This window comes from Thalassophryne amazonica, chromosome 10 (assembly GCF_902500255.1).
Source record: "Thalassophryne amazonica chromosome 10, fThaAma1.1, whole genome shotgun sequence".
NCBI classification, from domain to species: Eukaryota; Metazoa; Chordata; class Actinopteri; order Batrachoidiformes; family Batrachoididae; genus Thalassophryne; species Thalassophryne amazonica.
The window spans coordinates 37,430,331-37,574,509 of NC_047112.1; the positions used below are offsets into that span (position 1 = coordinate 37,430,331).

The 144,179-nt window shown below is 41.3% G+C and overlaps 5 protein-coding genes across 10 annotated transcripts in view; 2 read left to right on the forward strand and 3 right to left on the reverse strand.

The window, feature by feature from the left end:
• Window positions 1–22,469: 22,469 nt before the first annotated feature.
• lpxn (leupaxin) lies at window positions 22,470–39,330 on the reverse strand. 2 transcript variants are annotated; one of them, XM_034179806.1, is made up of 9 exons: window positions 39,160–39,329; window positions 38,308–38,393; window positions 32,192–32,259; window positions 29,985–30,075; window positions 29,259–29,504; window positions 28,996–29,169; window positions 27,780–27,861; window positions 27,491–27,639; window positions 22,470–22,961 (listed from the first exon to the last, which is right to left on the reverse strand). In XM_034179806.1, the coding sequence occupies exons 1-9, from the start codon at window positions 39,170–39,172 to the stop codon at window positions 22,695–22,697; spliced, it is 1,176 nt and encodes a 391-aa protein (XP_034035697.1). In that variant the 5' UTR covers window positions 39,173–39,329; the 3' UTR covers window positions 22,470–22,694. The 2 variants fall into 2 exon arrangements, with proteins under 2 accessions (XP_034035697.1, XP_034035699.1); XM_034179808.1 differs by lacking the exon at window positions 27,780–27,861 and having other exon boundaries at window positions 27,491–27,574; window positions 39,160–39,330.
• A 12,744-nt stretch (window positions 39,331–52,074) lies between these two features.
• Window positions 52,075–78,625, forward strand: scyl3 (SCY1-like, kinase-like 3). The gene is made up of 14 exons (XM_034179809.1): window positions 52,075–52,303; window positions 52,376–52,568; window positions 62,546–62,731; window positions 62,938–63,051; window positions 63,153–63,209; window positions 63,299–63,401; window positions 63,497–63,608; window positions 63,701–63,778; window positions 68,288–68,427; window positions 68,540–68,727; window positions 68,940–69,111; window positions 74,888–75,058; window positions 75,134–75,909; window positions 78,098–78,625. Exons 2-14 carry the CDS (start codon window positions 52,389–52,391, stop codon window positions 78,155–78,157), a joined length of 2,337 nt encoding a protein of 778 aa, XP_034035700.1. The 5' UTR covers window positions 52,075–52,303; window positions 52,376–52,388; the 3' UTR covers window positions 78,158–78,625.
• Window positions 78,626–78,753: 128 nt separating this feature from the next.
• On the reverse strand, window positions 78,754–117,728 carry c10h1orf112 (chromosome 10 C1orf112 homolog). Of its 5 annotated transcripts, none has more exons than XM_034179812.1 (25): window positions 117,622–117,728; window positions 115,886–116,008; window positions 111,801–111,840; window positions 111,628–111,716; window positions 109,638–109,742; window positions 109,383–109,523; window positions 103,946–104,105; window positions 103,760–103,844; window positions 103,493–103,631; window positions 101,088–101,177; window positions 100,863–100,927; window positions 100,597–100,745; window positions 99,081–99,210; window positions 97,788–97,974; window positions 94,667–94,749; window positions 91,316–91,367; window positions 89,128–89,217; window positions 88,741–88,926; window positions 88,532–88,651; window positions 86,865–86,960; window positions 86,591–86,704; window positions 85,749–85,853; window positions 79,653–79,733; window positions 79,428–79,568; window positions 78,754–79,078 (listed from the first exon to the last, which is right to left on the reverse strand). In XM_034179812.1, the coding sequence occupies exons 2-25, from the start codon at window positions 115,976–115,978 to the stop codon at window positions 78,875–78,877; spliced, it is 2,745 nt and encodes a 914-aa protein (XP_034035703.1). In that variant the 5' UTR covers window positions 115,979–116,008; window positions 117,622–117,728; the 3' UTR covers window positions 78,754–78,874. The 5 variants fall into 5 exon arrangements, with proteins under 5 accessions (XP_034035703.1, XP_034035701.1, XP_034035702.1 ...); XM_034179810.1 differs by having other exon boundaries at window positions 117,606–117,697; XM_034179811.1 differs by lacking the exon at window positions 117,622–117,728 and adding an exon at window positions 117,055–117,075.
• Window positions 117,729–135,211: 17,483 nt separating this feature from the next.
• On the reverse strand, window positions 135,212–136,031 carry si:dkey-51e6.1 (uncharacterized protein LOC558617 homolog). Its single transcript, XM_034180824.1, has 3 exons — window positions 135,797–136,031; window positions 135,435–135,559; window positions 135,212–135,342 (listed from the first exon to the last, which is right to left on the reverse strand). The coding sequence occupies exons 1-3, from the start codon at window positions 136,014–136,016 to the stop codon at window positions 135,250–135,252; spliced, it is 438 nt and encodes a 145-aa protein (XP_034036715.1). The 5' UTR covers window positions 136,017–136,031; the 3' UTR covers window positions 135,212–135,249.
• A 7,272-nt stretch (window positions 136,032–143,303) lies between these two features.
• The window catches only part of sele (selectin E), a 3,863-nt gene continuing 2,987 nt past the window's right edge, over window positions 143,304–144,179 (forward strand). The window contains exons 1-3 of the mRNA XM_034179815.1: window positions 143,304–143,418; window positions 143,520–143,592; window positions 143,698–144,102. Of these exons, the coding sequence (XP_034035706.1) occupies window positions 143,416–143,418; window positions 143,520–143,592; window positions 143,698–144,102 (481 nt within the window). The 5' untranslated portion in view covers window positions 143,304–143,415. The remainder of the gene's footprint in view (window positions 143,419–143,519; window positions 143,593–143,697; window positions 144,103–144,179) is intronic.

Here is a 144,179-nt window from a genome sequence, read left to right on the forward strand (position 1 = left end):
CTTTGTGATTGGGTCACGCCTTGTTCTGGGTCTTTCTGCACCTTTTGCTGGGAGTATTTAAATACCAGTGGTTGCACCGGATGTTTGCCTGATCGTTGTGCCCTGTGCCATTGTTTCAAGCTCTGTACCTCGCTCTGTCTAAGTCCTGCTTCCACCTTGTGTTTTGACCGCCTGCCTGTATTTTTTGACCACGCCTTTGCCTGACGTTTTGGATCTGTTTGCTTTTCTTGGACTGCCTTACTGTGTACCGTACCCAGCTAAGCCTCCCAGTAAACGCTTCCTTGAACCAGAGCTACTAAGTGAGTCCTGCATTTGTCTCCTGCCTTCTTTGTCTGACACTCCTGATAGAACGATCAGGCCAAAAATGGAGACAGCGGACTCGGACCCGTTCCAGCTGGCGGTTCGATACCATAGCCGCCAGCTGGCAGAACAAGAGGACCGCATCACTGTCTTAAGCACCGGTATCTCTGACCTGGCCAAAAGACAGGACGCCTTCATGTCCTCAGTAAGCGCACAGATTAACCAGCTTGTAACCTCCCTGACGCCTCAGGCTCTGTCCACCTCGGCCTCTACCAACCAGCCGCCGACAGGACCGAGTGCGGGCCCGCCGGTGCCTACAGCTGCCCCTGTCTTCTGCAACCAGCTGTCTCGACCTGAGCATTTCTCCGGAGAATCCGGACACATCAAGCCTTTCCTTACACAATGCGACCTGCACTTTGAGTTAATGTCAGCAATGTTTCCGTCCGACAGGGCGAAGATCGCCTTCATCATAACTCACCTCACCGGCCGGGCAGCGGCGTGGGCCTCGGCAGAGTGGAGCAGGCAATCTCCGGCGTGTGGAACGCTCCAGGCATTCAAGACCGCACTCCGCCAGGTTTTCCAGCATACGTCACCGGGCCATGAGGCAGCCCGTTCCCTGATGCGTCTCCGGCAGGGAAACAGACGTGTCGCCGACTACGCCATTGATTTCCGCATTCTCGCGGCGAAGAGCGAGTGGAACCCGGCCGCACTCCATGACGTGTTCTTCCAAGGCCTGTCCACGCAGATCCAGGATCAGCTGATAGCCGTCGACCTCCCGGAACAACTGGACGAGCTAATCGCGTTAGCCATCCGCACTGATCGCCGGCTGGCGGATCTGCCCCGATGAGACGTGCGCGCCTCGTCCCCCGCTCGTCACGTCGGGTCCTCGGCTTCCAGCTCCAGCTCGTCTCATGCAGCCTCAGAAGAACCGATGCAGTTGGGGTGTACCCGGCTGACCACCGAGGAGCGGCAGCGTCGGAGAGACCAGGGATTGTGTTTCTATTGTGGTCAGGCGGGTCATGTGGTCACTGAGTGCCAAGCCAGGGGTCCCCCCATGCGGACACAACGGGTGCGCCGGGTGAGTCAATATTCTATTACTTCTGTCACTCCTCAAAATGTGATCACGGCCAGGTTAATTTCCAATCATTCGTCATGTTCAGTTCCGATATTTATTGATTCAGGATCTGACGCGAATTTAGTGCAATCTTCTCTCGCCAGGTCTTTACACCTCAAGCTTTACCGTCTCACACGGCCACTGGTTATGCATGCCATTGATGGTCATGTACTGGGTCACATCACCCACCGCACTCAGTCCGTTCAGTTGATCATAGCCGGTACCCATTCAGAAACGATAAGCTTTCATGTATTCGATAAAATGACTCACTCCGCCATTTTGGGGCATCCCTGGTTAAAAATACATTGTCCGATTATAAACTGGTCCAACAGACGAATCACTTCCTGGGGCTCCGCCTGTACGGGGCGCTGTTTCGCGATGTCCGTGAGGGTCGCTAATCCCCTTAACCCTGATTTGGCAGGCGTTCCTACTGAGTACCACGATTTATCCGAAGTGTTTAGCAAAGTCAAGGCAAAGTCGCTGCCACCACATCATGCTTATGACTGTGCCATTGAGCTACTTCCGGGCACGAGTCCCCCACGGGGAAAACTATTTTCTCTGACCGGTCCTGAACGCATCGCCATGAACAAATACATCCGGGAATCCTTGGAGGCCGGTTTGATTCGCCCATCATCTTCTCCCGCAGGGACGGGGTTTTTCTTTGTAGAAAAGAAAGATAAGTTACTCCGTCCCTGTATTGACTATCGCGGGCTTAACAACGTCACTGTGAAGAACCGTTATCCCCTGCCCCTAATAGCTTCCGCGTTTGAACTACTAAAAGCACCACAATCTTCACCAAGCTCGATCTCCGCAATGCCTATCATTTAGTGAATCAGACAGGGAGATGAATGGAAGACCGCTTTCAATACTCCCACTGGCCATTATGAATATTTAGTCATGCCCTTTGGCTTAACCAATGCACCTGCGGTATTTCAAAACCTGATTAATGACGTGCTACGAGATTTTTTGAGTAAATTTGTGTTTGTGTATCTTGATGATATTCTGATTTTTTCCCCTGATGCTGAAATACACTCTCGACATGTGCGTACCGTGCTTGAGACCCTGTCACGTAATCAGTCATATGTAAAAGCAGAAAAATGCGAATTTCACAAGTCCACTGTATCATTTCTAGGATTTATAATTACACCAGGGTCTATCCGGATGGACCCAGCTAAGGTAGCCGCTGTGCGTGATTGGTCTACACCTAAGGATCACAAGGAGGTCCAACGGTTTCTTGGATTTGCAAACTTTTACCGAAGGTTCATTCGAAATTTCAGTGCGGTAGCTGCCCCTCTGCATAATGTCACCTCTGTACTCCGGCCCTTTTGCTGGACTCCGGAGTGTGAGGAAGCATTTCAGGTCCTAAAGAAACGCTTTACTACGGCCCCTGTGTTGCTCCTCCCTGACTCCGCCCTACAGTTTGTGGTCGAAGTAGACACCTCCGACATAGGGATCAGTGCCGTCTTGTCTCAGGTCCATCCCATTGATCAGAAATTACATCCCTGTGCGTTTTTGTCCCGTAAACTGACTCCAGCTGAGCGTAATTATCACATCGGTGACCGCGAACTGTTGGCGGTTAAAGTGGCCTTGGAGGAGTGGCGCCACTGGTTGGAAGGGGCGCAAGTGCCGTTTTTAGTGTGGATCGATCATAAGAATCTCGAATATCTGCGCTCAGCAAAACGACTCAATGCCAGACAGGCTAGATGGTCCATTTTCTTTAGTCGTTTTAACTTCGTTTTATCATACCGGCCTGGAACAAAGAACGGTAAACCCGATGCTCTCTCTCGTCGGTAAGAACTATCGGATGAATCGGATGAATCGGCTGAACCGGGGTCCGTCTTGCCCGCATCCTGCTTCCTTTCGGTTCTTACCTGGGACATTGAGACCAAAGTCCGGTCCGCAACGCGCAGTATTCCTGTACCTCAGGACTGCCCTCCGGGGAGGCTGTACGTACCAGAGGGCCTCAGGGGGGAGGTGATTTGTTGGGCACATAGCAGCCGTTTCGCTTGCCATCCAGGAATAGGAAAGACAGCCACAATCATCCGGGAAAGATTTTGGTGGCCTCGTTTACTCTCCGACATCACGGCATATGTTGGGGCATGTACTACCTGCGCTATGCACAAGTCGTCCAACCGATCACCAACCGGCAAGCTCCATCCGTTATCTGTCCCCACCCGACCATGGTCACACATCTCAGTGGACTTTGTTACCGGATTGCCTCCTTCCAAGGGACATACTGTAATTCTTACAGTGGTAGATCGTCTATCCAAGATGGCCCATTTTATACCGCTACCGAAGCTTCCTACAGCCAAAGAAACTGCAGAGGCCTTGTTAAACCACGTGTTCAGATTACACGGTTTCCCACAGGACATAGTGTCCAATCGAGGGCCCCAGTTTGTCTCACACTTTTGGGGAGAGTTTTGTCATCTCCTGGGAGTCACCTCCAGCCTCACCTCCGGGTATCACCCTCAGGCAAATGGGCAGGCTGAGAGGGTCAATCAGGAGTTGGAAAAGGGACTTCGTATTCTTGCCTCACAGCACCCGGCTTCCTGGTCATCTCAATTAGTATGGATAGAGCTCGCACACAACTGTTTGCCATCTGCTTCTACCGGCTACTCTCCTATCCACGTCTCACATGGGTATCACCCTTCTTTGTTCTCTTCTACAGACTTGATCTCCTGGGTGCCCTCGGCCCTCTCCTTAATCCGCCGTTGTCGCCTAACCTGGGAGCGGGCCCGACGAACATTGCTATGATCTTCGGCGACCTACAAAGAGGCGGCCAACAGGAGGAGGACCCAGGAACCGAGATACTCCCCGGGACAACGGGTTTGGCTCTCCACCCGGCATCTGTCCCTCTGAGGTCTGCCGAGGAAACTCACTCCCAGGTTCGTGGGGCCGTTCCCCATCTCAAGGGTGGTTAATCCGGTCTCGGTACGTCTGTGTCTGCCCCGGTCTATGAGAATTCATCCCACCTTCCACGTCAGCCAGGTCAAGCCTGCTCGGTCCAGTGTTCTGTGCCCTCCGGCCGTTCCCCTGCCTCAGCCCGGTATGTGGCCGGGGAGCCGGTTTTTACTGTGAGGCGCCTCGTGGGGTCTCGGCGGCGTGGGAGGGGGGTGCAGTACTTGGTGGACTGGGAGGGCTACGGGCCTGAGGAATCCTCATGGATCCCCTCTCGTTTCGTTTTGGATCCTGGACTGATCACGGACTTTCACGCTCGACATCCTGGGTCCCCCGGGCCGTCAGGGGCCGGTCATTGAGGGAGGGGTCCTGTCATGTATTGTGTTTGCCCTCTATTGTACATGTGGGGTTTTGATTTTGGATTTTGTTGCTTTTCTGGCTGGGGGTGCTTTGCTTGGGTTTTTCTGGTCTGTATGTCTCTTGGCTGCCTTCTCTGAGCTTGGTGGGGGGCGGTTCTTTGTGATAGGGTCACGCCTTGTTCTGGGTCTTTCTGCACCTTTTGCTGGGAGTATTTAAACACCACTGGTTGCACCGGGTTTTTGCCTGATCGTTTTGCCCTGTGCCATTGTTTCAAGCTCTGTACCTCGCTCTGTCAAAGTCCTGCTTCCACCTTGTGTTTTGACCGCCTGCCTGTATTTTTTGACCACGCCTTTGCCTGACGTTTTGGATCTGTTTGCTTTTCTTGGACTGCCTTACTGTGTACCGTACCCAGCTAAGCCTCCCAGTAAACGCTTCCTTGAACCAGAGCTACTAAGTGAGTCCTGCATTTGTCTCCTGCCTTCTTTGTCTGACACTCCTGATACACTCTGAAGATGAATCCATGGGGAAAAAGTTAATCTATGAATATTCAACCCAGTCTCACAGTTGTCATTCAGCAGCACAAAATATACATTAAATATATTGGTTCGTCATATTGTCACGAAAAGTGCAAAATTGTCATCATGGAAGCACAAAATCATTCTAATTCATTCCGTGATGGCTGCACGTAATTAAAAGTGCAGCAGGGGGGGGGGGGGGGGGGGGGGTATGGTTAGAGTTAGGGGGAAGGAGTAGGGTTAGGTTATGTTAACATTAGTGTTGAGAGTAGGAGTAGGGTTAGTCATAGTGAGTTTAAAAACAAAAACCCTGTAATGAAAATTTGAATAATTTCGAGACGGGAGGACGAAAAAAAAAAAACGTGAGACTGGGCTGGAATATTTGACCAATTTAAATGTATGCTGCACCAAATAACATCTACATTATTCCAGGAATTTGAGTTTGAACAAACGCCAAATGCATGAGGAAATCTGTGTGTACAGCTTATACACAAATGTTTGGGCATGCATTGTACAACTGTGTGCAGGTGTACAATGTGTCATATGTTCTTAACAAATGTATATTCATACTGTATTCATGACTTCCCTGGTGGGTATCAATAACATTCAGGTTGTAATTCATCTCCTATGTAAAGCCAAGTGCAGACTGGAGGCTGCATGTCAACATGACTTTACTGATGGATTTCTGCAAAGACAAAAAAAAAAAGAAAAAAGAAAAGAACATAGATATATTCGTAGTTTGGGTTCCTAAACTGACAGACTCTGGAAAATGCAAAGAAAAAAATTTGAACCAACTGGGAAGCCAACTGGAGCCGGTGTTTAATTATTGCCTACCTGAGGTACTGAGGTCATTTCTGTCAACATAAGTAGTTAATGATATCATGTACAGCACATGTACATTCTGTGGCAGCTCATAGAGAACTCTGGGCGGCACCACAAATAAATCTAGTAATGAAAGCACAGTGCAGATTGGTGTATTTTCTTTTCTCGCTCTCTTACAGTAGATTACAGTGTAAAGCATGACACATGTTCAGGATCAGCTGAAAAGCAGAATTTTTTTTCTGCAGGCGTTGCTGCAAAGACTGCGTGTGTGTGTGTGTGTGTGTGTGTGGTGTGTGTGTGTGTGTGTGTGTGTGTGTGTGTGTGTGTGTGTGTGTGTGTGTGTGTGTGTGTGTGTGTGTGTGTGTGTGTGTGTGTGTGTATATTCAGCCCTGGTGCTCGTGTGGTTTAATGTGTTTCTCTTGACCCTGTATGTATTTTATCATAGCAGCCATGCTGTTTGACATATTTGTGCATGTGTGTGTGTGTGTGTGCAGCACGGCAGCACCATGCATCCTCGCTGACTCTGGGCCTGCTGACAGCCGCTCTGCTCCCTGTCAGCCACGAGAACAGCTCAATGTGTGAGTGAAGAGTAGTGTACGAGCGATGCCCAGAGAGCAGACACCAGTGTGTGTGCACGCCTGTTCGACTGAGTGTGTGTGTGTGTGTGTGTCTGCACATTTACCAGGCTCCACAGCTGGGCTCTTATTAGAGAGATATGAGATCCTCCCATTCCTCCTCCCCTCTGCTCTCTTTCTGCACACCATTAATCGCAGCAGTAAATGTAAATGCCTTTTTAAACAGATGTCTGGATCGTATCAGTTCAGAATCATCACTCAGTGTTGATCATTTTCTTCTCTGGCACTCCTGCATCTGCTCACGTCAATTGCTTTCCATCACCGCCTTTTCCTTCCCTCCCTCTTCCCTTCGTATCACATATTTTGATGAATGTTTATCCACGCTGACATGTGAACCTGAGTTTTTGGGGTTGAAGAGAAAAGATCAGCCAAATATTACAGAATCATGCATTGATCTTGAAAATAAGGAGAGATTTTGAGAAGAGAAACTGATGGGAGATGACGCATCAAATATCATCTTACCAAAACATTACATGAATAGTGAAAAAAGTACTTTTATATTGTTCTGTGCAGGTCTCCCACACTCTCATACACTGTGTCTAACCTACAGCTGAATCCCCATATTAATTACAATTTGAACATCTTTTATCTTGACAGTGTGATATGGTTGTGCATGACAAAAATATGAGGGCTGATTGAGCCAGAGAGGTTTTATTTGAACACAAGCTGTTCCAGAGGAACCATATTGTTGAGGTTTATATTATGAAGTACGTGCCAAAGCCTGCAAGCATGAGAGGGAGTCCTTAAAAAAAAACGAAAAGAAAAGAAAAATCTGTGAATCGGACAAAATAGACTCTGTGGTATTTGGCCACTTGATTTCACAGATGTGAGTAAATAAAGACTGAAAGAGACCACTGCCACGTCTGTCCTCACATTTACATTCAACACTGAAATGTGATGAGATGTAGACACAACTCAAATGGACTAAACATGCTTAGAGAATTCCTCACAGCCACAGACAAGTTCTTTCTTTAAGCCAACACAGACAGAAGAGAATACTGAATGAAACCACTTCAACTGTTAATGCTCAGGGTGCAATTTAGAACTAGAAATTGGGGGGACAAAGTGTGAGACTCACAGGGCGGAAGCCCATAGGCCGGGGGTCTGGGTGCCGCTTTAGGCCCCCAGAAGCCAACGATTTCTAGATAAGCTCAGATGCATTCTGAGCATCCAGAACAGTAATTTTAATGTTTTGAGAAGACCATAAAGTGGACACCATTTGACTTATGCAATTTGAAGCTGTGGATATAAGTACTTTATTCTGAGAATAGCCAGGATTGATTTTATTAACATCCTGGTGTAAATAAGGTATCACCACATGTGTAGAACTCAAAAAGAATGATAGGTTGAGTTTTCATTAAAAAACAACTGCAATGTGGTAAAATGTATTCATAAATATAAAAGAACAGGCTCTTAATAATTATTAACTATCGCATACTGTCTTTTTTTTTTCTCAAGATTTGTTTTTGCATAAGTTTGAAAAAACAAGAGATTATAAGTTTAGGATAAATTACTTATCATGAATTTAATTTTCCAAGTGGCACTAATGACAACACTCATACTGAACATAATTTCGCTTGCATAGACTGATTTTGGAGATCAAGCAATAATTGCAGATGGGCTTTCTGAGGTCCCAGATAGCTCTTCTGATTTCCTTTTCTAATTTTCAGAATTTAGTAAATTAGCATATGGTCCATTGATACTTATGTGTAGACATTAGTCCCTAGAGGCAACTATTTTTGGTTTCAAATCTGGGCAAATGCAGTCCCAGAAAATTCCAAATGTGACAAACAAGAAACAGGTGTTGTAAACAAGTCAATGCTGCTAAAAATACAAACTTGCAGAAACAAAGATACTATTCTGACATGGTTTTGCACATAAGACTGACATGACTAAAATACTCTCTTTCATGACTCAAATTTAGTTTGGCTGGAGACATTCTACATACATAATCATATAATTGTTAGAGTTTGTGCAAATATAAAACTAGGGATGCACCGATGTCGATACCAGTATCGGGTATCGGCACAACCCCGTATGTATTTACTTGCACTTGTAATCATAAAACTGTTCCGATACTAGACACCCGATACCTCTTTACAGCAGCGTGATGTCAGCCTCTCACTGCAGCCCCTGGGCAGGTGAAGGTCTCGGTTCGACTGATATGCCCACTTTGCCCATGAAGCGTTTGATGCTGCAAGCTTTTCATCTGTTTTTTGCAGCGCAGCTCAGAGTTGAGAACAGTTGTCATCTCTGAAATTGCGGTGACGGCAGCACACCTGCACTGAGCTTTACAAAGACATTTTTACGTTTTTTTTTCTTTGAAACTCTGTGCAGCTCCGTGTGTGTCTTCATTAAAACAAAAACTGATCCGCACGCATTAACAAATGCTTACACTTATTTTTTTCCACCCAAATGCACCTAAAGTCTCTTTCTGAGGATGACATGAAGTAAGAAAAAAAAAAAAGCTGAAAAATGTAAAAAAAAAAATTCCCTACCTGTCAATCTGGTGGTGCTTTTTCCATAAATATACGTTGTCAATTCTTCATATTCAGATGGCCATCCAGGGCTGAATCCAGATGGGGGGGGGGGCGTGCGTCCCCTCCACACCCCGAGATTAAAGGTCCACTTTTGAAGACAATTTTTCATACTACTACTATAATAATAAATTTAACAATTAAATGTTGAGAAAGAATTTAAATGTTAGAAAATGTTAGAAAGAATTTACTGTTACATTTATAAACAATGTAGATTATAAATTGTAAGTTTTACTGTTACAGTGCTATCAACATTAAAATATGAGGTCAAGAAAGATGTCTTTTTTATTTTTTATAAAACAAGTATTTATGTTTATTAAAGTCAAGAAAGGGTGACTATACTGAGTATTAGCAAAACTGGTTATCATTTTCATGTTGAGGTGGGGGTGGGGTGATGTTGTCTGCGGCTGCTGAAAGTAACTAATAAATTAACTAGTAATCTAATTTAGTTACTTTTAAAATTGAGTAATCAGTAAAGTAACTAAGTTGCTTTTTCAAGGAGTAATCAGTAATTGGATTACTTTTTCAAAGTAACTGTGGCAACACTGCTGCTCACAGACATAAGTAAAGTTATTGATGAACAGTTTCAGTTCTGTTCCTGGTGTTTTATATTTTGTAGTGCTGAAGTCCACAGGTTGTATTTCAGTGAGATGTCTGGCAGCGTCATGTTTATTAAGAAACACCCGGTTAATGTTAACGCACAATTTGTTGTAGTCAAAAAGTGAAGTTACGTGATTTAAGTGAAATGATTGTAAATAAAAACAAAGCTAATGATATTGGTAGCAGTTACAGTCAAAAGTAAGGAACAGCTGATGAATAAAACATTTTCAAAGTCAAGGTTTTATAAACCTACCATCCCTGGTTCTCAAGACCAGGCACCTAAGTGGCTCTACTCTACTCTATTCTACTCTTCATTCTACTCTTCTCTTTTTTTAGATATTTCGATATACCTTAGTATACACTAGAAGACTTCTACCTTAGAATTGGAATATATTATAGAAGACATACCTTATTGAATTTTCATGAAAATGTAATGGTATCGTTAAGTATTTGTATCATTACTTGATATCGATAGTGCCCAAATGTAAGGACTTGTAGTTGTACTCAGTCTGGGAAAAAGTGACATTGGTGCATCCTTATTTAAAACAAACTTCAAGCTTATGTAACTGCAAAAGATAGATAAATAATTATTTTACACACTATGACCACTTTAAAGGCCCTTTCACACATAACATCATTGAAGCTGACTGGCGCAAGGAGGAGGAATCGTATGCCACTCATGAAAAATCGGAGCTGCCTCGAATGCCTCCTACAGTAGTCGCCACAACCATTTGGGCACGGCACATGCACTCTACATTCGCCTGCTGCTTGCAGCGGAAACCCATTCAAATGGCGTGCAAGATGAGGTCACACTGCTGCACTGTTGTGCCACAGCCGAGCACCTGAATGAAATCATCGACCATGTCACACCGTGGCCGAATGGCACAATTGAGGCAGCCTTCAGACCACGGTGAATCCCAGACAAATGGCCATTTGACCCACTCTCGTTCGCAGTCGGCCAAAGACCAGGTGCCACCCATGAACATTCAACACTACTTGCTGGGCACTTAGAAAAGGCAGGGCAATTCATGCAGCCGGCATGAGAGTAGAGTGCAGGCGACCACTTTCGACTTCGCTGTGCGAATGGCCCCCGAATGTGCTGTTAACAAGCAACACATGTCATGCAAGCAAGACCCCCACCCCCGCAACACAGATGTCATGAGAGGTGTGTCGTTCCCCCCAACGCCATGATCTAGCATTGTCAAGTGCAGCTGAGTTAGCTGGAGTGCGATCGCTGTCCAGTGCAGTGCGCATCTAGATGGCTGTAATGTCCAGCTGGAACAGCTGACCACTGTGTACTCGCAACTCAGCTGGAGAACATATGTTGTGCCATCAACACCATGAACAACACTCCACGTAATGCACACATGTGGGCGGTCTCTCAGACATGCTGATAATTACATACAGAAAAGATCACATGGAGACCAGCCAGCCATGTCTGAGTGCGCACAGCATGGTGTGAACTTTGTTATGAGCCGGCCAGCCAAGCTAATGAACATTCAGTAATGTAAATTGTACTCCACATGACAGACAGAAAGAGTGGAAAATAAATACAACATGGAGAAAGGCATGAACTCATTCATGTGTGATCACTATGCTCACAGCGCTGTGGACAGATGGTGCCTCTCAGCTGATCCTTTGCTACGGGCAGAAGCGACCCGCTCAGCGCTCACATCAGCAGGCTGTCCCATGTGAAAAGAACCGTCTGATCATATGTACACTCAGCTGGTGATCTGAATGTCACATCGGCCACGTCAGCTATAGTCCACATGACAAAGTGTTCTTTGGCACACCGCTTACTGGACACGCGGTGCTGGCTGGATATGTGTCACCGGCAGATGTGGACATGATAAGAGCGCATGGCTTCATTCATGTCAATTCATGACTTGACATCTATGACCATGGGTTATATACAGAACAGAAGGATTATACTTGTATTGTCCGCTTGATTAAATGTTAGAAATTCCTGTGGGGTTTTTCTTTTTTGTATTTTTTTTTCCCCACAGCAGCGGCGTGATATGGTGTCACACTTTGTAGGTGCTCGCACTGTGTTCATGCGCACACACAAGCGTGCACAAAACTGTCGCCACGGTATCGTTCACGCCTGTCCGACTGCGTGTCCCTCCTAACAGCGGGTGGAATCTTTTGTGGTTCCCTGTTTTGGTTTTTGGAGGTTTTTTCGACCAGTTCCAGCTTCTTTTGCCCAACTTTGTGTTATGTGTGAAGGGGCCAAAATATTGGAATCCTGCAGGCATGTGCAGATCAGAGGCTTCGATTTGTTGAGATTACAAGACATGATGTTGATGCTAAGACCCATATTTGGAACAAACATCATTAAAATTAACAAAAACAGTGTCATACTGATATTGCTGTCACATCTCTATTTGGATTTTCCATAATATTATTGTATCACTATTGTCCAATGCTATGATCTGCATGAGCACCACAGTGCCTGTTGAAAAGAAGAGCGGAAAATGTCATTATTTCTCTACATCTTATTCTTTTAGTTGTCTAACAGCAAAAAAAAAAAAAGGTAAATCTGCTTAACAGCAAGGGGATGCTTTTCATTCTTTCTTTGTGCTTTGAAAGGTAAATCTGCTTAACAGCAAGGGGATGCTTTTCATTCTTTCTTTGTGCTTTGCTTTTGTGCAGTAAATAGGATGCAGTGGGAGAGGGGAAAAAGACCCCAGGGTTCCATGTACAGAGAATACAATTATTCTCAACACCACTGATCGGAAGCGCATACGGTGCATCATGGAACAAATGTACCAGTCAGACCTTTGATGTCAAAGCTCTGTGAGGCCTACAAAACAAATACAGGAGTCTGTGTGTGTGTGGCTGTGTGAGCGTGCATGTGTGTGTATCTGTGTGTGTGTGTGTGTGTGTGTGTAAGCTTAAGCATCAAACCTGCATTGGAAAATATCATGAACAAGTTTAATATAAAGGTCACTGGTATTGTTCAGATTGTAGAGGTCAAGGTCAAAGTTATGCAGTCAAGAGTAATACCAAAACACCTGGGTGGGCCTCCACTGATCATGGATCATGTATCCTCATAGTCATCGACTCTGCTGGAACAACGTTTCTTGTGGCTATAGCGTCCAATAAGTGAGTAACACTCTGTCGCAAAGGTCACATGTGTGAACAGTTTCTGGTCTATTTGAATCATTGCGCTCCTTTCTGCGTGTCCGCCTGTCTGCCTCCACTTTTATCCGTTTCTCCTCACCCGTCTTAAGTTGTTGACTGAGGGTGTTTCTCCAGCACGCACGATCATTTGCCAGCTCCTCCAAGGACTCTACATCGATGTCTAGTGCTTTCATGTCTTTCTTACATACGTCTCTGAAGCGCAGTTGTGGATGGCCAATGGTTCTCTTCCCGAAAGCTAGTTCCCCATATAGTATGTCCTTCGGGATGCGACCATCCTCCATGCGATGGACATGGCCTAACCAACGTAGTCTACGCTGCCCGAGAAGAGTGAACATGTTGGGAAGGCAAGCACGAGACAGGACTTTGGCATTTGTTACTCTGTCTTGCCATGATATACCCAGGATACGGCGGATGCTTCTCAAGTGGAAAGCATTAAGCCTCCTTTCCTGTCTAGCATAGATGGTCCATGTCTTGCTGCCATACAATAATGTGCTGATGACACAGACGTTGTACACTGCTACCTTTGTCTTCACTGTCAGCTTGCAGTTTGACCATACTCAAGTATCCAAGCAAGGGAATGTGCCAGCCGCCTTCCCAATCCTCTGGTCAATCTCGCTGTCAAGGGAGAGGTTATCAGTAATGTTGGATAGGTAAGTTGATGCATGACGTTGAGTTTGTACTCAATGGTGATGACTGGTGGTTCCACTGTACCCTGGCTCAAGACGTTCATCTTTGTCAGACTGACTGTGAAACCAAAGTCCTTGCAGGCCCAGGAGAAATGATTCATCAGTGTCTGCAACTCCCTTTGAGAGCGAGTTACCACGGCTGTCATCGGCAAATAGCATATCCCTGATGAGAGCCTCACAAACCTTTGTCTTGGCTTTTAGGTGGGTGAGATCGAAGAGCTTGCCATTTGATCTGGTATGGATATAGATCCCCTCTGTTGCTGAGCCAAAAGTATGCTTTAACAGCATGGCAAAGAAAAGAAAATCCCAAAGAGATTGGGAGCAAGGACACAGCCTTGCTTAACACCGCAAAGTATATCAAACCTATCCACACACCATTATACAAATGTAAACATTTGGCAAAATATTTATGTAGGAAAAACTACGCAGTTACCAACAAACACCACAGTCAGGGTATAGACTGCTCTTTTGTAGGTGATGCTGTTCTCCCTTTTCCTGCAGCAACAACTGCAGCGAAAAGAGGTGTATTGTATGTGCATTGTGACAATCTCACATTTAAGAAAGGCCCACCAGTTCTCAATTGGGTTTAAGTCAGGTGAGGAAGAGAGCCAGGCTAGCCATTAGTACTTGGATGCATGTGATGGACCACTGTCCTGTATAAAAATCACGGCATTCTTGAATGATGGAGACCTTTTCCTATACCACTGCTTGGAGAAAGTATTTTAAAAACTGAGAGTAGGCTTGGGAGTTTATTTTAAGTCCATCTTCAAGACAAAAAGGTCCAACTAGCTCATCCTTGATAATAGCAACCCATCCCAGTACCTTTTCTCCCTCTTTCTGGCATCTGATTTGAAGTGGTGCTATGTATTCAATTCAGTTCAATTCATATAGCACCAAACCACAGCAAAGTCACCCCAAGGTGCTTCACTTAACCTTACCAACCCCCTGAGCAAGCACATAGGTGACAGTAGTAAGGAAAAACTCCCTTTGGCTTTGTTTTAGGAAGAAACCTCAAGCAGACCAGAATCAGAGGGGTGGCCCACTGCTTAGGCCATTCTAACAGTAACAGAGATCAAATGAACAAAGTACAGACAAAAAAGTCATCAGCATCAAAAACAATGTCCAGAACAGATCTGAGTCCCAATCGTAGGTTGTAGTTAAATATTGGAAATCAGCATGTATTCTGACAGGCTGTCAGGGGTAAGTATACCGCAGTGCCTTCATCCAGGGGTCCAGCACGTAGCCCCAAACTCTAGGTCCCAGCACCTCAGACAGAGAAAAAGAGAGCAAAACTAACAACACCTGAAACACCAGTTCCCGGCAGTAAACCAACAGAGAAGCACAGAGGTTACTAATGTGGTCACTGACAGCTAACCCTTTGCTTCACTAATAGACCCGGAATATAGATATAATGAGGCTGAGACCTGGTCTATGTGTTCACGAGTGTTCCAACCAAGGGGCACAGGCAGAGCTCATCAACACATGCCAGAAAGGGCCAAGATGGTGCAGGTTTTCTTTGCAACCACCCACTCCACCAGGTGATTTCAGTGATTAACTGATTCCATTTGCTCAAAGTGATGTTAATATATTTATTTATTTAAACAAGGTAATACATCTAAAAACTATGAAATCTAAAAACTACATCTCACTGTGATATAAAGCCAAAGGGAAAAAAAATGGCCAATGCAGACTGAGACTGACAATCTTCCAGAGAGCTTTAAGATGGTTCTTTAATCTGCATCCAGTAATATTTTACAATGGTGGAGTTTGGAATAAAATGGATGGTGTGTAAAGTGATAGCAATATTGCATATTTACGGGATTTCTTTTTTTCAGTTGAATCAGATTCCATGTGTGGAAGACACAATTGTCTGAGCTGGTTGATGGTCCTTTGTGCACTGCTTTGATTTCCCATTTCTTGTTTTCTCAAACTGCAAACTCCAGTCTGTTATTTAACATCATGCCTTTGAGTTCAGAAGGAATCTAAGCAGAAGGTCATTAAATCATTAAACACTTGTATTTTGACTGAGCACCACATATTCAAACTTCCTTCATGATGCAAGGTTTATATTCTGCAGAGGCCCAGTCTGACGACGATGACAACATGATTAATGCCCACCTCCATTCCTACTCAAACACTGACTTTAAACAGCAGAGGCCTGCAGAAAAGTGTTGAGGCCAACAAAAAGTAACAGTTTTCAAGGAAAGATAAGATTTGGAATGGCTTAAATGTTGGGAAAATCCAAGAATATTTGATTAGCTATATTCCACAAGGATTTACGTCTTTTTTGTCATGCACAACTGAGAACATAATCAGTCTATATAAATGTAATGTTGCTGACCAAGTAACAATAAGATAGAGTGTCTTACACTTTTGATTCTGAAGGTCCCTTACCAAAAGACTTGTCTCTTAAAAAAGCCGAGTAGAGCTTGCAGAACTTTCACAGGCGTCCTTGGTGGTAGTGTGATTGCAACATTTGTTAATCTTGGGCATCAACCAGTCATAAATGTCCGGTATACTACTAAAAGACACATGATCTCTCTTTCTCTCTCTCAGCTAATTATTGAATTCATTTTTCTATTGATTGTTTGTTTGTTTGTTTGTTTGTTTATTCATTTCGAGCAGGTTAATACAAAAGAAAAATAATATATATATATATCCAGTACATATGCAATTAATTTATCATTTAGCTCGAAAAGAAGTGGGAAGAAGAAAACTTATTAAATCCCACCCCCATCATTCATTTTAACACACAAAAAAAAATTATAATCACAATGACTTCCTTGTTAGATCAACTGAAAACAAAAATTAAAAAACAAAACAAAACATAAAACAGCAATTTATACATATTCAAGATTATTGTTAGCAACAAAGAGGTAGATACCAGCAATGGTAAGGACAAAAATACCAAAATGGTAATAACATGATATAGCACACACCAGCAATGCACAGGTAGAGGAAAGCACATACCAACAATGGTAAGAAATTCACAGGTAGAGTGTATCACATACCAACAATTATAAGGAATCGTAAGGTACAGCACAACACTGATAAAGAACAGTACATTAAATTCCATTCTCTCTGTATACAGACCAAACCATATTCTTATATGAGGACTTGAATTTGTGAATGTTTCGGCAGAGCTTCTGCTGTAAATCCAGAGCATTCCACAATTTCACCCCACAAACTGTCACACAAAAACTTTTTCGAATAGTTCTAACATTAGGCAGAACAAAATCTCCATAGCCTCTCAAATTATGAATGTTCTCTTTAAGAGCAAAACATTTTTGCAAGTTGTTCGGTAGTTGATTATTAAAAGCTTTAAAGAGCAAGATGAGTGTATTATATTTTACAAGGTCATACAAATTTAATAACTTGGACTGACTAAAGAGATCATGAGTATGTTCTAAGTAGCTAACTTTGTGAATGATTCGCACTGCCCTTTTTTGCAGTAAAAATAACAGATTTAATGAGCATTTGAAATTGTTGCCCCATACTTCAACACAGTATGTAAAGTAGGGGAGCACCAAGGAACAGTATAACATACGCAGTGCGTCATGATCAAGATATTGTTTAACTTTATTTATAATTGAGAGGCTCTTGGCAATTTTGTTTTTATATGACTGATGTGAACTTTCCACGATAATTTACTATCCATAATTACACCTGGGAATTTATTCTCAAATACATTTTCAATTTGTACACCATTAATAATAACTTGAAAGTATGGATTGCTTTTGTGATTACCAAAAGTCATTACTTTTGTTTTGTTTAGATTTAAAATTAATTTGTTTGTATCCATCCATTTTTTTAGTTTATTCATTTCCACATTCACCGTATCCATAAGGTCATTGTAATCTGAGCTACTATAAAAAAATATTGGTGTCATCAGCAAAGAGAATTAATTTTAATGACTGTGATACATTAAATATATCATTTATGTACAGATTGAACAGGATTGGACCTAATACTGACCCCTGGGGGACACCACAGGTAATGCTAAGAAGTTCAGATGAATAGACACCCATCTTCACAAACTGTACTCTTCCAGTCAGGTAGTTTCTGATCCAGTTCCCAGCTAATCCTCTGATCCCGTAATTCTCTAATTTGTTTATTAAAATAGACTGATTGATTGTGTCAAATGCTTTTTTTAAATCGATAAAGATACCAACAGCAAGCTTATTTTGATGCAGTGTATTTGTTATGCCTTCTACTGTGGCAACTATTGCCATAGAGGTGGTTCTATTTGACCTAAAGCCATACTGGCTTTCATTTCCAATCCAATCCAGTTTATTTATAGAGCACATTTAAAAACAACAAAGTTGACCAAAGCGCTGTACAATGACATAAAATAAATAAATCAATAAATAAATAAATAGATTGGCAACAATAAAAGTTTTTAAAAACAATAAAATCATCAACCCTCTAGTCAAAAGCCAAAGAAAACAAGTATGTTTTAAGACGAGATTTAAAAACTAGAGGTGACTCCGCCTGCCTGATACAGAGAGGCAGGTCATTCCACAATCTGGGACCAGCAACAGAAAAAGCTCTATCACCTCTACATTTGAGCTTTGTCTGAGGAACTACAAGCAAAGCTTGAGCTCGTGACCTAAGAGAACGTGATGAGGAATAAGAGACAAGCAGGTCAGACAGATACCGTGGAGCAAGATCATTGAGACATTTAAAAACAAACAATGAAATCTTAAAATCAATACGATAGCGAACAGGCAGCCAGTGAAGGGGAAAAAAGAATGGGCGAAACATGGTCATACCTCCGGGATCCAGTCAAAAGACGGGCTGCAGCATTCTGGACCAGCTGCAGCTGTGCAAGTGAGGCCTGGCTAATACCAGCGTACAGTGCATTACAATAATCCAGCCGAGTCATAACAAAAGCATGGATTAAAATCTCCAAGTGATGCCTTGAAAGTGAGGACTTAATCTTAGCTAGCTGCCTCAGATGAAAGAAACTTGCCTTCACAACAGCACTGATTTGTTTATCAAGCTTAAAATCTTTATCCATTCTCACACCAAGGTTGCAAACCGTCAATGGTCAATGGTCCAAGGTTTACTGAACCACAACTACCTGATTTACTTGGCCCGAAGAGAAGAACTTCAGGTTTTTTTTTTCATTAAAGAGTAGGAAGTTTGCAGACATCCAGTCTTTAATGTTCTCAATGCACTCCAGAAGATGTTTGGCACCAAAAGCATTCTCATGCTTTAGGGGCACATAGATTTGACTGTCATCAGCATAAAGGTGAAATGACACCCCAAATCTATGAAAAACTGATCCCAGCAGAAGCAAATACAATGAAAAAAGAAGTGGCCCAAGAATGGACCCTTGTGGTACACCACATGACAGAGGAGCTGTGGAGGAAACAAAATCTCCAAGTCTTAAACAAAAACTCCTATCCGTTAAGTAGGATCTGAACCATTCTAGAGCATAGCCCTGAATGCCGACCACATTCTTAATGCGATCCAGGAGGATCTCATGATCCACTGTGTCGAACGCAGCGGTCAGATCCAACAACACCAAAACAACAGTGTGACCAGAATCAGTGGACACCAACATGTCATTAAAAACCCTCATCAAAGCTGACTCAGTACTATGAAAATTCTTAAAACCAGATTCAAAGACCTCGGGGATCTCATGCTCATCTAAAAAAGCTTTCAACTGATTAAAAACAATTTTCTCCAACACCTTTGACAAAAATGGTAATTTAGAAATAGGGCGAAAGTTGGATAGATCACTAGGATCAAGATCAGATTTCTTTATCAACAGTTGAACAACCGCATGCTTCAGGCAAGCAGGCACTACCCCATTTATCAAGCTTCCATTGACGCAGTGTAGGACAGAGGAAGCCATTGTGGGAAACACTTCTTTAAACAGACGTGGAGGAACATGATCATTGGGTGAGCCATTTATTAATTGATGTTTGTTGATGAAGCTTACAAGTCTAGCGGAGAATAATTTTTCCATAATTTTTGAGAACTGAGGCAGCAGTGAGATTGGTCTGTAATTGGTGAAACTGTGTTTATTTCCACTTTTGAATAATGGTAATACTTTTGCTATTTTCACTTTACTTGGGAAACAACCGGACTGGAATGACAAGTTGCAAACATGGGTGAAAGGAGTTACAATATAATCGACAACGCGCTTAACAAGTGACATATCAATGCCATGACAATCAGTGGAATATTTGCTTATACAATTGAGAACTATCCTTTTGATTTCTTGGTCATTGGTTGAGGAGAGGAAACATTGAGTGAGTATTCTTAATCATTGTTGCATTAAATTGACTTTTGGGTTGGTCTGGAATCTCAGCAGACAACTGTGGACCAACATTCACAAAGAACTTGTTAAATTTGTTAACTATATTGATCATGCAGTGATTGTCACCATTGATGTTATCAAAATGATTGGGATATTCTGATTTTGTTGATCCCTGTTTAATAATATCATTCAATATGTCCCATGTTTTCTTTATGTTTGATTTATTATCAAATAGTTTTTGTCTAAAATACAGCTGTTTAGCAGTTCTAATTATATCAGTTAATTTATTTTTTGTAAATTTTATATCTTTGTTCCGCAACTTTAGTTCTAAGCTTAATAAACATTTTGTACAGATATTGCTTTTTTTTTACATGCATTCAATATGCCTTTTGTAAGCCAAGAACTATTTATAGATTTTTTCTTTATACAATATTCTTTAACTGGACAATAATTATTATACAGGGAAACAAACGTATGCAGGAAATTGTCATATGCTGTATCAACATCTGTTTCAGAAATGACTGAGCTCCAATCCTGTTCTTTCAAACTGTTGATAAAGGCATTAATGGTTTCATTGATTGATTTTTTTAATCACATGTATATGAAAATAAGTATGAGACTTTGGCAGTAGCTCTGCAGCAAATAAAAAGGCTCTGCAGAGAATCATAAAGACTGCACAGAACACCAACATCAACAACTACCTGCCATGGATGACATCATCGTCTCCCATTGTACGCAAAAGATGCACAACAACCTAAAGTACTCATTCCACCCTGCCCATCACCTGTTTGAACCTCCAGTGTTACAAGACAATCAAAGCATGGATCACAAGATTTATGAACAGTTCCAGTGCTAAAGCCATGACCAAACTGAACTCTGAACTGAAAGCACACCACCAAAGTAAAAAAAAGTACACCCTGGGCAGTCCATCGCAGGGCCACATATAGACAGACTGATACTATTATATAATTAAATATTATATCATTTTAATTTGTACCATTGTTGACCATAGTGTCAGCACTGCATCATCATGGAGGATAGTTTGGTATGGTTGCTTCAGGATAGGTTGAAAATGTGCATGATGCAAAAAAGACAATAGCAGTATCTGTAACTGAATATCTGTGGAAAATGTGTCAGTGCAAGAACATTTACAGTATCGTTTCTCGAATCATTCCAACAAAACATTTGTGTAATTATTTTATTATATAATTTTATTATTATTAATATGAGGTGTTGGCTGTGGATATAGCATAGTAATAAGTATGAAAAGTAAATTAAGTAAGTCCCTTCAGTTGCTCCCTTGTTTTCTCTCAGAGTCGCCACAGCAGATCCAAGGTGGATCTGCATATTGATTTGGCACAGGTTTTACCCCGGATACCCTTCCTGACACAACTCCACATTTCTTGGAGAAATGTAGCAGAGATGGGGTTTGAACTGGGAACCTTCCACACTGAAATCAAGTGCACTAGCCACTTGGCCACCACCACTTCCACTTTTACTTTTACTATTACCTCAAACACTACACTGTAAATACTAAATACTTGTCCTTGTTGTTGAAATGTCTTGTCCTGTCATCACCGAGGGAAGGTGAGAAACGAAATTTCGATTCCTTGTATGTCTAGTACATGTGAAGAATTGACAATAAAGCCGACTTTGACTTTGACCCCTGCTACAAACAGCAATGCATAAAAATTCATATACGTACAAACATATTTGTCAGTAGGAAGGGTGTGATCACATGCCTGGAAAAATTTTTTAAAAAGAATGTCAGCCCACCATCCCATCCTGGAATTGGCCAAGAAACTAACTTCTTCACCACCAAGGGATTGGTGGTGAAGACAGCAACTTTATTTTAACCCTAACACTAATCCTCTGCATACTAAATGTAAAATGCAAGCTGAGCACACACATGGGAATTTATAGAATTATGCACAAAATATTATGCTTAATATTTCGTATGATATATGAAACACATCATGAGAATATGCATGCACATGGACCCAGAGATTAAAAAAAGATTTCCTTCCAAACCAACTTTGTTCACTTTGGGACCTTCATTAATCTTCCACAGGCTGAATAAAAGAGCTGGTGTGGACAACGAAGAGGTTGTCTGAAAGCAGTGAATGCCACAGGCCATATGGTCAATCAAAGTCAGAGAAATCTCAGGTTGGTATGCCAATTCCATTCCAGTCACTGCCAATACAAGCTATCAAACCACATAGACAAGCCCCTTGACAAACGCTCTGTCCTGCCAGCTAGCATCTACAGACTGCCAAGTCTTAGGGAAACCAGGATAGTTTAATGGAAACCATGGATTAAAACTGCCATTCAGTGTTATTCTTTCTCTTTATATAACATATTTTATGTGATGGCAGGTAGAAAACCTCATAAACTACCATCTGAGTGTCAGCAACACACTTTTTAGAACATCCAAAGTTCACGTAAAGTGTTTTCCATGTTTTTATCATGGGAAATGGCTATTTCCTTGTGTTTTATGGCCTTGTCATTTATTATTTTCTCTTGTTTGCAATTTCCTTTGACATTTTTACATTGTGTCAATAATTTACATCACACTCTGTGTTATGCAAAGCCAGTCATCCAGCTTCCAAAGTCACTAATTTAATTTGCAATGTTCAAAACTTCAGATGACCGTGAGCGACTGAAAAAGTTTGGTTATCTTTTCCAAAGAAATACAGTCACGCTAATGTTGACAAGACAAACAGTGGACATTTTTAAACATGTTACACAGAAATTCTTAGCAAAACTGCAGCAGGTTGGGGATGTAGCACATCGTTTTTATGGGCTACATGTGTCACACAAAGAGTTTGTTGTAGCACGCTGAGCAGTACGGCTTTCCTTTCTGCTCCGTGAAGATGCCCTGGCTCAGCTGCCGCAGACAGAAGGCGCACACAAAATGCTCAGGGTGAAACTTGCGGTTGAGAGCAGAGATGCAGCGGCTGGTGATGGGCTCACCACAGCCGGCACACAAAGTGCCCTGACGAGAGTGAAAGTGCAGTGAGCAGAGGGGTCGACCATCCAGCTCCATGAAACAGCCGTCAGTGAAGGGCTTCAAACAGTCCTGGACATGGAAACAGAAAGAAAAGAAAAAAGGCAAGAGGAGGAAGAAAAAACACAAACTTAAGTATGGGTGAATAAAATTGGCAGATGTAAGGTTTTGAGAAAAAAAAAACTGATGATTTTTCAGGCTATAGCCCATGAATTGAAAATAATGCAGACTTCAGATTACACATTAGTTTTTTGATTATTCATTCCATTTAAGTGCATTAATTTGGAATTTATTGTCTAAATTTGAATTAAATAGCTCTGAGATGAACTCACAGTTACAGTTGTATGCAAAGGTTTGGGCACCCCTGATAATTTTCATGATTTTCCTATAATCATTTGTTGTCTGGATCAGAAATTTCAATTAAATATATCATATAGCAGATGAACACACTGATATTTGAGAAGTGAAATGAAGTTTCTTGTATTTACAGAAAGTGTGCAATAATTATTTAAACAAAATTGGGCAATTGCATAAATTTGGGCACACTTGTCATTTTATTGATTTAAATACATTTTGCACTAATTGTTGCAACACAAAATTGGTTTGGTAAGCTCATTGACCCTTGACCTCCTTACACAGGTGAATCCAATCACGAGAAAGGGTATTTAAGGTGGCCATTTGTAAATGTTCCACTCTTTGCATCTCTTCTAATGAGTGGCAACATGGGAGCCTTGAAACAACTCTCAAATGATCTGAAAACAAAGATTGTTCAACATTATGGTTTAAGGGAAGGATACCAAAAGCTATCTCAGAGATTTCAGCTGTCAGTTTCCACTGTGAGGAACATAGTGAGGAAATAGAAGACCACAGGCACAGTAGTAGTTAAGGCCCGAAGTGGCAGGCTAAGAAAAATCTCAGATAGCTGAAGCAAAAGATGGTGAGAACACTCATAGTCAACCTGCTCCAAAGACTGACAACATAATCTTGCTGCAGATAGTGATCAACTATACAGCGCACTTTGCACAAAGAGATGCTGTAATGCAGAGGAAGCCATTTCTGTGTACAAGCCACAAACAGAGTCACTTGAGATATGCTAAAGCACATTTGGACAAGCCAGCTTCATTTTGGGATAAGGTGAAGTGGACTAATGAAACTAAAATTGAGTTATTTGGACATAACAAGGGGCAGTATGCATGGCTGAAAAAGAACACAAGATTCCAAAAAAAAAAAAAAAAAACACTTGCTACCTACAGTAAATTTTGGAGGTTGTTCCATCATGCTGTGTAACTGTGTGGCCAGTGCAGGTACTGGGGAATCTTGTTAAAGTTGAGGGTCACATGGATTCCAGTCAACATCAGCAGATTCTTGAGAACAATGTTCAAGAATCAGTGACAAAGTTGAAGTTGCGCCGGGGCTGGATCTTTCAACAAGACAACGACCCTGAACACTGTTTAATGTCTTCTTTGTATATGATTATTCTTTCTCTACAATATTTAGTAAGTTTTAAGAGTTGGTTCAGAGAGAATCAATGCAATGTCAAGACTACTGTTCATTAACAAGGATCCATTTATTAACAGCAGGTACATTACACATCTGCACTGGTTCATCAGGCTTCAGTCATCTTTTAATCCAGACCTAAGATATTTTCTATTTATAGAAATTAATGCAAGCTCTTCCAGGTCCAGGTCCAGGAGATGTACTGGCCGATTTTGGCTCAGTGCTAAGTTTAGATTTGTTTGTTATGTGGTCGTCAGTCAAAATGGCACGTTGTGAAGTTAAACCAGTTTTATTTATTAATTGTATAGTTTGTGGAAGAAAAGTAAGTGGATTTAATTACCCAGGCAGATTAATAGATCCTGCAGCTAATGAACATCTTTCCATAGATTGTTCCTTTGTCTCACAATCTAATAATTCAAAGTGTTTATTTATACTTGTGCTCAGTATTCCAGTAGCAAAAGGACAATTTGTGCATTGAATAAGAGAATCCAGCATCTCTTGCTTTCCAAAATGGTAATGAAGGTCACATGACTGCATTGGGTTTCTAGGTACATGGTGTCTATGTGCACTTTCTTTCTAATATAGTCTGTCATCATAGTTGCCTGTAATGTCAAAGGTGTTAAATTGCCAGGAGGTTGATTAAAATATTTGAGCTACGGCCACTTCACCCTCTTTATGGCGTGCTTCACCTCCTGTAACTGAGTTAAACCCACCTGCAAAGAGCCATCTAAAAACATGTGTAAACATGATAATGGTAAACATTAGCGAAATGCTAGAGCTTGCCCCCACCCCTCTGGAACTCAACCACCTCCATCATATTTCATGTATAAATCCTCAGTTTCGTGATACAATTTCAACTGAGTTCACACCCAGAGTGGTTGGAGAATGTTTACACTTGTTTTTTACAACAGTTAGGCCATGTTTACGTCACTCCATGTGGCAAATTAGCAAAATGCTGGAGGAGCTACCTCCATCAATGTATTTAATATATAAATCAGCAGTTTATTGACACAATTTCAATTCCCATAGTTCCCATCCAGAATGGTCAGAGCCTTCATACTACGTGCAAAGGGGTTTACATTGTGTTTTTTTTTTACCGATTTACACTGTTTACACCGCTGCACGAGACTTAGCAAAATTCTAGAGGAATTCCACCCTGTATATAAATCGCCAGTTCACCAATGCAATTTCACCTTAGTTCATGACCAGAGCAGTTGGAGAATCTATGCTATGTACGGTGCATCCGGAAAGTATTCACAGCGTTTCACTTTTTCCACATTTTGTCAGGTTGCAGCCTTATTCCAAAATGGATGAAAATCATTGTTTTCCTCAAAATTTGACACACAATGCCTGCCCCATAATGACAATGTGAAAAACGTTGTTTTTTTTTGCAAAAAAAAAAAAAATTATTTTAAAGAAATCTGGAGACCACCTGGGGTAAATTCAGTTGATTGGACATGATTTACAAAAGTACGCACCTGTCTACATATAAGGTCCCACAGTTGACAGCGCATGTCAGAACACAAACCAAGAATGAAGTCAAAGGAATTGTCTGTAGACCTCAGAGACAGGATTGTCTTGAGACACAAATCTGGGTAAGGGCACAGAAACATTTCTGCTGCTTTGAAGGTCCCAACAAGCACAGTGGCCTCGATCATCCATAAATGGAAAAATGCCAGACCCACCAGGACTCTTCCTACAGCTCGCCACCCATCTAAACTGAGCGACCTGATGATCGCTCTGTCAGAGTTCCAGCATTCCTCTGTGGAGAGAGGAGAACCTTCCAGAAGGTCAACCATCTCTTCAGCAATCCACCAATCAGGCCTGTATGGTAGAGTGGCCAGACAGAAGCCACTCCTTAATAAAAGGCACATGGCAGCCCACCTGGAGTTTGCCAAAAGACACCTGAAGGACTCTCAGACCATGAGAAACAAAAGTCTCTGGTCTGATGAGACAAAGATTGAACTCTTTGGTGTGACTGCCAGGCGTCATGTCTGGAGGAAACCAGGCACCATACCTACACTGAAGCCTGGTGGTGGCTGCATCATGCTGTGGGGATGTTTTTTAGTGGCAGGAACTGGGAGACTAGTCAGGATGAGGGAAAGATGAATGCAGCAATGTACAGAGACATCCTGAATGAAAACCTGCTCATGAGCGCTCTTGACCCCCAGACTGAGGCAATGGTTCATCTTTCAGCAAGACAATGACCCTAAGCACACAGCCAAGATATCAAAGGAGTGGCTTCAGGACAACTCTGTGAATGTCCTTGAGTGGCTCAGCCAGAGCCCAGACCTGTATTCAATTGAACATCTTTGGAGAGATCTGAAAATGGCTGTGCACCAACGTGCCAAGACCAACCTGATCTGAGCTTGAGAGATTCTGCAAAGAGGAACTGAAAAAACTGCCCAAAGATAGCTGCACCAAGTTTGTGGCATCACATTCAAGAAGACCTGAGGCTGTAATTGCTGCCAAAAGTGCATCAACAAAGTGTTGAGCAAAGGGTGTGAATACTTATGCCTATGTGATTTCTTGTTATTTTTTTTATTTTTTTTTATAAATTTGCTAAAATTTCAAAAACCTTTGTTCATGTTGTCACTATGGGGTGCTGTGCATAGAATTTTCAAGGGGGAAAAAATGAAGTTACTCCATTTTGGAATAAGGCTGTAACATAACAAAATGTGGAAAATGTTTGTGCTGTGAATACTTTCTGGATGCACTGTATGAAGGGATTTGCACTGGTTTTAAGGCAGAGTTATGATGTGGTCGTGGTGCTACATGAGATCTTACTGTACTTCAGAACTGTATAACTTGTATGTACAGTATATTCCCCTTCAAGCACAGCCTTGCACCACCAAAATATCTCAAAGACCAAGACCTTCAACAGATCTAGCCGCAACAGGAAAAATTGCAACTGTATTTGTAGAACAGAGAAAGAAAATATGGAACAAGACAAGAGCTGTTATAATATAAAATATGCATGAGGTTTTTTCTCATCCATGTGGCCAAATGTTGCAAAGAAACCAAATGCAGCAATCTTTTTTATTTATTCCCTGACTTGTCATGTGAGCCTGAGCAATGTGTGTGGTCTGAGCTAAGAGGCTCACCGCACAGACAAAGCACTCTGGATGCCAGGTGCCATTGGCTGCAGTCAGGTACTTCTCCATCACCGACTCGCCACAGCCGGAGCACTTTGGAGCAAAGAGGTGATAGAAGTCTTTCCTACAATACGGCTTACCATCCTTCTCGTGGAAACCTGGGAATGAATAGCAGAGGCTTTCAGTGACTGACTAGATAAGATACATTAATAATGCATTCAATCATTCGATAAGTGTTTCCTGGCAGTGTGGTTTTCTGGTAGAGGGATGGAAAGGAAAGAAGGAACAAGCCTCAAACCTTCAGGTCCAAACAGGCATCCACAGCAAGCACAGAAGAAGTGCTCCGGGTGCCAATTCTGGTCCAAGGCTGTCAGGATGTTCTGGAAGAACAGCCAGTTATGAGAATATTACATCATGTTTTCTTCCTCTGGGGGTACTAAAGTCTGTTTCATGTCACTGTTAAATTGTCAGGAAGGAAAAAAAAAAGTGGATTGTAAACCACATGAAATAAAGCACATGGAATGTGGCAATAGTTTGTGATAAATCTAATCAGATATCAGGTTGGTTGACAACTTACTCAGTCCGCATAAACCCAATTTCATCTGTTTGCTTTTTGCATGCTGGATATTTCACACACACAGACACACACAGACTAAAAGGTCAAATCCACAATCTGTCATTTTCTTGGCTGTAGTGTTTTGTATCTATTTTTGTCCATTTGCAATATTGAGGTTTCTGGAGATAATCTCAGCCAACTCTTGATGGTTTTGACTCAGATGTGGCACAGTGAGTCTCCACAGGCGGAGCCAGTACATGCCTTTTTTTTTTCCACAATCCTGCCAAAATCCTAAATCCTAGACCTCTTCCCTATTGCACATAGAAGTTCCTGGCATACTCCTGTTTGACACATCTCTTTTTCCTTCACCTTTACCTCAGTGTTGCAGAGTGGATACTTGATTTTCACCACAATCCCACCAGAACCATAAATGCTATTGTGTTTCAAACAGAATTTATTTTTTCCCTCTTTGACATAGAGGTTTCTGGAATCTGACATTACTCCTGTTTGATACATCTCCTTGAAATTTGATACAAGGGTTCACATCTGTTTAATCACTGCATACTATTATTATTTTTTTTAATTATTTTTTTATTTTGTCAAGATCCTGCAAGAATTCTAAAAGTCAGTTTGGCTCAATCCTGTTTAATGTACCTCCTTCAAATTTAGGACAGAGTTGTAATGTACATTGTTTTTGGCCCACACATACTCAAAATGTGTGTGTATGTACATATATATATTATAGATAGATTTTCCAGCCAAATAATGCAATACTCAAAATGTGTATATATATATATATATATATATATATATCAACACGAGTTATGTAATACTAACAAAAACATCTGAAATGCACATGCACAGTATGGCAGGAATGGATTTTCAAGCCAAATAATGCAACCAGTATTTCATTCTTGCACACAATAACCAAATAAATGAAATATTGTCAAGGAATCACCTGCAGGATGGGACCTTTGCAGTAGGCACAACGAGGAGAGAAGAGCTGATGGTAGTCTTTGTCACAGTACGGCTGTCCTTCTCTCTCAAAGAATCTTGCGGTGGCCAGCTCCGTCTTACACACAGCACACACAAAGTGCTCAGAGTGCCACACTTCGCCCAGCGCAGTGATCATCTGGATAAATGAAAGCATTCTTCTGTTTGTTCTCTGACCCAAACTGAATTTTGACGACATGGATTTCAGTGCTTTAGTTCAGTTATTACCTTTCCCACTATGCATTTGTTGCAGGAAGCACAGTGGCCCTTGGCGACAGTGCGGACTCCAATTTTCTCCAGGTCAGAGCTCAGCCCTCCCAGCATGTCATCTATAGCGTCTGTTTTCTTTGAGGCCTTCACACATGACCCCGCTGTGCTGCTGCTCTCTGTTTTCTGCTGCTGACCACCTTCTTTTTTCCTTTTCACAGACTCCTTTTGTGTAAGAGGCAGTGGGGTGGGTGATGGTCCTACATCCTCAAATAAATAAATAAATAGGACAGAACTAAGCACATATATTTGTTATTTTTACTTACATTTCTATTTCCAGGGAGCTTTGTGGTTTTAACATTTAATCAATACTGCCCCCTGTTGTGGAAACTGTTTAATTTCATTTATATTTGAGAAGTAGACTCGGGTATCTGGGCAGCACGGTGACTTAATGTGTTAGTTTGTCTACATGAGACCCTGCGACAGACTGGCATCCTGCCCAGGGTGTACACCACCTCACGCCCTGTGGCTGCTGGGATAGGCTCTGCCCCCGTGACCTTTGATTGAAGTAAGTGGGTATAGAAAATGGATGGATGAATTGAGAAATCTACTGTTGTTTACAACAACATTCAACACCACTGTAGATTAATTTTTTTGGGGGGGGGGGGGGGGGTCTGACACTGCACAGAGGAGTAACATTCACTGTGTCATTTAATTTCAACACTGAATGAGGTCGGTGCCACTGACCTGTTGACCCAGCAGGTCCTGCATGATGATGTCAAGCTCATTGGTGACTGAGGCTGGATTCATGGAAGCTGCCACAGGAGCTGGCAGATCACTAAAACAGCAGATGCAGACCTTAAATTTTCAAATCTGCCAAGACAACAGTTCATCCCAGGAGTAATGTTGCATCAAAATTGCAGTTTATGTGGTGCATGAGGTCCTGGGTGATATTTTTTTCATGTAGTCATGTTGTGATGTGGAGTTTAAAAAAAGTGTAAGAAACCCAGAAAACAGACAACATAAATTACTTAAAGTGACAATGTTTGGTCTGGAGGAATAATTGTGTCTTATTCTCAGATGTATATAAGTACCGTGCTTTTTTTAAGGAGGTTATTTATTTATTTATTTATTGCTTTGGGGAGGAGGATCCCCTTCATATTCAATGCAGGTCCCATTTTGTGATTTCAAAATGTTAATTCTCAAAAACAGTAACAAAACTCAAATGTCACACATACATGGGTTTACCACCCAGTGCACAATTCCATAAAGACAACAAACAGGATAATAATCAGCGGATAATGAATTTGGTTGACATGATGCTCTTCTAAAACAAGAATTCAGATTTCAGTGTACGTAAACAGTAGTCAGACAAAATAACTAATTTAATTTGTCTTTAATTCTTAGCAGTCTTTGTCATATATTAATTCATATTTTCTTTCATTCATTCATTTTCTATACAAGCTTACTCCAATTATGGGTCAAGGGGCTTGGAGCCTATCCCAGCAGTCACAGGGCAAGAGGCGGTGTACACCCTGGATGGAACACCAGTCTATCACAGTTAATATTTACATGAATTCCATTATTGTTCCACCATCTTTGTTATATGGTTCTCTTTAAACTCATGCCCATGGGGGGGGGGGGGGGGGGGCACAGTGAGAGACAGAAATAACTATTTAAAATTTTATGATTTCTATTCTTGAATGAAAAAGGGGGGTTGCTTTTCTGGATGATAGTAATGTAATTTCATTACATTTTAGTGATGCCTTAATGGCATCTTGCATACCACATTATAACAAATGATTGGCTTATCACTATAGGCTTTTGATGACTTTGCTAGCTCTGTTGGTTCTGGAAATATTTCAGAAATGTGAGACTTTTTTTTTTTTTACAATTATACTGTAATTTTATAATGTTAAGCCATTCATGTTATTTGGACACATTATGATCTCGTGCAACCGATGTTCATATTTACATCATGTAAATCCAAAAGACTTTTTTTCACTATGCAGCAATATTGTTGAAATATTTTTGGCGATACTGATCTTGACCTGTATAGAATTTGCTTCAAAATTAATCAGCTACAAATACTCAACCAAAGACAATTCCTACTAAGTTTGATGAAAATCAGCTCAAATGTTACAGAGTAAGTTTGTCATTGTTGTGGCAAATCCTCTGTGGCGAGGAAAATGGTCTCTTGGTCAAGTCGATCTAGAGATGCCTGTGCATGGATTTATTTAACATGGGAATGTTGTTGCGCACCAACAAACACACAGACCTGGACAGATCTTTAGTCTGGTCAGTGGCTGGGAAATCCTAGATGACTGGGGTCTGATGACCTGCTGCAGCCTTTATTAGCCTTCACAGCCACTGGGTTACAGGCATCACCTCCTCTGCCTGATCTGCCATTGAGGCCTTCCTGTTTTACCAGAGCCCCATTAGCAGCAGTGCTGCCATCCGCCCCATATTGGGTGGGACAGTCCTGGTATTTACCCCCGTGTCCCGCACACACTCATGCGGGATGCCCATTAGACCCACATTTGTGTGGGTCCAGCCACGCTCCTGGACCCCCGAGCTATGCTTCTCATACTTGGCACTCACGGCCATGTGTGGGTGTCCCACATTGGTAAATTCAAATGTTGGCAAGTATGTAGCAGCCTCGTGTTTAGGGTTACAATAGCGACCATGGGTCACACAAGGTCCCCACTGTATTTCACCCCAACAGGCAATCCCCTACTTGATCCATTATCCAGGTGTCACGAAGGGAACATTCACTGCCACTGCACACAGGGTAAAAAACGGCTTCAGATAAACATCTGAGACCCAGTGTTTACTCTGGCACTTTAAAAACCATTTTAAAATGATAAACTTCCTTTGCACTGGTTTGCTCTGCAACATTCACTCTGTGATAATGAGAATCAGGGAGCATCGGGAATCCAGAGATTATGGCTCACCTGTAGGTATTTGAGCAGCCAGAACCTTTGCTTTGCTTGTCATATCCAGCATAAACTGGAGGCGGCAACTTTGGAAACAAACACAAAATACAAAAACATTTGACATTTTCAATGAAATCATGTTACAAGTTAATCTAGTTTAGTGCAATTTAAATGTATCCTAAAGGCTTGCAGGTTAGAAGGTAAAGTGCCTGCAGGAATGAAGGCTGAGCAAATGTTCATTGCAGTGACTGTCTTTTTTGTTAACGCAGTGTTTTCCACAAATTCATTGCAGCAAAGGCACAAAAAAAAAACGAGAAAAATGTTCATTTCAACAAAAATCATCTGAACACTGAAACAATTTATAAATCCCATGTGATGAATTACAAATCATGTTTGCAGGATTTATTCAAACCTTTTAAATAACATGTGAAGTACAATAGAGGCTAATTTTTTTCCAAGAAAGAAAAGATAAATGAATGACGTTTTCCAGCAGAACATTAATCAAAGTCAAATTAGCACGCATTCTATTATGCGCTCAGCTTTCCTTAATCAAGATGATTTTTCTTAATTTACTCATGTGCATGACTATTATCCACTACTATAAGCAACAGGCTCATTGTGCTCATAGACTGTATATATACTGAAGAAGGCCTGTGTGAGATCACCCATAGTTTACCTGAAACACCCAATAAGAAGCATGTGTTTGGGCTATGTAAATGGACTGCATTTATATAGCGCAGGAGTGGCCAAGTTCAGTCCTCGAGAGCCACCTTCCTGACACTCTTAGTTGTCTCCCTGCTAATGAGTCATTCATTAAGGACCTTGCCCAAGGGCCCTTAGTGATTTTCCAGTCAGGCTGGGACTTGAACCAAGGATCCTCTGGTCTCAAGCCCAACGCTTGACCACTAGACCATCACCTCCCCATACATAACAGGCGTCACTATGTTCACAGCAGGATGATGAAATCATTAATGCAAAAAGGGGTGGAGCATGGGTGGCTCCGTGTGTGACAACAGAAGCCTGAACATGCCCCTCTGTTAGGGCCCCTTCACACATAGTGCGAAATTTGGTTGAAGTGCACATAAAGCAGGAATCGTGTACAAAACGTGTAAAATCATCCTTACCTCGAACGCCTCGTACATCTGTTGCTACAACTATTTGCGCACACCAGCAGCTGAAAGACAGAGTGTGCGCTGTCCGAACCCATCGATCCCTCTTGTGGCAGGTGTCAGCCAAATTGCAGCTGAAACACACGAATATATAACACCACTCGTTTGGGACTTAGAAAATGTGTGGCCATTCGCACTCTTGGCAGGACAACAGTCTGCAGACAATCACTGTCATGCTGGCTTTGGTGTGTGCATTTGGTGTGTGCGCTGAATTGACAGGAGTTGTGTCTGCCCACTGAAGCGGCTGTGGAGATCTGTCATTCTGGACATCCCAGCTCACAACACGTACTGTGTTTGGACGGACATAGACTAACTGCCCACTGTGATACACACGTGTCTGTTTGCTGTCATCACGTGGACATAAATAAAAACATATATCGCTGTGGCAATATATGCTGTGAGCTGCACCGTGCGTGCACTCCCTCGCTGCAGCCCATTGATAGGCTACCCCCAGGTTGATCAGAACAAGCAGCGGGCGATCTGACTTTCACGTTGCTCACGTGAGCTCTGTTCCATATGACGCACTGTCAGTTCTGGCGTTCACAAGACACATGTTGGGCAGGACACGCACCAGCAGATGTGGACATGAGAAAAGCAAACAGCTTCCATTCATGTCATTTCATGACTGTATGTCTGTGACCATGGGTCATCTACAGAGGAGCAGATGGATCATTTTTGTATTGCCTGCTTGATAAGACGGATTCAATATAAAATGTTGTGTTTTTATGGTGTATGGTTAGATTTTTTTTTTTTAAATACGTCCATCTCTTTGTTGATTTCAGGCATTTTCAGGCATATTTTTAGAGAAAAAATTACTCATAACCATCCCAAAGACATATCATTATCTTTGGCTGCTTTCAGTAATGCTGGTATTTGGTTAGACTCTTTCTCTCTGATTGTTCTGTCTGAGTTATTTTCATTAGTTACTTCCTCCAAACCATCAACATGTCTAGTAGACCCCATTCCTACCAGGCTGCTCAAGGAAGCCCTACCATTAATTAATGCTTCGATCTTAAATATGATCAATCTATCTTTATTAGTTGGTTATGTACCACAGGCTTTTAAGGTGGCAGTAATTAAACCATTACTTACGAGTAAAAAGCCATCACTTGACCCAGCTATCTTAGCTAATTATAGGCCAATCTCCAACCTTCCTTTTCTCTCAAAAATTCTTGAAAGGGTAGTTGTAAAACAGCTAACTGAGCATCTGCAGAGGAATGGTCTATTTGAAGAGTTTCAGTCAGGTTTTAGAATTCATCATAGTACAGAAACAGCATTAGTGAAGGTTACAAATGATCTTCTTATGGCCTCAGACAATGGACTCATCTCTGTGCTTGTCCTGTTAGACCTCAGTGCAGCTTTTGACACTGTTGACCATAAAATTTTATTACAGAGATTAGAGCATGCCATAGGTATTAAAGGCACTGCGCTGCGGTGGTTTGAATCATATTTATCTAATAGATTACAATTTGTTCATGTAAATGGGGAGTCTTCTTCACAGATTAAAGTTAATTATGGAGTTCCACAAGGTTCTGTGCTAGGACCAATTTTATTCACTTTATACATGCTTCCCTTAGGCTGTATTATTAGAAAGCATTGTTTAAATTTTCATTGTTACGCAGATGATACCCAGCTTTATCTATCCATGAAGCCAGAGGACACACACCAATTAGTTAAACTGCAGGAATGTCTTACAGACATAAAGACATGGATGACTTCTAATTCCCTGCTTTTAAATTCAGATAAAACTGAAGTTATTGTACTTGGCCCCACAAATCTTAGAAACATGGTGTCTAACTAGATCCTTACTCTGGATGGCATTACCCTGACCTCCAGTAATACTGTAAGAAATCTTGGAGTCATTTTTGATCAGGATATGTCCTTCAATGCGCATATTAAGCAAATATGTAGAACTGCTTTTTTGCATTTGCGCAATATCTCTAAAATTAGAAAGGTCTTGTCTCAGAGTGATGCTGAAAAACTAATTCATGCATTTATTTCCTCTAGGCTGGACTATTGTAATTCATTATTATCAGGTTGTCCTAAAAGTTCCCTGAAAAACCTTCAGTTAATTCAAAATGCTGCAGCTAGAGTACTGACAGGGACTAGAAGGAGAGAGCATATTTCACCCATATTGGCCTCTCTTCATTGGCTTCCTGTTAATTCTAGAATAGAATTTAAAATTCTTCTTCTTACTTATAAGGTTTTGAATAATCAGGTCCCATCTTATCTTAGGGACCTCATAGTACCATATCACCCCAATAGAGCGCTTCGCTCTCAGACTGCAGGCTTACTTGTAGTTCCTAGGGTTTGTAAGAGTAGAATGGGAGGCAGACCCTTCAGCTTTCAGGCTCCTCTCCTCTGGAACCAGCTCCCAATTCGGATCAGGGAGACAGACACCCTCTCTACTTTTAAGATTAGGCTTAAAACTTTCCTTTTTGCTAAAGCTTATTGTTAGGGCTGGATCAGGTGACCCTGAACCATCCCTTAGTTATGCTGCTATAGACTTATACTGCTGGGGGGTTCCCATGATGCACTGAGTGTTTCTTTCTCTTTTTGCTCTGTATGCACCACTGTGCATTTAATCATTAGTGATTGATCTCTGCTCTCTTCCACAGCATGTCTTTTTCCTGATTCTCTCCCCTCAGCCCCAACCAGTCCCAGCAGAAGACTGCCCCTCCCTGAGCCTGGTTCTGCTGGAGGTTTCTTCCTGTTAAAAGGGAGTTTTTCCTTCCCACTGTCGCCAAGTGCTTGCTCACAGGGGGTCGTTTTGACCATTGGGGTTTTTCTGTAATTATTGTATGGCTTTTGCCTAAAGCGCCTTGGGGCAACTCTTTGTTGTGATTTGGCGCTATATAAATAAAATTGATTTGATTTGATCTGATTTTCCCCGCACCATTTACAGGCCAGACGGTAGCTCAGTGGTAAAGTTTTGGGCTCGCAATTAATAAAGTGCAGGTACAAATCTTGTGGGTGGTATGGTTTTTTAAATATATATTCCACATCAGTGGAGCGATGTGGTCTTCCAGGTACCAGCTGGTTTTTATGTTTTATTTGTTCCACATAAGCGCCGAGATGTGGTTCCACAGGTACCAGCTGGTTTCTATTTTTTATTTATTCCACATCAGCAGCGTGATGTGGTGCACCTTGCACTGTGTTCCTGCTTGATAGACACCGTCACGTGCACGAACCCTCACACTGGGATTGTGCACACCTGCCCATCGGCGCAACGTTTCGTGGTGCACTAATTCAAACTGTTTCGCGCTGTTTCACTGTATTTGACCAAATTTTGCACTATATGTGAAGGAGCCTTTAGAGTGTGAACCAGCTTACAGGGTAGCATCAGTTCAGGTGTTTATTAAATCATATTTTTGGGGACTGCGCTGCAGTCCTCCTAAAGATGTATTTTGTTGTGGACATTAAAAGTTATGAGCTGCTTATTTTCCCAGTAATCATACAAGTAGACCAAATGGATCTGGCTATCGACAGCTGGTAAAACTGTTAACGCTGTTAGCGTGCAACATTACATCTGATGAGAATTTCACTCAGTGCGGATATTGCAAAGGGGTCTTCAACTCCAATCCTTGAGGGCCGGCGTCCTGCACCTTTTAGATGTGTCCCTGGTCCATCACACCTGAATCAAATAGCTGAATTACCTCCTCAGTATGCAGTCAAATTTTCCAGAGTGCTGCTAATGACCTCATTAATTGACTCAAGTGTGTTGAAGCAAGACACCCGCCCTCGAGGACACACAACAACCCAGATTATTCCAGGTGTTTGTAATAAAATACTCCAAAAGGACAGACACAGTCCCCACTACCAGCCGCATCGAGCGGATACTGAGCTGCTCTAAAGTTGGACATTTTAAGATGGGCTCCTAAGAGAATGTGCTCTGTTTTGGAGCCAGCCTCAAGTGGCCAGTCAAGGAACTGCATTTTGTTATGATTGAAGTTTACCACTTGGCTATGTCCCACAGCTCTTGAAATGGAGCAATATCTCCACCTGGTGGACATTTTATTTAGGTACAATAAAATTTCACCAAGAACTCTAATTATTATTGTGTTGCTCTGTATTTGATTCTGTCTGTCTGTCTCTCCCTCTCTCCCTCTATCTCTCCTTCTCTGCTCCTGCCAGTGGCACTGTGGACTACTGATTGCTAATTATGGACACCTGCGACAGCTGTCACACCTGCACCTCAATTACCAGGCTACTTATTCCCCGGATTTCCTGCCATGTGTAACGGAGGCCAGCAGGTGTCGCTGTGCAGATGTAGTTAGTAAACCTCACTTCCAACAGCTCAAAAGGATTCTCTGGTCACAAGGCCAGAGCCCTGGGTTTTAGCCTTCTGGTTAGAGAGTCCGACTCCCATGCCGGAGCTCGTGAGTTCGCGTCCCGAGGGGAGTGAATGGGCGGAGTCATAACAACACAACGCAGAGTGCAGCTGCTACACATGCATCGCCAGATTATTCCGACTCTCAAGCGGTACCCCTGGTCTTCTGTGTTTGAAGATTTGTCTTTGAGTTTATCTCTGTGTCTCTGAAGCTCAGCTTGATGGTGTCACTAGAATCATTAGCCTGTTTGTTTTTGTATTATCGGAACCATACTGCTGCCATAGCTTCCACTCAGTCGTACACCTGGTAATTCTCACAATGCACCAACAGTACCCACTGTCATCCCATCATCCCATCCTCCCGCACCTCCACCAAAGCTCAGCATTTCATTAATAAACCTGTTGCATTTTACTGCTACTTCTTTGTATTTCTGGGTCCTTTTCCTGTTGTTTGAGCTGTTGTAGAACTGAACATATCAATTATGGTTATTATTATTAGTATATTTCAAAGTAGCAAAACAAGAAAAGTACACAATTTTTAATTCAGTTTGTGAATAAACTATAAGCATCATAAATACATTTCGCTCAGCTGCTCCATCATTACAAAAGCGTTTTATCGAGATGACAGTTTTCACCTCTCCATAAGATGCTTCATTGCTTTTGTTCTCATCAAGGTTCTTTGCAGTTGCTGATTTCAGGGCCAATTCTTCCAGCAACAAATCTGTGACAGAATATATAAACAACATTTAAAACATGTACCGTATTATTTGGACAAACAATACAGAAAAAGGTGCAGTTTAAGGTTTCTACATGCAAAACTGTTTCCACAGGAAGTGCACAAGTTGCAGAACTGAAACTTGCGGTAATGTCGCAAGATTTTCAACACAGATCTTTCACTGAAATGATCTTTTTTTCCTTCACTGAATGTAAACCTCAAACACACGATCAAGTTTATTCTAATGCAGTCTACATGTGGCTGTGGAAATGAAAAACAAAATAGTTCAACTTTTAATATAAATGTTTTTGTAAATGTGTTTCTCAGTTTAAATATATTACAACACACATCGTGTAGTAACAGAACAAGTTTAGATATGAAAAATCCAAATCCACACAGCAAAAAGGCAGTTTAAATTCATTTATCCAATTAATGAACCATCGACTTAATTACAATTACAATTCAGTATATAATAGATAACTACTGACTGAAAAACTACGAGCTGTGTCTATTTCCATGATAAAATCCTCATCTCACATTGATTTGATATAATAATAAACTTTGTGTAACACATTCAATATAGGCTATTGTTCAAATAAATAAAACTTATATGAAGTTAGTAAAAAGAATACATTTTGTAATTCATAATACCTCACACTGAGTTTTTCATAATTATAATTAATAATGCCATATATGATGTAACATGATTATTTGATTTGTTTTCAGAATAAAAACTGTAAAACAGAAAAAACATCAGTGGAAGTTTTCTTACCAAGCTCATCCATGTGTGCATTTGCTCCAGGAACAGACTTAATGTGACTGCGTTAGACTGGTGGTTGGTTCCTAAGGTTACCAGCTCATCTGGTCAAAATCATCACTTCCTCTAGAGAAAGTTTACTTTCATTTGTTTCCTGAATGAAGTCTTATCCATGTTTAATATGAACTGTTTGTGATTTCGGGTTTTTGCAGAAACTAACAGTTGGAGAATATCAAAGATGAAGCAGGATGTAGTGTTTTGTTCAGTTGTGTGTTTTTGAAAGAGTGATGATACAAAGCAAAAACACAATACGGTGGAAACATTAACAGCACTTCAGTTTTTCTGTCTCTAAAACACTGACTGGCACAGAAATGAGTTTTATTTATTTGTTTGTTTTTAAAGGTTCATTGATCACCACTTCATGTCCCGGTCCATACTTTTCTGCATGTTGTTTACTACCATAAAGGTGTAGATGAACTAAATTAGAAGTACTATGGGACAATTAACTGAATTTTTTTCATGACAAGTTTTTTCTGGTAAAGGAACCTGCGTTGGCTTTTCTCATAATTATGAGAAAAGCGCTCGTAATTATGAGATAAGGTGTCAAATTTTTTTATTTTTTGTTTTTTATACAATCAATGCAATGCTCTTCTGTAGTTCAAGCTTTTCCAGTAGATTATGTCTTACATATTTGGATGCAAATGGAATGAAACACACTGGCAATCTTTTTTCCCCGCACTTATTGATTATAAAGAATTGCATCGAAGATAAGATTCAGTTTTATGAATCAGAGGGCGAATGCATACCCTGCACAATGTGCTCACTGAGATATTGTTAACTTGTCAACCAGAGCCATGTGTGTTACATGTGTTTCACAGAGTGGACTGCAGCAGTCAGCAGCCAAAATCCCTGATCTCATAGATGATCCCAATGAATACACTGGTTTAAATAAGGCTTCAAGTAAAAGCAGAGTTACATTACCATCTCCACACCACCCATGCGGCTGCTCTATAGACCTCCTGGCAGCAGCTCAGTTGTATTGTTTGGGGCCAATTGTGTTTTTTGTCAAGACCCAAGGTCAAGACGATGTACAATTGCACCCCACAGGGGTTGGTGGCAGGAATCAGCCACCTTTTCTCCTGTAAGATCCCGCTTTTTTGGACACACGGCACACGCTCACCCTCCGATGAGTGTGTTTGTGTACAAAACCAGCTCTCCGTCTCTGGGGTCCGACCTTCGTGTCTCCACGGGTATTACCCGACAGGGCTGCACAAAGGCTGTTCAAGCTGGTGGCGAGGAGATTCATCTAGCCGCTCACTGCCTCCATCCGGACGTCCACCCCGCTGAAGCTGATCTCGCACCCCGGTCGAATAGCCTTCTCTGGAACCAGGATACGAACCGGCCACGCCCGTTAACGGCAGCTCTCCTCTTATGGATCAGGGCTCTTGGAATGTTGCTAGATTTTGAATTTAGTGACTCGTACAGCGAGTCCCCAGGATGTGTTATTTTCTTTAAAAAACCAGACTAACCTTTTAGAGCACTTTTTGATGTTGTACACCCAATAAACTTTAACTTTTACACCTTAAGAAGCATCAATAAATCCAATGTCCGAGCCGTAATACTTTAACTGCATGCTTGGAAATTTATTGCAGGTTTTGCAAGTGCCAATAACATAATCAACGTAGATTATATGATGATAATTTCACAACAGTAATTCAAGTATAATTAGAATAATGATTGGCAGAGATTTTTGTTTTTGATTCAATAATTCCGACTGATCTTACTTTGACTGGGACTGGATTGACTTCTTAACAATTTTTCTAGGAGTGAGGGAAGGAGGTTTTTGAGGTTAAAGTCCCCAGCTCGATGAACTTGATTTCCTCTTCATCAGCTATTAGTCGTTAGCTGACCACGATCCTTGTGTGATGTTGTAATCCTTCAGGAAGTTAATCCACATAAGAGTTTATTCCTTCTTCAATCAACCAAAAGTTGATCTAATCCATTCTGGTCTGCTGTGATGTTCCTTGAGAGAGAAAACGTTGAACCTTCCCCACTCAGACTTAAGGCCAGTGATTATTCTCCAATGCTCTGCTACTCCGTGACTGGACGGCCTGAGTGGGAGTTGAAAACTCTCTCAAATGATCTCTTATGGCTCCAATCCTCTCACTCCACGATTCCAATTGCTGCTCACAAGATGGTCAAGTCTTGCGATCTCCTCGTAGCAGGGGAGAAGTGACAACAGCACCTCTCCCTGGAAGAATAACCCCGTTTCCTGGTGTTTCACAGTTTATATATGTGCTTGACTCTTGTTGTCTTCAGATGATCTTGGTTACCATGGGGATGCTGTTGACTCAAAACCTCCTCCCTTCTCCTTCCCTTACTGGAAGTCATCTGCGGCCCCTTGCCAGTAACTTATTTCTCAAGTTCCTCTTTTCTGTTAACACTTCAGCTTTTCTGAGAATTCATTCTTTTAAATCATTTCTTTAGAATCACATCAATCATATTCAATCATTTCATTACAACTCTCTTTCACATAAAAACAATTCATATGATCATATACAAACATTTTCATTTCTTATTATTCATTTCATATTTTACCAACATCTTAATCATTTGATCAGTTGTTTATCATCAGCTTTTCTTGCCCTGCTTGCGACATCTTCTTCACTTCCTTTTTTCCTCTGACTCTGCACTCTTCATGAAAAACAACTCATATAATCATTCATTTCACTTATTTGTAACATACTTTTTCTAATACTTTTTCTAATCAGCTCTTAATTTTATCACATTAATACTTCATATGATCATACTTGTCATGTTAGAATCATTCTTAGACATTACTTTTAACACATTAATACTTCATTTGATCATACTTGTCATGTTAGAATCATTCTTAGACATATTCCATCGTCTTCACCACTGAGTTCATTCCGTGGGCCTCCCCATTTGTAATGGAAAAGTCCGGTATGACCTCACTTACTCCGGGAAAGTACTAAACACTGTGCAGTTTAATCCAACAGCATGTATATTAATCCCATGGCACGTATTATATTCCAAGATGAAAACAAGCTGAAAGCAAACTTAAAGTCATCTTTCCTGACACTCCTCACAAGCCAGAGCTGGGTTCTTATTTTTTGGGTGGAAAGGACAGCTCCCTACGCCCATGCATTGACAGTTGTTGACTCAATGAAGTCACCATAAAAAAAAAAGATTGCTACAGCTGATCTGAAAAATTATACCTAAGGTATAATTCATCAGCAGTAAATCAACAGGAAAGCAGAGAAAATATTAAGATGATTCCCGGCGCTAGCCCTAAGCTTCACTAACACACCCAGAATTTAGATAAAGTTGAAGACAAGATGTCAGGTTTAGAATACTGTACCTTTGATAAGAGGAAGAGACAACCAGGCAATAAAACAAGTGAGAGATAGAATTCAATTTAAGCTCGCGAGGAGTGCAGTCAGGCTGTACACCAAAGCTACACTAAAGTCTGGCCTGCGCTCCCGCTCTTTTTATTTAGGACTTCCCTACATACATGGGCGGTACAGCTCCTGAGGGGAAGAGTGATAGCGCGTGAGCTGTTGCCGCAGAACTGCTGATTGCACAATACATTCAGGATGTTCAGAACCTTTTTAATCTTGGGCTCGGTTAAGATGTGTTTAAGACATCTAACGATTAATCACACTTCTTCTGACAAAAGGACTGATGTATCACAATCACACTGTGGTTGGAACATTCAATTCTCTATTCTTTATCTTACTGCTCAGCTTTGGCTGTGTCCTGCATGAGTCATCTTCACATGTCCTAAAAAGAGCTTAGCGTGCACACAGAGATACCACAACTTGCAGAAACACGTCATGTCACATATCTTAAGTAACCTTCACCCATCACATCAGTACAATACACTTTATCAGAGCAGAGAGAACTACATTCTACCAGAGCAGAGAACACAAAACATGCATGATAAAATAAAACAGTGTATCTACAGAATAACTCCAACATTTCCCCCCTGTTTATCATGCATTCCAACGGTATTACATCTTCACCTAAAGTAAACAATTGTTACTAAGCAACCACTTCTTATTCAGATTTTCAGCTGCAGGGTCATTAAACAATGGTAAGAATACATTTACACTCGGGAGGTCTTATCGTTGGTGTTGAGGTCATCGTCAGGTTCACCATAATCACCTGGATCAGGGAAGAGATCTGGAAGATAGTGGTCGTAGTCGTCTTCTTCATCAGTTTCATCATCGTCATCGCCTGGATGGTTACCCAGAAGGGGGTATGCCTGAGCTGAATCCTGTCTGGCTGGTGAGATAGCAGTGGTTATCATTCTATTGACTAGACCACGTAGACAAGGAATACAACAGCATCCACACAAGGTCAGAATTGCAGCAAAAACTGCTATAGATATAAGCGCAGAGGAGACCAAAGTGCGATACTTCCCAAACACGTCCAGCCACGAGTCCCAGAATTCGGCATTAACGCCGCTGTGATCCTTCATCTTCTTGTTCAGTGTCCGCAGGCCCTCAATGGCCTGGGTCAGGCTTCCATCGGCTGCTGTGTTGTTCGGTATGAATGTGCAACACTGTTCTCCAAACATTGCACAGACTCCTCCTTTCTCAGTGAGTAGCATGTCCAGGGCTATGCGGTTCTGGAAGGCCATCAGTGAGGTGGCTGCCAGTTGAGAATGTACCGCTTTAAAACCTTCCTCTGTCCAATTTCCCAATTTCTGCACGTTGTAGTGGATGTAGTTTATTCTGTCTACGTTCTTATTAATTGAGCACCACCAACAGATGGAGGATTCAAATCCAGCTGCTATCTGATCAGCCAGTTTGTACTCATCAGGCACTCCTCTGGGGACTCCTATTGCGTCAATATATGTTGGATCTCCCACTCCTTTCCAATCTCTTTTACTCTATGCCAATTTTCAGGCACCACAGACTTTAGGTGCGTCAGCAAGTCCTTGGCTAAAATGGGAATGGCTTTTACTGGGAGGAGTAGGGACACTAAAGCACAGTAGCCTGACACATTCCTAGGCAATCTGTCAAAAATTCTATTATCTCCACACCACCACCACACGTCACTTCGGCTGACTGGTACAAATGAACCGTTTATCTGTATTATTCGACTACACCACTTAGTCTCGTTCAGATTTCCCAGTGGTTTCCCTGTTCCGGGCAGTTTGATACAGGAGAAATTTCCCAAAGCTACCTTTTCTGAGAATATTGGTTTGTTTTTTACCGCAGCCGCAACGGGGTAAATGTGGTCCCATACTGAACAATTGTGGTTTCGGTGTATTGTTGTATTTTTCATTACCACCAATAGGCAGTCGTCCGATATCGCTGCTGGAATCACCTGTAAAATTGGTCGGGGCCCCATACATACTACGCAATCCTGTTTTGTGGATTTTACTGCTTGCTCCGCCATCAGGAGCCAATTGTTATTTTGTCCGCTAATTCCCGTAGTTACCAAAAACCAATCATCTGCTGATAGAGGCCCTTTATGCAAGCGGGCCTGCTTGGCTCTTACAGACCCCGGTCCGGGGAGAAGGTCACCCAGTATTGTTTGATTCGTGGTGTCTCTTGAGGCATTTGTATTTGGTGTCTTTGGGCATAGCACAATCTTCCAGCAAGGATCATACCCCGCTTTGTATGCACACAGTGCAAACGTGTGACATATCCGTTCGATTGGTCTGCTTATCGGGAATTTTAACGAGTTTATTGTGAATGTCACTGTTTTGGTTCGGCCGCTGACTGTTAGGTTTGATATGATATTTTTCCAACTATACGCTTCGTCTGTCCACCCATAGGAATTTTGTGGCCAGGCAGACGGGTAGCCATTCGTCAGAAAGGTATTTCCCCACCAATGACTGGCACGGGGAAAACCCGTAGTCATGTAGAAATCATAAGCCAGCCATTGTCCAGGATCACCAATCCAGCTATCTTGTCTGAGGGCCAAAAAGGGTATCTGTACAACATAATAGATCCTGGGCATGGTGTAACAGGCATAAAACCATTGGTAGGATGTTTCCTGGTCTTCACAAGGATTTAGTCCGCATAGTATCTGCCTCCCATGATTGTAGCAGGTTACTCCCTTTGAGGTAACCACATATCGTTTAACGCGGCGGATTGAATTTCCACTTGTAATTTCGTCTGTTCTGGTTGTGATGTTCTCTACTTCCCCAAAGTCAAGTCCCTTTTTCATTAATGGTGTCCACACATGCATTCCCCATATAGTGACTGTTATGGCTCCTAACACTAATGCCCAGCAGCACAATGCTGTTTTCATCCATAATGGTGTATGGCGCGACATAGTCAGGATCTCCCTAAAGTCAGTGTCCTAAGTTTCTGGTCAGTGGCTTGTAATTTCTTCTGCTGATTTTCGTGTCTGCCCTGGATCTTAACACCAGAGCCACACACTATTATCAGACTTGCTCACTTTCCGTACTTACACTGGGTTTACAGAGATCACTTTCTTACAATGTGTTAAATGTATCCACGTTTGTCTTTCTCCTATTTTTAAGGCTGTGGGTGTAGTGAGCAGTACTTGGAATGGACCTTCCCACTTAGGTGAGTGCCAGTGTTTCCTCTTGATGCTTCTTATCAGTACCCAGTCTCCAGGTACCACTTTAGGGTCGTCCTGTGGAGAGATGGGATCATCAATGTTTGAGGTCCTGTCCTTTTGCTTTTCCAGCATCTTTCTCATATAATCAGCTAGGTTTGCTTCTTTTGGTATTTCCCATGGATTTCTGAACTGAGGTAATCTGTACGGTCGGCCAAAAAGGGTCTCATATGGTGTTAATCCTGCTGTACTTGTGATGTTTATATACATTTTTACTAAGTCCACGCACTGTGTCCATGGTCTGTTTGTTTCTTCCATCGCCTTCTTTAGCCTATTTTTAATTGTCCCATTCATTCTTTCCACTAGTCCTGCGCTTTGCGGGTGATATGCACAGTGGTTTTTTAGGTTTATGCAAAACAGTTGTCCAATGTTTCTCACAACTTGGTTTACAAAATGCGGTCCATTGTCACTATATATTTTTTCTGGTATACCATACCTAGGTACTATGTCTTTGCACAGTGCTTTTGCCACTGTTAATGCATCTGCATGTTTTGCGGGGAAGATCTCGACCCATTTTGAAAATGCATCAATAATGACCAAACAAAATTCTTTCCCTTCACTTTTGTTCAATTGAATATAATCCATGTGTATGGTCTGAAATGGATATTGTGGTTCAGGGAACTTTCCTCGTAGAGGTCTCAAATTCCCTTGCACGTTGTGTTTTGCACATATCATGCATGCTTTACAAAATTGTTTTGAAAAATTATTAAATCCAAATGTTGTATACACTGTTTTGATTTGTTTAATCATCCCCCCTGTCGAGACATGGGAAACACCATGGCTTGAAATAGCTGCCCATTTATACAAATTTTTGGGCAACACAGGTTTGTTAAGGGGTCACATGTAGAGACCATCCTTGTTTTTGACGGCTCCATGTTTTTCCCATAATTTTCCTCTCACTGTCCGGGCTTTGATTTTGCATTTCTACCAAGAGATCAGGTGTTACTTCAGTTGCTTTATCAATTGTAAGTGTGTTAGGATCAGCAACCACATGAAGATGGCCTTCAGCAGCAGCTTTTGCAGATTCATCAGCGAACGCATTACCTTGGGAAATAAGATCAATCCCTTTTGTATGCGCTGCACATTTACAAATAGCCAATTGACTGGGTAGCTGGACTGCTTCTAATAATTTGGTGAGCAGAGTGGCATGTGTGACAGGCTTCCCTGTTGAAGTGACCATTCCACGATTTTTCCACTGTTGAGCGAACACATGCACCGTGGAAAATGCGTATTGGCTATCAGTATAGATCTCTGAAAATTTGGCAGGCTACGGTGAGAGCTACCAGTTCGGCCGCTTGTGCCGACATGTTAGCAGGTAGCTTGACAGCTTGTAGGACACTATCATGTGTCACTACCGCGTACCCAGTCATCGTTTCTCCTAGATGATTTTTCTTTGAGGAGCCGTCCACAAATACCACTGTGCCCTCTGAAAGAGATGTATCTTTTAAATCGGGTCTACATTTAGATACTCGTTGGGCTTCCTCCACACAGTCATGTGGTTCTCCATCCACTGGGATGGGCAAGAGTGTGGCAGGATTTAATGTTGTGCAGCGTTCAATAGTCAAATGAGGTTGAGATAGGAGCGTAGCCATACAAGAAAGATGACGTGCTGGAGACAGAAATGTCATATTTGTTTGTAGCAGCAATGCTGACACTGCATGGGGTACTTTTAGTATTAATGAATGGAAAAGCACAACTCCGGCAGAACTCTCTATAGCCATAGAGGCTGCTATTACTGCACGTACGCACGGAGGAAGTGCACAAGCAACACTGTCTAATTTGGAAGAATAGTAGGCAACCGGGCGAAGCCTTTCTCCATATTGCTGCGTCAATACAGAAGTCATAAAATGACCTTTGCAATCGACAGTTTGAACAAATGGTTTGTCATAATTTGGTAGGGCTAGAGCCGAGCTAGACACCAGACTTTGTTTGATTTGCACAAATGCCGCTTCCGCCTCTGGGGTCCACTTCAATGCTGTTGACATGGATATACTTTCGTCATACATTAATTTCAAGAGAGGAGACGTAATTTGCGCCTAATCTGGAATCCAGCTACGGCAGTAGCCAGTGATGCCTAAAAAGGACATCATCTGCTTTTTTGTCAATGGCTTGGGTGCCTGGAGAATAGCCGTCTTTTTCTTTTTTCTTTCTTTTTCTCACTTGTTCCACACTTTTTCTCAATACTGTTCTTTAGTTTAGTTAATGACTCTTTCTGCAGGCGTCCATCAAATCCATGATCTTTTATCCACTTATCTAAGTGTTTTGTTGAATTTGGATCAATTTTATTCATGTATATCCAATCTTTTGTTTTTAGATCGTCCCGGGACTTAGGTCTCTCATTTTTACTGTTAGATTTTCCCATTTTGTGTTTTCAGAACGTTTTAGACCAGTGATGGTTTTGCCCCTACAGGGTCCTAATCCACTGGTGTTGTTACAATCACAGGGTAGTAATCAACTATTCTGAGAAGTGTGTTCCCTTTCGCCACCCCAGAGGGCACGGGAAGGCCTTGCCTTTGCTTCTTCTCAAAACTTACTACTTACTTTCCTGTAAGATTTTCATAGAGGGGAGTCGAAGTGACTCCACACTCTCACTCAGTCACTTTTATTACACTCACACACAGTTATTTTATTTACACAAATACATAGAAACACTTTTAATAACCGTACGCGTATTCTTAGGTCAGGGGAGCTCGCCCTCCCGTGGAATTTAACTAATGTCCTGCATTAGGGGACTCCACCATCCCTGCGAGGTTTAACTGCCTTTTCACTGTGCACTTATTTCCCTGTTTAACCGTGACTTTCTGTCACTATTTCACTATTTCAACATTTCTATTTTATGCAGCCTACTGCCACCATTCACAACAACAATTTTATCAGAATCAAATTCTATACTCACACTCCGTCGGTCTCTTTCCCTCTCGGTGATCCCGTCAACCTTTCAGATCCCAGCCAACGGATTGAGCCAGTCCCGTCAAAGGGTCTGAGTTACCTTGGCCAAGGATTTCTCTGGTGTCAATCACGCTCGCTGGATCCGTCAGGTCTGTTGGGATCCCGGACGAGCCCCCAGTCATTGTCGGGTTTAGAATACTGTACCTTTGATAAGAGGAAGAGACAACCAGGCAATAAAACAAGTGAGAGATAGAATTCAATTTAAGCTCGCGAGGAGTGCAGTCAGGCTGTACACCAAAGCTACACTAAAGTCTGGCCTGCGCTCCCGCTCTTTTTATTTAGGACTTCCCTACATACATGGGCGGTACAGCTCCTGAGGGGAAGAGTGATAGCGCGTGAGCTGTTGCCGCAGAACTGCTGATTGCACAATACATTCAGGATGTTCAGAACCTTTTTAATCTTGGGCTCGGTTAAGATGTGTTTAAGACATCTAACGATTAATCACACTTCTTCTGACAAAAGGACTGATGTATCACAATCACACTGTGGTTGGAACATTCAATTCTCTATTCTTTATCTTACTGCTCAGCTTCGGCTGCGTCCTGCATGAGTCATCTTCACATGTCCTAAAAAGAGCTTAGCGTGCAAACAGAGATACCACAACTTGCAGAAACACGTCATGTCACATATCTTAAGTAACCTTCACCCATCACATCAGTACAATACACTTTATCAGAGCAGAGAGAACTACATTCTACCAGAGCAGAGAACACAAAACATGCATGATAAAATAAAACAGTGTATCTACAGAATAACTCCAACACAAGACCTGTTCCATTACTAATAAAAATGAATTTAAAAGGATAGGACATTTTTTTTCTGCTTTCTTGTCATTTTTAACAATACTCATATGGGGGGGTAATGAAACTAGAATCTCCTGATTGAGAGAGTAATGACACCACGAGTAAAAAAAAAAGGTCACGTGACTTGTGGTGCCATCTTGGGTTCAAATTAGCATTCGCTGTTAATCTATCTGCATTTAAATCCAGCTATTTTATTATTTATACGTTGAAAATGCCAGGTTGCTGCAAAAAAGCTGTGATTTCACACTTCCCTGCTTTCACTCCTTCATCTGCCATCATATTTTAATAGGTTTTGTCGTGCGCATGCTGATTACAAATGGATTAGAAAAGTCTGCAACTTTACAACACAGAGTCTGAAAAAGAGGAAATTGTACATCTTACCTTTGAATTAGAGGAGGTGACTGCAGAAAGAAAAGCGTGTTGAGGGTCAAATTAATCCATAATAAAGCATAATCCAGCAACAGAGAACTTTAAAACTGTCATGCATGTCATTGTATGACACGGAGTTACAGATCTGCAGAAGCATAAATTAGGTTTTAAATTAATTAAATAAATCATCATAAATTGTAAATTTATGTAAATGTGATAGCTTAACTATTTTTATACGAGGTCTGTCAATAAAGTATAGGTCCTTTTTATTTTTTTCAAAAACTATATGGATTTCATTCATATGTTTTTACGTCAGACATGCTTGAACCCTCGTGCGCATGCGTGAGTTTTTCCACGCCTGTCGGTGACGTCATTCGCCTGTGAGCACTCCTTGTGGGAGGAGTCATCCAGCCCCTCGTCGGAATTCCTTTGTCTGAGAAGTTGCTGAGGGACTGGCGCTTTGTTTGATCAAAATTTTTTCTAAACCTGTGAGACACATCGAAGTGGACACGGTTCGAAAAATTAAGCTGGTTTTCAGTGAAAATTTTAACGGCTGATGAGAGATTTTGAGGTGATTCTGTCACTTTAAGGACTTCCCACGGTGCGAGACGTCGCGCAGCGCTCTCAGGCGCCGTCGTTGGCCTGTTTCAAGCTGAAAACCTCCACATTTCAGGCTCTATTGATCCAGGACGTCGTGAGATAACAGAGAAGTTTCAGAAGAAGTCGGTTTCAGCATTTTATCCGGATATTCCACTGTTAAAGGAGATTTTTTTAATGAAAGACGTGCGGACGGATTGCAGCGTCGGCTCGCAGCCGCCGCGATGCTCCGCCACAGGAAAAACACCTCTGTTGGAAGCCTTAAGGACAAGTTGGAACATGTCCAGCTGTTAAACAATTTCTCATATACTCACTCCACTGAAAGCCATCAAAAGCCGCCTGGATTTTACAAATGGTTATCAACACGGAGGTGTTTTTCCTGTGCCGCCGCACCGCGTCGGCTGCGTCCCGACGCGTGGACCCGTCCGCACGTCTTTCATTAAAAAAAATCTTCTTTAACAGTGGACTATCCGGATAAAATGCTGAAACCGACTTCTTCTGAAACTTCTCTGTTCTCTCACGACGTCCTGGATCAATAGAGCCTGAAATGTGGAGGTTTTCAGCTTGAAACAGGCTGATGACGCTGCCTGAGAGCGCTGCGCGACGTCTCGCACCATGGGAAGTCCTTAAAGCAACAGTATCACCTCAGAATCTCTCATCAGCCGTTAAAATTTTCACTGAAAACCAGCTTAATTTTTCGAACCGTGTCCACTTCGATGTCTCTCACAGGTGTAGAAAAAATTTTGATCAAACAAAGCGCCAGTCTCTCAGCAACTTTTCAGACAAAGGAATTCCGACGAGGGGCTGGATGACTCCTCCCACAAGGAGTGCTCACAGGCGAATGACGTCACCGACAGGCGTGAAAAAACTCACGCATGCGCACGAGGGTTCAAGCATGTCTGATGTAAAAACATATGAATGAAATCCATATAGTTTTTGAAAAAAATAAAAAGGACCTATACTTTATTGACAGCCCTCGTATTTATTTTGATAGTACCTGTACCTGGATGTGTTGCTGTATGTGGTTAATTAGATTTTTTTTTAAAATGATGAAAACATAAAAAGTTCACTCTCCTCAATCAAGGGCCTCTAAATGAAACCACATCCTCCTTTTCCACACTGTTGATGCGCCCTTGAACAGGGCCAAAATTAAGTTGATTGATGACTGATGCTTGTGAGCAATAATTCTCACTTGATATAAAGCAGTTACAAATCTGATTTATTGTGTAGCAGCAGTGCTATGTTATACAGAGTTTAGTTTTAATCAACGATGTCGTTTATAAAATTGTATAATACGTTATATTCGTATGCCGTGCAACTTTAAATTTATTTATAGTTGTTTTCTCGCACCACTTTAGTTACAACCATTACCGTTTACAACAGGGGTATTTGTAGTTGGTATAAATTTAAAATACACAGCTTAGTCTCTTAATGTGGTGTATAATTCCGTCTATGATGCGAGTGTGATATATATAACTACGTTTTTTTTTTTTTAACTTGTAAGCCCTTTCTCTTTAGTGGCTTATTTGTAATATTTTTAGAGGTTTTGCAGCCACCCCCATCCTGTTCTGTGGGTTCGTCTCTTCCCAGAAGCTTCCGTGTTTACAGATCACAGAGAACGGTGGTTTGATCCATGTTACCACTATCCAGTTTTAAATCGGAGTTTGTCTTACATTTTTGTTACAGTCTTTGTTATTTCATTGAAAGTATTCAGTAGGTTTGTTGGTGTGTCGGTGCGAGTGCTAATAACTTGCGCAATGGCCCGCTGGCTAACGTAGCACCGAGGCTAGCTAGCTAGCGTGTCGGCAACATCTGAGGTAGGTTTACTTACAGCTGTGCTCAGGTTGACAGCCATGTGGTGTTAATGTGATGTGTGTTTGACGTTTCAGCGTTCGACTGAACATGGGCGCAGAGAGTAGCGCAGTGCAGAGCTGCACTCTGGAGAGCTGCACTCTGGAGGAGCCGCTGCTAACGCTGCCTTCCGGACTGACAATGTACTCAGCAGTGCTCCAGGATGGGAAGGCTGCTTCAGTGTTTGTCCACCAACAAGGCAACGAAGACAAAGTCAACAAAGCTGCAAAGGTGAGAGCTCTTCCACTTGACCGTTGGTAGTCCTGCTCATGAATGACCACCACTTAGTTGACCAGCGTGTGAAACAGCAGATTGACAACACAAAAACGTCAGGAGAAAAACAAAGGGCAAGACGCCACTTTTATCTGACGTCCCCTCACACAGCGCATCCTTCACCCCAACTCCCCAACGCCCATGTATTTACAGTAAAACTCACCTAAATCGTTATTGCAGGCATTAACATTAAGCTTTTTATTGTACTTGTCCATAGGACAAGTAAACCGCCAGGGTTACTTGTCCTAAACCGCCAGGGTTACTTGTCCTACAGGAAAAGCTGGTTGTCCGGACAAGCAGGTGCCGCAGGCCCAAGCTGCTTGAAGTGTGCTTGAAGGCACGCTATACATACGCCAATGGCGTGTGTCACCTAGGGGTGTCTGGGGGCATGCCACTGTGGAAGTCCTGAAATTACACTTTTTCATAAATTGCTTCTCTCCTGTGTGGGTGGTAAAACTCAATTTCCAAAAAACTAATTTTATTACATATTGCATGCATAGCCTCTAGCCTTTTAATCTGTTAACCAAGACATAGCTCATAATGTTTCTCTCCTGCGATTGTTCATAATTGTGGAAAAACTTAAAATAATTGGTAAATGCCAATATGCATCTGCTTCTCTCCTGTGTTTTCTGAATTCATCAGTGTTCAATGCATGATCATTTGCCAGTATCTTTTTTGATAAAGCAAATCATATTCTTTTATTTCAACATTTAAAAATGCCTTACTGGTCCGCAATTTAAGGAAAATCCCGACAGACATGGCACAGTATATTGTGTTGTACTCTTCCTTGTGCCCCAGCCACGAATAATCCTGTGTCCAGCTACTCACAAACGTCCTCTTTCTTCCTTTCTCTTCATTCCTCTTCTTTGAAGCTTCTACACTTGCAGGGGTTGATGCTTTGCATTTGACTGGTGTTTTCCCTGGTATCTGGCCCGGTTTCAGAGATTTTAGAAAAGACATTCTGTTCAGCATATTCTTCAGAAGGCGTGTTAATCGATGCAATGTTCGCAGGGATGAGATTTTTCCGTGGATCCGCGGATTTCCGCAGATTTGACAGTCCTGGGGGTCTATTTTTTGAAACGTCCAAATCCGTTGAGAAAATTTTAGAGGGGGGGGGGGGGGGGGGTAAAAATGCAAAAAAAAAAAATTGCCAGGAGTACCTTTAGGGGCTTTCACAGTGGCGTATTCATAGAGCTGCTCATTGCAGCGTTGTGTTTCATTTAAATACGGCCGAAATACGCGCGTACTCAGCCTTTAACAGTGTTCGTTCATACTTGCAGCTGCGTGTGTTCTCGTTTTAATATGTGCACACAGTCGCATGTGCCATGCTACACCAGTTTCAGTGCTATTTTCTGCCTCTGGAAGTGCGCCCTGCTGCATGGTGTGGTGCGGCTCAAAAACAGAGTCGTTTAACATTATTATTATTACTTTTTTTATATGCAGCGAGTGCGCGTTTATTTTAGAGTCACAGCTTTGATCAGACTGATCGTTCAGGGCGTTTGATGAGCGCACCGACATGCAGCGAGTGCGCGTTTATTTTAAAGTCGCAGCTCTGATTAGACACAGAGTGAGAGCGTGCGCGCACGAGAGAGCGGAGTTATTTTAAGAAGTCTGATAGAGGAGAGAGAGCGGGTTTATTTGAAGGAGACTCAGACTCCTCAAAATAAAAAAAATCTCTCTCTCTCTGAGACAGTGAGCGCGCGCAAGAGAGCGCTTTTATGAAACGATGCAACAGTGAAACAGTCCTCATATATAATTAGTCCAGTATGATAAAGTGAAGCAATGATCTTGTGATACACTGTTATAGGTGGAGATCACATCGACTAAATATAAATCTTATATGGTCTGACAGTTCAATGGACATAGAACATTGGATTATACATGTACATGTATTTGAGGATGTACATGTATGCTTGTTGACAAGTGTGCCATGCTGAAAGTGGAGAATGCTGAAAATCAAGTAAGTCTAGTAATGAAAAAATATTTTGGTCACAAAAATACACATGTACAGTAGATGGTCTTAGTAAGGGTTTACAGTTTGAATTATAGATATGAACACCTGGCATTTATCATAGTTTTTAATATTATTTTAGTGCAATTTACATGTTTTAAAACAGCAAAAATGCTTTGGCTCCGCCCTGGACCCGCCGGGACCTGCGGCCCCTGGACCCTGGATTATTTTCCTCTGAAAATCGAATTTGCCAATCTCATCCCTGTGTTCGTTATCTAATGTTTCCCACCACAGCATCTTGCAAGAAGATGCTACGAATGCACACTCCATACAGTGGTCTCGTGCACATGATACAGAGTTCTCCCCAGAAATTTTTAGTATAGCAGTGCTGTTGGCAATTATCGCCCGAGGCGGCGCGCGTTGCGAGTCATTTTGACTGGTTTTAGATGCATTGAAAGCAAGAATAATAGACAAAAAATTTACACTTATGTTGTAATATCAAAGTTCTTTTTTGTATTTTTCTGTCTGTTAACAAAATAAATGATATCGAAAAGTTTAAAAACACATTAATATTTGATGGACATAACATTTGCTCTCTTTTTTAAAAATGACACACTGTACCTTTAATTCAGTAAGACAGAGTTTTTCTGTCATGTTGCCAGTTTAGTTTTTTTTTCTTCAACATTTTTGAGTGGAATTGCATACTTATTAAAAAAAAAAACCCAATATAACCCCTAATTGTCTTGTTTGAACAAAAGCTGGACTGATTTGATTGTCAAATCAGAATCATATTTATTGCCAAGTAAGTTCTCACATACAAGTAATTTGATCTGGTGTCATTGGTGCATAAACAATAATAATAAAAATAAAATGAAGAAAATAATTCTGGAAGAAGTAAAGGAGTAAATCTGCTCTTTTAAAGATGAATCCTGGATGAAAAAAACTTTCTGAATCAGTTTTTCACACTTTACTGTTTCACCGAGGCTGTGTGGTGAAGATGATCGTTTATTAAAATTGTTTTGCTGCTTTTTTACATCTAATAACACTTCTCCTCCTTCCCTCCCTCTGTCTCTCCTCTTTCTCCTCTCCTCTCTCTCTCTCTGTGAGGGAATGAGAGTCTTCACTCTCACACCATATTTGAGCAAACTTTGGAAGGCTTTCAACTGTAAAATAAAGCCTATAAATGAATTTCTGTAGCTATGCAAGCAGAAGGAGCTCGTTTTATGTGAAGACTTTGAGGTTTTTTTCCGCTGCAGCGCTGCTCGGCTCTCTGCTGGCGGGGGAGTGGCCAGTGCAGCACAAACAGCCTGGCTGTATTTTAGAAAAACTACCTGATAGCAGGGCAGAGTGTGACGGTGCTGTCAGAACACTGTGGCGCAGCGGCGTCGTTCCATTGTCTGGGGATAACCCTGTGTTATCATGTTTTCCGATTGTCCGCTGCGTGGAGAGTGGCAGGAAAAACCGAAGACGCTTTCTCGTGAGGTGCGAGAAGAATTTGAACGTTTTAAACCAAAAAAAAAAGCCACTTGTCCGGTTGGACAACGATTTAAAGCTACTGTTTGTCCGATCACATTTTACACTTTTCCCAGAAATCAGACAAGCGTTAATGTCGATGGTAGTATTGTATAAACTGGATAGGCTACTTGTACTCACCGGACAAAAGCAAAAGTCCCATTGTTTTTTTGTGTAGTTTTCCATGTAACAAATAGAATATATACCACATTTTGGGTAACACATTTTCGTTCACATCGCACAAAATGTCCCTTCCCATCAGAATGCATTTCCTTTAAAAACCCCTCGCATGTACTGGACAGAGCGCAACAGAGATACGAAATGAAGTTCAGCACTGACACTAGCAAGGAAAATGGGTACTGTATTTCCTTGATTAAAAGCCCAGGCATTTATGTTTTCAACCCTGCTCAGACCCGGTGCTTAAATGAGGCAAGCCTTTATTCAAGGCTGGGGATTATTAACAAAATGCTGCTTGCTGCTGCACTTAAGTTTCAGTGTTAAAGACAACCACTTTAGATCATCTGTGATTGGCCAGTCACACACAGCACGCACCTCTCCCTACACAGACACGTCTGTCTGCAGGTTCTGGCACACACACACAGGTTCTCTCTCTGTGCTTGGCTTGATTCTACCTCACGTTGCTCTCTCAGCTTGCCTCTTTTCGGTTTGTATGGTATTTAACGTTACTTGGTGAACTTGTTTCGTATCGTACACTGTGCTTTTGACAAGACAGAGCTGAAAACGACTCATGTCGCGTCGGTCACTGCCTCCACTCCGGTCGTTTTTTTTTATTTATTTATTTATTTTGACCGTTTGTTTGCTCTTTGTTTGGCTGGTGATATAAAGTCAGTTGGAGAACTTTGCTCCTACTGAAGTCGGTGCTTTTGAGAAGAATACAGTGAACAAGGCTGACATATTATTTCCCTGTTTGCCATCACCAAGTTCACACAGATCATTAAAAAATAATCTCTTACAGACCACTTACAGATATACACACAAAGTAGCCTAAATTAATATTTTTATTGAATATGGCTGCATGCAGTATCTGACACTTTCTCACTGCAGTTTATGAAAATAAATTGGTCAGTAGAACAACCTCTCTCTCACACAGTCACTGTCACACACACTTGCGCGTGCACACACACACACACACACACCTTAATCAGTATTGTTTAACTGTGTGTGGAAAAAAATGCCAAGAATGTTAAGTAGTAAAAATAAATAAATAATTGGAAAAAAAAATCAGTTTGATCATAAAATTAAAAAAAAAAAAGTTGTTGAGTATGCCAACTCCTGTTCATGCATACTTAGTAGCTCATAATTTCCTACTACATTAAATGTCAATTCTGAGGCTGTTCTGTTATTCATTCATTCATACACTTAAGAATATTCATGTTCTGAGTTTATAAAAAGCTTGTTCTGTATAATAAGTTCTTTTACTATTGTGATCAAAAACATTAAATCTCAATTCTGAGGCTATACTGTAAATATTCATTCATACACTTAAGAATATTCAGGTCCTGAGTTCATAAAAAACTTGTTCTGTAACTAGTTCTCTTACTTTTGTGATCAAAAACACTGATTTGAATCTCAAATTTGAGGCTGTTCTGTAAATAGTTTTCAAATAAACAAATATAGCAACTTCTGATCAATCCATATCAATTTCAGACTTAAAATAATGTACTGATTTAAGTCCCAGCCATTTTGGGTTAAAGCACGCCCACTTCCGGTTTAGGCCCCGCCCACAACAAGTACAGATTGTTTAGATGGTTGAACAGATACAGATAGTGGTATACTTGCTCATCCCTACTGATTACATTTTGCTCATGGATCAAATAGAGGAACTTTTGGCAGAAAAGTCAGAAAATATGATCAACTTTACAACACAGAGTTGAAAAACTACAAAGACTCTCAGATGACCCACAGTTCATGGAGGGAAATTGCATGTACCATAATGTTGGTTTGGAGGTTGATGCTTGTATAAAGAAGTGGAGTTCATTGAGGGACCAGTTGATCCAGAAAAGGCCACTGTTCTGCAGTAAATTGCATTAAGATACCGACCAAGGCGATGGAAAACTTTAAAAGGATCACAGAGTTATAGAGTTACAGAGTTGCAGAAGCATAAATCAGGCTTTAAGATTTTAAGGTACCACTCCACAGCGGACTTAGAAAACAGAGTGACTCAACTAAATGTAATCCTTTTTAATGCTCATAATGCCCGGCACTTCTTTAAAGCAGGCATTCATTTTTTTAAACAAAGTTTTAACCCAGCCATTAAATGAGGCAGGTCCCTGCTCAAGGTGAGGTGTATAAAATCAAGGAAATACATAAGCCTAAATGGTCCTGGGGAATCCCGTTAGATTGTTGGGTGCCTCCTGACCGTAACAAGTCTGTTACATATAATGGATTTTGTCCATTTTTATACATATAGCACCGGATTTTGTCTGTTTTATACATTTAAGGGATTTTGATTATAATAGACATAATTCGCTGGTCCACCTGAATCCATTATATGCAAGTTTTACTGTATCTGCTTTGCAATTTGTTGTGTCACAATAACTAGTTTTGTTGCCATAGATTTTCCAACATTATGTATATTGTGTACCACAATCTTCATGTATCTGTAGTTATGTCAAGAAGGGTATCCAGCTGAGCAGGGGGGCAAAGCTCTCGATTTACCGATCGATCTATGTTCTGACCCTCACCTATGGTCATGAGATTTGGCTCATGACCGAAAGAACAAGATCGCGAGTACAAGCGGCCGAGATGGGTTTCCTCCGCAGGGTGGCTGGGCGCTCCCTTAGAGATGGGGTGAGGAGCTCTGTCACTCGGGAGGAGCTCGGAGTCTATCGGGAGGTCTGGGTGGCTTTGCTTGAGCTGCTGCCCCCGCGACCCGACCTAGCATAAGTGGAAGAAAATGGATGGATGGATGGATGGATGGGTATCCAGCGTAAAACTCATGCCAAATCAAAATGCAGGTCCACACCGCATATGTTGTGGTAACCTTATGCAAAATGGGGGCATCCCAAGAAAGATTATACATTGCAGTTAAGGTGTCTTGGATGACAAGAAAGTATTATTGACTTCAGCTTGACAGACAATGCTGTGATCTTTGCAGAAGCAATCCATTGGCTTCATATTTCCATAAATACACTGTAATTTTGTCACATGCACTACAATTAATTTTTGGCTTAAAAAATCGGCGTGTAACACTTACCGGTAAAGATAAGCTCAATGGGGAACACAGAAGGTGCCCCATTTTTTTGAGTGATTCACTCAAACACCTGCTCTGAAAAGAAAAGTAGTTTTTGTGCTGCTCCATTGTGCAACAACTCATCAGGGAAGTATAATGACATTGAAACTAAGAAATCATACAACAGATTCCCACACAAAGCACCACAAAGATTACAGCTTTGGAGAAAAGCCATCTGTCAAGACAAATGGACACCTAAACAGCAGAGGAAAATGTGTTCTGACCATCTTAAGAGAGGTAAAGTCATAATCTACTTTTGAAAACTGTTTAACAATAGTTACCCTCGTTGTCCTTTCTGTTAATCTTTTCATCAGTCTTCATTTTCTTTTGGTAGTGCCAGGTTGTGGAATAGTTTGCCTGGGCATATTAAAACTCAGTCCAATAATGCCTGTTTTAAAGAACAAGTTATGAGGCTATTCCACAGAGCGCTGTTCCTTCCGGTTTAATCCTAAATAGCAATTCCGGGTGCGTTTTGAAGCATCATATTAACTTCTTGATCCATCTTTGTCAGTCTTGAACAAATTTGGTACGTAGCAGTTACAGCCACCATCAGCACCAGTTTTGAAATCAGTGTCAAATTTTCAAACTGTTCAAAAATTTATTAGAAGACCAACCTGCACACCCTGTGACCAAACTCTGGGAACAAAGGTTTGAAAGTAGTTTTGTGTTCCCTGATGGATTTTCAACATTTTTTACCTGGGCTGCCCTCTTCAAACTTTCGTGCATTTTCGGAAGGGAGCAACAAGGGTCAAAATTTAAAATCATCCTATTTGTGTCAATATACATATCAAATTACTTGTCTGCTCATAATGATTCCAAAAATATATAGTTTGTTATGCATCCGACCTCAAATGAGGACGCATTGGCCCAAAATATGAAAAGGTCAACAATGCTTAATAATACAACCCCTGGCAATAATTATAGAATCACCGGCCTCGGATTGTAGTGTTTCCATATTTTTTTCCCTCTGCTTGGTCTAAAAAGCAACCGTTACTGACTGCCACAATTTTTTTTCTTGATTTCTTATAGTGTTTCTTAAAGCCAGAAAGTTGCCATTTGAAATGACTTTAGTTTTGTGTCATGTCTGTGATCTGCTTTTTTTCTACAAAATTAAACAACTGAATGAACATCCTCCGAGGCCGGTGATTCCATAATTTTTGCCAGGGGTTGTATGAAAATTTTGTTTAGAAATGGTTAACCTTGACCAGTTTTGATGATATTGGTGTCTAATCATATGTTTTCCTGAGAAATTAACTTAAGTACTTCTGGAAAACGTAGCAAAATGATAAGCTTGACCTTGTCATTTCAAAATGACTACCATTAATTATTCAAAATGTAAGAATTTGTCAAACCCACCTTGGTTTATCACATCATATTACTCAGTGTCATATCCATCAGATGCAAAGTTAGACCCCTATCAAACATAACAAGAATGAGCAGGAATCAAGCAGAATCAGCCAGAATTGGGGGGGACTTTGAGGCACATTTGGATGGGCATGTACGACTGCCGGACGACCACGTAGAATGTGGGTGGATCCCATCCAGACTGAGTCGCACACAGCTGCAGCCCAAATGTTGTTTGACAACAGTGAATAGATACGGACTGCTGTCAGACTGCACCAGAATCGTAAATAAAGCGTTCATAGTGCTGGACGGACGCCGCGCCCAAGTGCTGTCACTCACTCACTGATTTGCTCATCTACTCACTCCCTCGCACACACTGACCTCTGAGCAGGACATTGCACTGCCAGGATGGATATATGTGCCCCACACATGACAGACTGTCAGCACTGTGCTAACGGACACAGCACGGTGAGGGAGATGTGTTGAACACAGAGTACACTGAGGGGCTGTGCGCTGCGCTGTCCTGTTGGATCATCGGCGCACGGTGCGCTGCGGGATGGCGCCTGACATGGGATATATTTAGGCCGTGTTTGACGAAGCATTTGTGAGCCGATGTTGTCAGCACACGGTGCACCCGGGGTGAGAGGGACTTCACCACAGGCTGCCTGCAGCCCCTGGCCAATATTCGACCTGCGCTGTCACACACATCAGACTGTATATTGACTGCGGTTCAATGGGTGTCCCACCTGGACTGTGCCAGGAGTGTTTTGCACATGTGCAAAACATTCGAGGCAGCCACGCAAATAAGTAGAGCTGCCACAAACAACTATTTTGAGAGTCGACAAGTCAACAATTATTTTTGCGATTAGTTGGATCATTCGTAAATTACAGCTTATCACATTTTTGCGATATTGATACCATTATCGATTCCGCTTATCAGTCCGATTCCTTATCGATACCTCCTGTGAATTTTCTGTGTGTTGCAAGTAGGCTTTATGGATGTGGGCCAATTTGTCATTCGGCCTCAATCCTGTTATGTATGACAGGGGTCTAATGCAGCCATCAAATTATAGAAAGGCTTTAACCTATGCATTATTTAAATACTTCAGGATAAACACATTATAAGGGGTCTTTTCCACAGCTTTTACTTCATTTAATACAAATTAAAATGTCAGGCCTGTAGCCAGGATCTGAAATGGACCTTTGTTGATAGGGTCTGGGGAGTCGCTCAAGACACCCAGAAAATTTGGGTTTTTTGATATTCAGCAATGCATTCTGGAGGGTTTTTTGATGGCTGTTTTCTCATCCTGATCCCCCTCTATTTAGATATACTGCTTAATGTGTGTCGAAGCCTCGCTGAATTGGACATTTTATCTTTCACGTCAAGAAATATTCTTACCATTGAATTCATAAACATTTGTTATTTGTATACTATATATTAAAAGCCAAGTGGACTGTGTGTATGGCTTTGATCACGGACAACCTGGGGAGAGCTGACATTTGCCGTTTGATATTTTGGGTCATGGATGAACACTGCCAAAATGGAATGTTGATAGAACTAATAATATTGGAAAAATTACGAATATTATGTAACAGTGAACAATGGATGTTGATAATTACATTCTGGACTCGCACGCCATTCCAAATCAATATAGAAACTTTGCATAATTTCTTGCCACCCTTGAAAAATGTCAACTATCTGTTTTATGAGCACTACCCAATCTAGAGCCCGTGGATCCCCGCAGGCAATGCGCAAGTCTGTATTTAAGTAATCCTCCAGGCACATAGGAAGTCAAAAAAAATTCATTTTATCATTTTAATTAGATCAGGAGATCTTGAGGCACATCCTGTTTATCCTGTTTTCGTTTCATGCAGCATTTGAAGACCTTAAGGCACCCGTGTCTACTGCGGTTCTTGTCCTGCTCAGTGCAGAACGGCAGCATCCACCTAGTGACAGAGCGCGTAGAGCCCCTGGAACTGCTGCTGGACAGCCTTTCCCCAGAGGAAATCTGTGCAGGCATCTACGACCTCCTGCAGGCTCTGGTCTTCCTGCATGAGAGGGTGAGAAAAAGAAGCAAAATGGAGTTATTGTAGTTACAGTAAATGCAGTTAGAACTGCTGACAAGTGACATGTGATGAGAAGAACAAGCACAGAGTGGTCCTGAAGGCATCATTAGGCAAAGTGCTGCGGTTCAGGTGTCTTTGCTGTCTGTTTGCCTGCGTTAATTGGGAATGCATACGGTAAGTTCTTTCCTGTCTCCCAACAGGGTAAGTCAAGCCACAACAACATATGCATGTCATCTGTGTTTGTTAGTGAAGATGGTCAGTGGAAATTAGGAGGGATGGAGACTGTGTGCAAGTTCTCTGAAGCTACACCTGAGGTAAAGCATACGATAAACGCTCATGTCCTTTAGCTTACTTTCTTGCACCTGTGTTGGATATTATCTTCAGGAATGTGTCAGATTTTGTTTTTTATCCCCAGTTTCTTAGTGACATACAGAATGTGAGGGAGACCAGCTGTGTTCCTCCAGAAGAGCAGGTAACTTGAACTATGCTGAGACAGAAAAATGAAGGGGGTGGGAATTGGATTTGTCCATGTTACAACACAATAAACTGCGTTGTTAACAGGTAGAGGGCTTCAAAATGCTTCCTGATAAACATGCTCATTCGCGGGACTGTTTCTCTTTTGGAGCGGTTGTTGAGACCCTACTCCCTCTTCTGAATGGCTACGGTAAGCACAGAATAAAAGTGGTTTTAAATGCTTATTCATGACCTGTCAAATTTGATCATATCATCTCAAACACTTCTGTCGTCGTTTTTTTCCAGTGTCACAGGAGCTGTCTGACAGTCTGAAGAAAACTCTGCACACGGGCCTGCTGAACCCTGACTTCTTATTGAGACCTGCCCTCAGCTCCCTGCTGTCTCATGACTTTTTTAGGTTTGTATGGTCATGTTGCTTCTGTTCTCATCTGGGAATCCTGAGAAAAAAATTGGCTTTCAGTGACATTGTGTGCATTTCCACATGACTAGGAATGACTTCCTCCAAGTGATGAATTTTCTGAAGAGTCTGACCCTGAAGACTGAAGAAGAAAAAAATGAATTCTTTAAGTGAGTAGCAATTTAGAATTATTGTGTTACATAATGTTCTTCCTTGGATAACAGAAACGGCTAACAATGCTAGTTATACAACCCTAATTCCAGTGAAGTTGGAACATTGTGTAAAATGTAAATAAAAACAGAATACAATGATTTGCAAATCCTGTTCAACCCATATTCATTTGAATACACCACAAAGACAAGATATTTAATGTTCAAACTGATAAACTTTGTTTTTGTGCAAATATTTGCTCATTTTGAAATGAATGCCTGCAACACGTTTCAAAAAAGCTGGGACAGTGGTATGTTTACCACGGTGTTACATCACCTTTCCTTCTAACAACACTCAATAAAGCGTTTGGGAACTGAGGACACTAATTGTTGAAGCTTTGTAGGTGGAATTATTTCCCATTCTTGTTTGATGTACAACTTCAGTTCCACTTCCACTTTGCATCTGTCCATTTCAAATAAGCTCGGGCCCAGAGAAGGCAGCGACATTTCTGGATGTTGTTGATGTATGGCTTTCACTTTACATGGTAGAGTTTTAACTTGCACTTGTAGATGTAGCGACGAACTGTGTTAACTGACAATGGTTTTCTGAAGTGTCCTTGAGCCCACGCGATAAGATCCTTTACATAATGATGTCTGTTTTTAATGCAGTGCCGCCTAATGGACTGAAGGTCATGGGCATTCAGTGTTGGTTTTCGGCCTTGCTGCTTACATGTAGAAAGTTCTCCAGATTCTCTGAATCTTCTGATTATATTATGGACTGTAGATGATGGAATCCCTAAATTCTTTACAATTGAACGTTGAGAAACATTGTTCTTAAACTGTTGGACTGTTTTTTTTTTTTTTTTTTCCACACAGTTGTTCACAAAGTGGTGATCCTCGCCCCATCTTTACTTGTGAACGGCTGAGCCTTTTGGGGATGCTCCTTTTATACACAGTCATGATACTCACCTGTTTTTAATTAATCTGTTCACCTGTGGAATGTTCCAAATGGGTGTTCTTTGAGCATTCTTTAACTTTCCCAGTTTTTTGTTGCCCCCGTCCCAGCTTTTTTGAAATGTGTTGCAGGCATCCATTTCAAAATGAGCAAATATTTACACAAAAACAAAAAAGTTTATCAGTTTGAACATTAAATATCTTGTCTTTGTGATGTATTCAATTGAATATAGGTTGAAGAGGATTTGCAGATCATTGTATTCTGTTTTTATTTACATTTCACACAACGTCCCAACTTCACTGGAATTGGGGCTGTACACAGGAATACTGTATAGTGTTGTCAGGCTATCTTTATCAGATGAATTATTAAAATGGTGTGGAAAACACATCAGTAAATTATTTAAATAAATTAGTTTGACCTCTATTTTAGTATGTTGCTCCCTAACTGTTAAGTACCACTGATTGCAGAATAAATAGGGCTGCCATGACTAGTCGACTATTAAAACCGTTGACAGATAATTTAGTAGTTGACCAGTCATTTGCTTTGAACCAGTGAAGCAGTACTTCAATCTGCTGCTTCGCTGGATCTTTGCTTCGCTCCTCTTCACAAGTGGCAACTCTGCTTCTTATCCCCTCTCAAAGCCATTAAAATATGTCACTCTTGTTGTGTGTCTTTTTGTGAGAAAGAAACAAGAATTGTCCTCCGTTCCGTTGCTCCAAACGCTGCGCTGCCGAGTTAAGTTAGAAAGCTAGCGTCTGCACGGAATTAATAACTTCAAAGCGAATTGCCATTTAAATCAAATGACGCCTCTTTCCAAACGTTGTAATACAAGCAATAAACTGCAATCGATTAAAATGTTTGTTTTTTTTTCCTCCCAAAATGAGACATCCTGGCAGATGTGCAGCAGCCCAAAAATGTATGGCTGCAGACCTTCAGACTCCAGCAGCCAGCTGAGCTCAGCTCAGACGTATGGAGAGACAATCATGCCGTTAATGTCTGAAAGGAAATGCTTTTGACAAAAACTACAGATTTTTATTCTATGTCCAGAGATCAAGGATCCACCATGTAGAGTTTATTTGTGTCCAAACATCAAGGATCCAGTGACCAAGTTTATATTTATTTACTTACTTTAAGACCTGACATAGAAAACCTGTAAAGCCTACTTGTAGCACACAGAAAATTCACAGGAGGTATTAATAAGGGAATCGATAAGGGATCTGATTAAGTGGAATCGATAATGGTATCACTAGTTGACTATCAAAATAGTCGTTTGTGGCAGCTCTATTGCAGAACAGACACAAACACATACATACTTACACAAAATAAAACACTTTTTACTTTTCCATCAATTCTAGTTCTTGGACTAATTCATGTATCTGTGAACCCCTTATGATGTCTAGTGAACAAGTCATCAGTAGATGAACTTTTGCAGAGGAAGAATAATACATTCTCACAAACAGTTTTACAACCCCTGGCAATAATTATGGAATCACCGGCCTCGGAGGATGTTCATTCAGTTGTTTAATTTTGTAGAAAAAAAGCAGTTCACAGACATGTCACTAAAGTCATTTCAAATGGCAACTTCCTGGCTTTAAGAAACACTATAAGAAATCAGGAAAAAAAATTGTGGCAGTCAGTAACGGTTACTTTATAGACCAAGCAGAGGGAAAAAAATATGGACTCACTCAATTCTGAGGAATAAATTATGGAATCACCCTGTAAATTTTCATCCCCAAAACTAACACCTGCATCAAATCAGATCTGCTCGTTAGTCTGCATCTAAAAAGGAGTGATCACACCTTGGAGAGCTGTTGCACCAAGTGGACTGACATGAATCATGGCTCCAACATGAGACAAAGGAGAGGATTATCAAACTCTTAAAAGAGGGTAAATCATCATGCAATGTTGCAAAAGATGTTGGTTGTTCACAGTCAGCTGTGTCTAAACTCTGGACCAAATACAAACAACATGGGAAGGTTGTTAAAGGCAAACATACTGGTAGACCAATGAAGACATCAAAGCATCAAGACAGAAAACTTAAAGCAATATGTCTCAAAAATCGAAAATGCACAACAAAACAAATGAGGAATGAATGGGAGGAAACTGGAGTCAACGTCTGTGACCGAACTGTAAGAAACCACCTAAAGGAAATGGGATTTACATACAGAAAAGCTAAACAAAAGCCATCATTAACACCTAAACAGAAAAAAACAAGGTTACAATGGGCTAAGGAAAAGCAATTGTGGACTGTGGATGACTGGATGAAAGTCATATTCAGTGATGGGTCTCGAATCTGAATTGGGCAAGGTGATGATGCTGGAACTTTTGTTTGGTGCCGTTCCAGTGAGTAAATTTCCACAGAGATGATGAAATCATTTTTCAAGATGATAATCCATCTTGCCATAGAGCAAAAATGTGAAAACATTCCTTACAAAAAGACACATAGGGTCAATGTCATGGCCTGCAAATAGTCCGGATCTTAATCCAATTGAAAATCTTTGGTGGAAGTTGAAGAAAATGGTCCATGACAAGGCTCCAACCTGCAAAGCTGATCTGGCAACAGCAATCAGAGAAAGTTGGAGCCAGATTGATGAAGAGTACTGTTGTCACTCATTAAGTCCATGCTCAGAGACTGCAAGCTGTTATAAAAGCCAGAGGTGGTGCAACAAAATACTAGTGATGTGTTGAAGCGTTCTTTTGTTTTTCATGATTCCATAATTTTTTCCTCAGAATTGAGTGATTCCATATTTTTTCCCTCTGCTTGGTCTAAAAAAGTAACCGTTACTGACTGCCACAATTTTTTTCCTGATTTCTTATAGTGTTTCTTAAAGCCAGGAAGTTGCAATTTGAAATGTCTGTGATCTGCTTTTTTCTACAAAATTAAACAACTGAATGAACATCCTCTGAGGCCGGTGATTCCATAATTTTTGCCAGGGGTTGTATATCACTAAACCCACTCAGCTCCCATCCTGTATTTGGTTTCTAGTGGGAAAGAGTTTTTGGTGGATGCTCGAGCAATGCTTTAAATAGGCGTATTCCTCATTGGCTTTAAGTGCAGAGTCCCATTTCCTGAGCTTGTCTTTAAAGTTGGCCTAGAACTTAAGGTGCACTGACATTTGCATGACTTTGATCCATGCACTTGCCCGCACATTGTTGTGATGATCCCACCTGCTGTGTTCCCAGCTGGACGCCGTGCTTTGTTCCACTGGATACCGCGCTTTGTGCGCTGGACGCTGTGTTTATAAAGTAATTATTTCATAGCGAATTAATCATTTCCTTTCCTGGTTGGCTGTAGAAAATGCCTCTAATTGCTTCCGGAATGATTTCACTGATGAACTCATCCCATCTGCTCAAAGTGATGTTAATCAGTGAAATTACCTGCTGGAGTCAGTGGCTGCAAAGAAAACCTGCACCCTCTGTCCCATTCTGGAATACTTTGGACACCACTGCTTTTTACCATCAATATGTGATAACCATAAACTCACCAATGAATTTACAATCATTTGTAATTTTACCAAGTTTGCTGATAATTAAATGAAAGCGCAGCTGTTACCCTGATGGCTGTTTGTGTCTAGGTTTTTGTTAGACATGGTCCAGAACCTTCCAGAAGAGCTTATCGCTGCACGTCTTGTCCCAAAACTGCTCACCTCGCTAGTGTTTGCAGAACCTATGGCAGTCAACAGCTTCCTCCCACATCTGCTCAGGCCAAAGAAGGGTAAGGTTGCATATATAGAAATCACCTGAGACACAGCAGCTGGAAGGCAGATGTAGTTATGAGTTTGTCTTCTATAGTTCATGCTTTGCTCCTTCACCTGGTGTGTTGACAGACTCCAGTATTGGTAGTGGTGAGGAATGCCTGCTGTCTCTGTCCCTCTACCGAAAACATGTGATTCCTCAGCTCCTCAAACTCTTCAAGGTCAATGAAGAGCACGTCCGGATTGTGTTGCTGACTCATATCCATATCTATGCCGAGTTCTTCAAGGATGATGAGCTCAAAAACCAGATCCTACCTCAGGTGTTGTTTTGGTGTCCTTGTGCCATTTTTCCATAAGAAAAGCATGATGCAAAGGACATGAAAGATTAAAACCTAACGAATGAGTAAGAAAGGGGTTGTCTTTGACGAGTCAGTTGTTATTTGTCTATTTCTCTGACAATGTCTTTTTCTGTCACAGTTTGTACCCTTTTGTACAAATATCGAGTCCTTTTTCCAGCCTGTTTTTACTGCAGGTTTTGCTGGGAATGAGAGACACCAATGATAATCTGGTTGCCATGACGCTGCAAGGTCTGTCAGTGCTGGTGCCCTTGCTGGGGGCACAAGTGGTGGTTGGAGGAGAGAGAACAAAGATCTTTAAACGTACCACACCCAACTTCACCAAATCTACCGATGTCACCCCTGAAAGTAAGCAACATGACATGCACTCTGGGAGCGCATATCTCACCAGCAGTAATAATAGCTGACTACAATTAGCTTTGCCAACCTACAGAGCAGGGTGGTTGAAATTCTGAATGTAATCACCATCAAGTCTTTGCAATATCACTAAGTGAAACTGCTATGGGGGGGGTGCACGTGTGACATAAAATAAGATTGCGCGATGCATGGGCTACAATACGATTCAGGAACAATGCCCGTTGCCCTATTGGGCAACGTGCAATACAACCCAGTACTGTAATACGCAATTCAACCAGGCACTGAAGCACTTTGCACGTAGCACTTGTCACTTTAATGCAGCACTTTTGCACCTCAGTCACCCATCACCATCATTTTGGTTCCTCCACCTGTCGGCTGCTTATTAACAATCAATTGTTGCAACTCTGAATTTGTAAATATTTGTATGTATATTCTGTTTTAATTGTTTTCTGTCATGGTTGATTTGTTTTGGTATGTTGTGTGTTCTTAGTCTGTTTCTATGTTACTGGGACTACGGATGGAAATTAGCATCCCGCTATAATCCGACATATTTATATGTAACTAGGTTCATTAATATGCATTGTCCCACTTCAAATAGACGTGATGTAAAAATTGGTCCGACCTGCCTTCACTGCGCATGCGTCATTTGGGACCACAGCAACACGTCTGAGACTGACTCTCTACACCCAAAGCAATCAAATGAATTAATGGGATTATTAACCATCAGATGACAAATTACAACCTCTTAAATCATTCTAAAGATGTTATTTTTCTTTCTTAAACAGCCATAAATTTAATGGCTTTTTTTTCTTGATAATAATGTTACATAATGTTCATATTGTTCATAATGTAATATATTACATTGAACAACATAGTTATGCTACATCCCAGATTCCAATGAAATTAGGACGTTGTATAAAATGTAAATAAAAACAGAATACAATGATTTGCAAATTCTATTCAACCTATGTTCAATTGAATACACCACAGAGACAAGATATTTAATGTTCAGACTGATAGACTTTATTGTTTTTGTGAAAATATTTGCTCATTTTGAAATGGATACCTGCAACACATTTCAAAAAAGTTGAGACGCGGCAACAAAAGACTAGGAAAGTTGATAAATGGTCAAAGAACACCTAATTGAAAACATGTGAGTGTCATGATTGGGTATAAAAGGAGCATCCCCAAAAGGCTCAGCTGTTCACAAGCAAAGATGGAGTGAGGATCACTACTTTGTGAACAACTGCGTGAAAAAATAGTCCAGCAAGTTTAAGAACAATGTTTCTCAACGTTAAATTGCAAGGAATTTAGGGAGTCCATCATCCACAGTCTGTAATGCTGCATTTACTCAACGACGGCACGTCACGAATGCCACAAAATAGACATTCTTGGCCGCTGATCACGAATGTGATGATTTGAGGCAGAGGTGTCAAGTGTCCTCAGGAACTGATGCAACCTGTTACCACGTCTTACAGTTAATGGCACGTGTTGCTGGAGAATTATCAGGAACCATTACGCCCCATTATCAAGAATAATGTTCCGTGTTGTTGCGCACTATCGCACGTAACAGCGCATTAAGTTCTGTCACGGTGTGAATGAGGCAAATTGTCTCCACACACACCCCCATATTCATCCAACTGTCAGTTGCTGAACAATTCAGATCGCTCCAGTTTGCTCCTCAAAAGCCAGAAGACCTTTGTGATTGCATGCTGAGTTGGGCTCTGTACCATGGAGAGAGGAGGAGGAGGAGACTGAAAGCCAGATGTGTGGCTCCACGCGGCTCTCGTGTCACTCATTTTCCCAAACATCAGGCACATGCAGCAGGTGGAACACCTGCAGGAGCGCGCTGAGGAGCACTGGAACAAGACTTTTAGCTGACTTGGCATCACTGTCTTTCTTCAGCATACTGCAACAATGAAAATGAATGCGGTGCAGCAGGGTTTAATTGTGCGCACATCAGAGAAGAACTCTGTCACGCTCTATTAAGGATCACCACTAATCAAGACGGATCAACACGCTTAGTTGCTACCTCCACGACATGAGGCGAAATAAGGGTGGTGCGTGACATTCGTGGAAGTTTTTTTTTTTTTTTTTTTGACACCCAAAAACATGCTCCACGAAAATCACGAATATCACGCACCAACACTAGCACCAACTATTAAGAAACCTATTCAGATGCATGAAGTCACATTAAGAATGTCTGGAATGGGCCAAGAATGATGCAAATATGACATTCGTAATGCATCTTGCCTATGTGTAAACGCAGCATAATATAATCAGAAGATTCAGAGAATCTGGAGAACTTTCTACACATAAGCGGCAAGGCTGAAAACCAACATTGAATGCCCGTGACCTTCTATTGCTCAGGCGGCACTGCATTAAAAACCAACATCATTGTGTAAAGGATCTTACCGCGTGGGCTCAGGAACACGTCAGAAAACCATTGTCAGTTAACACAGTTCGTCGCTACATCAACAAGTGCAAGTTAAAACTCGACCATGCAAAGTGAAAGCCATACATCAACAACCTCCAGAAACGCCTCCGTCTTCTCTGGGCCCGAGCTCATTTGAAATGGACAGACGCAAAGTGGAAAAGTGTGCTGTAGTCTGATGAGTCCACATTTCAAATTGTTTTTGGAAATCATGGATGTCATGTCCTCAGGATAAAACAGAACAAAGACGATCCAGATTGTTACCAGCGCAATTTTCAAATGTCAGCATCTGTGATGGTATGGGGTGTGTTAGTGCCCATGGCATGGGCAACTTATGCATCTGTGACGGCACCATCAATGCTGAAAGTTACATCCAGGTTTTGGAGCAACACATGCCATCCAAGCAACGTCTTTTTCAGGGTTAGGCTTATTTCAGCAAGACAATGCCAAGCCACATTCTGCATGTGTTACAACAGCGTGGCTTCGTAGTAAGAGTGCGGGTACTAGACTGACCTGCCTGCAGTCCTACCTGTCACCCATTGAAAATGTGTGGTGCATTATGAAGCGCAAAATATGACAACAGAGACTGTTGAACAACTGAAGTCGTACATCAAGCAAGAATGGGAAAGAATGCCACCTACAAAGCTTCAACAATTTGTGTCCTCAGTTCCCAAATGTTTGAGTGTTGTTAGAAGGAAAGGTGATGTAACACAGTGGTAAACATACCACTGTCCCAGCTTTTTTGAAACGTGTTGCAGGCATCCATTTCAAAATGTGCAAATACAGTAGTGTTCAGAATAATAGTAGTGCTATGTGACTAAAAAGATTAATCCAGGTTTTGAGTATATTTCTTATTGTTACATGGGAAACAAGGTACCAGTAGATTCAGTAGAGTCTCACAAATCCAACAAGACCAAGCATTCATGATATGCACACTCTTAAGGCTATGAAATTGGGCTATTAGTAAAAAAAAAAAAAAAAAAATGTAGAAAAGGGGGTGTTCATAATAAAAGTAGCATCTGCGGTTGATGCTACAAACTCAAAACTATTATGTTCAAACTGCTTTTTTTAGCAATCCTGTGAATCACTAAACTAGTATTTAGTTGTATAACCACAGTTTTTCATGATTTCTTCACGTCTGCGAGGCAAGGAGTCAACCAACTTGTCACCTTTCAGCTGTTATTCCACTCCAAGATTCTTTAACAACATTCCACAATTCATTCACATTTCTTGGTCTTGCTTCAGAAACAGCTTTTTTGATGTCACCCCACAAGTTCTCAATTGGATTTAGGTCCGAGGATTGGGCAAGCACTCCAAAACATTAATTTTGTTAGTTTGGAACCAAGATTTTGCTTGTTTACTAGTGAGCTTGGGGTCATTGTCTTGTTGAAACACCCATTTCAAGAGCATGTCCTCTTCAGCATAAGGCAACATGACCTCTTCAAGTATTTTGACATATCCAAACTGATCCATGATACCTGGTATGCAATATATAGGCCAAACACCATCGTAGGAGAAACATGCCCATATCATGATGCTTGCACCACCATGCTTCACTGTCTTCACTGTGAACTGTGGCTTGAATTCAGAGTTTGGGGGTCATCTCACAAACTGTCTGTGGCCCTTGGACCCAAAAAGAACAATTTTACTCTCATCAGTCCACAAATTATTCCTCCATTTCTCTTTAGGCCAGTTGATGTGTTCTTTGGCAAATTGTAACCTCTTCTGCACGTCTTTTATTTAACAGAGGGACTTTGCGGGGGATTCTTGCAAATAAATTAGCTTCACACAGGCGTCTTCTAACTGTCACAGCACTTACAGGTAACTTCAGACTGTCTTTGATCATCCTGGAGCTGATCAATGGGTGAGCCTTTGCCATTCTGATTATTATTCTATCGATTTTGATGGTTGTTTTCCGTTTTCTTCCACATGTCTCTGGTTTTTTGTCCATTTTAAAGCTTTGGAGATCATTGTAGATGAAGAGCCTATAATTTTGTGCACCTGCGTATAAGTTTTCCCCTCTCCAATCAACTTTTTAATAAAACTACGCCGTTCTTCTGAACAGTGTCTTGAACGTCCCATTTCCTCAGGCTTTCAAAGAGAAAAGCATTTTCAACAGGTGCTGGCTTCATCCTTACATAGGGGACACCTGATTCACACCTGTTTGTTACACAAAATTGACAAACTCACTGACTGAATGCCACACTACTATTATTGTGAACACCCCCTTTTCTACTTTTTTTACTAATAGCCCAATTTCATAGCCTTAAGAGTGTGGATATTATGAATGCTTGGTCTTGTTGGATTTGTGAGAATCTACTGAATCTACTGGTACCTTGTTTCCCATGTAACAATAAGAAATATACTCAAAACCTGGATTAATCTTTTTAGTCACATAGCACTACTATTATTCTGAACACTAGTGTATTTGCACAAAAATAATAAAGTTTATCAGTTTGAACATTAAATATCTTGTATTTGTGGCGTTTGGTGGAGAGGTGAAGGGTACCTCGCGTATGTGTGAATTACTGCTCTTCTGTTAGATTTTAACATGATGGAATGACTTCAGACAGAGACATTAACAGAGGATTTGGACATGTGGAGGGCACATTTCTGGCAAAATGCATCACTCCTGTACTTTGTTCAGATTTCCTACTCTACTGATATGGCTCTCTCTGAATTTTGGCTATTCAAAACAACACTAAAAGGGACTAATTGAGTCGCGAGAAGAGTTCATGCAGAGTGCAGTGGCCCAGCTGGAAACCATTCCAAAGACAACTTCCAAAAATGCTGCAGTCAATGGTAGAACTACTGCAAGAAGTGTGTGTGTGAGACAGCAGGGAGTCTGAGGAATCATAGGAGTGTTTAGCCAGGAAAGCCTGAATCAGCAGACCAGAAATAGCAGTTGTGAGACTGCCAAACACAGTTGCTTCTCCTCCGCAGTCAGCTGCTTTGGTACAAATTTCGCTGACACTCTCTGCATGCCCAAATACTCCATCAAAATGGAAGGATCCATGACCGAAGTCTGTATTATGAAAGTCACTTATTCATTTCAGCTTATAGATGGCCTCAAGTCAATCAATCATGAAAAACCGATGGAGGTGCAGTACATGTCTGCGCTCTTTGGCTTTGTGCTCTCTAGGCCGTGCACTGCAGACTAGAAAAAATTCACGCATGCGCAAGAACGTTCCATACATTTCTCCACCAAATGACACCTTGCATGCTGCATTTGTTTCCGTGGGATGAAATGAGGTTGGATAGTTTTTGGATGCACCTTGTACAGTATATAGCATCACCAGTCCGACTTTTTTGTTTGTTTTAATCTCTGTTTAGCTTCTCCAATCCATATAGTTGGGGGCCCTCACCCCCAAATGGCACAGCCCTCGACTGTTTTGAATTTGTTCCCCAGACCACCAGGGACTGAAGAACTGGTCCTGAATAATGTGGACAGTCTACCGGTGACAGCTGAGATTCCCAGAAATTGTGCTGTGCCACGAAAATCAGGTTTGATCCGGCCCTCCACACAGTTCATTGTTTTATTTTATGTGTCACTCTCACTGTTTTTCTGACTTGTTTCAGATGTCAGCAGCCAAATGTCTCTACCTCTGAATGGCTTTACCCAAAGCAGCAAAATGGAGCCGTTGCCATACGATGCAAAGCAGGCAGATAGACGAGACAGCCCACCTGACGACTGGCCTGACTGGAGCGATACAGAGGACAGAGTGAACGCAGATAAACAGCAAGTCCAGATCCACATTCAGTCTTCACAGACAGAAGCAGTCAGCAGCAGAGTGCTACTCACACCACACAACATCGAAGAGGAGCCCTGGGAAGACTTTGAGGACACTGACCCGATCTCTGATCTCTCACCTACAGCTCCCATATCAGACCCAGTTATACTTGCACCACCTAGACAGGCTATAACTAAACCTGTAAACCACGCCCCATTAGGGTCCTCCAAACCCCTCAGGTTGAGTTCGACACAACGGCCGTCTACACAAAGCAAAACCACTTCATATATGCATGATGGCTGGAGTCAAATAGAGATGGACCCTAAAAAATTACACACCTCATCAGGCCCCAGTCTAAAGCCAGTAGTGCCCCAGATGAATCGAGGGGTGGGAGGTCTGGGAGAGGAGTTCACAATAAAGGTGAAACGAAAACTCGAGCAAGACCCAGAGCTGGAGTTGTTTGCAGACATGGTGCCGGACATCAAGCTGTCCTCTTCAGCTCTACTGCCGCTGGGACAGAGTGCCACTGAACTGTCTGCAGCTCCGCTGCAAAATGCCAAGAATGACTCTTCCTTTGACACTTCAGCGCTCACATCCAAATTTGCAGCTGCCAACCTGGCTGAGGTGAGTGTTTGTGGTCACTATTTGAAATTTTAAAAGATTTCTAACAGCATTTTATTTGAGGTGCAAGTACGTAGGACTTTTAGCTTCCTACAGAAAACTTCACAAGCAGCTAATTTTTTTTTTTTGCCTTTTTGGAGGGTAATCTTCACTCAGGACAAACCTCATCTGCACATTATTAATGTTAGTATGCAAACGTCATTGCATGCTAATTAACGTGAGTCAATTCTAGGAAGGAGCATGTGCAGAACTGGCTTGGTCCTGGGTAGCAACCACCCAGGCAGACAACTGGTCCTTCCCCACCTCTTGAAAGTAACTTTTTCTCTGCCACAGCCAGGGGACATGTGCAGGGATGAAAAATCTGCGCTTTATGGTGGATTTAGGCCGTTGTGTTGTAAATTCCCTTTAGTTGTATCTGTATGATGTTATTTAGGTCACATCGATTTGGGGAGCCCCAATGCACTGTCAGGTTTGGTTACGTTCGCGGAGGACCAGTTATTTTTGGCACTGACAACGCTGCTTTTAAAGTAGAATTCCTTTGTGAAGAGGGTGAGTTACGTTTTAGGGTCTTTGTTTTATCAGGGATGGATGTTGTGTGGGGTTGATCAATCAATCAATCAATTTTTTTATATAGCGCCAAATCACAACAGTTGCCCCAAGGCGCTTTATATTGTAAGGCAAGGCCATACAATAATTATGTAAAACCCCAACGGTCAAAACAACCCCCTGTGAGCAAGCACTTGGCTACAGTGGGAAGGAAAAACTCCCTTTTAACAGGAAGAAACCTCCAGCAGAACCAGGCTCAGGGAGGGGCAGTCTTCTGCTGAGACTGGTTGGGGCTGAGGGAAAGAACCAGGAAAAAGACATGCTGTGGAGGGGGGCAGAGATCGATCACTAATGATTAAATGCAGAGTGATGCATACGGAGCAAAAAGAGAAAGAAACAGTGCATCATGGGAACCCCCCCACAGTCTACGTCTAAAGCAGCATAACCAAGGGATGGTCCAGGGTCACCTGATCCAGCCCTAACTATAAGCCTTAGCGAAAAGGAAAGTTTTAAGCCTAATCTTAAAAGTAGAGAGGGTATCTGTCTCCCTGATCTGAATTGGGAGCTGGTTCCACAGGAGAGGAGCCTGAAAGCTGAAGGCTCTGCCTCCCATTCTACTCTTACAAACCCTAGGAACTACAAGTAAGCCTGCAGTCTGAGAGCGAAGCGCTCTAATGGGGTAATATGGTACTACGAGGTCCCTAAGATAAGATGGGACCTGATTATTCAAAACCTTATAAGTAAGAAGAAGAATTTTAAATTCTATTCTAGAATTAACAGGAAGCCAACGAAGAGAGGCCAACACGGGTGAGATATGCTCTCTCCTGCTAGTCCCCGTCAGTACTCTAGCTGCAGCATTCTGAACCAACTGAAGGCTTTTTAGGGAACTTTTAGGACAACCTGATAATAATGAATTACAATAGTCCAGCCTAGAGGAAATAAATGCATGAATTAGTTTTTCAGCATCACTCTGAGACAAGACCTTTCTGATTTTAGAGATATTAATAGAGCGTACTTCACTTTCCACCACAATGACATGAACAGGAAGTGTATCGGATCATGGCAATTCCCGTTGTAAATAACGGTGAAATCACTTGAGATTCTTGCATGTTTACATAAAAACAAACACAATAACGTCTACAAGCCTAGATAATATAGTCACGAGAGTTTTAGGCACAATATACAGAGTTTTACTTTGATGTTAATGTCATTGCCCGTGCACAGTGGTTAAATTGCAGTGTTACCTGAGCGTCTCACTGCTGTTCTCAATGTTGTTGACAACTTGCATGTCGGACACCTCTGAGATTTTGCGGGATTTGAAACCTCAACAGGGTGAAAACAGTAGGTTTTGGCTACCTTCATACAGTATGGTGGTGGTAGCTAAAAACACTCAGCTGTTCATTAGTTTGAGTACTGTAATCTTTATGATGGACCCTCGATGAAAAACACCATGTAGGGTGGATGTGAGTGGAACCATAGAACAAGTTTGTTACAATGGTGTTAAGGTAAAGACCAAATAAATGAGCCAAAAAGCTGTACTCTGCTAAGTCCATAATTTAAATCTTTTTCATCAGACTGCACAGACAGCCGTCTCACTCTTTATGTAGAAATGTATTTAAACTTAAATTCCTGTTTTCTCCCACAGACTGAAGATGGTTGGGGAGATGGAGATGACCTGAACTGGGGAGACGAGAGCACCTGGTGACTGACTCCAGGAAGCAGCACCGCTGGAAACGCTGAAACAACGCCAAAGCGGAACCTGCTTCCATGATACGTGTTCATGTCCAGTTAAGATCTGGTGAACTAATACTTGAGACTGAAACACATCCTGTTCTTCTGGTTGACAGATGTTTATCAGCTCATTGTTTTTGAAGGACAGGCTGTTTAGCAAATGATGTTGGACATAAATGAAGCCAATTTTATGCTTTTGCCAACTGATGAGAAAAAAAAAAAAACAAGGGATTATTCATAGGAAGTGTCATTTACATCCGTCTGCCTTTATAAAATTTAAATTTGTGCCAACTGGCTTTAAGATCAACATTCACTTTTGGTAACTTAACCAAAATGCAATGATTTTTGTTTTTCTTCTTGAAGGCCTTCCCTTGGGATAAATGTGAAATAGGAGTTCTTAATTTGAGTATTTTTGGTTGATTAATAAAAATGTTTACTGTATCAAATATGGTGTCTCTTTTTTATGATTTCTAAAACTTGTTTCAGGTTACTGCCACTTAAAAACATTTTACCCAAACCTTTTATATGATATTGCAAACAGTCTTTCAATGAACACTTCTGCTAAATTTACACGATAACCAATAAAGTTTAATAAACATTTGTCAAAACTGACTGCAGTGCTATTAAAAATGAACAATTCACACAGCAGCAAAGTGAATGCAGTTACCACATGGAAACGAACCAGGGGATGCTAGGTTTTGTGTTTGGCGGTGCTGATGTGGGTGATGAGGGTCTGTAGCTCCTGTAGTCTGGACTCCAGCCACTGTGGAGGTCCTGCATTAGCAGCATCTTCACTGAGAACCTGAATGGCCTTTAAAGCCCTCTCAGCGGTCTGGATGTAGCGGCTGTACTCCTCCTCTGTGCTCATCTCCTGGCGAGCTCTCTTTGGACATGGCTGAGGAAGAAAGGGGGAAGAGTCCCCTTAAATTAATTTTATGACATGAATATCTTGCTTTTTACATTATCACTTGCTGCAAAAACAAATACTTTAGTAGTTGGTCAATAAGGTTTGCGTTGACAAGAGTTCAGCACTTGAAAATGTGAAAGGATGTGCGCTTTGATTACTGCAGTGATTGAGACTACAAGCAAATCACACAGCTTTAGACCACATTTAAAAATGTGACTAAATCCTAAAAATGCTTTTAAGGGATGACAACAACCACAAGTCAGTGTAAATGCCAGCCTCAGGTTGAATTTAGTCAAGAGACACTATAAACATCGTTTGTCTGAATGATGCCTCCAACCTCTGAATCAGCAGCTTCAGTAGCCAGTTTGTGAGGAATGTTTTTGTTGGCCTCCAGCCGCCTGCTGTGTTGCTCAATGAGTGGCGTCTCAAGCTTGAGTCTCTCCAGGCGGGACTCTTCATTTTCTTCAGCGTTCACAGTCTACAACAGAACAAAACGTCATTTACAAACATGTTTTAGTTTAGCTGCTGCAGATCATCACAAAACGATGACCTGACCGCTCACCTTGCTGAGATAATTGACCACCTTGGTTTTGGTCTCTTGTACACACAAGCTCTGAGAAATGACCTCCTCATGATTTGTAACCTTAAATACCAAACACAACATTACCATAACACAGGATAGCACAGTTTTATTGTCACAAAAAAAATCTTATCCTTGACGACGAAAAAAAAATTACGACAAGCTTCTATATATATATGAAATAATTTATGACAAAGTACTAAACATTCTTCTGGGTGGGTGAATGCCTGATTTCAAATCAAATCAATTTTATTTATATAGCGCCAAATCACAACAAACAGTTGCCCCAAGGAGCTTTATATTGTAAGGCAAAGCCATACAATTCTTCTTTGTCTTTCGGCTGTTCCCGTTAGGGGTCGCCACAGCAGATCAATCGTTTCCATCTCACCCTGTCCTCTGTATCTTCCTCTGTCACACCAACCACCTGCATGTCCTCTCTCAGCACATCCATGAACCATCCCGTAGTTATGCTGCTATAGACTTAGACTGCTGGGGGATTCCCATGATGCACTGAGTGAGTGTTTCTCTTTTTGCTCTGTATGCACCACTCTGCATTTAATCATTAGTGATTGATCTCTGCTCTCCTCCACAGCATGTCTTTTTCCTGATTCTCTCCCTCAGCCCCAACCAGTCCCAGCAGAAGACTGCCCCTCCCTGAGCCTGGTTCTGCTGGAGGTTTCTTCCTGTTAAAAGGGAGTTTTTCCTTCCCACTGTCGCCAAGTGCTTGCTCACAGGGGGTCGTTTTGACCGTTGGGGTTTTTACGTAATTATTGTATGGCTTTGCCTTACAATATAAAGCACCTTGGGGCAACTGTTTGTTGTGATTTGGCGCTATATATACTCAACAAAAATATAAACGCAACACTTTTGGTTTTGTTCCCATTTTGTATGAGATGAACTCAAAGATCTAAAACTTTTTCCACATACACAATATCACCATTTCCCTCAAATATTGTTCACAAACCAGTCTAAATCTGTGATAGTGAGCACTTCTCCTTTGCTGAGATAATCCATCCCACCTCACAGGTGTGCCATATCAAGATGCTGATTAGACACCATGATTAGTGCACAGGTGTGCCTTAGACTGTCCACAATAAAAGGCCACTCTGAAAGGTGCAGTTTTGTTTTATTGGGGGGGATACCAGTCAGTATCTGGTGTGACTACCATTTGCCTCATGCAGTGCAACACATCTCCTTCGCATCATCCGTGAAGAGAACACCTCTCCAACGTGCCAAACGCCAGCGAATATGAGCATTTGCCCACTCAAAGTCGGTTACGAGGACGAACAGGAGTCAGGTCGAGACCCCAATGAGGACGACGAGCATGCAGATGAGCTTCCCTGAGACGGTTTCTGACAGTTTGTGCAGAAATTCTTTGGTTATGCAAACCGATTGTTTCAGCAGCTGTCCGAGTGGCTGGTCTTAGACGATCTTGGAGGTGAACATGCTGGATGTGGAGGTCCTGGGCTGGTGTGGTTACACGTGGTCTGCAGTTGTGAGGCTGGTTGGATGTACTGCCAAATTCTCTGAAACGCCTTTGGAGACGGCTTATGGTAGAGAAATGAACATTCAATACACGAGCAACAGCTCTGGTTGACATTCCTGCTGTCAGCATGCCAATTGCACGCTCCTCAAATCTTGGGACATCTGTGGCATTGTGCTGTGTGATAAAACTGCACCTTTCAGAGTGGCCTTTTATTGTGGACAGTCTAAGGCACACCTGTGCACTAATCATGGTGTCTAATCAGCATCTTGATATGGCACACCTGTGAGGTGGGATGGATTATCTCAGCAAAGGAGAAGTGCTCACTATCACAGATTTAGACTGGTTTGTGAACAATATTTGAGGGAAATGGTGATATTGTGTATGTGGAAAAAGTTTTAGATCTTTGAGTTCATCTCATACAAAATGGGAACAAAACCAAAAGTGTTGCGTTTATATTTTTGTTAAATGCAGAGTGGTGCATACAGAGCAAAAAGAGAAAGAAACACTCATCATGGGAACCCCCCAGCAGTCTAAGTCTATAGCAGCATAACTAAGGGATGGTTCAGGGTCACCTGATCCAGCCCTAACTATAAGCTTTAGCAAAAAGGAAAGTATTAAGCCTAATCTTAAAAGTAGAGAGGGTGTCTGTCTCCCTGATCCGAATTGGGAGCTGGTTCCAGAGAGGAGCCTGAAAGCTGAAGGCTCTGCCTCCCATTCTACTCTTACAAACCCTAGGAACTACAAGTAAGCCTGCAGTCTGAGAGCGAAGCGCTCTATTGGGGTGATATAGTACTATGAGGTCCCTAAGATAAGATGGGACCTGATTATTCAAAACCTTATAAGTACAAAGAAGAATTTTAAATTCTATTCTAGAATTAACAGGAAGCCAATGAAGAGAGGCCAATATGGGTGAGATATGCTCTCTCCTTCTAGTCCCTGTCAGTACTCTAGCTGCAGCATTTTGAATTAACTGAAGGCTTTTCAGGGAACTTTTAGGACAACCTGATAATAATGAATTACAATAGTCCAGCCTAGAGGAAATAAATGCATGAATTAGTTTTTCAGCATCACTCTAAGACAAGACCTTTGTAATTTTAGAGATATTGCGCAAATGCAAAAAAGCAGACCTACATATTTGTTTAATAAGTGCATTGAATGACATATCCTGATCAAAAATGACTCCAAGATTTCTCACAGTATTACTAGAGGTCAGGGTAATGCCATCCAGAGTAAGGATCTGGTTAGACACCATGTTTCTAAGATTTGTGGGGCCAAGTACAATAACTTCAGTTTTATCTGAGTTTAAAAGCAGGAAATTAGAGGTCATCCATGGCTTTATGTCTGTAAGACAATCCTGCGGTTTAGCTAATTGGTGTGTGTCCTCTGGCTTCATGGATAGATAAAGCTGGGTATCATCTGCGTAACAATGAAAATTTAAGCAATGCTGTCTAATAATACTGCCTAAGGGAAACATGTATAAAGTGAATAAAATTGGTCCTAGCACAGAACCTTGTGGAACTCCATAATTAACCTTAGTCTGTGAAGAAGATTCCCCATTTACATGAACAAATTGTAATCTATTAGATAAATATGATTCAAACCACCGCAGCGCAATGCCTTTAATATCTATGGCATGCTCTAATCTCTGTAATAAAATTTTATGGTCAACAGTATCAAAAGCAACACTGAGGTCTAACAGAACAAGCACAGAGATGAGTCCACTGTCTGAGGCCATAAGAAGATCATTTGTAACATTCACTAATGCTGTTTCTGTACTATGATGAATTCTAAACCCTGACTGAAACTCTTCAAATAGACCATTCCTCTGCAGATGATCAGTTAGCTGTTTTACAACTACCCTTTCAAGAATTTTTGAGAGAAAAGGAAGATTGGAGATTGGCCTATAATTAGCTAAGATCGCTGGGTCAACTGATGGCTTTTTAAGTAATGGTTTAATTACTGCCACCTTAAAAGCCTGTGGTACATAGCCAACTAATAAAGATAGATTGATCATATTTAAGATCGAAGCATTAATTAATGGTAGGGCTTCCTTGAGCAGCCTGGTAGGAATGGGATCTAATAGACATGTTGATGGTTTGGATGAAGTAACTAATGAAAATAACTCAGACAGAACAATCAGAGAGAAAGAGTCTAACCAAATACCGGCATCACTGAAAGCAGCCAAAGAGAACGATATGTCTTTGGGATGGTTATGAGTAATTTTTTCTCTAATAGTTAAAATTTTATTAGCAAAGAAAGTCATGAAGTCATTACTAGTTAAAGGAATACTCGGCTCAATAGAGCTCTGACTCTTAGTCAACCTGGGGTTGTTCTTATTTTCTTCAATTAGTGATGAGTAGTAAGATGTCCTAGCTTTACGGAGGGCTTTTTTATAGCGCAACAAACTCTTTTTCCAGGCTAAGTAAAGATCTTCTAAATTAGTGAGACGCCATTTCCTCTCCAACTTATGGGTTATCTGCTTTAAGCTGCGAGTTTGTGAGTTATACCACGGAGTCAGGCACTTCTGATTTAAGGCTCTCTTTCAGAGGAGCTACAGTATCTCACTCACAGAGTTTAGGTAGCTACTCTGCCCTGTGTTGGTATATGGCATTGGAGAACATAAAGAAGGAATCATATCCTTAAACCTAGTTATAGTGCTTTCTGAACGACTTCTACTGTAATGAAACTTATTCCCCACTGCTGGGTAGTCCATCAGAGTAAATGTAAATGTTATTAAGAAATGATCAGACAGAAGGGGGTTTTCAGGGAATACTGTTAATTCTTCAATTTCCATACCATAAGTCAGAACAAGATCTAAGGTATGATTAAAGTGGTGGGTGGACTCATTTACATTTTGAGCAAAGCCAATCGAGTCTAACAATAGATTAAATGCAGTGTTGAGGCTGTCATTCTCAGCATCTGTGTGGATGTTAAAATCACCCACTATAATTATCTTATCTGAGCTAAGCACTAAGTCAGACAAAAGGTCTGAAAATTCACAGAGAAACTCACAGTAACGACCAGGTGGATGATAGATAACAAATAAAACTGGTTTTTGGGACTTCCAATTTGGATGGACAAGACTAAGCGTCAAGCTTTCAAATGAATTAAAGCTCTGTCTGGGTTTCTGATTAATTAATAAGCTGGAGTGGAAGATTGCTGCTAATCCTCCGCCTCGGCCCGTGCTACGAGCATTCTGGCAGTTAGTGTGACTCGGGGGTGTTGACTCATTTAAACTAACATATTCATCCTGCTGTAACCAGGTTTCTGTAAGGCAGAATAAATCAATATGTTGATCAATTATTATATCATTTCACAAAAACATGTTCTTGTGGAATCACACTGATCTGAACATATGTCAGACCTGTTGAAATTAATGAAAATGTATTGACATAATACATTTTGCATGGCTGTCAAAATACAATAATTTAGATTAACAAGAGTCATTAGGACATACCCCTCCACCCCCCGTCCCCAAAATCAGTAATACAGTCTCGAAATAATCACTCACGTACACCCTTATGTTAAATATAAATGAAATTGGTCAACTGGTTCTTGAGATATCGTGCTAACGGGCAAAAATAGACAGACGGATAGATGGACATGCTGATCACTATATCCCCCCCAATTTCATACTGGGGGTCATTAATTATACAAGTTAAAACATCAAAAACAGTCTTGATTCATGGAACCTCCTCATGCCCTTTGACCTGATAATTATTACCTCTGTCAGTGAAGTTGGGTGGAGGTTATATTTTCACCCTTGTTCGTTTGTGAACAGCACCCTGTAACCCACGATTTTTCATATATAGCTATGAATTTTTTTACAGAGGACTCATATCTTGATAGGCAAGAACTGATTCAATTTTCAAGGTCAAAGGTGAAAGTCAGGAAAAATCTTGGAAAACTGGGAAAAAATCCCAACACTGAACAGATTTTCAAAAATTAATAACTCAAAAAATACAGAATTTCTTTCATATTTGGGAACGTTGTGTAGGATAGTATCCTTTATCGACAGACAACGTTTGATCTGGATTATAGATTTTGAGGCCATTTAACTTTGAAAATCCCATTTAATGTATATTTTACATTATATCTTAATCAAATGTGCCCCAATCACACTCATATTTGAAAGTGAGGTGCAGACTGGCACTCACTATTTCCTGACAAAGTTTGATCCAGATCTGATCCGGATTGTGGATTTTGTGGACATTTGAATTTAATACTGAAAAGCCCATTTGGTGTACATTTTGCATTATATCTCAAACAAAAGTGCCTCAATTACTCTCATTTTTCTGTTATGGATTTACCTACACCACTAAAATTGGATAGAGGTTCCAAGTTCCAAAAAGCAACAACAAACTGTGCATAGCAGAGATAACCAATGTTCTGTGAAAATTATCTGAAGAAGAATTCAGAAACTGTAAAAGTTGGCGGAAAAACCTGACACCACCCCAAAACATTGATTCAAGTGCATGAACTAAATACATACTCCTGACATTCGATCACATCTATTAAATCTTAAAAAGCCTTTCGAGTGTGCAGACATGCATGTAATCACAACAATCACGAGAATGAAAGTGCTACATTACCTCTGCAAATTGAGAAAAGGCCTCCAGGGCGTGCTGATGCTGCAGCCAGGATCTGTCAGCCAGCAGCACAACAAACAGGCTGCTGAGCCTCGGCAAAATTTGACTCTGGCCAAATGATGGCGATAGTGAGGGCAAAATATAAAGACAAGATCATTCAGAAGGTCATTTTAATGTTTTAAATAATATTTGCATGCATTTTCACTGTAAATATTCTATAAAAGCACATTTCAGCAAATTCACCTATAATTTGTAGCCGATTATTCATTTATTAATACCTTCACCTTGAGCTCTTCTACCCAATTAAACTTCTATAAAGCACCCCCCTCCCAAATATCTCACTGTGACCTTGAAACTGGCCTCAATGTCATTTTAATCGACTGGTGTCAGGGGATGACTCAAGTACACCCTTATTCTAAACATGAATGAAATTGGTCAACTGGTTCTTGAGATATCTCACTAACCAATAAAAATGGACAGACGGACAGACAAAGAAACTTGGTGATCACTATATCCCCCTGTATTTCATACTGGGGGATAAAAAGGGGATGAGGCTGATGCTCAGCCAAGGGAATTCCAGCGCACAGACACGATATATAACACAGCCTCATTTGGTCAAAGAAAAAAAAAAAAGGAAATTTACGAGAAAATTTTCAGTATTTCATTAATTTCAGTATTAAGAAATCATGATGAAAACATCATTATATTTGAAACCTGATTTGACACGTGGAATCACATGTGTATATCAGTTTTAAAGATGCTTCTTGCAAATGTAGCAGAAGAACAATGTTTACGTGTTAACCACCGAGGAAGGAGCTTGACCACAGTCACGTTTTTGTACCTACCTGGCTGTCAGGAGGGACAAAGATCCTCCCCAGGGAGGCCAGGAATTCCAGAGCAGCTGGCAGCAGTTGATCTGCACATTTATGTGTCACCAGAGCATCAACACACAGCAAAGCCTAAGAGACACACACACACACACACACACACACACACACACACACACACACACACACACACACACACACACACACACACACACACACACACACACCAGTCAGCAGACTTACTCTTCATTGTCCACTTCTGCATCCTGAAGTGTGAAAGCTAAAAACATACCTGAGAAATCAGCTGTGGCTGGAAGTGATTCACCAAAACAGCCGATAAGGACAGCAGCAGCTGCAGCGTGCGCAGGAGCACAGCATGATCCTGCACCTGGAGGTCACACAATTGTTACCTAAGATTAATGCATGTACAGTAGTGTTCAGAATAATAGTGCTATGTGACTAAAAAGATTAATCCAGGTTTTGAGTATATTTCTTATTGTTTCATGGGAAACAAGGTACCAGTAGATTCAGTAGATTCTCACAAATCCAACAAGACCAAGCATTCATGATATGCACACTCTTAAGGCTATGAAATTGGGCTATTAGTAAAAAAAAAGTAGAAAAGGGGGTGTTCACAATAATAGTACTGTGGCATTCAGTCAGTGAGTTCATCAATTTTGTGGAACAAACAGGTGTGAATCAGGTGTCCCCTATTTAAGGATGAAGCCTCTTTGAAAGCCTGAGGAAAATGGGACATTCAAGACATTGTTCAGAAGAACAGCGTAGTTTGATTAAAAAGTTGATTGGAGAGGGGAAAACTTATACGCAGGTGCAAAAACTTATAGGCTGTTCATCTACAATGATCTCCAATGCTTTAAAATGGACAAAAAAACAGAGACGCGTGGAAGAAAACGGAAAACAACCATCAAAATGGATAGAAGAATAACCAGAATGGCAAAGGCTCACCCATTGATCAGCTCCAGGATGATCAAAGACAGTCTGGAGTTACCTGCAAGTGCTGTGACAGTTAGAAGACGCCTGTGTGAAGCTAATTTATTTGCAAGAATCCCCCGCAAAGTCCCTCTGTTAAATAAAAGACGTGCAGAAGAGGTTACAATTTGCCAAAGAACACATCAACAGGCCTAAAGAGAAATGGAGGAATATTTTGTGGACTGATAGAGTAAAATTGTTCTTTTTGGGTCCAAGGGCCGCAGAGTTTGTGAGATGACCCTCAAACTCTGAATTCAAGCCACAGTTCACAGTGAAGACAGTGAAGCATGGTGGTGCAAGCATCATGATATGGGCATGTTTCTCCTACTATGGTGTTTGGCCTATATATCGCATACCAGGTATCATGGATCAGTTTGTATATGTCAAAATACTTGAAGAGGTCATGTTGTTGCCTTATGCTGAAGAGGACATGCCCTTGAAATGGGTATTTCAACAAGACAATGACCCCAAGCACACTAGTACACAAGCAAAATCTTGGTTCCAAACCAACAAAATTAATGCCTCGCATATGTGAAGAAATCATGAAAAACTGTGGTTATACAACTAAATACTAGTTTAGTGATTCACAGGATTGCTAAAAAAGCAGTTTGAACATAATAGTTTTGAGTTTGTAGCGTCAACAGCAGATGCTACTATTACTGTGAACACCCCCTTTTCTTTTTTTTACTAATAGCCCAATTTCATAGCCTTAAGAATGTGCATATCATGAATGCTTGGTCTTGTTGGATTTGTGAGACTCTACTGAATCTACTGGTACCTTGTTTCCCTTGTAACAATAAGAAATATACTCAAAACCTGGATTAATCTTTTTAGTCACATAGCACTACTATTATTCTGAACACTACTGTACGTGTGTGTGTGTGTGTGTGTGTGTGTGTGTGTGTGTGTGTGTGTGTGTGTGTGTGTGTGTGTGTGTGTGTGTGTGTGTGTGTGTGTGTGAGACTCTACCTGGTCAGCACTCATTCGTGACCACAGCTGTGTGACTATTTCCACTGCAGACGACACACAGGGCTCCTTGGGAGGTGACTGGACTTGAAGTACCGCAAGGAGAGAAGAGAGTGAAATGTTCTGGAAGGACGAGACAACAGTCTGAATGTTTCTGTGTCAGGTGCGACTGTAACATCCCCGTCTAGTGCTACAGTTAAAGTTGCTCTCACCAGTCTGTCCAACTGGCCAAGTTTGCAGCCGCCGCTATCCCACTCAGTGAAAATCCTTTGAGTAAGAGCAACGATGTCTGTGTCCACACAGTGGCGTGCTTCATGTGACAGAGCTCTGAGGAGGATGTGACACCACAGGTGTAGGTTTTCCACCTCAGAGGGCGGGAAGCGCAACACTAGCTCCATCTGGGAAAAAAAAAATATCTGCATGTTGGAACTGCACGAGAAATGAGGGAGGACTGTTTTTTTCCCCGATCATAGACAAACGGTCTATGTCATTTCTATTAGAGTGTCTTCAGATGTAGTTTGAGACGATAAACACACATCAGATGTGCACAGACGCCACAGGATAATTAACATGGTGGGAAAGTCTGTGGGATTTCTGACCTGGTGCTTTGGTGTCATAAGGAAAACCATACGTCTGAGCAGCAGGGTCAGATGGAACAACTGGTAACACTCAGCGGTGCACATTTTCACCTGGAGGAGGTGAGACAGACACACAAGGGGAGATGAGACAGAGAGACACCACAAGAGGCAAGCAAGAGAGGAAGAGGAGCACTTAGCTATGATTCAGCTTCTCATGACCTCCATACATTAACTCCTTCTCCATGCACCGTGTACAACATTGTTGTACACGTACCCCTACATTTTATTAACACATTTTAATATATGGTCAGAAATAAATGCAAAGCAATTTTGTTTAATCAAAGTATTTTTTTTTAATATCCAAAGTGATTTGGCAACAAGAACAAAGCAAAATGCTTTCATAAAGTGAAACAAAAAATTCTGACATAAAATGTAAGCCGGACACAATTATTTTCTTTGATAAATTTATAGTAAATCATCACTTTTACAGCCAGTTTTCTTTAAGGTCTGGTCACAAGGTACTTAACGAAGGGCAATAAAGCCCAAACGAAACAAGAAATCTGGACTTTCGCTGGCATCAATTAACCTTCGCGCAGCTTCGTTCCTGCAGCCTGGCGCTTCGTCAGGATTTATAAACTGTCGAAAAATTTGAACAAATGCCGCCGAAAACCTCAATTCATTTGTATTTTGTTTTGCAGTCGTTCTTCACGGTTTATCGTTTGCTTATTTTTTGTAACGTTAGCATTTAGTTCGACTTCGTTCGACCAGCTGAATGTTTTCACACAGTGCAGAAGCTGGGTTGTGAGTGCTGCTGCTGCCATTGCATTCATGTACCGTCGGAAATTACACCGCAAACTCAGTCTGTTTGCTTGGATTTTTTTTTTTTTTTTTCTTATCTGGGTGAGGGGTCAGCTTCACTGGGCTCAGGCACCTTATATAGGCCAGAATTAGTCTTTTGTGTAGATACAATGAATTATTTTACCAAAAATAATTCACTCCACAGTTGGTCGGATCGCACGCTTCTGTTTGCAGCTTCTTCAGGACTCAGGCCCTACAGAGCTCCGTCCCAGCGCCGAGTCCTGGAAGGCCTGGAGCCACTGTTCCTCTTTCGTTCCTTTTGCGTTCTTGATTCGCAGGCTATGCAGTAATGGGAAAAGCCAAAAGCTCATTCGTCCACCTTTTCTCGACGATTTGTGACTTTTCTTTCTTTTTCCCTTCGTTCAGGAATCATCATATGCCATGTCACCAGGCCATTAGACAAGTCAGGAGGGTGGACACATGAACATTTCTAAGTCACTAAATATGTCTTGGACATCACATTTTTGTTTCCAAATAACTTTGGACATTTCAAAAAAAATACTTTGATTAAACAAAATTGCTTTGTTTGCATTTATTTCTGACCATATATTAAAATAAGTACATAAAATATAGGGGTACCAACAACTTTGTTCATGTGTAGCTTTCTCACAATTGATATTTTCTGAGAAAACTATTTCAGTTAGTAACATGGATGAATGGGAATACATTACATTGTAGGTTCAAATACAGCTCAAAGGAACTTTTCCCACATTAAGTTTTGCATTTTTAATATCATCAGTAAAAGATCAGCAATCATTGCATTTAATTTTCAAACTTCTAAGTTATAATAAGAGTTTCTTCAGGAAAAACATGATAACCACTCTGTAGCCAAATTCCAGGTGAAATTATACAACAGGATGGGAAACTCAAGACAGGAATACAGAATGGATAGAACATGTGGCTGGAGAAGGTGCCAAATCTTTTCATCTGTATTGCAAATGTGTGACAGCAAACTCAGAAAAGTGAAAAGTGATCCAGAATATTTCAAAACATTATGGAGTCCATATTAAAGCTAAAACGTCATGAGCTGTGCTAAATGGCTCGTCAGTACCTCACCAACTGTTTTGAAACAAATGTTCCATTTGATTGTGCCCTCTGGTGTTGAAAGCTGGTGTTGAATTACACCATCTTAGAAATTCCTATTTAAACACTGCAGTCAGTACAGGGTCTGTACATGTGCAAGCACATGTCCTGCTTGTGTCAAAATTTAATGGGTATACAAAGATGTGCAACAGCTACATTAAAAAAAATACCTTAAGGATGTGAATAAAACTGAGTTCAACCTGAAAAGTGTGTACATGACTGTGCAAGCAAATTCTTTTTTAATGTATTACACATGCTTTCTGCCTACCAGCTCAGCAATGAGAAGAACATGATGTAAACAAAGCTCAGCTGTCCCATACCTGGAGACAAAATTGGTAAAAATCAACATACACAGACATTTACATTTGTACATACAAAATGTTTAAGACTTTAACTTCTATAAGGACAAAACCAAATATTAGTTTTATTATTTTTAAGTAAAAGCAGTGGCCTTAGTGGCCAGCAGATGGTGCAAGCAACTGAAAAAATCTTGACTGAATATTTTCTGTGAGTGGACAGCCGAGTGCTGAAGGCGTGAGGTCCTGTAGGGGGGACCGGGTGCATGCTCCGCTGGAAAATTTTGAAGCAAATGGCACCATTTTTTCAAAATTTCAGGGGAGCTTTTGAAAAAATGGTGCCATTTGGTGCATTCTGAGAGCACTTTGGTCAGTTTTTCTTGGTTTAAAACAGTGGTATTTGACTCTTACACTGGAACAAAATATGGCTCAAGTCTTGATTTCATTAACATTTATTTACTATCTTGTATGTATTGTTTGTAATAAGTTTCCACAAATGGACCGACTGTCTGCATTAAATGACTTTAATTCTACTTTTATTGGTTTTACTGTACTAAATTCTAAGTGTGTCTTATAAAACAAATCAATAATTACACCCTTTCTGCTTTGAGTAAATAAAACACTTAAAGATATAACTATTGCCAATGAAAAGTCTTTTGCCACTTCCAAGTCATTTAAAACTGATTCAACAGTTAAAAAAATTTATTTAAAAAAGACCATCACCAGATCAATATCACATAATAATGCCAAATGCCACCACCAGACCAACTGAATTCTAAATAAAGTATTGTGAAATGCCATCACCAAAATGCAGTGCTTTTAAATGCCACCAGTTGTAATATAAATAATAAAAACCCCAACCAGTGAATGAATATACTTATAAAGTATTTAGCATAGTGCTTTAATTTTACCTCAAAATATTTTATTTTACAAACTATATTGCGTCATTTTTGAATGGTTCATCTATTAAAAAGTAAAAACGGAAGGAAATCAATTATAAAGCTATATATATATATATATATATATATATACACACACACGGGTGATTCTTAGACTACGGGCACTTATGTCCTTTGATCATATTGTATGAAAAACAGAAAAAAGGGGAAATTTCACACTTTTATAGTTATCTTTACAATGAAAGTGTGTTAAGAAATTTGTTCTAGTAGTCTATGACGACTTTTTCACCTTTGTTCAGCATCATTATATGCAAATATTGCCGTTTTGTGCTTGTCCCACACCCAGACTTTTGATCTTCAATGATAAAAATGAATGGTAAAGAAAATATCTCTGAATAAAATATCAGTAAAATAATCAAAACATAATTGGGGTATTCAATGTCATACAACTGTTGTGATTTTTTTTTTTAAACAAAATGTAGTTCTCCCACACTATTGCCGTAATTTCACACTGTAATGTCCCTAAACAGTTTGTATGAAAGATTGTTTGGGTAGTTTTTATGGAGATAAACAGTGACATCAGAGCACATGTATATAGCGCCAAATCACAACAAACAGTTGCCCCAAGGCGCTTTATATTGTAAGGCAATGGTGTGGTGGAAATTACATTTACAAGGCCAATAGTGCCCGTAGTTAAAGAATCACCCTCCCCCCCCCACCCCACACACACACACACACACTTTCGGCACCCCTGATAATCACTTTTTGTGTCCTTCCCCTAAACCATGATGTTGAACAATCTTTGTTTTCAGGTCATTTGAGAGTTGTTTAGAGGCTCCCATGTTGCCACTCATTAGAAGAGATGCAAAGAGGGGAAACATTTGCAAATAGCCACCTTACATATTCTTTCTCATGATCTGATTCACCTGTGTAAGGAGGTCAAGGGTCAGTGAGCTTCCCAAACCAATTTTGTGTTCCAATAATTAGTGCTAAATGTATTCAAATCAATAAAACGACAAGGCTGCCCAAATTTATGCACCTGCCTAATTTTGTTTAAAGAATTATTGCACACTTTCTGTAAATCCTATAAACCTCATTTCACTTCTCAAATATCACTGTGTTTGTGTGCTATATGATACATTTAACTGAAACTGCTGATCCAAACAACCAATGATTTATAAAAGAAAATCATGGAAATCATCAGAGGTGCCCAAATGTTCGCATGCACACCCACACTATATATATATATATATATATATATATATATATATATATATATATATATAATATTTACAGAACATGTAAATTTCCACAGTCATTGGCTGTCATTACATCATCAATAAATGCACAAGTTTACGTTGATATTTTGGACACTTTTCTTATCCCATCAATTGAAAGGATGTTTGGGGATGATGAAATCATTTTTCAAGATGATGATGCATCTTGCCATAGAGCAAAAACTGTGAAAACATTCCTTGCAAAAAGACACATAGGGTCAATGTCATGGCCTGCAAATAGTCCGGATCTTAATCCAATTGAAAATCTTTGGTGGAAGTTGAAGAAAATGGTCCATGACAAGGCTCCAACCTGCAAAGCTGATCTGGCAACAGTAATCAGAGAAAGTTGGAGCCAGATTGATGAAGAGTACTGTTTGTCACTCTTTAAGTCCATGCCTCAGAGACTGCAAGCTGTTATAAAAGCCAGAGGTGGTGCAACAAAATACTAGTGATGTGTTGGAGCGTTCTTTTGTTTTTCATGATTCCATAATTTTCTCCTCAGAATTGAGTGATTCCATATTTTTTTCCCTCTGCTTGGTCTAAAAAAGTAACCATTACTGACTGCCACAATTTTTCTTCCTGATTTCTTATAGTGTTTCTTAAAGCCAGAAAGTTGCCATATGAAATTACTTTAGTTTTGTGTCATGTCTGTGATCTGCTTTTTTTCTACAAAATTAAACAACTGAATTAACATCCTCCGAGGCCGGTGATTCCATAATTATTGCCAGGGGTTGTAGCAATATGGCTTCACAAGCACTTTTTTTCTTTGTTTTTTGTTTCACATTTTGTACATAAAGACCTGTGCATATTTATGTTGTTATGGTCACTGACCCAAAATAGCAGGTTCACTGGTCTTCAAATGTATCTACGTATGAGGAGCCAAACTCTAAGGGCTGATTATGCAGTAGTTTCTGCTGTGTTTCTGACAGAAATACTGTGAACACACTCATTCCATTAATCTTATGTTTGCAAAGTTTGTAAGAGCTGGTATTTTAATGCAAGATCGTACATATGCCAAATTTTGCAATGTTATTTTTCAGCCAACTGAATATATCTAAATTTACGATGCGGCCATTAATACTAAAATGCTGGTCACTAAATAGGCACAATGAAGAGTTAACACTACTGTGCTACTCCTCGCTCTCACCGTGCAGTAAAGCACCAAACATCTGCAGCCAACAAAGCTGTCTGAGTGTCTGCTTGTAGTAAAGCTTCAACCAAACAGCGCTCCTGGAAAAAAAAAAAAGAATAAATGGGGATGAGAAGAAGTGAGGGAGATGGGGGTGGAAGCAGAGTGCAATTTCAGAGAATGAGGTAATGGGAAAAACACAAGGCATTAAAAAAATAAGCAAAGATAGAGGGAAAAGAAAGTGAAATCATCATCTGTGCTGAATAGCAGGAAATCCTGAACAAAATTACAGCTAACAGTCAGAAAGTGATTAGATATATACACAATGACTTTAGACTAGACCAATCCAAACAGGATTTTGATGTCAGTGTCTGTGATGTAATTTACACCAAAACCTTGCCATTTGTAATGTGTGCAATTCCACTTTTATTTTACAAAGAATTGTTAAGGACAGCCGGACATTTTACAACTGAAGAATAGACTTTAAAAACAGCTGCCTAGTACAAATAAATGCTGTATTCGTGATCAACAATCGTCCAACAGTGTGTGCACTAACTTTTTTTTTCAAAATAACCAGCTTTGACAAAAAACTTCAAATGTGATTACGTAAAATGTGACAGATGCCTATTCATAGATAGAAAGATGGTCAAATTGTGAAAATTCAAGGTATCACGTCTCATCACCCTACTGTGAGACCGTTGAGTAGCCAGTGTGTCCAAAAACTGCACCTGCACCACTAACAAGTCTGGGTGACATTTTGGGTGTTACTATGGACAACTAAAGATCAGCAGTGATACACTAAGTGCTACTGCCTCACGTCAACAGTAGCAGCGATGGTTTCAGTGCATTGCTGAAGAACACGAACACAGGCATGTGTTGTCAAACCAGCAACTCTTCACTTAATGCACAGCACACGGTCCTGTCCGGGGTAGTCACTAGTGATGGGATGAATAACAACTGGTGCGTCAACACTGTGCCGAGTACACAAGAGTGAAACCCCGTATCGGTGCGCGTATCGCTTTAAGAAAAAATCACGTGACCGATACAGGAACTGTGTCGTTCAGCTGCGTGTTTATAAGGAAACAAACTGTATCAACATGTTGCGGATTTGTTGGATGGAGTTTTGCTGGTGGATTTTTGCTTGCCCTCACCTTGTTCCACTGACTTCATGGCACGTTCAAAGATGTTTCCCCAGTCCGGAATAATTTTGATCTTTTGACGCCAAATAAGATAAATCTTTTTCTCCTTTCGGCATTGTTTACTGTTATTTTTCCAATTAGATATGTTTGTACTCCTTTACAATACTGGAAGAATAACCAGAAAACATATACACACCTTTATCAAGTCGCACTGAAGTGTTTATGCTCACCAACTTCATCTGTACCCTGTGAAAGAGTTTTTTTCTAAGGCAGGGGAACTAGTGTGTAAGAGGAGAAATCGCCTTGGAGCAAAGACACTTCAGAAACCTTTGTTCTTCAATTAAAAAGCAAAGACACTTCAGAAACCTTTGTTCTTCAATAAAAATGCATAAATGAATCTATTTTCAGTCTTTTATTTTGTATGCTTTAACACTTAAATTTCCATACACAAGTTCCAAATTTTAACTCTGAATTTTATTACAAATTTGCTATATTTTACAAACCAACTCAGTTTAGCATTTACACAAACAAGGTTTTAAGCAAATTTTAAACTCTTTTCATGAACAGCTTAACTTGACACACAATTTGAGCACATGAAATTATGCAATGATGAGATCATATTTTAAATAGAGGACTGGCGATTAACTATTTCACAGGCTGACGTTGCGTTTGCAGCACGGTAACTTTTCCATCTTATTTACCTGCAATGATTTTATAACTACTGCAGGGGTCACTATTGAGCGACCAACACAGTGTCAACAGTGCCGACACAGTTTGTGTAGTGTGTCAATACACTCCTTGAGGTATCATCATCCCATCACTAGTAGTCACCGCTACATGCACAGCTTGTATGCTGTGCTGTCATTTAAATAAATACTACATCTGCATTTGCTATGAAACCAAAAAGTTCTACAGAAATGAAACTTGAGAAAAGCGACTCTTACGCTGCATTCACATGTTGACTGTAGAAAAATCATCATATCAGTCATTTCTGTCATCTGCAGCTGCAGACTGTAGATGAAGACCTGAGGTGTGGTGATTTTTCAGTGATAACATTGAAAGATATGAGTTTTAACATTTTGTCCAGTGTTGAATTAGAACAAGAAGCTCTGGTTCCGATGGTAGCTGAAAAAACATTTTATGAGGTTACAGCTTATATGTTTCTACATATACAAAAAATTGTACACAAATCATTCACATTTGCATGATTACATAAAACCAAGTGACTCCCTGTACTTAAATAATCCATCTCTCGCTGCCCATCTTTTCTCCGTGTTAAAGATAAAACAAACGGTTTGTCAAAACTCAGCAAAATGTAAACATTTTTAACTTTTGACAGCAAATGCTGTCACAGTGCGTGGCTACCACACTCAAAGCCAGCAGTGGCATAATTTTCCATTGGTCTCTCACTAAAGACAACAGAACATCCAGCTGACCACCTGCAGCTTCCAGTAAACATGTGAATGCAGCATTACACCTGGACAAGTTCAAAGCAGTTTACCCAAGCACCGTCTCAGCACGACGTGTGTCCAGGTGTTAGTCGGCGTGCTACTCAGCACAGATAAACACAACTCTGGAAAGACTGTTAAATTCAAGCTGCTTTTAAACATCCCCAAATCTTTGGGGAGGTAAGCCAAGACTGGAGTAGGCCCCGCGTAACTTGCCAACCAAATTTTACGGCAAGATAACAAGAAATGAGAACACAGTGCGCATCAAGTTTGCGCAGTTACAAAGAGGTGCAACAGGCCTTGCCTGAACTGTCCTGAGCTGAGCACACGCAATGGCATGTCCAATCTGGTGAAGAGTCCACGAAGCTCTGATTTTTGCCGAGTGGTGTGCTTGCTCAGGAGGACTCAGAGAGGCTTGAGGAAATCAGCCGCAATATACAGAAATAAAACTATGCCCATTACAACATGAAACAGAGCCAAACTCAGCCAAGTGCATGAGTCATCATATCTCTTCTACCAGCTCAGGCTGGACTGTAGATGTGGAAACCTTACCAACATAGGAAAGTACTCTGGTGGAAGTGCAGCCACACTGGCACACACCTGCACACACACATGGTGATGCAGAGTGACCTGAACCTGGGCCTGACCTTTGATCATCACTCCTGGCAACAGCACTGGTACTCGACGTTCAGTACTGCAACGTCGGAAACTTGTGAACACAGCCTGGAAGAGTGGGAGCCTGCAGATGAAAGGAACAGAAAATACCTCAGCAGCATCGTAAAATCTTGGAAAACTAAAACCTGATATTGCTTTTTAGTAATAAATGTGGTGGAGATTTTACAGCAGATCATTTGTCATTTAAATTTATTCATTCATTAATTTTCTGTTTATCCAGGTCTGGGTTGCAGTGGCAGTAGACCAAGCAGGTCATCTTATCTTCAGTCTAGTTCTCTAGCTCTTCCTGGGGGATTCCCACACCAGCTGGGAAGTATAATCCCTCCAGCATGTCATGCGTCTTCCCCAGAGCCTCCTGTGCCTGGAAGACCTCCCGAGGGAGACGACCAGGGTGCATCCTAACTAGATGCTCGAACCACCTCAGCTAGGTCCTTTCAATATGAAGAAGCAGCGGCTCTAGTCCAAGGCACTCCCAAATATACAAGCTTCTTACCCTGTCCCTGAGTGTAAGACCAGCTAACCGACGGAGGAATCTCATTCACACTACTTGCATCTACAACCTCAACCTTTCTGTCATTACCCAAAGGTCATGACCACAGGTGAGCACAGGCCCATAAATCAACTGGTAAACTAAGACTCGTCTTCTAGCTCAGCTTTCTTCACCACAATGGATCAGTACAGCATCCGCAGGACATCAGATACTCCATCTTACCCACTCGTGAACAAGACCCCAAGATGCTTGAAATTCTCCACTTGGAGCAATAACTCTCTTCTGACCCAGAGGGGACAATCCAGTTTTCAACAGAGGAATGGTCTCAGATTTGGAGGTGCTGATCCTCATCTCGGGAGGCATGGAAGATTAGTGCTTAGCACTGTTGCCTCACAGCAACATGGTACAGAGACTGGTTCCTGCCTTGTCCCTTCTGTGTGTAGTTTGCATGTTTCTCCCTAGACTGGCATGCTGTCTAGGGTGTACCCTGTCTTTCACCCTATGACTGATGGGATAGGCTCCAGCTCCCCCGTGACCCTTGATTTAAGTAAGCAGGTATAGAAAAAGAATGAATGAATTAATAAATGAATGATTTACAGTTTCAAGTCACATATTATACATTTTAGTGATTTATCTTAACTTGATGGGACATACCAACATTTTTTTATTATTATTATTACCTGTGTGTGTCTTCCGAAAACTGGCTGCCACTGTACCAAAGTCGTATTACCTCTTCGGGCTGAGAGGTCAGCTGACCCAAAACGTTCAGCAGCAAAAGACAATGAGGAAGCTCAAACTCTGGGCTAAACTCTGCATACAAATGACACAAATATTGTTCCTGGATTATATGTTGCTACTTGCTTCATGTCTTTAAATGTTCAAAGGTGGACTTACAGTCAACCTGAACAAATTTCTTAAATTATTTCTTAAATGTGGCACATGTTGGACTTCATCTGTGATGTTATTTGCGGATCAGTTATCAGCCACACAAGACAAATAAATGACTAAGATTTGTTAATAAATGTCATTACAACAATGTACCAGTACTAATATTACAAACTTCATAATCATCTCTTAAATCATCATCTTCTGGCAGTTATCCTGTTCAGGTCTGGAGTCTGGCTTGAGTCTGTCATAGTGTCTTCTAGGTAAAAAGCCAGATACACAGATACACAGATACACACACACACACACACACACACACATTGGGCCTCATGCAAGAACCACGCATATATATATATATATATATATATATATACAACTTGTCACATTCACCAATTTTCTCATATTTTGAGTTCCCGTAGGTAAGGGCGTAATACATGAATGGTCCAGACCTGTTGTAGGAGTCATTTGCAAGTAGCTTGCTGTCACACAAATTTATTTTGGGTAACTGTTTGTGCATGTTATTACACTGAAACTGTTTTGGTTTTAAAAATCAATCAAATTTAATCTTCAATAGTTATGTCTGTAGTCGGAACCTACCTCGCGTGGTCCTGCAGCAGCCCTTGGTCACTTTATAGTGGCAAGACTTTTAAATCAGTTTACGTGTTGAACCAAATTGTTGCCTTATTTCAGCAACAGTCTGACCCTCTCGGCTGAAACGGTACAACATTAAAAGCACTAATCTTTCCCCTAGTTACTGGCATTAGCAGGTCACATAATTCCACTTGGTCTGCTGTTAGACTTTCTTCTGTACTGATCTGATAATGTAATGCCCCTCTTGCGAAAAAAAAAAGAAAAGAAAAAAAATTCCTCTTCAGTATCATCAATCTCAGTATGTTCTGATTGGATACTATATGGGTGAAGCATGTAGTCCTATTTTTATTTATATCCTATTATTATTTACTATTATTATTTACAGTAATTCAATTTTCTTGTGAACATGCACTGATTGAGGTTGATTTGGTTTTCATTACCTTTACATAGAAGTTATCTGAAGTTAGTGGTGTTTGTTGATTTTGATGTGGCACACTCGTACCAACCCATCATATGAAAAAAGTAATAGAAATTTAGGTAAGAATTCGAAAATGTTCCTGCATGAGGGTCATTCACACTTACATGCACACCTCTGGCCAATGTTGAACTACCCATTAACTTCATCTGCACACTTGTGTGCTGAGAGAAAAACCTACACCAACTTGAAAAGAATAGTGAATCAACCACAGGATGTTCTCTTAGCACAGGCTTTACACTTACGCTGGTCCTGCTGAAGGACAACTTCAGCAAATGGCCGTAAAGGCAACAGCTGGGACAGGAGTGCATCCATGGGGACCAAAGCCGCCACATTCAGTTCCTCAGACAGAGTGGCGGGTAGTTTTGGAGAAGAAAAGCTTGGAGGAAACTTACTAAGACACAAAAGGCATCTGAATCTATGTTCCTGTGTTACACATAAATGTTTTGTAAAAAGATAAAATGTTGTCACAATATGATTTTTCAATGAGCAGCAAAGCCGCTGCACGTACCTGATGACCTGGAGGTAGAGCTGGTGAAAGCAGCTACAGTACTTTGCAAGAAAACACTTGAACTCCTGTTGAAAGATCACTGAGACTTAATTTTCTTTACAAAAACTGACCTAACTCAATCAAGAAAAAGATCATCTTTTTCTTGTTTGAGATTAATTTACTTTTACTTGAAAGATTAATAATCTTTCAAGTATGAACAGAGAGGTATAGAATTTATTTATTTACCTTGATATAATGAACTAGAGTGTTGCCAAAAAATCTGCACATTTTTGCAGTTTTCTGGAACAGTTTGTACTCTGGTGTTTGAGCTGTCTCCTTGTAAAAAAATAAAAAAAATGGACAAAAGAATATGAAAACAACAAGCTTAAAGTCCGGCCACTGCTTGACGATTTAGTCTGTGTATGCCAACATATTAAAAATACGTGTTTAATGTGTTCCAGATAGCCACAGAAGGTACTGACCGCGCCAGCTACCATATAATGCCGTATTGTGCGTTTCCACATCCAGAGGAACAGGTACCAAAACAACCAATGTATACCACCATACCATTTTTTTGGCATCTTTCAGCTGGGGTCACAAAATTATGAACCAGTGGACAAAAGGGACACACTAATCCACTGCTGTGCACTGATTGGTTCAACAGCTCCACTCTCCCTTATCTCTCTGCTTTTAACCTTCAAGTCCCTACTTCACCAGGTTGTGAATTCCTCAAAAACTATATTGGATTCTGGATCTATTGGACTACTATTGGATTAACCATGGAATTGATCAGCTGGTCTTTGAACGCTATTGACACCATTTTTTCTACAAGAAGGTCAGGGCCGGGGGATCCTCCTGCCCAGATGGAACGTATCCTGCGGGCTATGTCCTTGACTCCTGGGGTTCTTGGCGTGTTGCATGCTTGGCGCCTTTCTCCGTTGAGGACATCAAGGATTTATTCATTTTTGGTCTCATGGCAGCAGGGCTGGTACTTTTTGGCTTATGTGCTGCCCTAATCTACTGGAAAATTGGCAAGACGGCGGCATCAAGAACCACGGGCCCACGCTTGTCCATCATGATTAACGAGGTTGGCAAGGCAGTGCATTCTCAGACTGCATTGACTCTTGAACTCAGACGCAAATTGGATGACATCTTGGAGCTGATGCAAGCCTTGTAGTTGAAGCTGAAGGTTTCGGAGGCCGGTGAATATTCTTAATTCATAATTGGGAATATTCTTAATTCATAATTGGGATTTGGCTGTTCAAGTGGAACTGTTAAAAAGTGGTTTTCACTGCTCAGCTGCAACACTACAGGCTATCTAGCCTCAAGGTCAATTGTCCACTGTTTACCTCCAGAGGAATTTATTCAGACCTTGGTGAGATTATTCGGCTCCATTCTTATCTCAACCCACAAAGACAATAACTGACTTACACATGGACTGAAGCATGCTCCAGTTTCTCCTTTTACCTCTCTTCCTGCCCTCCCCCCCGTTCTTCCCATGCTGGCAGGCGGCGCGACTTGACAGTTGCAGTGGCTACCAACACACTCACATCGCCTCAATTGGAAATCAGACTGTTCAAGTTTAGTGCACATAAACAATGTCAAATGTATATGCGTTGTCCTAATTCTGATGTATGCCATTATTACGGTAAACAAGTAATAACTGTAGATTAATTGCTGTTTGTATGTGGAATGTCAGTGCAGAAATCTCGTTGTTGTAATAATAAAAGCTATCTATCTATCTATCTATCTATCTATCTATCTATCTATCTATCTATCTATCTATCTACGTAAAGCGAAAGCTGCAGTACGCATGAGAACAGTTCACACTGTTTCAAATATTAAAAATATTCACACACTGAGTAAATATAAAGTCTTCAATCTTAATCTGTTGTTGTTTCAATCGGATTCATCATCATCAGCCCAACAAAAAATTCCATATAAAGTCCTGATTTTGAAAAATGACTTCTGAAAATACTTTAATTCGTTGTCGTGACTGAAGAAACATAGCATTTTTAAAGAAGTCCCTCTGTGTTTGTCTGCTCCCTGTGCGTTTCTCAGCCTGAACCAGAGGACACCAGCGCTTTGTCCCACAGCAAGAAAATTAACTTATTTTAAAAGTTGAAAGAGTCATGGCGCCTCATTCATTCACACCAGCGTTTAACACACAGGCATCAGTGAATTCTTCAGCAATCTGCATACGGTGAAAATAAATCCCATGAGCCACCAAGACAAAAATAAAGTTTAATTAAATTTAAAAAATGCTAAATTACTCTGTTTGGCCTTTGTGTGGAGGAGCGAGGCCACGTGACAGCGTACACACCCTTGATGACATCCATGTCAATATCTACATGCTCCACCTACTAGACAAAAGGTACTGTTGGTGGTGGAAATGCAAACCAAAACAGACTTAACCGTTCCGACCAGTACGGACCCAGAGTGCTTGTTGGAAACGGGGCTGTCGGCATACGCTGACTAAATCATCATGGTATGACACCTGCATCATTTATTCTACTTAACCAGCGTATTCACCAAATTTTTCATACGTTGGCATACACTAGCTAAATCGCCAAGGTGTGACAGGCCCAGAACCTCTATTGTTAGCAGTTCCTTGTGGCAGAATACAAATGATAGTCACATATCATTGTTACCTGAGGAGCAGGGTGTTGAATCTGTTCCGCCAGCTCCACACAGCTGTGAAAGCACGCCAACAGGTTGGCACATAGGCTACTGCTGATGTCACTGTGGCGTAGATGTTCCTCGACCAACGACTGGTACTTCAGGCTCTGTCTGATCAGAGGAAGGATTGCTTAAAATAAGCCTTCCAACAAACAATTATTTCTTAAATCTGACAAATATTTCAATCAAATCAAATGTTAAAACACAACAAACAGAATAAGCTTGTTTATGATACTGACTTGATGACGAATTTCCATGTGTTTGCATGTAGTGCCATGTCCAGGTTGGAGATGATGGAACAGATATCGAGGAGGCTGTGAATCACTGAGGATGATTTTAAAGGCTTTTCAGTTTGAATGTATACTGATACAATAATGGAAGGGGCTTAATAAGGAGTATGGCAACAGACGTATGTACAGACATACCTGTAACAACATCGGCAATTTCCTCTGAATCACTGCTGTCGAGAGACATTCTGTCTAACAGCTCCAACAGGCCCTTATGAAGTGCGTAGGCCTCCTTAAAGAGTCCCTGCAGCAGATCAGCCACCAATGACAGACGGCCACAATAAACCACCTCGCTCTCCTGTGGGTCACAGAATGATCACTGTTCAATACAAAATAAAAAAAGGATTCCATTTGAACAGTGCTAAACACAAACTTAATTACATTTTATATTAACCTTCCAGCTGATGTTTCCCCATTATCAACGAGCACAGACATGTGCTGCACAATTGCTGCTGAAGTACTCATTGTACACTGCTAAATACCGACCATGTACTTTTCCCACAAACTGAAACATTACCATTTATTAAAGGCTATCTTTGGTGCAAATTTAGCTACATCAAACATTTAATGCTGCATATTATGAATCAAGTGGAAAATATACTAAATCAGTTTGCTGGGTTTCTCTGCACTGAGCAGCATGGTGTACAGAAACCACCAGTGAGCACACTTCCCTCATACCAACAAGGCAATGGATTCAAATGTATGGGCTTTGTACGTGACATCAGGTTCATTTCACAACAGAGGTTGGAAGCTGGACTGCTCCTTTAACTCAATGTAATTACCAGCATATTAGTGATGTGTCACTGATGAACAAAGGAGTTTATGTTAGACTACATCTTTAAAGGGAATGATAAGAACTGAGTCGTCTATTTCAGTTAGTCGTTCCTTTGAGGGCCATTCATCCATCCATTTTCGAACCCTGCTTATTCATAGCCTTGGGAACAGGGGGTGCTGGGAGGCGCTGTATCACCCCCTGCTGGAAAAACAAACATCACAGCACCCCCAGAAATCCACCCATCCATCCATTATCTTCCGCTTTATCCGGAGTCGGGTCGCGGGGGCAGCAGCTCAAGCAAAGCCGCCCAGACCTCCCGATCCACACACACCTCCTCCAGCATCTCCGGGGGAACCCCAAGGCGTTTCCAAGCCAGCCAAGAGATGTAGTCCCTCCAGCGTGTCCTGGGTCTTCCCCGGGGCCTCCTCCCAGTGGGACGTGCCCGGAACACCTCTCCAGCGAGGCGTCCAGGGGGCATCCGGAAAAGATGCCCGAGCCACCTCAACTGACTCCTTTCGACGTGGAGGAGTAGCGGCTCGACTCCGAGCTCCTCCCGAGTGACCGAGCTCCTCACCCTATCTCTAAGGGAGCGCCCTGCCACCCTGCGGAGGAAACTCATCTCAGCCGTTTGTACTCGCAATCTCGTTCTTTCGGTCATGAGCCAAATCTCATGACCATAGGTGAGGATCAGAACGTAGATCGATCGGTAAATCGAGAGCTTTGCCCCCCTACTCAGCTCTCTCTTCACCACGACGGTCCGATACAGCGACCGCATCACTGCATATGCTGCACCGATCCGTCTATCGATCTCACGCTCGGGGTCCCTCACTCGTGAACAAGACCCCGAGATACTTAAACTCCTCCACTTGAGGCAAGGGCACTCCACCGACCTGAAGAGGGCAAAGCACCTTTTTTTTTCCGGTCGAGAACCATGGCCTCGGATTTGGAGGTGCTGATTTTCATCCCGGACACTTCACACTCGGCTGCAAACCACCCCAGTGCACGCTGAAGGTCCTGATTTGACGAAGCCAACAGAACCACATCGTCCGCAAACAGCAGAGACGAGATTCTGTGGTTCCCAAACCAGACACCCTCTACACCCTGGCTGCGCCTAGAAATTCTGTCCATAAAAATAATGAACAGAACCGGTGACAAAGGGCAGCCCTGGCAGAGGCCAGCGTGCACTGGAAACAGGTTTGACTTACTACGGCAATGCGAACCAAGCTCCTGCTGTGGTCGTACAGGGACCGGATAGCCCTTAGCAAAGGACCCCGGACCAGGTACTCCCGGAGCACTCCCCACAGGGTGCGCCGAGGGATACGGTCGAATGCCTTCTCCACATCCACAAAACACATGTGGACTGGTTGGGCAAACTCCCATGAACCCTCGAGCACTCGATGGAGCGTGTAGAGCTGGTCCAGCGTGCCGCGACCAGGACGAAAACCACACTGCTCCTCCTGAATCCGAGGTTCGACCATCGGTCGAATTCTCCTCTCCAGTACTCTGGAATAGACCTTACCGGGGAGGCTGAGGAGTGTGATCCCCCTATAGTTGGAACACACCCTCCGGTCCCCCTTCTTAAACAGAGGGACCACCACCCCGGTCTGCCAATCCAGAGGCACTGTCCCCGATCACCACGCGATGTTGCAGAGGCGTGTCAGCCAAGATAGCCCCACAACATCCAGAGACTTAAGGTACTCAGGACGGATTTCATCCAGCCCAGGAGCCTTGCCACCGAGGAGCTTTCTTACCACCTCAGTGACTTCGGCCTGGGTAATGGATGAGTCCGCCTCCGAGTCCCCAGTCTCTGCTTCCTCTTCGGAAGATGTGACGATGGGATTGAGAAGATCCTCGAAGTACTCCTTCCACTGCCCGACAACATCCCCAGTCAGGGTCAACAGCTCCCCACCCGCACCGTAAACAGTGCGGGTGGAGAGCTGCTTCCACCTCCTGAGGCGTCGGACGGTTTGCCAGAATCTCTTCGAGGCCAATCGATAGTCCTCCTCCATAGCCTCCCCAAACTCATCCCAGACCCGTGTTTTTGCCTCTGCGACTGCACGGACTGCGGCACGCTTGGCCTGCCGGTACCTGTCAGCTGCCTCTGGGGTCCCACCTACCAACAAAGATAAGTAGGACTCCTTCTTCAGCTTGATGGCATCCCTTACTTCCGGTGTCCACCACCGGGTTCGGGGATTGCCACCGCGACAGGCACCAGAGACCTTACGACCACAGCTACGAGCAGCCGCATCGACAATGGAGGTGGAGAACATGGTCCACTCGGACTCCATGTCTCCAACCTCCCCCGGGATCTGGGAGAAGCTCTACCGGAGGTGGGAGTTGAAGACCTCGCTGACAGAGGGTTCCGCCAGTCGTTCCCAGCAGACCCTCACGATACGTTTGGGCCTGCCAGGTCTTACCGGCTTCCTACCCTCCCAGCGGATCCAACTCACCACCAGGTGGTGATCAGTTGGCAGCTCTGCCCCCCTCTTCACTCGAGTGTCCGAGACACGTGGCCGAAGGTCAGATGATACGACTACAAAGTCTATCATCGACCTCCGGCTCAGGGTGTCCTGGTGCCACGTGCACTTATGGACCCCCTTGTGCTCGAACATGGTGTTCGTGATGGACAAACTGTGACTAGCACAGAAGTCCAACAACTGAACACCACTCGGGTTCAGATCGGGGAGGCCGTGCTTCCCGATCACCCCCTCCAGGTCTCACTGTCGCCGCCCACGTGGGCGTTGAAATCCCCCAGGAGAACAATGGAGTCCCCAGTCGGAGCGCTATCTAGTACCCCTCCCAGGGACTCCAGGAAGGCCGGGTACGCTGCACTGCTGCTCGGCCCATAGGCCGAGACAACGGTGAGAGACCTGTCCCCGACCCGAAGGCGTAGGGACGCGACCCTCTCGTTCACCGGAGTGAACTCCAACACTTGGCGACTGAGCTGGGGAGCAATAATCAATGCGACCCCAGCTCTCCGCCTCTCCCCGTGGGCGATGCCAGAAAAATGAAGCGTCCAGCCCCTCTCCAGGAGTTGGGTACCAGAGCCCAAGCTGTGCGTGGAGGTGAGCCCGACTATCTCTAGTCGGTATCTCTCAACCTCCCGCACAAGCTCAGGCTCCTTCCCCCTAGCGAGGTGACATTCCACGTCCCAACAGCCAGGGACTGTGAGCATGGACCGGGCCGCCGGGCCACCCGCCCTCGACCGCCACCCAATCCTCTCTGCACCCAACCCCCATGGCCCCCTCTGCAGGTGGTGAACCCACAGGAGGGCGGGCCCACGTCACTCGGGACCCCGGCTCCGCCATACCGGGCGACGTCACGGTCCTTGATCTTTTACTGGTCATGGAGGATAACAGAAATATACATATGAAATAAACTAATTATTGTATTAAAACATTTCATTTTTTTCCCCTGTTATTTACACAAAAACATAACATTTGTTGAGGTTTTTGAGAGTAAGCAATTCTAAATAAGCATTTTATCTGGTAATGTTAGGTGCAACACTTGTTCGCCTTTTTTCTAAGCATCTGTTGTTTTAGTGAAGCTAATAATGCACGTGTGTCCGTAGGGTTGATGTCGGTGCCCCGTCACAGAGCTGGGAGTTTAAATGAAATATAGTAAATTTTGTGCCATTTAAATATAGTCTAACATTTTTGGATGTTTTTGTCAGCCTAGTGAGACACACCCCTACAGCACACCCAACCTCTTCCTACGGCCATGTGCTTATTCCAGTTAAGGGTCACAGTTGGGCTGGAGCCTATCCCAGAGATTACTGGGTGAGAAGTGGGGTACACCCTGGACAAGCTGCCAGTCTATCACAGGGCTGACGCATGTAGACAGACAAACACATTTACACTCTCACTCACACCCATAGTCAACCGAGTCACCAACTCACCTAACCTGCAGGTCTTTGGAACTGGGAGGAAGTCAGCACACCCAGAGGGAACCCATACAAACATAGAGAACATACAAACTCCACACAGAAAGGACCATGTCATAAGCGAACCTGGGACCTTCTTGCTGTGAGGCCACCTTTGAGTATGATTTTTATTTTATCTTTTTTTTTTATCATTGCTATATTGAAGAAACAAAAAATTGAGCAACATGCAAAGTACCTGAACTAGACTGTGGCTTGAGGCTGTAAACATGAAACTTCAGCAAGTTTGGCAGATCGCATACGAGAGACTTGAGCCTAGATTTGAACTTTTTCTCATTAGAAAGTCCTTTTCTACAGCAGAAACCGATTAAGCCTCTTTCCTGCACTCTCCTAAACTGGCTCCTTGGCTCACTCATTTACTACACTGAATCTCTGCCTGACAAAAATTATTCTTGATTACAGATACAAACACAGATTCTTTATTGCCATTGTAACAAGTATAAAGAAAGGTAAGGTGCAAGTCTTTCAGTGCAAATGTAAACCTGAGTAAACCTGAGCAAAATTTAATACAATGAAAAGGTAGTCCAGAGCGCAAAATAAAAAAGGTAAACCTTTTATAAGTACTTAATAGCAAAAAAGAGATCACATATAAAAAAGAGAAAAAATAAGTACAAAACTGTGGCAGTGGATATTACACAAGTGTGGCATGTGACCTGGCTATTTGGTTCCACTGGCATTCATAGCTCTAAAAGCAGTTGGGTAGAAACTGTTTTTCAATCTATTTGTACTTGCTTTATTTTATTGATAACACTAAGATATATTTTGTCATTACTGCTACATTAAAATGGCCAATAAAGAATTGTGATGAGGCTGAAAATGACTACAGAGAGTTAAATGCAACCACTGGTGAACAGACTCACCTTGCAATGTTCAAAAGTGTCCTTCAGGACTTTCAAAATACAAGTGGGTAAAGAACGAATAACCTCGAGTTCAGGAGATACTTCAAATGAGCCAACATGCCGCACACAAGCAGATAAAGCGTCAATAATTTGCATCATTGCCTGAAACAGACATTAAGATCTCATCAAAATTACGTAAAAGATTAAGTGAAACAAAAGGTTTTGGTCTCTAGTGCAAAATAAACATAAAAATGTAACTAGCCATTACAAGATTACCTGCAGAATGCTTCTCAGCAAGACACAAAGCTCTGTGTTTTGACTGGAAAGTTCTCCAACTTGGTTTGAGATTTCTTTCAACAAGTTATCAAATATCATCACAGCCTGTAGTATTTATGTTAATAACACACAAAGACACAAAAAAACAATAAAAGATCAAGAGACTTTAAAAGGGAAATATGAATGAAACTGTAACATAAATGTAAATAAGCCCTATAAATTCTTAAATCACCACACTATCACCACACAAAATATACCAAAAAAATTGAAAGAAGAAATATAAAATATACATAGGTAAGATATAAGGCTATCAGAAATAACTTAGAAGCTAATCTAGCTGGACAACCAATATTATAAAATAAACAAAACAGAGGTCATACAAGACATAGGTATATACACAAAAAAATAAATGTGCATTAGCCAACAAATAATGAAAATAGACTCATGTAATTGTATTTAGGAGAAAAAAAATCAATCCAAAAATATGAAGATATAATTTTGTTTTTAATTGAATATTTAAATTTACCAAGATAAAAAGTTTTATATTTTTCATCTGAATTGTTCCATATACTAGCCCCTTTGTATCCAATATTAACTTTTTCGTAGTTTTTACGTGCTGAGGGTAGTGAGTAAGATCTTAATGCCAGTCTGGTGTTATATTTGTGCGCTGATGAAATGGAAATAAAACAGTTGTCAAAAGAAGGGGGACGTAGACTTAATCTAAACTTATACAAAAAGATACAACTGAGATAAAAAATAATATAAAATATCAGAATATTTAGACTCTTGGAAATAAGAGATGTATGTTCATTAAAAGAAGAAAAAGTGATAATTGTAATGGCCCTTTTTGTAATACACAAAGGGGTTTTAAACTTGTTTCAAAAGTACTCCCCCAAACAATTGCACAATATGATAAATAAGGGTCAAATAAAGGTGTATAAGTATTTTTCGAGTGACAAAGTGACAAAGCTTAGATAAAATCCCAACAACCCCGGAGAGTTTTTTGCATAATGGGTAAATGTGTTCTTTCCAGTTAAGATGATAATCTATAACTACTCCAAGATATCTGATGCTTTTTAAAAATATATATACCTTATAGTTTATCTTTATGTAAATGGCTGTTGTTAATCTCTTTTGAGGTGGATGGAAAATAACAAAAATTAGGTTTGTCAATATTTAATGATGGCTTATTCGCACATAGCCAACAATATATGTTACTCAATTCCATATTAACTTTCAATTCTAGGGATTCTATGGAATGATTTGCAATGACTAAATTCACATCATCTGCAAATAAAGGAAAATCAAAATATATTGGAGCAGTTTTTAAAAATCATTAATATATAATAGAAAGAGAAGGGGACCACGAACAGAATCTTGTGGAACTCCACAAGTTGTGGGAAGTGATTCAGATTAATTAAATTTACATAAATATTTAATTTGCCTATTATACATAAATTTTTCTAACATTTGATTGAAAACGGATAAAAGAGAAATAGGTCTGTTATTCGAAACAGTAAGGTGACAACCAGATTTGTAAATGGGAATAACACAAGAAATAATTCAGGAACAGGACCACAAAGGAAAGAAAAAATATACAAAATCTCTAGAGGTGTTGCAATAACCATATTGCACACATGGTCCACAAGCTTTTCCTGACCTAAGTCCCAAAATTATATTTTCTATTTCTTTTGTGGTTGTAGGACCAATGAGACAACTATTACTCACAGAAGTTGGTAAGGATTCAGAGACTGAAACACTAGCCTTTGGTATCAAGAAGTTAATGTTTTTTCCCCACATTCGCAAAAAAAAATAAATATATATATATATATATATATATATATAAAACTCATTTGCTATCTCATATACATAAGCATACAAAATTATAGGAAAACCACGCCGAGTGAGCCTAATGTGAACATTGCCATAATTCCAATGACAACATTCACATAAAGGTTCTGAAGACAGTTTCATTCATTATGTTGTTTACCTTGGGTAAAATCTTAGAGAAGCATTCTTCTTCCAGCTCTGACAAACCAATATGTGGGAGAAACATGTCTGTGATAATCTTCAGTATTCCTGTCGGGACATTTTGTTTTGTAAGAGTTTAGATTTTGATCACATAATAGCTGTCATAACACAAATTATGAATTACATACGTACGTATATGATCATTCCAGCTTTCAGATTCATGTTGCAAAGAGTGCAAATGGTCAAGGACATAAAAAAGATTCAACTGTCTATATACTGCTAAGTCCACAAATATGTGGGCACTAACAGCATTTAATATTATTTTAGCAATTTCTATTATGGCATATTACAGTTTAAAATATACCATCAGTGATGTTCTCAGAAATGCAGAGTACGGCTTTTCCACATTGATTTCCTCAAAACCGATACTGATAAATCTGCTATGCGCCCTGTTGACACACAGCTCAAACTGCTGATCAAATCCAGTAAGAATTGCCACAATAAAGGTGTTTTTTGACTGGTCCATGTGGAATAAATTCAACTTGATTTCACTAAAACGCACGCTTCTACTCATTTCCTTTGCAAGGCTGATCGAGCAGCCAGTGCTTGCTGCTGGTGGGAGCAGCACACAGCGCTGTGTATTTTATTTTATTTTTTTTAAATACAAACACACTGCTTTGTATTAATACATAGTAAGGCTCTTAAATCATCAGTAGTGAGTGTCTGTCTCTCTGTTTGATAGCGCTGAGCCAAAAAAGCCAATAACAGATAAAAACAGCCAGTACAGACGGTTTCTCTTCATGTCTGTTCTGCAGCTTCACTCTCTGTGTGCAGGGACAGAGCCACAGGGGTGAGCAGTGGGAACCCCCCCCAACCAACCTCTTAAAGGTCTATATTTGAAAACATTTTGAAGACATTCATTGTTACTATGTGTGACAACACACAGTAACAAACAGATTGTACTAGTATGAAATAATACGAGTATGTTATTTAATAATACTAATAAGAAGAAATTGTTATTAATTATTATTTTATTGTCTTACTATTTGCAACATTTAAGAGTAAAGCAATGCAGTTTGAATCATGCTGACTTTGAAAGCTAGTTTGGTTTTGAGTGATTCAGAGTTAACATAATTTTAAAGGCCTATTTTGCACATACTAATTATACACAATACTAATAACAATGACCGTGATGGTAGTCATGAAATGAACTGCGTTTATATAACGCTTATGTTCACAGTGCTTTACAATAATGCCTCATATTCACCAAACTGCCCAACTGCACCCTCGGTGCAACCTAAGAGCCTTGCCCAAGGGTCCTCAGTGTTTTACCAATCTGATAGGGAACTGAACCATGGATCCTCTTGTCACAAATCCACCTCTCTAACTGCTAGACCACCACCTCTTACAGTGAGGAAAATAAGTATTTGATCCACTGTCAATTTTGCAGGTTTTCCCACCTCCAAAGAATGGAGAGGTCTGTAATTTTTATAGTAGGTACACTTCAACTGTGAGAGACAGATTCTTAAAAAAAAAAAAAAAAAAAAAAAATCAGAAAATCACATTGTATGATTTTTAAATAATAAATTTTCATTTTATTGCATGAAATAAGTATTTGCTCACCTAGCAACATGCAAGAATTCTGTCTCTCACAGACCTGTTAGTTTGTCTTTAAGAAGCCCTCTTATTCTGCACTCTTTACCTGTATTAATTGCACCTGTTTGAACTGGTTACCTGTATAAAAGACACCTGTCACACACTCAATCAATCACACTCCAACCTATCGACCATGGCCAAGACCAAAGAGCTGTCGTCTAAGGACACCAGGGACAAAACTATAGACCTGCACAAGGCTGGGATGGGCTACAGGACAACAGGCAAGCAGCTTGGTAAGAAGGTAACAACTGTTGGTGTAATTATTAGAAAATGTAAGAAACACAAGATGACTGTCAATCTTCCTCGGTCTGGGGCTCCATGCAAGATCTCACCTTGTGGGGTAAGGATGATTCTGAGAAAGCCCAGAACTACATAGAAGGACCTGGTCAATGACCTGAAGAGAGCTTGGACCACAGTCACAAAGATGACATTAGTAACACTCTACACCGTCATGGTTTAAAATCCTGCAGGGCAGCAAGGTCCCCCTGCTCAAGCCAGCACATGTCCAGGCCCGTTTGAAGTTCACCAGCGACCATCTGGATGATCCAGAGGAGGCACAGGAGAAGGTCATGTGGTCAGAATAGACCAAAATAGAGCTTTTTTGTATCAACTCCACACGCCGTGTTTGGAGGATAAGAATAACCCCAAGAACACCATCCCAACCATGAAGCATGGGGGTGGAAACATCATTTTTGGGGGTGCTTTTCTGCAAAGCGGACAGGACAACTGCACCGTATTGAAGAGAGGATGGATGGGGTCATGTATCATGAGATTTTGGCAAACAACCTCCGTCCCTCAGTAAGAGCATTGAAGATGGATCGTGACTGGGTCTTCCAGCATGACAATGACCCCAAACACACAGCCAGGGCAACTAAGGAGGGGCTCCGTAAGAAGCATTTCAAGGTGCTGGAGTGGCCTGGCCAGTTTCCAGACCTGAACTCAATAGAAAATCTTTGGAGGGAGCTGACACTCCAAACCTGAAAGATCTGGAGAAGATCTGTATGGAGGAGTGGACCAAAATCCCTGCTGCAGTGTGTGCAAACTTGGTCAAGAACCACAACAAAACGTCTGACCTCTGTAACTGCAAAGGTTTCTGTACCAAATATTAAAGTCTGTTTTTCTATTGGATCAAATACTTATTTCATGCAATAAAATGCAAATGAATTATTTCCAAATCATACAATGTGATTTTCTGATTTATTTATTTTTTTATTCTGTCTCTCACAGTTGAAGTGTACCTACAATAAAAATTACAGACCTCCGCATTCTTTGGAGGTGGGAAAACCTGCAAAATTGACAGTGGATCAAATACTTATTTTCCTCACTGTAATTACTGTATACAAACCAGTAAATTGTGTAGGAATTAAAATTATTATTTTTTTTACAGAGACCCTTTTTAAGACAGAACACAGGTGGGAGAGCTGCAATGACAAACTGATTAATTGAATATTAATTTAACTGCTAACTATTTTCATAATCAATGAATCATTTTGAGTATTTTTTAAAATACTCAAAATGCTTTGCTTCTGTGCCGGATAAATAAAATAAATACATTCCAAATTCCAAATTCTCTGATTTCAGCTTATTAAACATAAACTTTTCCTGGTTTCATTAGTAATTTCTTTACTCCTTTCAGACAATAAACTAACTATCTTTAGGTTTTGGATGAAACAAGACATTTGAGGATGTCATCTTAGATTTTGGAAGACACTGACATTTTCTTACCAAACAACTCATCGATTAATTGAGAAAATAATCAACAATCGAATATGAAAACAATCCTCACTTGCTGCCCTAACAGCAGATACAGTCAGGTAACCAAATATTTGGAGAGTGACAATTATCATAATTTTGCCACTGTAGAGTGCCACAATGGATTTAAAATTCACAGTTAAGATATGCTTGTAGTATCAACTTTTAGCTTTAGTTCCAAAGGCCGAACAAAAATATCAGATTAACCTTTTAGGAATTGCAACCATCCATGTTCAAAAGCCAGATGCAATTGGACAAAATAAATATGATTACTGTCATACATGATCACTTTTACAGGCAGTTAGTTTTCATTAGAAAAGTCAGGGGATGGAAACACAAACATTTCTAAGTCACTGAATATGTCCTGGATTTCCATTACATCAATAATTAAGAAGCACAAACATTATGGTGCTGTATGGTAAATCAATGACAAGCAGACATTTCTGAGTAACTGAGTAACATTAAGGCACAAACCGGAAATGGCACAAAAAAATCTGCCCAGCGCAGAAAAAGTCACAAACTGGACAATATTGTCGTAAAAAGGCGTTAAAAAGCTACAAACCAATGGTAGATGAAGCCGCAAACATTGAAATGACATGGTGAGACGCTCAATAAAGTCGCTCATTCATGTCTGCGACATATACATATTACAGCTTCATGGTGGAGTGGAACAGAGAAGGATTTTAATATGAGAAAACACATTTATATAACCTTGAGTCTCCCATGTGCCTTCTGGCAAACTAGCTGAAATTTTGTCTTCTTTTCTTCTCCATTCCACTCCTTCATGAAATTGTATAATTGGTGACGCAAAACCTGTTTGGAAAATCAAGAATAAATATCATTCTGATGTGCACAGTCTTAAAGGATATGGTAAGTTTTGGTAAGAATGACTTGAGCTCCTGGCGGCAGGTTTCCTGACTCCACTGGGTCACCTCATCAAGAAGAGAGTTTGTCTGCGACATGATCACAGGAGTCACCACATCACATCACAGCTGTTCAAAAACATGAAAAGCCAAAAATATATATTCAATTAGTTTTTGACAAACTACTCAAAACTCCACATTAGTGATATTACAAGGACTGCTATCTTCCACTTGTGACATATAGCGAAGATCTGTCCCATCCTGTCTATGGCTGATGCTGAGACCCGAACTCATGCAGTTGTCTCTTCTAGAATGGACAATGTTCTATTTTCTGATCTACCGCAGTCCAGCATTAGGGCTCTCCAATTGGTTCAAAATGCTGCTGCCTGACTTTTGACAGGAAGCAGAAAGTTTGACCACATTACACCCATTTTGGCATCTCTTCACTGGCTTCCTGTCCCTGTGAGATCAGATTTTAAGGTTCTGCTACTAGCCTATAAAACTGTTCACGGACTGGCACCTCCCTACTTAGCTGACCTAATTAAATCCTACATACCAGCCCAGGCTCTGCGTCCTCAGGGTGCAGGACTACTTTGTGTCCCTAGGGTGAATAAGAAGTCTGCGGGTCATAGAGCTTTCTCTTATCGTGCCACTGTTCTGTGGAATGATCTCCGTGTATCAATAAAACAGTCAGATTCTGTAGAGACTTTCAAGTCCAGACTTAAGATGCACTTATTTTCCCTTTCGTATGGCTAGCATACTGGCATAGTACGTTACTATGTTTTTTAACCCTTTTAAATTCATTATATTTGGGAACGGAGCGGGCCACGGCCTCAACTTTATCTAAAGTCTGGGTGTTTTAGTGAAGCTTAAGGCTAGTGGCCGTCAATCACCTTAATATCTGTTTTTCTTGTTGCTTAATGCTGACAAATTATACTGTATTTGTTGTCTTTCCGATGCCTGATTCTGTTTTTTCTCTCTGTTTAAGGTGCGACTCCATCCAGAGATGGGAGTGGTGTCTACTTCAGAAACCCTCCCGTCCTGTGCACCCGCAAAATTTCCTGTATATTGGTTTTGTAAACTGTCGGTAGCATGGCCCAAGCAGAGGGTCGCCTCTTTGAGTCTGGTCTGCTTGAGGTTTCTTCCTCAAATCATCACAGGGAGTTTTTCCTTACCACTGTCCCCTGTGTGCTTGCACTACTTGTGTGAAGCACCTTGAGGCAACTTCGTTGTGATTTTGGCGCAATATAAATGAAAATAAATTGAAACTAGTCAAAGCCAGATTTTGAAATACATTTTCAATTGGATGTGAACCTCAATTCCAATTTAAAAGCAGTTCAGATAGTGGTGGAAGTGTAAATAACCACTTAATCTCAAATAAAACATTACAAAAGCAAAGGTATTTTGAAAATGAGGGACAACCAAGAAAAGAGCTACACTTTTCACTTAACACTACAAGAAAACTTTTTCGTCATGATCGTTTAATCTTAAATCTTTAAGGGCACAGTGGACTAATAAACTGGTAACACCGATTAATTATTTAAATCAGTAGATACACATTTGGTTAGCATATATATATATATATATATATATATATATATATATATATATATATATGTGTGTGTGTGTGTGTGTGTGTGTGTGTGTGTGTGTGTGTGTGTATTCTATGGTTAGCACTAGCTTAAAAAGTATGTTTACAATCTACGGCATGTTTACATCACATTACCTTTAATAACACTTACTATCAGGACTAGTCGTTATCCTTTAACGACTGGAATGCAATCACACAAAACGCATGAAAAATGCATAAAATATAAAATTAAGTTCAAAAAACAGCGCGCCCATCGTTTGACTCCTGGCCTTCTTCTGTAGAGATCATTGGCAGTTTACAAAGCGACACGGTACATTACTGCCACCAACTGTTTAGGAGTGGAGCATGGAAAAACGGCTCGCTTGACGCGGATATGACGTCATTCCTTTTGTAGGCTCTTTCTGCTTCACTTTGATTGGTTGAAGTATTAAACTACAAGCCACTTCACCAATCAAAATGAGAGCCGTGCGCTTAAAAAAAAAAGAAATAGAAATCTGGATATTTTTATTTCAATGACAATGTATAAATGAATAAATGGATTTTTTGTACTTTGATTATTGGCACTTTATTTATTTATTTACATTTTTTAAATCAGCTGGCCAGCTGTCGTGTTTGTATTTCTTTGTATTTGGCATATGTATAAAGCAGCTCATTCTACACTTCCCTATCCATGACCAAGTCCTCTAACGCTTCCTGGGGGAGTCAAAGCGTTCCCAAGCCAGCTGGAGAAACAGTGCATCTGGAATGCATTCACAGCCCTTCATATTTTCCACATTTTGTTATGTTAGAGCCTTATTCCAAAATGGATTAAATTAATTTTTCCTCAAAATTCTACACACAATACTCCATAATGACAATGTTATTTTTTTCCTCTTTTTTTTTTGTTGTTGTTGTTGTTGTTTTTCAAAGTTATTTAAACAAAAAAAAAAAAAAGAGAAAGAAATCACATGTACGAGGTCTGTCCATAAAGTATAGGTCCTTTTTATTTTTTCAAAAACTATATGGATTTCATTCATATGTTTTTATGTCAGACATGCTTGAACCCTCGTGCGCATGCGTGAGTTTTTCCACGCCTGTCGGTGACGTCATGCGCCTGTGAGCACTCCTTGTGGGAGGAGTCATCCAGCCCCTCGTCGGAATTCCTTTGTCTAAGAAGTTGCTGAGAGACTGGCGCTTTGTTTGATCAGAATTTTTTCTAAACCTGTGAGACACATCGAAGTGGACACGGTTCGAAAAATTAAGCTGGTTTTCAGTGAAAATTTTAACGGCTGATGAGAGATTTTGAGGTGATCCTGTCGCTTTAAGGACTTCCCACGGTGCGAGACATCGTGCAGCACTCCCAGGTGCCGTCGTCAGCCTGTTTCAAGCTGAAAACCTTCACATTTCAGGCTCTATTGATCCAGGATGTCGTGAGAGAACAGAGAAGTTTCAGAAGAAGTCGGTTTCAGCATTTTATCCGGATATTCCACTGTTAAAGGAGATTTTTTTAATGAAAGACGTGCGGACAGGTCCGCGCGTCGGGACGCAGCCGACGCGGTGCGGCGGCACAGGAAAAACACCTCCGTGTTGATAACCATTTGTTAAAATCCAGGCGGCTTTTGATGGCTTTCAGTGGAGTGAGTATATGAGAAATTGTTTAACAGCTGGACATGTTCCAACTTGTCCTTAAGGCTTCCAACAGAGGTGTTTTTCCTGTGGCGGAACGTCGCGGCGGCTGCAAGCCGACGCTGCAATCCGTCCGCACGTCTTTCATTAAAAAAATCTCCTTTAACAGTGGAATATCAGGATAAAATGCTGAAACCGACTTCTTCTGAAAGTTCTCTGTTCTCTCACGACGTCCTGGATCAATAGAGCCTGAAATGTGGAGGTTTTCAGCTTGAAACAGGCTGACGACGGCGCCTGGGAGCGCTGCACGACGTCTCGCACCGTGGGAAGTCCTTAAAGTGACAGTATCACCTCAAAATCTCTCATCAGCCGTTAAAATTTTCACTGAAAACCAGCTTAATTTTTCGAGCCGTGTCCACTTCAATGTGTCTCACAGGTTTAGAAAAAATTTTGATCAAACAAAGCGCCAGTCTCTCAGCAACTTCTCAGACAAAGGAATTCCGACGAGGGGCTGGATGACTCCTCCCACAAGGAGTGCTCACAGGCGAATGACGTCACCGACAGGCGTGGAAAAACTCACGGATGCGCACGAGGGTTCAAGCATGTCTGACGTAAAAACATATGAATGAAATCCATATAGTTTTTGAAAAAAACAAAAAGGACCTATACTTTATTGACAGACCTCGTATTCACAGCCTTTACGATGATGCTCAAAATTGAGCTCAGGTGCATCCTGTTTCCACTGATGATCCTTGAGATGTTTCTACAGCTTAATTGGAGTCCACCTGAGGTAAATTCAGTTGACTGGACATGATTTGGAAGGGCACACACCTGTCTACATATAAGGTCCTACAGGTGACAGTGCATGTCAGAGCATGAAGTCAAAGGAATTCTCTGTAGGATTGTCTTGAGGCACAAATATAGGGAAGGGTACAGAAACATTTATGCTGCTTTGAAGGTCCTAATGAGCTAAGTGGCTTCCATAATCTGTAAATGGAATAAGTTCGGATTCACCAGGACTCTCCCTGGAGTTGGCCACCCATCTAAACTGAGCAATCGTAGGAGAAGGCCCTTAGTCAGGGAAGTGACCAAGAACCCGATGGTCACTCTGTCAGAGCTTGAGCATTCCTTCAAGCATGTCCATTCCAGGACAAGACCTCCCTAGGGAGACAGAGGACATCCTCACTAGTTGCTTGAACTACCTCGGCTGGCTTTTCTATGCAAAGGATCAGCAGCTCTACTGCAAGTCCCTCCTGGACAGGTGAACTTCTCACCCTGTCTCAGAGTGTTTGGCCAGATTCCCGATGGAGGAATCTCATTTCCGCCGCTTGTATTTGCAACCTCGTTCTTTCAGTTATTTCCCAAACTTCATGACCATAACTGAGGATAGGCGTGTTAAATGACAGGTAAATTGAGTCTCAGCCGTCTGGCTCTGTTCTTTCTTCACCATGACAGTCCAGAACAACTTCTGTATAACATCAGATGCCACCCCAATCCGTCTATCGATCTCATGCTCCAACTTACCCTCACTTCTGAACAAGACCGCAAGATACACTCCTCCACTTGTGGCAATAACTTTCCCCTGACCTATAGGGGACAATCCACCCTTTTCTGAGATGGGACCATACTCACAAATTTTGCGGTGCTGATTCTCATCCCAGACACTTCACACTTGGCCTCAAACCCGCATCTATAAAATATAATATATAGTTTATGAGTTACGTATCCATTGGAGGTTGGCCTCTGCCAGGGCTGCGCCTTGTCACCAATCCTGTTTGTGATATTCATGGACAGGATATCGAGGTGTACTCGGGGGAGGAGGTTTTCTGGTTTGGTGGGCTCAGGGTCTCATCACTGCTTTTTGCAGAGGATGTGGTCCTGTTGGCTTCATCAGCCTGTGACCTCCAGCGCTCACTGGATCAGTTCACAGCCGAATGTGAAGCGGATGGGTTAAGGATCAGCATCTCTAAACCTGAGGCCATGGTTCTCAGCAGGAATCCGATGGATTGCCTACTACAAGTAGGGAATACGGTCTTGCCCCAAGTGAAGGAGTTCAGGTATCTCGGGGTCTTGTTCATGAGTGAGGGGACAATGGAGCGTGAGATCGGCTGGAGAATCGGTGCAGCAGGGGCGGTATTGCATTCGCTCTACCGTACTGTTGTGACGGAAAGGGAGCTGAGCCAAAAGGCGAAGCTCTCGATCTACTGGTCAATCTTCATTCCTACTCTCACCCATGGTCATGAGGGTTGGGTCATGACCAAAAGAACTAGATTGCGGGTACAAGCGGCTGAAATGGGCTTCCTCAGGAGGGTGGCTTTTGTCTCCCTTAGAGATAGGATGAGAAGTTTGGTGAGAAGTGGGGAACTCGGAGTAGAGTCACTGCTCCTTCACGTTGAAAGGAGCCAGCTGAGGTGGTGCGGGCATCTGGTAAGGATGCCTCCTGGGTGCCTCCCTAGGGAGGTGTTCTAGGCATGTCCATCTGGGAAGAGACCCCGGGGAAGACCCAGGACTAGGTGGAGAGATTATATCTCCACGCTGGCCTGGGAACACCTCAGGATCCCCCAGTCAAGGGTGGTCAGTGTGGCACGGGAAAGGGAAGGCTGGGGTCCCCTGTCCCTTTACAGCAAGTATTCATTGCGACTGAATTGTGTAAGTGACATATATCAATCAATCAATCAATCAATTTTATTTATATAGCGCCAAATCACAACAAACAGTTGCCCCAAGGCGCTTTATATTGTAAGGCATATATGTTAATATCCGCGATATTAACAGATAATAACAGTTCAAACTGAAGACCAGCCAAGACCTGTGAAAGTTCACAACATGTCTTGGTCTTGTGGGTCTTATATGGGTCTCAATCTGGTGTAAATGGGGCATTAAGAATGTGTTGGAGGTTAAGTGAGTGTCTGACAGGGTGATGAGTGTGAAGTTGGAAATTGAAGGAGTGATGATGAATATGATCAGTGCATATGCCCCTCAGCTAGGTTGCAATATGAAGAAGAAAGAAGATTTCTGGAATGAGTTAGATGAGGTGGTGGAGAGTGTGCCCAAGCATGAAATAGTGGTGATGGGAGCAGACTTCAATGGGCATGTTGGTGAAGGGAACAGAGGTTATGATGAAGTAATGGGTAGATATGGTATCAACAGCAGGAATGTGAAAAGACAGATGGTAGTTGATTTATGCAACAAGGATGGAAATGGCTTTGGTGAACACCTTCAAGAAAAGGGAAGAGCACAGGGTGACCTATAAGAGTGAAGGTGCACACAGATAGACTGCATTCTCTGTAGGCGATGCAAGCTAAAAGAAATTAGAGACTGTAAGGTGGTGCCAGGAGAGAGTGTAGCTAGACAGCATAGGGTGGTGGTTTGTAGGATTACTTTAGAGGTGAAGAAGAAGAAGAGAGTGAGAGCTCAACAAAGGATCAGATGGTGGAAGCTGAAGGAGAAAGACTGTTATGTGAAATTCAGTGAGAGAGGGGCACTGGGTATTGCAGATGTGGGGAGGGAGACAGCTATGAAGTTACTGGGTTTGACATTTGGACAGTGGAAGGAAGAACAAAAATGTTCAGGAAAGCATAAGGAGAAAGAGGTTGGCAAAAAAGAACTGGGGTAGTCAGAGAGATGAAGAAGGTAGACAGGAGTACAAGGAGATGCAGCGAAAAGAGAAGTGGCAAAAGAGAAGGAAAAGATATATAACGAGCTGTAAAAGAAGTTCAAAAGTAAGGAAGAAGAAAAGGGCTTGTACTGATTGGCTAGACAAAGGGACAGAGCTGGAAAGGATGTGCAGCAGGTTAGGGTGGTAAAAGATGCACATGGTAATGTGCTGACAAGTGAGGAGAGTGTGTTGAGAAGGTGGAGGAAATATTTTCAGGAGCTGACGAATGAAGAAAATGAGCAAGAGAAAAGGCTGGATGATGTGGAGAGAGTAAATCAGGAAGTGCAAGAGATTACTAAGGATAAAGTGAGGGTAAGTATGAAGAGAATAAAGAGTGGAAAGACAGTTGGTCCAGATGCCATTCCATTGAAGGCATGGAAATGTCTAGGAGAGATGGCAGTGGAGTTTCTAACCAGATTGTTTCATAACATCTTGGAAAGTGAAAGGATGCCTGAGGAGTGGAGATGAAGTGTGTTGGTTCCTATTTTTAAGAACAAGGGTGATGTCCAGAGCTGCAGTAACTACAGAGGCATAAAGTTGATCAGCCACAGCATGAAGTTATGGGAAAGAGTAGTAGAAGCTAGGCTTAGAAAACAGGTGAAGATCTGTGAGCAGCAATATGGTTCATGCCGAGAAAGAGTACTGCAATGTTTGCTCTGAGAATACTGATGAAGTACAGAGAAAGCCAGAAGGAGTTACACTGTGTGTTTGTGGATTTACAGAAAGCTTATGACAGGATGCCAAGAGAAGAGTTGTGGTATTGTATGAGGAAGTCTAGCATGGCAGAGAAGTATGTGGGGGTAGTGCAGGACATGTACAAGGATAGCATCACAGCAGAGAGATATGCAGTAGGAATGACAGACTCATTCAAGGTGGAGGTGGTATTACACCAAGGATCAGCTCTAAGTCCTTTCTTGGTGATGGACAGGTTGACAGATGAGCTCAGACAGGAGTCTCTACAGACTATGATGTTTGCAGATAACATTGTGATCTGTAGTGAGAGTTGAAAGCAGGTTGAGTCTAGCCTGAAAATATGGAGATATGCTCTGGAGAGAAAGGGAATGAAAGTAGGAGCAAGACTGGGTACATGTATGTGAATGAGAAGGAGCCCAGTGGAATAGTGCCGAAAAGTGGTGAAAGAAGATGAGTTTCAGTACAGTGAGTCAACTTCCCAAAGGAATGGAGAGTGTGGTAGAGAGGTGAAGAAGAGAGTGCAGACAGGGTGGGGTGGGGGGAGAAAGGTGGCAGGAGTGATTCATAACTGATGAATATCTGCAAGAGTGAAGGGGAAAGGCTACACAACAGTAGTGAGACCAGCTATGTTTTACAGCTTAGAGACAGTGGCTCCAACAAAAAGACAGGAGGCAGAGCTGGAGGTGGCAGAGCTGAAGATGTTGTGATTGTCTTTGGGAGTGACAAGAATGGACAGGATTCAGAATGAACATATCAGAGGAACAGCACAGGTGGGAGGGTTTGGAGACAAAGTCAGACAGGTGAGATTGAGATGGTTTGATGTGCAGAGAAGGGACCAAGGGTATATACGGAGAAGGATGCTGAAGATGGAGGTACCAGGCAGGAGGACCAGAGGGAGGCCAAAGAGGAGATTTATGGATGCGGTGAGAGAGGACATGCAGGTGGGTGGTGTGAAAGAGGCTGGGTTAGTGCCTTAACCCAGCCACTACACCCTGCTGTTGAGGTGGGTGCCATTATTGAGGTATTACCTAGATTTACAGAATTTGATAGTATCTCACTAGGTGTGCTGACAAAACTCGTGATGTCTACAAAAATCACAACCTGTTTATTTGATCCTATACCAACAAAACTGTTTAAGGACCTGTGGCCCACTCTTTGTTGGGAAAGTGTAGTGACACGGACCTACAACAGGGGGCGTAACTGAACGGACAATAGAAGGAGCTAAATTTGAACACTTTACTGTTGTGAATGCCACAACCAAACACAGCAGATTACAGAATGAATACAAGTCAATCAATAAAGGTGTCGTGTGGGCAGGCTTGACGATAGGAGACGCCCGTCTGGAGACGAACCGGAACCACACGATTTCCACCGCCACCAAACCCGAGGGATACTGGAGCCGCCAAGTCCCGAAGTCCCCAGGTGGCCACCGTCTCAGCGTGTCGGATCTGGTACTGCTGGCGGAGAACAAAGACAGTCAAGTGTGGGTGTGTGTACACCCCGTAACAATAATGGTGGGAATTCCACCTCCACCTCTGAAAATATGAACACAGTCTTTTACAGAACCTGAACAGTCACTTGTCTCACTGATCGTGAAGGGTGCGATCCGTCACCCTGTCGTTACCGACCAGCTCAGCTTCCCGCTGACACAAACGACTGAAACCTCCTGTACAAAGATCAGAAACACACAGTGCAGTACGGCACAGATTAAGGCTGAGAATATTACCTCTCGCAGAAGTCGATATCTCGGCGATGTGGTGGAGGTGTCATCCTGCTTTTATCTCAGGTGAGATGCAGATGATCGGTGACAGCTGTCATAGTTGATGAGAGACAGCTGTCACCTCGGCTGTTCCTGTAGGCGGCAGCGCCCTCTCGTGCCTGAAGCCCGCACTTCAGGCAGAGCGCCCTCTGGTGGTGGGCCAGCAGTACCTCCTCTTCTGGCGGCCCACACAACACTCTTGGGCCAACTGTGCTGCAAATTATTAATCTCTCATTAACTTCTGGATATGTTCCTAAATGTTTCAAATCTGCAAATGATTAAACCATTACTTAAGAAATCTAATCTTGACCCTGGTGTATTGAAAAATTATAGGCCAATATCAAATCTATCATTTTGCTCTAAAATTCTGGAAAAAGTGGTTTCACTGCTGCTTGTGGACTACTTTACTGAGATTATCTTTTTGAGCCACTGCAGTCTGCTTTTAGAAAATATCATTCCACAGAGACAGCTCTCACTAAAGTGGTGAATGATCTTCTGCTTGCAATGGATTCGGATACCACTACGGTTCTGGTGCTGTTGGACCTCAGTGCTGCTTTTGTTACCGTGGATCATCATATTCTACTCAATAGGCTGGAGAATCATTTTGGGATTACTGGGCGTGCCCTTGCATGGTTGACATCATGCCTGACGAGTCGTTCTCACTGTGTTTTGTACAATAACACTACCTCTAACCTTAGTGACATGAAGCTTGGGGTTCCACAGGGGTCCGTCTTAGGCCCCCTGCTTTTCTCCCTTTCACTGCTATGCTGATGATACTCAGTTATACATGATCATTATACAGTGAGAAGCTGGATGTCAAGCAAGTTCCTACTTTTAAACTCTGATAAGACTGAAATGATGGTTCTTGGTCCAGTGAGACATTGGCATCAATTTGACCAGTTAACACTTGGCCTAGGTTCGTGTGTCATACATCACACTGACAAAGTGAGGAACCTTGGGGTCATTTTTGATCCTATGTTGTCCTTTGACATCCACATTAGCAGCCCAGTCTCACTTTTTTTTTTCGTGTTCCCATAATGAAATGAGTCAGATTTTTGTGAAGGAGCTTTTTTTAACTCACAATTCCTAACCCTACTCCCACCCCCAACCCTAACCTTAACCATAGCCTAATTTTACTCCTTCTCCCCACCCTAACCATAACCACCCTGACCCCCCCCCCCCCCCCCCCGCTTCACTTTTAATTTCATGCAGCCATCACAGAATGAATGAGAATTAATTTATGCTGCCATGACAAAAATGAGGTGCTTTTCGTCACAATATCACGAACCAACAGATTAATGTATATTTCATGCTGCTGAAGCACGGCTTGCCGTGAGACCAGGCTGACATTAGAGGTTCCAGAAACCGTCCTATGCACCGGCAACATTTCCTGTATGTTCCTTTTGTGAATTGTTTTGTAATTTGTGTCTGTAGCATGATCCAAGCAGAGGGTCACCCCTTTGAATCTGGTCTGCTTGAGGGAGTTTTTCCCTACCACTATTGCTCTTGGGGTTGGTAAGGTTAGACCTTACTTATGTGAAGCGCCTTGAGGCAACCTTGTTGTGATTTGGCGCTATATAAATGAAAATAAATTGAAATTGAATTGAAAGAGGAAGATACAGAGGATAGGGTGAGATGGAAATGACTGATCTGCTGTGGCGACCCATAACGGGAGCAGCCGGAAGATGAAGTGGCGAAGTGGGAGCATTTGCTAATACAAGAAGGCCTTTCCTGAAATGTGTTGAAATGCGGGGGTGCTGTTTGTCATTTTGAGGACTGTAATTCCTGTTGGCCTTAGCCTGATTGAGTCAATAAAGAATCAGTCTGCTATACTATTGTTTCAGCGATAAGATCTTGATTGCTGAAGTAAACCATCTCACTTTTGCTTCACTTTTCTTTCCCAGCAGTCTGAGGTGTTAAGCTGTTGTGGCTCCAGGAAGTGACAAACCTTTTTTTGTTGAGGAAGCAAGATTCCATAAACATTTGTGTCCTGTCTCTCTTTAGATGCCATGTCGCAGCGCTGCATTGAATAGTTACAAAAGGAAATGTCAAAATATGTTTAGTTATTGTCCATTTTACCACATCGACTTAACCTTATCACGTCAGAGTGACAATACCTAAAAACCTCGCAATACTGAATAAACATGTTAAGATACTGGTGGCTGACTTATTTTTCTAAAAACAGAAACTTGAAAGCTTGAGAGCTTGAAGGTATTTTGCTCAGTGGCACATCAACCCAATGACATGAACACATGATGGACTGTACCACACTGTTAAAACCTGCAAATCAAACGGTCTGAGGAAACTGATGAAAATGTAAACTTATCTTCTATTTTGAACATTGAATGAGTGTTGTTTCCTTTCTGTTTTACTAAGACAGAATCTGAATGTGTACTGTATTTTAGGGCTGCTACAATTATTTCCTCAATGAGTCAATAAAAAAAAAAGTGAAACCTGTCAATCAGCATTTCACAAAGCCCAAGATGACATTCCAAAATGTTTTGCTTTGTCCACAGCTCAAAAATATTTAGTTTATCACAGACGAGTAAAGAAACAAGCAAACAAACCAAAAAATGTTCACATTTAATAACTTGAAATTAGAGAGTTTGGACATTAAAAAAGACTCAAAACAATTAATCAATTATCAAACAAGTTAATTTAATAATCAGTTTATCTGCAATTTATCATTACAGATTACTATATTTTATTTTATCTGACATTTTTTAAACAAGGAAATTATTTCTAACCAGTTCTTTCATGTAATTTACCGCCCCTAACCAAGCACCAAACCACTGTATTCCTCATTTTTAGTTTATTAAAGGTCACGACAAAAACCAGTGTCCATCTTGTGAAGGTACACCAAGTAGATTGTACAACACTTTTATACAATGTGGGTGTTAACAATGGGTGTGGTTTAGTCTCACATTTCTAATGTTACTGGCTCTCACCAACAGGGGGAGCTCTCCCTATGTCTGAAACTTGGACATATGATGGAAGTCAAACTTATATTTCTCAGAACTTCCAAACAAATAACACAAATACTTGATAGCTAACATAAAATAAAGAATTAGCACAGATATTATCTAACAAAATCAACCGAGAATCATCAGTTCTCATATGACCTGGCCAAATGAAACATATCTATCCTGACAGTGCTACCAAAATAAAACTTTATTATTGCTAGCAGAAATACCACTTGGTTAGAATTCAGTGAGTAGATACATCCATAACAGGGAGACATCATCAGTGATGTTTCTTGATCAACAGGTGTTTCGGGTCTCACAATATCGGACACCCTCCTTCAGGTGACCCATCCGGATTTGATCAGTCCCCGACTTGTGTCCCAACAGAGTTGGCCCACTTCTCAGACCTTTTAATTTAAATCCACCTCGAGGTTCTCTCAGCAACCTCTGAGGTAGGCTTACTGTAATGGCTCTCCTCTTTGCTGCTCCCATCATACCAAACAAGGTGTGGGTCTTGCAAAGAGAGTGGGCAGCAAAGCCCCCACACCCCACCTTAACTGACTCACAGCGAGCTTTCCATCCCTTTCTCTGGCACTCCTCGATGAGCTCCTGGTACTTGAGCCGCTTGCGCTCATTGACTTCTTCCATGTGGTCCTCAAAAGGGACTGTCAGCATCACTAAGAGGACTCGCTTGGAACAAGCAGATGTCAGCACCACATCCCGTGTCAAGGAAGTTGATGTTATGAATTCAACTCGGAGTTTGCAGTCTGAGGCTGTTGAGAGCAGGCTGCCTGATGTTGAAGTCCTTCCATGTGGCTTCTCACCTTACAAAGGTGATCTTGTGTTTGTTGGTGGTCACTGCCTTGGAGATAGCCTCTGCCAGTCTTCAGGACCTGCTCGTGCCATATAATGAGTGCCACATAATGGCTCCAAGGGCTCTTTGGCAGCTACTCATTATGTGTTCCAGGGTCCCCTCGTCCTGGACAGAGTTAACAGGTTGGAGTGTCACTCTTGCCCCACATGTGCAGGTTGGCTGGGCCAGGAAGCACATCACTGGATCATGAACTTCATGCACTGTGCCTTCCAGATGTCATTCCATTCTCTCCAGCACTCCCTCCCACACCTCATCCATGCCCCCTGTTGTTGCATGTTGCACCCAGTCTCACGGATTGTCGTGATTCAGCAGCACGAAATATACATTAATCTATTGGTTTGTCATATTGGTTAGGGTAGGGTTAGGGTTGGGGTAGGAGTAGGGTTAGTAATAGTGAGTTAAAAAAAAAAAACCCTGTCATGAAAATTTGAATAATTTCATGACGACAGCACGAAAAAAAAAAACGTGAGACTGGGCTGGCTCACCATCCTGCTCATCCTCACTTCCTCCACACCTGCTCGGACCTCCTTCAGGATTAGGTGGTGCCTGATTTGCTGCGAGCCTTGTTGTACCATGGTTGCAGGATGACTCCACCAGTGCCTTGTGTCGCAGCTGAGACTTCGCTACCACCAGGGCCTCCAGCGCTCTCCGCTTCCTGCCTGTCTGCACTACAATGCCTGCCAATGTTACTCTGGAGTCTCGAGTTCCAATATACTCGAGCCTCTCTTGTACAAGACATAATTTATTCATAATAATAATCATTCATGATAGTTATTCATAAGGATTAAGAATAGATAATTAAATTCAATGACCTTGTTATATAGGTCAGAGAATGAACTGTTTGGAAAAAGTCTCTGTAAATACTGGCTATGGCTGCTGTCATTTTTCTGAGAAATGTTGTGTGGGCCGCTGAAGAGGAGGTACTGCTGGCCCACCACCACCAGATGGCGCCCTACCTGGAGTGCGGGCTTCAAGCACGAGAGGGCGCCGGAGCCACTGGGAGTGACAGCTGTCACTCTTCATCAGCACCAGCTGTCACTCAGCCAACTCATCACCATCTCCATAAAGGCCAGACTGCGACTCCACCTCCTCGCCGAGAAATCAGCTACCATTCAGGTAACTTCTCTGCTGACTTAACACTGACTAATAGTCTGAGCCGTTTTCCTGTGGTGTGTCCTTATCTGTGGGACTGGCGTTTGGTGTGATCAGCGACGGCTTCGCTTCACACCCCAACCAGATAAGTGGTTAGACAGGAGCTGCACGAGTGTGTGATTGGAGGTGGAGGTTCTCCCTCCTCATTGGGTACAGACTGTGGGATTACTGAGTGTGCGACCTCACACTCATCAGGACTGTCTCTGTTCTCTGCCAGCAGTACTGGGTCTGACTGCTGAAGACAGCGGCCACCTGGGGCGCAGGGCTTGGCGGCTCCGGTGTTCTTCAGCTCCATTGGCAGTGGAAGCTGTGTGGGATCCGGCTCTTCTCTCGCCAGCCGTCTTCTATCGTCGAGCCTGCCCACACGTCACCTGGTGTATGATTGACAGTCACCATATTGTTATTGTCTTAGGGTCACCCCCAAGAGCCTGGTCTGCTTGAGGTTTCTTCCTTATAGGGAGTTTTTCCTCACCACAGTTGCCTAGTGCTCGCTCTGGGGGTTGGTAAGGTTAGTCCTTACTGGCGTAAAGTGCCTTGATTCGAATTTCTTGTGATCTGGTACTATATAAATATAATTATAAGTGAATAGTATATTGATGTGTATGTCTGTGTGTCGACATGTAGTAGTGAATTTGTATTTATGTAAATATGACTGATAAGAATTGTTGGACTTGTACGAGCAGGGGTGGGCGCTAATAATCTTTGCTTCAGCCCACACCCTTTCGGACTCACTAGTTTGTCTGTGTTTGTTTGTGGAATTGTTCATTTTTTTCTATTTGAATATTTTGTGTGCCGAATAAAACTTTGTCACTTTGTCACTTGTCTGTACGTCGTTGTGCGATTCACAACATTAAATTGTTACTTTTGGCTTATCCATTGTCCGTTCATTAACGCCCCCTGTTGTGGGTCCGTGTCACGACACTTTCACAACAAGAAAACTGAAGTTGAAGAAATGAAAACAACTTTGACCAAATACATCTAAGTTCAAATCCAGTGATATCATATATATATATATATATATATATATATATATATATATATATATATATATATACACTTCTTGTCTTTCAGACTCATCATCCTGTTCATTATTTCAGTCACTATGCAACAAAGCCCAGTTCTCCTCATACATTAGGGCTGCTTTAGTGACGTTTTAGTGGTTTCCTGTGTGTTGACGCTGTGGTTGGACAGAGCCATGGTCAAGGCATTGTCTTTTTTAAGCCTATTTTTTTTACAAATATCGGCAATATGGCTTGTTGTGTAGTTAATTCTCTGAACAGGTCATCTAAGACATGCATTCACGGTATTTATACATTGAGTGAAGTCATCGTGTGATGTTTTTTGTTTCTCCGGGTAAAACTGGAGTTGTGTCAGGAAGGGCTTCTGGCGTAAAACTTGTGCCAAATACCAATGCGGAATGAGTGTATCCGCTGTGGCGACCCCGAATGAAACGGGAGAAGCTGAAAGGTCAACAACAACAGGTTAGTCCCGGAAACCAGAGCACCCGGAGGAAACCCACACAAACACAGGGAGAACATACAAACTCCACACAAAAAGGCCACAGGTGGGAATCAAACCCATGACCTTCTTGCTGTTAGGTAATAGTGCTAACAACTAAGCCACCATGCTGCCCATGTAATTTGTAATTTTAGATCATAAGGCTTTAGCATTTTTAGCAACTATCAGTAGCTTTGTGACACTGGGTTAATAATGTTTAATAACAAATGTCAGTGAAATCAGAATAAAACACAATCTACAGATCCAAACATATTTTTTAGAAATATATATAGAAATGCAACAATGGTGGCACATTTTAATATGTTTAACTCTTTAACTGTTGGATGTAATGAAACAACATTTTGACACAGGCAAATCTTATTTTACATGAAATGGTTTTTCTGGTTGATGTGTTTTCCAAGTAAAAGGCAAAGCCTAATTCACTTGAAAGTCTTCTCCTTTCCACGCTGACCTCCCTGTTTGCAGACAAAGGCAATGTTATCTACACAGGAAACTGGCACATGGAACCACTTAAATTAAAAGCATGATGCTTTTAGTTGGAAGCGGAAGCGTTGGGGATGACAGGCCAAAGCAAACAGTCTAATATCGGTGTTAAGTTTGGTCATGAGGGATGTGTGAAATAAAAGTGTCCACAATGGATAATTCTGGATTTGTTGTCCACAGACTTGTAGGCAACTATTTGTTCAAATATTTTCACTATAACTCAACAGCTGGTGAATCACAAGGATGTGAAGGATACTGCCCAAGTACAAAATGTGCCTTGTTTTGTATGACTGTATGACATCATCGTATGACTTCATTTTGAAGTCAATCATATCAATCAATAACAAACTCTAATCACCTCTAGATATCTATCCAAGTAATATTCCCACAAAATTAGAAGGAAATCCATTCAGCCTTTTCTTGTTCTCTTATCCACACCGCCGCTATCACTGCTTCACCAATGTGCAGGGTAAATGTTATGTTTCCAATTGGTTTCCAAAGCCATGAATAGATTTCAAGACAAAAATGTGGATAAGTAGGTTTGAAATGTAACAACAGGTGATTCAGTTTGGAACCAGATTCAGAATAATTTTGTTTGTTTTATCCTCCATACGTCCCACATGTTGGTATTATTTTCTCCTTGATGAAATAGCGCCCCTACCTGTACTCCACCTTAGTTAAGGACAGTTTGGTGTTGTGATGCACTTTCTGAGCATCCTGTAATTATTAGGCTATTTATATTTGTGGTCTCTAAGACATATCCGCACTTTTTTTCCTAAAAGGTTTTGCATTTTAAAACAATGTCGAGGGTTAATAATAAAAAAACAACTAAGCAAATTTGCTAAAACGTCACCAATTTTACCACAGAGAGAACAGAATCATACTTATTGTGCTTCAAGAAAAGAAAAAAATGTAAGTGTGATTGAGTAAACAGTAAGCACAGACCTTTCAATTTTGTGTGTGGCTCACACTTTTAGATTCTACTTTCCTGGATTTATATGTCATTATATTATTGTCTGTAAATCACTCCCTTGTGTGTGTGATATCCAGTACTGAGGACACCAAAGTTTCATCTGGCTGCAGCCAGACAGACGGTGACTTTCACAAGGTGGGGATGGGTGTGAGTCTGGGGAGTTGCCACCTATGACTCGAGGCAGCTGCACGGTGTGGTGGGTGCGGCGACACATGGCACCAGCACATTCCCCGAGACCTGACCCGACAGGACTCATTAAGAGTTTGAAGTTTATTATTAGTACTACTCACTAATGAAAGCATTGCCACAGCAAAAGTCCCACTTCTGGCTGCTTCAACAAGTACCGGTAACTTTCCCTGAAAATAACAGGAAATTAGTGATCCCAACTGACTCACCCCTTCCTGTATGGACTTTACGCTTGGACCACAGCCTACAATTGTGATGAATCTCATGTGGCATCTACACAGCAGACAGCAAGGCTTTTGTTTTAACGCAAGACTACAACCAATCCTTCACATATTAGGCATCTACATCCTACATAACATTTAAATTATGAACCGATTAGATATCGTTATCACTCAATCTAGTGTGAAGGATTTAGGGGTATCTCTTAGCAGAAATGGAATACAGCATTCATAGACATACCTACAACAATTACATGTGTTTTCATGAGCTTAGAATGAGCCCACATGGGAGCGGACTCACTCAAGGAGGCCGCCGTGTTACTACAGTGGCCCAAAAGGGACATATTTACATACATACATATTCCACCTCCTTCATTTTTGTGAGGATCATACATATTGCCTGTAACAACAGAAGAAAAGGGAGCATGAACTGTCATCACCAAAGTAGCATAAACATGAAGAGAAACAAAATCCAGCCTAGTCTCACATTTTGGGTTTTTTTTTTTTTTTTTTTTTTGTGGCCCCATCACGAAAAGTGCCCCATTTCATGACACTTTTTTTTCCCATTTTGCTATTTATAATCCTCCCCCTTCTCTTAATTCTAACCACAACCATAGCGTAAGTGTGTCACCTCCCCTAAACCTAACCATAAGCCACCATACCCCCTGTCACAAAAAGCGCCCCATTTTCGTTCCCCCATCATCAGCCCATAGATGAATGGGTGATTCTTAGACTACGGGCACTTATGTCCTTTGATCATATTGTATGAAAAACAGAAAAAAGGGGAAATTTCACACTTTTATAGTTATCTTTACAATGAAAGTGTGTTAAGAAATTTGTTCTAGTAGTCTATGATGACTTTTTCACCTTTTTTCAGCATCATTATATGCAAATATTGCCGTTTTGTGCTTGTCCCACACCCAGACTTTTGATCTTCAATGATAAAAATGAATGGTAAAGAAACGTTTTTTCTAATGTTTTAAAATATCTCTGAATAAAATATCAGTAAAATAATCAAAACATAATTGGGGTATTCAATGTCATACAACTGTTGTGATTTTTTTAAACAAAATGTAGTTGTCCCACACTATTGCCGTAATTTCCACCACAACACTGTAATGTCCCTTTAAACAGTTTGTATTAAAGATTGTTTGGGTAGTTTCTATGGAGATAAACAGTGACATCAGCGCACATATATATAGCGCCAAATCACAACAAACAGTTGCCCCAAGGCGCTTTATATTGTAAGGCAATGGTGTGGTGTAAATTACATTTACAAGGCCAATAGTGCCCGTAGTTAAAGAATCACCCGAATGCGTTTTTCATAATGCCACCACGAACTGCTGTGAGACTGGGTTGACAAAACCCTAACTGGTGGCAGCATAATGTAATATGAAACTTCACCACTAGATGGCACTATATCCTACACTGTAGATTTAAACACTAAAGTAAAAAAAAAAAGTAAATCTCATTATAGTTTAAAATGAATAAAGCAAAATTTTAACTGTTTACCTTTATTATTTTGTTAGTTTTATTATGCATTTGCCAAAAGGTCAAATATGCAATATCACACAACAAAAGCAAACAAATAAATGCAACAACTGCAAATCTGAGTTACAAATCAGTTAAAGCCATGTTCATATCAAAGCCCATACTGTAAGCAGACATTTGAATTTAGATTAAATGTAATAAACAGCCTATTTTTTGTCATCAGACCAAGTGATGTCATAATCAGTGAAGGTGTTCTTCAGTTTCTCTGCTGACACAGAATGGTCTGCCTTTCCATAACCCTGAACATGGCAGAGAGAAGAAAGAGAGAGCATGAGGCGCAGTCACATATCACATAACCTCTGTGTGAATGTGCACACACGTGCAAACTTACAGTGGACTCTCCGAACACCCTCAGCTTTTTGTCTTTGCTGTTGTGCTCTATCTTCCCTCCTCCGAGACACTTGCACTCCATCCCTAAGGCCTCCACAGCTGGACTGACCTTTTCAAATATGTGATCTGAAAACGATGCAGATCGATCAAAAGACAAGCTGACTCCTGAGTCCTGTCCTCGTGGATGTTCCAATTTTTGCAGCAGGTCTATTTATAAAGCCTGGCAGCACATGCACTTTCTTTGGCACTTGCACATTACTGCACAGAGCCGTCTGCAGGCTGCATCCCAAAAACTTTTATAAACTGCCAGATTAACCCCACAAAAGCCGTCAACCGTTCTGCACTCTGCAATAAGGAACTTACTGTGATACTCTGCACTTTTGGTGCCACGCACTATGTCTTTGTGCACACCATCGTCACCTTTTACTTTCACTCTGACTAATATGTACTTAAAGGTTCCCTCGGGATCGATTTCTACATCAGGGATTGGAGCCAAACACTCGGCCATGGTGACTCCAGCTCGTCTCAAGGCACAGAACACACTCGAACTGCTCACAGCTCTTCCGACGACAGCAGACAACATGGTGCAATCACTTACGCTTTATCTGGATCAGAAACACCACGTGACATTTCCTGTTAAAGACACAGACACGCTGAAAACTCGCATGCCGGCGACCCCTAATGGCAGAAAGCGGTAACTGCATACATTCAGTCGTTAAAATATGAATCCTCTGAGTGTTCTCCTCACATATTGCTTGTGTTTTGTTTTGTTTTGTTTTGTTTCTTGTTGAAAATTCTTAAAAAAAAAATACTTAAAGTTGTACGGCTTTACAAATTTCATAAAACGGACAAAACTTAGCTTCTGCTGAAGGTTTACTTTTGTAATTTGTTCTTGAAGTGCTCATTTTTACCTGTGGGGAAATTCCATAACAAATATTTTATTTTCCTTTTAATGCTGTCCACAGGAGGAAGCGTGTGTGCGCATGTATGAGGTTTAGAGATTACGGGAAGTTACCTTTGACCTTGCATGATGCGCGTACATGGGGTGTAAAGGCTAACATCCATAAGATGTCTTGTAAATCACTTCAGAGGTGCTATTTATTTACAAGAACAGCGTTTTTAGATTTAGAAGTGTTTATTTCGCCATAACCTTTACAAAATACATGAGAACACACATTAGAGTTTTACAAAAATAAGCTGTTTCAGAGCATTTTCCGCCATCTTGGCTTATTTTGTTTGAGTGGGCAGCCAGCTGATATCACTGTGCATTTCTCTATTAAGACTGCCAGTTGCTGTGTGCTTCCCAGTAACCCTCGCGCAAGTCAGGGGAAGCCAATACGTGATCTATGGTGTCGCTGTCAGCGCTACCAAATGTAGTTCATGGCCATTTTTTTTTTCATTTGAAATTTTTCCCTTCAGGGGAATTAATTATTAATTTTTTTCCAGACAGGGTGAATTTTGATCGTATTGGCAATGTCATATTATGAATCCCTTATTTAAAGGCTAACGAATAAAACTGTAGTCATGCCAAAGAGAATTATTTTTATGATTTAAAACTAAAAAAAATAATCTACAGACAATACCCCATAATGACAATGTGAAAAAAGCTTTTTGACATTTTTGCAAGTTCATTCATTCATTCTTCATCTGATATGTATACAGGTGTGTGCCTCTCTAAATCATGTCCATTCAACTGAATTTACCACAGGTGAACTCAAGCTGTAGAAACATCTCAAGGATGATCAGTGGAAACAGGATGCACCTGAGCTCAATTTTGAGCTTCACTGCAAAGGCATGAATGCTTATGTACATGTGATTTCTTACTCACTCATCTTCAACTGCTTACTACAATTAAGGTGTCATTGGGAGCTGGAGCCTATCCCAGCAGTCACTGGGTGAGGCGGGGTACACCTTGGATATGATGACAGTCTGTCGCAGGGCATGTGATGTCTTAGTTTTTTGTTTGTTTATTTGTTTGTTTTTTTTGTTTTTTTTTTTGTTTTTTTTTGTATTTTTAATAAAATCACAAAAAACTTTTTTGCGTTGTCATTATGGGTATTGTGTATAGAATTCTGAGAAAAAAGAGAAGAATTTCATCCATTTTTAAATAAGGCTGTAACGTTAAAAAAAATGCAGAAGTGAAGTGCTGTGAGGACTTACTCGATGCACTGTGTAATCAGAAAAATGTGGGACGAAATGGTAAAAATATCTGCAGTAATTCTTAGATTTACTTTGACTTCTATTTCATTGCAGATAGTATGAACAGAAGATATTTCATGTTTGGTGTGGTCATCTTCATTTAACTTAATACACATCCCTTCCTGCATTTAAATAATGATGTTATTTCAAACAGGTGATTGTAATCATGATATGGTTAAAAAAATGATTTGGTAGTCATGATCAGTTTCCACAAAAGTCTGAGCAATGATAGGCAGAAGATCTCAAGTTTTTCAACAAATGTGTGAGAAAATTGTTGAAATGTTCAAAAACAATGTTCCTCAAAGAAAGAGAGGAAAGGATTTGTATATTTTTCCCTCTACACTGCAAAATATTCAGCAATTCAAGAAACCTGAAGAAATTTCAGTGCATAATGGGCAATGATGCAAGCCTGGGCTGAACACACATAATGTCTGATTCCTCAAATGGCACTGCATCAAGTGCCATCATTCATTGATAGTTGACATGGGCAAGGTATCACTTTGGGCAACCTTTGTTAAGCACTACTATATGGAATTATATTTCAGAAATAGCACTTAAAACTTTACAGTGTCAAAAAAAAAAAAAAAAAAAAAAAGGCTTGTCCAGAAGTGGTGTTGATGTTTTTGGACTCAGAGGCATCTGGGTACAGGCATCACACTGTGGAAATGTGTACTGTGGCCAGATGAACCAGTATCCCAGTCGCAGATCTATTTGGGAAGAAATGGATGCCGTGTGTTCTGGACCAAAGACAAAAGAGACCATCCAGATGTATCAAAGGCAGTTTACATTTCTATGATGGCAACATTAATGCGGAAAAGTACATTGAGATTTTGTGGATGTCATCAAAAGTGTATCTGCATTCAGTTAAAGTGTTGAGCGTATAGACAGTCACTTATTGTGGCAGTAATAGTCATGTCTCTGTGGCCTTGCCCTTTCAACTTTATTACTATCCCAAGGAAATTGATGTGCAGCAGGCATCAAGACATCACACATAAAACATGAAGAATAAAAACAGGTATGAACAAGAGCAAGCAGAGATTTCTGGCGTCCACCAATCCGGATCCAGATCACCTCCAAAATTCAGTGGAGTCTTCCATGCCCTAATATCTATCTGTGGTGCAAATTTGGTGAGAATCCATGAAGTAGTTTTGATGTAATCCTTCAAAGCATATATAAAGGGAAATCTTGATCCAGAATCTGGATTCAGATCTGGATTTCCTCCAAAATTTTTAATGGATTCTTCTTTGGACTGATATCTATTTGTGGTGAAAATTTCATCAAAATCCATGCAGTAGTTTTGGCGTAATCCTGCTAACAGACAGACAGACAAATAAACAAACGCCCATGATTTTATTACATCCTTGGCGGATGTAAAAAATATAGAAATTTCCACAACAAATATACAAAAATCACTCCTACCATGCTGAACCAGAACTAAACATGAAACATCACAATATGAGAAATCAAGTGCTGTACAATGACAACAAATTAAATAAATAAGAATAAATAAATAAATAAAATAATACATAATCTAAAATCCTACTGTTATGCAAGGATAAACATAAAAGAAATAAAAACTAAGCTGATAAATTAAGCAATTAAGCATCTTTCTTTGGCAAAGAGACACCTGGGAAGAGATTATAATTTAGAGAGATGGCACAAGTCTTCCAGGTCTTGGTGCTTCCCTTCTTACTGTGTGGCTGTGAGAGTTGGAGGCAAGAACCAGTCACCGTAGGGAAACCACTGAGCGTCTTTGGTACTAGGTCTCCGTGGTGATCAATGGGTACTGATGAAAATACTACTTTGTGTCAAATGAGTGGTTACTTAGGGAGAAACAGATGAGGAGTATCACTTGTGTTGGCCATGTGCCTCAGTGTTGAGGACCCCAGCAACTGGAGAAGGCTGGGGACGGGGGGTAACTACATTTCATCAGGTTGTAGCAGATGGCTAGCTACTTTCAAGAGGTGGGGACTGACCAGCTGTCATCTCAAGTGGTTGCCATCCAGTACCCAAGCCAATTCGGTAGTGTAGTAGAAGCAGCAATATGTGGTACCATTACATGTTCCCAGACATAACCTGAGTATTTAATAATGATAGGTTTACCTGTAAGTGCACCTCTTAGTGGTGATCTTGAGTAAAAGGGAACCCTAACTTCAGAGAAATGGCACACAAAGCTGTTCGAGTCTGTTTAAGATGTTTTGATCAAAGTTACAATGGAACATTTCCCTCAGACCTGGCTGTGTTGGAGTTTAATGCTGATTATTTGATTGTGACGGGGGGAGAGGGGGGTTGTGAGGTGTCAGGCAACAATAGCTGCTGTCCGACAGGAAGGATGTGAACTGTCACTTCTGGAAACAGAAGCAGCCAGAAGTGCCTATTTTCCTGACACCACATATTTCCTTTCCCAAGAGACTCATTACAAAATACCCGTAAAGGATAAGCATGAACTGTTATTACATTGTTCAACCTGCCTTTCTTCTTTTGATGTGCACATCCTTTGACAGGAGGTGTCAGTTTATTTTTGAACTATGGAAAATAAATTCCACACTGTCGCCTTGATTCCTGGCGGGTTTTCACCACGCGGCCTTGTGTTTGGTCCAGATCACTTTACAAACATGCAAAGCTTCTTCAGCGTTGCCAAAAGATAAGACCATACAAAATTAAAAAAAAAAAAAATCCCTGTGAAGTGAATAAACAGTGGAAATATATTTGGCGCTGGGAACATCCCTCATTCACTGATTTCACAGCTTCAGTCGTTTTCACTTTCTACTTTCTAAAGTGAATCTGTAACTAAATGAGTCATGTGCCTCAACTCATCATGTAGTGTCGTTTGTCCATCATACATGTGGAAAAGTCTGAAACAACCGAGTGTTTCTGCATCAAAGTAAAATAACAAATTTGAAATGCACTAAATCATCATTTTTAAAACAATAAAAACATATATTTTCTGTTTTATTAAAGCTACAGTATGTCGGATTTAGGGCGTTAACAAAATTATATATATCATTGCTCATTAATGTGTAATTACCTGCAACACGTATCAGTGTTTTTATAAGTTTAGAATGAGTCCATCATATCTACATGGGAGTGGGAGCCCTCATGGAGGCTGACATGTTGCACCTCTACGATGACAAAGTTGCCCAAAAGGGTCATACTTACTCTGCCTTTTGGATTTTGCTGTGCAGCCAGAAGAAAAATAGAAGAGTAATCAGTTGTTGCTCCCCTATAAATAGTATAAAAAACACATTTTAAGTTTGCATCCAAGTGTATGCTTCACCAAAGACAACAATCAGGAGATAGTTATGCTGCTTTAGACTTAGACTGCTGGGGGGTTCCCATGATGCACTGAGTGTTTCTTTCTCTTTTTGCTCTGTATGCACCACTCTGCATTTAATCATTAGTGATTGATCTCTGCTCCCCTCCACAGCATGTCTCCCTCAGCCCCAACCAGTCCCAGCAGAAGACTGCCCCTCCCTGAGCCTGATTCTGCTGGAGGTTTCTTCCTGTTAAAAGGGAGTTTTTCCTTCCCACTGTCGCCAAGTGCTTGCTCACAGGGGGTCATTTTGACCATTGGGGTTTTTCCGTAATTATTGTATGGCTTTGACTTACAATATAAAGCACCTTGGGGCAACTGTTTGTTGTGATTTGGCGCTATATAAATAAAATTGATTTGATTTGATAATAATCAATGAATAACCGATTGATCAACACTGTAAAACCATTGGATAGTCCACTGTAAATAGAATAGAAACATAAACATACAGGGTAGTCACAGAAATGTGTAAATGTGAGGCATTATTATAAAGCACTTTGAGCGTCTGATGCAGATGGAAAAGCGCTATATAAATGCAGTCCATTTACCATTTACCTTTTTTTAGTCTTTCTGGCTGCTCTGCAAAATGCAAGAGGTGAAATAAATGTCACTTATGCGCTAAGATATCAACATGTGAGGGGGCCCATGTACAATCCCAATTACAATGAAGTTGGGATGTTGTGTGAAATGTAAATAAAAACAGAATACAATGATTTGCAAATCCTCTTCAACCTATATTCAACTGAATACACCACAAAGACAAGATATTTAATGTTCAAACTGACAGACTTTATTGTTTTTGTGCAATTATTTTCTCATTTTAAAATGGATGCCTGCAAAATGTTTCAAAAAAGCTGGGACAGAGGCAACAAAAGACTGGGAAAGTTGATGAATGCTCAAAGAACACCTGTTTGGAACATTCCACAGGTGAACAGGTTAACTGGAAACAGGTGAGTGTCATGATTGGGTATAAAATGATCATCCCCAAAAATCTCAGCCATTCACAAGCAAAGATGGGGTGAGGATCACCACTTTATGACCAACTGTGTGAAAAAATAGTCCAACAGTTTAAGAACAATGTTTGTCAATGTTCAATTGCAAGGAATTTAGGGATTCCATCATCTACAGTCCATAATATAATCAGAAGATTCAGAGATTCTGGAGAACTTTCTACACATAAGCGGCAAGGCCGAAAACCAACATTGAATGCCCGTGACCTTCCATCCCTCAGGCGGCACTGCATTAAAAACCGACATGATTGTGTAAAGGATCTTACCGCGTGAGATCAGGAACACTTCAGAAAACCATTGTCAGTTAACTACATTTACAAGTGCAAGTTAAAACTCTACCATGAAAAGCAAAAGCTATACATCAACAACATCCAGAAACACCGCCGCCTTCTCTGGGCCCAAGCTCATTTGAAATGGACAAACGCAAAGTGGAAAAGTGTGCTGTGGTCTGATGAGTCCACATTTCAAATTGTTCTTGGAAATCATGGACGTCATGTCCTCTGGACAAAAGAGGAAAAACACCATCGATTGTTACCATTGCAAAGTTCAAAAGCCAGCATCTGTGATGGTATGGGGGGTGTGTCAGTGCCCATGGCATGGGCAACTTACACATCTGTGATGGGACCATCAGTGCTGAAAGGTACATCCAGGTTTTAGAGCAACACATGCCCATTGAAAATGTGTGGCGTATTATGAAGCGCAAAAGACGACAACAGGGACCCCGGACTGTTGAACAACTGAAGTCGTACATCAAGCAAGAATGGGAAAGAATTCAACCTACAAAGCTTCAACAATTACATACCACTGTCCCAGCTTTTTGAAATGTGTTACAGGCATCCATTTCAAAATGAGCAAATATTTGCACAAAAAAATAAAGTTTATCAGTTTGAACATTAAATATCTTGTCTTTGTGGTGTATTCAATTGAATATCGGTTGAAGAGGATTTGCAAATCATTGTCTTCTGTTTTTATTTACATTTTACACAACGTCCCAACTTTATTGGAATTGGGGTTGTATAGATATGAAGGGATCATTTTAAGCTGATGGTTATGAACGTTACATTCCATTTTTGCTATTAACACCCATAAGTCTTACACACTGTAGCTTTACTGGATTTTGTTTTAATCATTCCAAAGGTTTTTTTAATGAAGCCTATAATAAATATAAGAACAGACGATTTACTCCACAGTGAGACCATAAAAAGAAAAGCTGGAGTATTTCCAGGACACCCCCCCCCCCCCCCCCCCAGTGGGAGGGGTTAGGAGGAGCAGAGGAGTCGGGGGGATTTCCAGTGAAAAACCCACCAGCAATGAAGACTTCCAGGAAACCTGGACCGGAACCATGAAGTGTAGAAAAGCTGGCAGAGGAGCACACCAAGACCAGAATCACTTCATACAGCGGTCCACTGAGGGTAAACAAGTACCAAAATATCTCCTGCAGATTGCAACGAATACGACTTATGGTGAGTGTTTATCATTGATTATTGATTATTCATGTGGTTGTTTTACTTTCAGTGATGCATATATGACATCATTTAAACTTTATTTTATGGGTTTTTCACAGGATTTCTACTTTGGATTTCTTAAATCCGGCCAATCTAAGGTGTCATGGATGAGCCTCACCTTTCTTTACTCAAGTATGTAAATATAATATGGAATCCCATTTTCAGGTTTCTTTGAAAGTCTAACTTGTTCTAATATTCATCCTAACTGACCGTGTATTATGTGTCTTCCCTCCTCAGTGCTGTACATGTGGTGCAGCGTAGAGTGCTGGTCGTATTATTACTCTAACACCACCATGAACTGGGAGGAAGCCAGAGCCTGGTGCCAGCAGAGCTACACTGACATGGTGGCCATCCAGAACCAGGAGGAAATCAAACATCTCAACAGCTGGCTTCCCAAGAAGAGCACGTATTACTGGATAGGGATCCGCAAGATCAACAACGTTTGGACCTGGGTTGGGACCAACAAGGCTCTGACGGTAGAAGCAACCAACTGGGCGAAGGGTGAACCAAATAATGGCAAACAAAGAAGCAAACAAGGCAAGAACGAGGACTGCGTGGAGATGTATGTGAAGCGAGACCAGCAGCCTGGCAAGTGGAATGATGAGAGGTGCGACAAGTTGAAGACCGCTCTGTGCTACACAGGTGAGGAGAAGGACACGGATCAAGATCGAAGAGGTGTCTTTGATCTTCTTGTCCGTGGGTCTGTCAGTGTAACATCC

Coding starts and splice junctions, on each gene's coding strand:
- si:dkey-51e6.1 (XM_034180824.1), bottom strand. CDS start 136,016: ATGTTGTCTGCTGTCGTCGGAAGAGCTGTGAGCAGTTCGAGTGTGTTC. Junction 135,560..135,796: donor CAAAAGTGCAGAGTATCACA/GTAAGTTCCTTA, acceptor CATCGTTTTCAG/ATCACATATTTGAAAAGGTC. Junction 135,343..135,434: donor GGGTGTTCGGAGAGTCCACT/GTAAGTTTGCAC, acceptor TGCCATGTTCAG/GGTTATGGAAAGGCAGACCA.
- scyl3 (XM_034179809.1), top strand. CDS start 52,389: ATGGGCGCAGAGAGTAGCGCAGTGCAGAGCTGCACTCTGGAGAGCTGC. Junction 63,402..63,496: donor CCCTCTTCTGAATGGCTACG/GTAAGCACAGAA, acceptor GTTTTTTTCCAG/TGTCACAGGAGCTGTCTGAC. Junction 75,059..75,133: donor TGCTGTGCCACGAAAATCAG/GTTTGATCCGGC, acceptor GACTTGTTTCAG/ATGTCAGCAGCCAAATGTCT.
- lpxn (XM_034179806.1), bottom strand. Junction 30,076..32,191: donor GGCTGCTCAAATACCTACAG/GTGAGCCATAAT, acceptor CTGCTGTTTTAG/TGATCTGCCAGCTCCTGTGG. Junction 22,962..27,490: donor CAGAGTGCTTTGTCTGTGCG/GTGAGCCTCTTA, acceptor TTCCATGTCCAG/GACTGTTTGAAGCCCTTCAC.
- c10h1orf112 (XM_034179812.1), bottom strand. CDS start 115,978: ATGTCGCAGACAAACTCTCTTCTTGATGAGGTGACCCAGTGGAGTCAG. Junction 101,178..103,492: donor TTCAACACCCTGCTCCTCAG/GTAACAATGATA, acceptor TTTTTTTACAAG/GAGACAGCTCAAACACCAGA. Junction 85,854..86,590: donor TTGTCCCTCCTGACAGCCAG/GTAGGTACAAAA, acceptor TCATTTGGCCAG/AGTCAAATTTTGCCGAGGCT.